Source organism: Hylobates moloch, unplaced genomic scaffold, assembly GCF_009828535.3.
Source record: "Hylobates moloch isolate HMO894 unplaced genomic scaffold, HMol_V3 SCAFFOLD_11, whole genome shotgun sequence".
NCBI classification, from domain to species: domain Eukaryota; kingdom Metazoa; phylum Chordata; class Mammalia; order Primates; family Hylobatidae; genus Hylobates; species Hylobates moloch.
In genome coordinates, this window is record NW_026652286.1 from 29,039,080 (window position 1) to 29,174,539 (window position 135,460).

The following is a 135,460-nucleotide window of genomic DNA, read 5'->3' on the forward strand; positions in this document are numbered from 1 at the left end:
CATTCCATTCTTTCTGGTTCCCACTACCCGAGTTTACCTTTTTACCAACAGCCTCTACCCCCAACCCTGGTTATTGTATTACCACTCACCTTTTCTTCATCACCAAGTATCTTGAAGTATCACACTCACCTGTCCTTCCTCATGCCTGGAGTCTCACTGTCACCCAGGCTGGAGTGCAGTGGTATGATCTCGGCTCACTGCAACCTCCATCTCCCGGGTTCAAACGATTCTGCTGCCTCAACCTCCCAAGCAGCTGGGACTACAGGCGCCCACTGCCATGCCCAGCAAATTTTTGTATTTTTGTAGAGATGGGGTTTTGCCACGTTGGCCAGGCTGGTCTCGAACTCCTGACCTCAGGCAATCCGCCTACCTCGGCCTCCCAAAGTGTTGGGATTGCAGGTGTCAGCCATCTCGCCTGAACTTCACTTACTTTTCTGACCTTTATTTCCTAGCATTCTCCTAAATACACCCACTACTTGTTCTTTCAACCCTTTAATATGCTTTTCACATTCTCTAAATGTAATGTTGTAGCTGGAATTCCAACACTTCTAGAGTTGCCAGATAAATACAAGACACCTAAAGGTGAATTTCAGATAAACAACAAGTGGGCCGGGCGCGGTGGCTCACGCCTGTAATCCCAGCACTTTGGGAGGCCGAGGCGGGCGGATCACGAGGTCAGGAGATCGAGACCATCCTGGCTAACACGGTGAAACCCCGTCTCTACTAAAAATACAAAAATTAGCCGGGCATGGTGGTGGGCGCCTGTAGTCCCAACTACTCAGGAGGCTGAGGCAGGAGAATGGCGTGAACCCAGGAGGCAGAGCTTGCAATGAGCCGAGATCGCGCCACTGCACTCCAGCCTGGGTGACAGCGAGACTCCGTCTCAAAAAAAAAAAAAAATGATTTTTGGTGTATGTCTTTCCAATTTAACTGGATGGGCTGGGCACGGTGGCTCATGCCTATAATCCCAGCAATTTGGGAATCCCAGATGGGCAGATTACTTGAGCTCAGAAGTTCAAGACCAGCCTGGGCAACATGGTGAAACCTCATCTCTACAAAAAATACAAAATTTAACCAGGCGTGGTCGCATACACCTGTGGTCCCAGCTACTTGGGAGGCTGAGGTGGGAGGATGGCTTGAACCCAGGTTGAGGTTGCAGTGAGCCATGATCGCACCACCACACTCCAGCTTGAGTGACAGAGCAAGATCCTAACTGTATGTCCACATTTTTATTTGCTAAATCTGGCAACGCTATTCCCCACACTTTGTATCCCTAATACAGTTAGCACTTTGTTTTACATAATTGTTACTTGTGTTCACACAAGAATTAAAAGTTCTCATCAGGCAGGCAGGATATGGGTCTTTCTTTGTATCATCCATAAGGTTGGGTACACAGTAGTAGTTTCCCAGGAAGTATTTGCTGAACTCAATGACAGAATGTTTTACAAGGATACAGGAAAATTGCTCCTCTCATTCCTTACCTCATTCCCACCTCCAGCAGTTGTTCTTGATTTTGACTAACTAGGTATTAGTTACCTAATCCAAGCCCTTTTACATTATAACTCCATGTACATAGACTTGTACCAGCTCAAATGGGCTAACTGAAATATAGAGTCTGGTTTGGGTAATCTAAGGGTTCTAGTCTTGGCTCTCCGATTGACTAACGGTACAGTATTAGTCTAATTTCATCTCTTCAAGCTTCAGCTTTTCATCTATAAAACAGTAACAAGAATGCCTTATACGACACTCATGATTAAGTCAGATAATCCATGTCAAGCACTAAGCATATAGTAAGGGCTCAATGTATGCTAAGTATTAGAATATTGAATCTTGGGAGCTTTTCACTTATCGATTCATTAATTTGGTCAAAAAATCTTTGTTGCAGCTTTTATGTGCGTTAGCAGGGAACTGTGCTGGGAACTGTGCTGGTGATGGAAACAGCGATGGGTAAAATAGGCTTATGCCCATTTTCATAGCTCTGTCTACCACAGATATAGCCAATAGTTTAAAAAAAAAAAAGAACAAATATGTAATTACAAACTGTGAAATGTTCCATGAAGGGAAATACTGGGGGGCTGTAAGAATTTATAAAAGGGGCCCTGAAATAACTCAGGAAGAGCTTCCTTGAGAAATGATGGTTGGCATTAATTGAAAACACCATATGCCAGTGTATTCGTTTGCTAGGGCTGCCAATAACAAAGTACCACAGACTAGGTGGCCTAAACAACAGACATTTATTGTCTAACAATTCTGGTGGCTAGAATTCCACGATCAAGGTGTGGTTACCTTGAGGTCTCTCTACTTGGTTTGTAGATGGCTGTCTTCTCCCTGTGTTTTCACAAAACGATGTAGGAAAGAAAGGCTCATCTATAATCAGAGGAACAAAGGCAGCTGCCTGTTATGTGGCTCAGGTTCCATAATGACATTCCTTTAAGGCGCAAAATAATTTAAAGTTCCAACAGCTTTGATTTTGAATTACGTTCACAGCATTAAACCATCAAAGAGTAAGACCCAGCAGCTTTGTCTAGCATGTTCTAACAGCTTGACATATTTACATACTGTATCATTCTTACCCGTCTTAAGTGTACGATTTTTAGTACATGTATAGTGCAACCATCCCCACAATCCAGTTTGGAGGCATTTCCATCCCACCGAAAAGATCCCGAGTACCTGTTTGCTATCAATCCCCTGGCCGGTTCCCACTTGCAGACTCAGGTTTGCCTAATTATTTTCAGTGTTTTTGCTAAGTCGAAATGATCTTACAGATCCAAGATAACTCTCAAAAGGAAGTCAGGACTAGGATCCCAATGAATATGAATATGAAGCATATGTTCATCGGTACACCAAAGTATGTCAAGCCTGGGTCTGTATGTGAGAAATTCCTTACTCCATTGCCTGAGCAAAAACACAGGTTGGCTGCTCCACATAAAACCTATTTTCTAAACGGGGCAAAAGCAGTAAGCGCGTGCCCCCATCCCCGGCAGGCGTGCATCTGAGTAGAAGGTAAGCGCACGGCATGTGGTCGAATTTGATGAGTAATGGGCATCCAAGACAGGACCACCGCGCTGCTGTGTGCGCCTGCGCAGCTTCGCGAGCGCCTAGACACAGGTAGCCCAAATCCCGGCTCGAGATCCGTCTGTTCACAATTTTGGATCTGAGCGCCTACCCGTGACACCCAGAGAACCCAGGCCTGGCGAGTAAACCCTCCACCTCCTCACTTTCTCTACCCAGCGCTCACAAGGAGCAACAGATGACAAGGCCGCGCGCCCGGGCCACCAGGGAAGCCGCTCTCTCGCTTAGCCACACCCCCTTGGTCGCTAAAATGCCTAGTCCTTGCCTCTCGGGCCGACGCCAGCAGCCACGTATCACGTTTGTACGTGTCTCGGCCTCAAAGCGGAAGTTACGCAGAGACTCGCGAGCGCTGTAGCGGCCCTGAAAGGATATAGGCCGTGGAGGGAAGGGGGCGGGCAGACCGCATAGGAAGGCGCCGGAAGTGGTCCCTCAGAGGCGGGGTGGGAGTGGGGCTGCCGAGGCAGTGCACTTGGCTGTAGCTGGGCGCCTCGGTTAGGTGCGCTGTCAGTCCTTTCCGACTGCCTGGCCCAGTCTCTCCCGCCTCGGCCCAACATGGACTTCAGAGAAATTCTCATGATAGCTTCCAAGGGACAAGGTGTCAACAATGTGCCGGTAAGTAGCAGCTGGGGCATCAATGTAGGGGACCCTAGTCTTCCAAGTTCGGAATGTGTGTGGCCCATGGAACTTCTAGGCAGCCGCCTGTCGGCTCCGGGAGAGGAAAGACCCGGACGCCTTATTTCCTTTTCTTGGGTTTATACTCTTGGGAACTCGGGAGAAAAGAGCTTGGGACGAGACGCGGGAGCCTTCCTGTGAATGGGTTTCTCCGGCTTATTTACCCCTGCAACAGGGACTTTGCGGTTTGGGTGTTGTAGTTAGAATTGCGTGAAAGCTGTGAGTGAGCTGTGCCTGGCACGCAGTGGATTCTAGCGCTGGTAGTTTTTGGCTTCGACATAAACTTCAGCCCAGAGATTGGAAAGGAAATATGTATGTAAGGGAGTTACGGGGTTTGGGGTCCTTGGCTTGATAGCTTTTTGGCTGGCTTCTCATCGATCTTCAGGTCAAACGTTTAGTGATTTCTTGAAAGAATTCTCTGACTCGGCCCCACCCACTCAGCCACCAAGGTGATTAAATTATCACCTCCCAGGGGATGGGTATCATCTTTTGGGAAGAGAAGTTTAGCAGATTCCACGAAATTCTTGGCCAACAGTATAGGTGAGCTAGTTTCAGCTTCTGTTTACTTGTAGCCTTCCAGATTTCAGTCTTTGTTTAAAATCTAGGTCCCATTTGCTCAGTAGATGTTTGTCAGTTCGCTTATAGTCGCAAGAGCGGTGTAAGACTTAAATGGTAAAGTGGTGGAGAGCGCCTGGTTTCTGGGGGTTGTGGCTGTTTTGCATAAGCTAATCATTTCCAGATCTTCAGATGGTACCCACAGCACAGCTGTAAACCGATAAGTTGCATGGTGATGCCTGCGGTTTGAGCAGTGAGGTGTAGAACTAAAACGGCTCTCAAAGTCAATTCAGCTAGAATTTATTGAGCTCCGACGAAGTGCTCTGCATTTCCTAGATATTCGTATATTGCAATATTCGTTTTTTTCTCTTCTGCCGCTTTTTTTGTCTTCTGAGGCTAGTTCATTCTTTTATCCCTTTGAAAATATTGATCTGAAAAAGGTCTATATTTATGTTTATAAATATATGTATATACACACACACACAGCCATCCCTTATCCCAAGAACTCTGAATAACCATTCCTCTAAGCCGTGAGTCATAAGCTTTGCATGTTGAAGGTATAGACTCAAACCTTTGAGACCCAGATCAACAGATTTACTTTCTAGAAGCATCTGTAAATTTTCCAGATGAATCAATATTGGGTCTAGTAACCATTCATCTTTGCAGAATTTGGTCTATATTTCATTCTAGATCTTATTGAATTTCAGTAAAGGTCAACGATAGTACTAGCTTTGATGCCCAGTACTGTTCTATGGAAGAATCAGAACTAAGTCATTTCTTATTCTGAAAGCCAGTAGCTGCTGGGAGAAAAGCAGACAGATAATCCTAAAGCAGAAAATTTCAAAATATGTGTATATGTCATAATATATGCATTATCTATGATTGGAATAACAGAAGAATCAAAAAGGGGAAAAAAGTAATTTAAAATTTAATAGATGGCCAGGCACAATGGCTCAGGCCTGTAATCCCAGCACTTTGGGAGGCCTAGGCGGGAGAATCACCTGAAGTGAGGAGTTTGAGACCAGCCTGAAAAATATGATGAAACCCCGTCTCTACTAAACATAAAAAAGTTAGTCGGGCATGGTGGTGTGCGCCTATAATCTCAGCTACTCGGGAGGCTGAGACAGGAGAATTGCTTGAACCCAGGAGGCGGAGATTGCAGTGAGCTGAGATCGTGCCTTTGCACTCCAGCCTGGGCAACAAGAGCAAAACTTCATTTCAAAAAATGAATTAATAGATAATATAGCCATATGTTTTATGAATCATGCATTCTCTGACCTCTCCCCACCAAAGCTAGTAAGCCTAGAAGTTTGATTTAGTTACCAGCATTATAATTCTTATCTTTTTACATGGAATTAAAGTCACAAAAGAAACTATTGACGAATAGAATAAGACTGTAGTTACATTTCTTCTTCTTTTTTTTTTTTTTTAGATAGAGTCTCACTCTGTTGTCCGGGCTGGAGGCTGGAGTGCAGTGGCATGGTCTCAGCTCACTGCAACCTCCACCTGCTGAGTTCAAGCAATTCTCCTACCTCAGCCTCCTGAGTAACTGGGACTACAGGTGCCTGCCACCACATCAAGCTAACTTTTGTATTTTTGGTAGAGACAGGGTTTCACCATGTTGGCCAGGCTGATCTTGAACTCCTTCCTCAAGTCATTCGCCCACCTCGGCTTCCCAAAGTGCTGAAATTACAAGTGTGAGCCACCACACCCGGCCAAATTTCATGCTTTACTTGATTTCTTTTAACTTGATTCATCTAACTGTTCTATTTACTTTTTCTTTATCAGCTTAAAGTAATTTGGACACTTTCAAACATAAGGAATGTTAACGCATTTCTAATATACCCAAACCCCGTATTTAGCATATTAACATTTTCCCATATTTATTCCATCTATTTTAAAAGAAGTAAAGCTTTTTTCTTTTTTTGCCATCTATTTTAAAAGAAATAAAGTTTTTTTTTTTTTTTTGATATCTATTTTAAAAGAAATAAACCTTTTTCTTTTCTTTTCTTTTTTTGAGACGGAGTCTCTGTTGCCCAGGCTGGAGTGCAGTGGTGAAATCTCGGCTCACTGCAACCTCCGCCTCCCAAGTTCAAGCCATTCTCCTGCCTCAGCCTCCTGAGTAGCTGGGAATACAGGGGTGCGCCACCACGCCCAGTTGATTTTTTTGTGTTTTTAGTAGAGATAGGACTGGTATCAAACTCCTGGCCTCAAGTGATCAGCCCACCTCAGCCTCCCAGACTGCTGTGAGTACAGGTGTGAACCACTGAGCCAGGCCTGTCTTGAAATGTTTCTTGACTTGGATGGTAGCTTAAAAGGATACTTGCTTTGTAATAATGTTACCCCGTACACTATGTCTATGATATTTCACAATTATAAAAGCAAAGAAATAGAGAGTTGGGACTGTTGTATCAATTGACAACTTTATTTCTGGCCGGGTGCTGTGGCTCACACGTGTAATCCCAGCACTTTGGGAGGCCAAGGTGGGCAGATCACCTGAGGTCAGGAGTTCGAGACCAGCCTGGCCAACATGGTGAAACCCCATCTCTACTAAAAATACAAAAATTAGCCAGGCATGGTGGGGCACACCTGTAATCTCAGCTACTCAGGAGGCTGAGGCAGGAGAATGGCTTGAACCTGAGAGGCGGAGGTTGCAGTAAGACAGAGGTTGCAGTGAGTGGAGATCGTGCCACTGCACTCCAGCTGGGGTGACAGAGCGAGACTCTGTCTCAAATGAAAAGAAAAAGAAAATTAAAAAAAAAAAGACAGCTACACCCCTCCCTGCCCTATACACACCCTGCTGATATAAATTTACTTAATTGATCTGAGAACCACAGAGGCTTTGCAATAACTAACTAAGCTGCATCTCTCTCTGTTGATTGGTTCATTTTTCCCTGTTCGCCAGCTTCTTCTCCCACCTTCATTTGGAACCTATCAGAGCTAATGGCTCAGAATTTAAGTCTTCAGAGTTCTTAGGTCAGACCTTTACTATGGTAAGGAAATCCAGTGACTAGCAATGATTGGACTAAAATCCAAACACCTGTACAGCCACTTCAGCCCTTCAGACTTTGCAGAGCTTTTTGTTGTTGTTTTGAGACGAGTCTCATTCTGTCACCAGGCTGGAGTGCAGTGGCACTATCTCTGCTCACTGCAACCTCCACCTTCTGGGTTCAAGCGATTCTCCTGCCTCAGCCTCCCAAGTAGCTGGGATTACAGGAGTATGCCACCACACCCAGCTAATTTTTGTATTTTTAGTAGAGACGGTCTTTCACCATGTTGGTCAGGATGGTCTCAATCTCCTGAGCTCGTGATCTACCTGCCTCGGCCTCCCAAAGTGCTGGGATTACAGGCATGAGCCACCACACCCAGCCAGAGCTTTATTTTTATTTTTATTTTTTGAGGCAGAGTCTTCCTCTGTCACCAGGCTGGAGTGCAGTGGCATGATCTTGGCTCACTGTAACCTCCGCCTCCTGGGTCCAAGCCATTCTCTTGGCTCAGCCTCCTGAGTAGCTGGGATTACAGGCATCCACCACCATGCCCAGCTAATTTTTGTATTTTTAGTAGAGACATGGTTTCACCATGTTGGCCAGGATGGTCTCGATCTCCTGACCTTGTGATCCATCCGCCTTGGCCTCCCAAATTGCTGGGATTACAGGCGTGAGCCACCGTGCCCAGCAGAGCTATATTTTTTAAAGGTACCTATTGTATCTGTCTTGAGAAGCTATGAGTATTTCCCTAATCATCATTTTTTTGTTTCTTTTTAACAGAAATAGTTTTTTATGTTAAAGGTAGGATTGCATCAGGCCCAGAAATATTAGGCACACTATCATTTCCCAGTGGAAAACTGAATACATAATAACTGCTGATCAAGATGATGAAACAAGTTGTCGTCATGGCTCTGTTTATATATAAAGGAGAAAAGATATTTTTGGTAAACTTGCACTTGATTTTTCTCCCTGAGTTCCAGTAGGAAAAACAAAGTAGTTAACTTGTTTTGGTAGAATGCTAGAGCTTAGAATGTGGATTCTTACAGGTTTCACATAGCTATAATTTTTTTTTTTTTTGAGACAAAGTCTCACTCTGTCGCCCAAGCTGGAATGCAGTGATGCGATCTGGGCTCACTGCAGCCTCCGCCACCTGAGGTCAAGCGATTCTCCTGCCTCAGCCTCCTGAGTAGCAGAGACTGCAGCCACACGCCACCATGCCCAGCTAACTTTTGTATTTTTAGTTAAGAGATGGGGTTTCACCATGTTGGCCAGGCTGGTCTTGAACTCCTGGCCTCAAGTGATCTGCCTGACTTGGCCTCACAAAATGCTGGAATTACAGGCGCGAGCCACCACACCAGGCCATCACATAGCTATAATTGATGGCCTATAAAACGTAAGCCAACTTACATGGTCTTTTTCCCAGTGAGACTGTGAAAAACAATCAGAAAAGCTACTGAAGCTCTGGTATGACCTCCACCGCCTGCCCCCGCCTCCGCCGCCACAAACCAAAAGGTAAAGGGCAAACCTTCATGTGGTACCAGGTATACCAGAATTTGGGGGTCTGCCTATAGCCCCTTAAGGATAAGAACCATAGGTAGTGAAAGTAAGAGCCCAGGACATTAACTAGGACAGCAAATTCAAATGTCTTCGGGGGCCAGGTAGATAATGTAAATTCTTGAAGTAGTCTGGATAAAAAATGATAGGTGCCAAGCTCCATGTATTTTAAAAAAGCCCACGATTTGCATAGTAGTTACATTTTCTTTTAAAGAACAGTGTGGGCCAACAAGTTTTTGTAGATGACTTTTTTCTGCAGGTAATGTTTGATCTATAATGGATTGTAACTGGATTGCTCCCCACCCTTGGATCTGTTAACCTTAATAACGAGGTCCTGGCAATATGATATTGAGCTTATTTGAGTGCAGTTTGAGGATGGCTACTTGGGAAGACGAAGACTCCACAAAACAGACAGATAATCCTACAGCAGAAAATTTCAAAATGTGTGTATTTCAGGATGTATGCCTTCTCTTATGTGCCAGATAGTTCTGCCTTACTAAATAGAATATAATGTAACCCAGCCTGTGGCTTTTTTTTCCTTATAAACGTGATTCTCCACTGGGCTACCCCTATTGGATAGGGGAGCCATCTTTTAAAACATTCCAGTACCACATCTTTTGATACCAAGGTCTAATTGCAACCCCCTTTTGAAAGGTCTTGCTAGCTCAATGTTAAAAAGATCTATGATCATATGCCTAAGAGAAAAGAAAACATACATCCACATAAAAACTTGTACACAAATGTTCACAGCAGCATTATTCATAATAGCCAAATGGAGTGCTCCAAAATGGAGAGATTTGAGAATCTTTTATATAGGCAAGGTCTGGGGAAGCTTAACAGGATTTCAGTATTTTCTGTACAAGGTTAATGCATAGTTGCAGCAATTTGGTAGTAGGCAGTGTTTCTTTTTTGGGAAGGGTGTATTTAACATTCCACATTAAGGATGTAATAGTAAAGGGATCTCTTATCTCAGTCAGGGGTTTTTTTTTATTTTTTTTTATTTTTTTTTAGAGACAGAGTCTTGTTCCGTCACCCAGGCTGGAGTCCAGTGGTGCCACTTTAGCTCACAGAAACCTCTGCCTCCTGGGTTCAAGCAGTTCTCCTGCCTCAGACTCCCGAGTAGCTGGGACTACAGGCATGCACCACCATGCCCAGCTAATTTTTGTTTTGTTTTGTTTTGTTTTTTTTGACATGGAGTCTTGCTCTGTTTCCCAGGCTGGGGTGCAGTGGCACGATCTTGATTCACTGCAAGCCCTGCCTCCCGGGCTCACACCATTCTCTTGCCTCAGCCTCCCGAGTAGCTGGGACTACAGGCGCCCACCACCACACCTGGCTAATTTTTTTTTTGTATTTTTAGTAGAGACAGGGTTTCACCGTGTTAGCCAGGATGGTTCGATCTCTTGACCTCATGATCCACCCACCTCGGCCTCCCAAAGTGCTGAGATTACAGGCGTGAGCCACCGTGCCTGGCTAATTTTTGTATTTTTTAGTAGAGATGGGGTTTCACCATGTTGGCCAGTCTGGTCTCGAACTCCTGACCTCAAGTGATCCACCTGCCTTGGCCTCCCAAAGTGCTGGGATTACAGAAGTGAGCCACCATGCCTGGTGAAGGGTTTTTTGTTGTTGTTGTTTTTGGAGATGGAGTCTTGCTCTGTCACTGAGGCTGGAGTGCAATGGCATGATCTTGGCTCACCGCAACCTCTGCTACCCGGGTTCAACCCATTCTCTTGCCTCAGCCTCCCAGGTTGCTGGGATTACAGGCATGTGCCACCATGCCTGGCTAATTTTTTTTTTTTTTTTTTTTGTATTTTTAGTAGAGATGGGGTTTCATCGTGCTGGCCAGGCTGGTCTTGAATTCCTGACCTCAGGTGATCCACCCGTCTCGGCCTCCCAAAGTGCTGGGATTATAGACATGAGCCACCGCGCCTGGCCAAGGGTCTTTTATCTCAGCCATGTGGTCTGAGCCTGGTACAAGAAAATAAGGAAGTTAATTTAAAACAAACGGTCATTAATTAATAGGTCATGTTCCAAGACTCTGTCTCCAAAGTCAACCTCCTCAGAGCTGAACAACCTTTAGAAGCCCCAAATAGACTCTCCATTTTCTTTCACAGATCTGAAGATGACTTGTCTCATGTCTGGGGCAGTGTTGGATTCTAGCCTAGAGCAGTACCTCTCAACTAGTGTTTTAGGGAGAGGGTCTTTTAGAAACTACTGTTCACCTTATTCCCATAGAGGTTCTGTTATTTCCCTTCCCCATCACTACCAAGATAATCTCTTTCTGAATAACAGTTAACCTTTATAGTGCTTAGTCTGTGCCAGGCACTGTTCTAAGCACCTTATATATTAATTAATTTAATCACCATAATAACCATATAATGAACAGTATTTTACTAATGAGGAAACTGAGGCCCGTAACTTGCCCATGGTCACAGAGCTAACACTAGATATGGTAGAGCAGAGAATCTAATCCAGACAAATTAGCTCCAGAGTTCTTGCTCTTAATCATGAGCTTGTGTTGAATGAGGGGTGTGTACTGAGGATGGTACAGTGAGGAAGGTTGTTACCTACACAGCTTGAACCCATCCAGTTCCCTATCCCCAACTCCAGCCGTAGGCAGTAACTCTGTTTTTTTGTTTTTTGTTTTTTGTTTTTAATGACATTCTTAGTATACAGTAGAGTCTGATGGGAGACAAATGTGAAGGCTAAACCAAAATCGTTTGGAAACTGATAGGCAGAAGGATATTTACAGCTTGTTTAGGAGAGTGCCAGCATGGTTAACAGAAGTAGAGTCTGAAGGTGAGGGAGGATAAGATAGAAGTTCAGTTGTAGACCTTTCTGAAGTACTGGCATTATCCAAGAGGCAGGTGGAAATTAGGGAAAGGAGGTTAGAACTAGAGATCCAAGTGTTGTAGTTAAATTAGAAACTAGAGATGAAAGTGGTGGAGCCAGGCGTTGTGGCTCACGCCTGTAATCCCAGCACTTTGGGAAGCTGAGGTGGGCGGATCATGAGGTCAGGCGTTCGAGACCAACCTGGCCAACGTGGTGAAACCTGTCTCTACTAAAAATACAAAAGATTACCTGGGTGTGGTGGCAGGTGCCTATAATCCCAGCTACTTGGGAGGCTGAGGCAGGAGAATTGCTTGAACCCGGGAGGTAGAGGTTGCAGTGAGCCAAGACCACGCCACTACACTCCAGCCTGGGCAACAGAGAGAGGCTCCATCTCAAAAAAAAAAAAAATGTTGGAGTTAAATTAGAAGTGACCAGGATGGGCAACAAAGTGAGACCCCCCCACCCCCGCCATCTCTACAAAAAATACAAAAATTATTAATAGCCAGCTGTGGTGGTGTGTGCCTGTAGTCCCAGTTACTCGGGAAGCTAAGGTGGGAGAATCACTGGAGCCCAGGAGTTTGAGGCCACAGTGAGCCAAGGTCATGCCACTGTACTCCAGCCGCCTGGGTGACAAATCAAGCAAGACCCTATGTATTTCTTAAAAAAAAAAAAAAAAAAAAAAAAAGAGATGCGTTGTAGTGAGAACACTTTTGGGGCTGAGTTAGGCGATCTGGATTCTAATTCAGACTCTGCTATAAACCGTGTGATTGCCAGTAAATGCACAGGTGTCCTGGGCCATTTCTAACATAGAGGTTGGACTAGAGACTCCATGAGACACCTATGTGATATTATTACATTTTATAATCAGGTATGTTTTTATAAACACAATAACAGTAAAATTTACATTTAACTCCATAGCAATTGTGAATAGCATCTTTTGGGGCAGGTTATTAATTTTTATCCTCTTAGCCATCCAGCTAAGCAGTTCTAATGGAACCATTGGTTTTCCAGGCCTACTTTCTTTCTCTGACTCTCATATTCTGAGAAAATTTTAAAAAACTGTGGTGATTATTAAAGTTAAGGATGTAGCATTCTTTGAATATTCCTAACTCCCAATTCTAAACAGTTATAAATCTCTTATGTAAAGCCATCAAGAAATTTATATTTTCTACAATTGAAACAATGTGTTATCTCCTGCGTAAAGAACAACTTTCATGAAGGAATTGACTTTTTTTTTTTTTCTCGAGACGGAGTCTCGCTCTGTCGCCCAGGCTGGAGTGCAATGGTGCAATCTCGGCTCACCGCAACCTCCGCCTCCCGGGTTCAAGCACTTCTGCCTCAGCCTCCCGAGTAGCTGAGATTACAGGCAATGCGCCATCCTGCCCGGCTAGCTTTGTATTTTTAGTAGAGATGGGGTTTCTCCATGTTGGTCAGGCTGGTGTTGAACTCCCAACCTCAGGTGATCCACCCACCTGGGCCTCCCAAAGTGCTGGGATTACAGACATGAGCCATCGTGCCTGGCCAGGGATTGACTATTGATTCCAATATAACATACAGTAGTTGGTGTACACATGTTTCTAGACTGATGTCTCCTTATTTTCTTAATCTAGCCTAGATGATACAGTTTAAATGCAAGGAACAGATACATTTTAAAGTGGCTTAATATTTTCTAAAGCTCTTGGCTTCAGAATTACAAATCTTGGCAAAATCTCTGATGTTGTATTTAAATGACAAGCTTCACTGTGGTGGATCATTCATCGGGGTGTAGCAGAATGACTGAGTTGGCTTGCAGTGTAATAAAATGGATATGTTTAGGATAAAAGAAACTCTTGTCCAGCTGCTTTCCACGAAGCTCAAACAATGAAGCAGCCTGGTGCCTTGACTCAGATTCAGAATTGATGGGTGCATCTTGATGTGCTGCTGCTAGAGCTAAATATGACCATATGATGCGAGGGGAAGTGCCGAATAGTTCTTCTGGGTTATTAAATAGAATATAATGTAATCCAGCCTGAAGCTTTTTTTTTCTCTCTCTTTTTAAAAATGATTCTCCACTGGGCTACCTCTGTAGGGAACTGTCTTTTAAAATATTTTATTACAACACATCTTTTGATACCAGGGTCTATCGCAACCCCCTTTTGAAAGGTCTTGCCTGCTCAAAGAGAAAAAGATCTGTGGTCATATACCTAAGAGAAAGGAAAATGTGCATCCACATAAAAACTTGTACACAAATGTTCACAGCAGCATTATTCATAATAGCCAAAAAGTAGAGACAATCCGAATATTCAGCTGATGAATATAAAAATAATGCATGGTATATCTATACAATGGAATATTATTCAGCCACAAAAAGGAAGGAAATATTGATACATGCTACAACGTGAACCTTGAAAACATGCTAAAGTGAAAGAAGCCAGATACAAAAGGCCACTGTATGTCAGTGTTCTCCATGGAACCAGTAGGATTTATTTTAGGAATTGATTATGGAGGCCTGACAAGTCTGAAATTTCTAGGGCAGGCCAGCAGGCTAGAAAATCAGGCAGGAGTTCATGCTGTAGTCTTGAGATAGAATTCTTTTTCTTAAAAGCCTCGGGTTTTGCTCTTATGCCTTCATTGGCATGATTGCATGAGACCCATCACATTATGGAGGGTGGTATTCTTTACCTAAAGTCAACTGATTGTAGATATTATATCTACAAAATACTTTCACAGTAACGCTTAATGTTTGATTAAATAACTGGGTATTATAGCCTAGTCCAGTTAACATATAAAATTAACCATCATAGCCACATATTATATGATTTCATTTATATGAAATGTCCAGAATTGGTAAATGTATAGAGACAGAATGTAGATTAGTGTTTGCCAGGGGCTGAGGGGAGATGAGAACATGGAGGCATTGCTAAAGCTAAGAGATTTTTTGGGAGGATGATTAAAATGTTCTGGAATCAGTTGGTGGTGTTGGTTATACAACTCTGTGGATGCAGTTGACCCTTCAACAACATAGGCTTGAACTGTGTGGACCCACTTATACGTGGATTTTTTTCCAATAAGTTTTTTTAAAATTTGTAACAACTTAAAAAAACCTGCAGATGAACATAGCCTAGAAATAGTGAAAAGAAATAAGAAAAAAGTATATCATGATGCATAAAATGTATGTTAATTGACTATGTTATCAGTAAAGCTTCTGGTCAACTTTGAGTTGTTAGTAAAGTTTTTGGGGAGTCAAAACTTATACATGGAATGTTGTTGTTGTTGTTGTTGTTGTTGTTGTTTTGAGACAGAGTTTTGCTCTTGTTGCCCAGGCTGAAGTACAGTGGCGCGATCTCAGCTCACTGCAACCTCCACCTCCTGGGTTCAAGCGATTCTCCTGCCTCAGCCTCCTGAGTAGCTGGGATTACAGGTGCACCCCATCATGCCCAGCTAATTTATTGTATTTTTAGTAGAGATGGGATTTCATCATGTTCGTCAGGCTAGTCTCGAACTCCTGACCTCAGGTGATCCGCCCGCCTCGGCCTCCCAAAGTGCAGGGATTACGGGGGTGAGCCACTGCGCCCAGCTGGAATTTCTTCTTACTGCACAGGGCGGTGGCATCCCATGCTACCATGTTTAAGGGTCACTATATATCAAAAACCATTTAATTGTATACATTAAATGGGTGAATTTTGTGGTATATGAATTATATCTCAAAGATTTTCTTTTTGAGACAGAGTCTTGCTCTGTCACCCAGGCTGGGGTACAGTGGCACAATCATGGCTCACTGCAGCCTCCACCTCCTGGGCTGAAGCCATCCTCCCACATCAGCTGTGTAGCTGGGACTACAGGTGTGCGTCACAATGTCTGGCTAATTTTTGTATATTTTGTAGAGATGGGGGTCTCAGTATGCTGCCCAGGCTAGTTTTGAACTCCTGGGCTCAATCAATCCTCCCACCTCAGCCTCCCAAAGTGTTGGGATTACAGATATGAGCCACCGTGCTTGGCCATTCAAAGATATTTCCAAAAATATAAAGATGATCTCTAGTGATCCGGTCTTTTTTTTAGGTTGTGAACCTAAACTTTGTCTAAGAGTGTTTTAATATCTTATTGGTATTTGTGCTGTTGAGGTTTTTTTTGTTTTGTTTTTTGGCTTTTGGGTTTTTTTTTTTTTTGAGATAGGGTCTTACTCTGTTGCTCAGGCTGGAGTGCAGTAGCACAACCACAGCTCACTGCAGCCTGGACCTCCCTGGCTGAGACAATCCTCCTGCCTCAGCCTCCCGAGTAGCTGGGACCACAGGTGTGTACCACTGTGCCCAGCTAATTTTTAAATTGTTTGGAGAGACAGGGTCTCCCTATATTGCCCAGGCTGGTCTCGAACTCCTGTGCTCAAGCGATTTTCTCGAATTAGCCTCCCAAAGTGCTAGAATTACAGGTGTGAGCCACTATGCCTGGCCTGAGTACATTTTTAAGCTACAGAGGATATAAGAAATTAATTGATTATGGCTCAGTTCATATAAACAAGATAAAGCCTCATTAAAGCAGTGCTGACTTTGCCTTACTGCTAGCTTTTTAAGTTGTTTAGAAGATCAACAAAGTAGACATTGTATAGATTTATTGAGTTTCTTCTGCATCATAAGGACAGGACAACAAGTACTGCAAAATTGTTGGGTTAAATGTGAGACCAGCTTAAGTATCCTTAATGATTAGAGGTGTTTAAAAAGGCAGAATTTGAAATTGACATATAAATTGATGAGAATAGGTGTATACTTTGAAAAAAAAGCTAAAAGTAGCCTTTGTTATTCTTTTCAAAGCAAATCTGAGTTCCTGAACACCACCTTCCTTGTTTTTCTGCCTTTCCTGTATTTTTGTTCCCTAAGTCAGTGTTTCTTTTCTTTTCTTTTCTTTTTGAGACAGAGTTTCACTCTTCTCACCCAGGCTGGAGTACAGTCACCCAGGCTGAAGTGCAGTGGTGCGATCTCGGCTCACTGCAACCCTTCGCCTCCTGGGTTCAAGCAATTACTGCCTCAGCCTCCAGAGTACCTGGGATTACAGGTGCCCGCCACCATGCCTGGCTAATTTTTGTATTTTGATGGGGTTTCACCAAGTTGACCAGGCTGGTCTCAAACTCCTGACCTCAGGTGATCAACCCACCTCAGCCTCCCAAAGTGCTGGGATTACAGGCGTGAGCCACCACGCCCGGCCTAAGTCAGTGTTTCTCAAAGAGCAGCACATATAAGGCCTGGATGTAAATGGTATACAAGTATACCATTTAAAATATTTCTACATTTTTACAAATAAAATGTTTTTTATTTTAATAGTATGTATTTTTTTTTTTTTTTTTTTTTGAGACAGAGTCTCGCTCTGTTGCCCAGGCTGGAGTGTGGTGGCGTGATCTCGGCTCACTGCAAGCTCCGCCTCCTGGGTTCACGCCATACTCCTGTCTCAGCCTACCGAGTAGCTGGGACTACAGGCACCCGCCACCACGCCCAGCTAATTTTTTTGTATTTTTAGTAGACATGGGGTTTCACTGTGTTGGCCAGGATGATCTTGATCTCCTGACCTTGTGATCCGCCTGCCTCGGCCTCCCAAAGTGCTGGGATTACAGGCGTGAGCCACTGTGCCTGGCTTAATAGTATGTATTTTTATATGAATTGGAAAAATATAACTAGTTGTTCAAGTCAGTCATTTTATGGATATTATTGCTGAGGTAAAGCTATAAATAACAGCTCATGATGTTAGGTCTGTGTTTTTGTTTTTTTGAGGCCGAGTCTCACTCTGTTGCCCAGGGTGGAGTGCAGTAGAGTGATCTTGGCTCACTACAACCTCTGCCTCCTGGGTTCAAGTGATTCTCGTGCTTCAGCCTCCCAAGTAGCTGGGACTACAGGCGTGAGCCACCATGCCTGGCTAATTTTTGTACTTTTAGTGGAGACGGGGTTTCACCAGAGTTCAAGGCCAGGCTGGTCTCGAACTCCTGACCTCAAGTGATCTGCCCGCCTTGTCCTCCCAAAGTGCTGGGATTACAGGCGTGAACCACCGCACCCGGCCAACTCTGTATATTTTTTTTAAATTAGTAAGTAATAGTAGGGGTAGTATACCACAAAGGCAAAAATCGTAAAGGTAGTATGCAAATAACTGAAGCTTACTAAACACTGCATTAAACTATGCCCCCTTGACACTGATATTTTCCCTTTTGGATACCAGTATTCAGTCAAGAGCAGCTTTTTGGTTTGTCATATCTCACTTTCTATCTCTTGCAGTCCCAGGTTAAGATGAAAGATATCTATCCCAAAATCATGTTAGGTAGCGCTCAGTGCTGGGTTATTTGGACAGCAAACCAGTCCTGTTAAATAAGTAATGCTAATATATGTATTTGCATTTTTCTTGGGGAAAATCTTGTATGGGGCTTTGATTTGTATGGGGCTTTATAAACTCTATGATCTATATAATGGACAGGGACGGGAAATTTTTGTTTGTTTGTTTTTTGTTTATTGAGACGGAGTCTTGCTCTGTCGCCAGGCTGGAGCACAGTGGCGCGATTTTGGCTCACGGCAGCCTCCGACTCCCTGGTTCAAGCGATTCTCCTGCCTCATCCTCCCAAGTAGCAGGATTTACAGGCAGGCACCACCACGCCCAGCTAATTTTTGTATTTTTAGTAGAGATGGAGTTTTACCATGTTGGCCAGGATGGTCTCGATCTCCTGACCTTGTGATCCGCCCACCTCAGCCTCCCAAAGTTCTGGGATTACAGGTGTAAGCCACTGTACTCAGCCTTTTTTTTTTTTTTTTTTTTTTTTTTTAAGAGATGAGTTCTCACCATGTTGCCCAGGCTGGCCTCCTAACTCCTGGGCTCAAGCGGTCCTCCCGCCTCAGCCTCCCAAAGTGCTAGGATTATGGGCTTGAGTCACTGCGCCTGGCCAGGAAAATCTTAAGTGTTGGTGAAAAAAAATCCAGCTTCCTCTGCTTCCAAATCCCTTAATGGGATGGACTGGAGTGAGTGTGTGCCTCTGCTTATGAGTTTTTGTATGTCTTAATTTGAATCATATTCATGGTGCCTTTTCCACAATGAAAATGTAAGCTCCTTGTAATTAAGACCTGTGTTTGTGGCTCTTTTCTTATAAACAAGGGCAATTTTATATATATATATGGTTAGGTTAGCAGTATTACTTCTCTTTCTCCTCTCCCTTTCCTTCTCCCTTTTCTCCTTTAAATATTGAGCCCCTATCCACTATGGAAAGAGTCTAAAATTAAATTTACAAAGATACGGACTTTAAAGGATCTCATTGTGGCCTAGCCAAGGTGACTGGTAAAGAAATCTGGTTGCTGTCTTGGGACTTCTCTCTATTAGGGATATGTCACTTCTCAGCATTGCTATCATGCAAGATTTTCAGGTTGGATTAGAGCCTGCTTCCTTGGCCAGCTGCTTTGTTGGCAGACTAATTTAGTTGGAATTTCCAGCCTGTTTCAAGATACATTGTATTTGGCAGCCTTATAGTAAGCACATATCTTTTGATTTTCCTCCAAGAATTTCGTACATATTTGGGAATACTTTTTTGGTTCCTAAGTTGTTCCTAAGTTGTCTCAATTTATTCTTGGACATGTTTCTTCTTCTGTTAGCCACAGCAACAGGTACATTAGATGAGAATGCATCTGCCTAACAAAACAAAAAAAGGAAGATACTTTAAAAATCTCATTTCCTGGATTTAATGTGGAATGGTCCTAGAGGTGAATCATCCCTTGTCTGAATTTATTTTAGCTCTATGTTCATCATATTTCTCTCATAATAGGTACTTATAAAGTGGAAATATTTTTCCTTTTGTAGTTCAAATTAACATTAGTTGAGTTTAGTAATTTCTTAATGCAGTTATATAAAAACTGAGGTCCAGAGACTTCATCTGTGCCAGGATAATGTAAGCATTTTGTGGGTGTTATAGGAACCTGTCTAAAAAAGAGTTTGTGAGGCAAATTAACATTTAGTGAACATAAGAGCTACAGTTAGAGGTTGCTGGGAATTGGGCCTTTATTGCATAGATTTTTTGAAATGCTTTTTTGCTATGGTTTGCCCCTAGCCTTTGTGTGTGGTCAAAGTAAAACCTCAGTGTTTCTGTGTTCTAAGCAAAATAACACATGTAGCTATGAGTCCCTACTAGAAAATCATCTGGAGTAGTCAGGAGAGAAAATAGTTGTGCGGAGTAGCTTTTTCTGTTTGTTTGAAAAGTTGGACTTTGAAATGCTTCTTTCTAAGGCAGGCTATTTTTTAACTCAGAATTGTATACATTTACTTACTTACCTATTGATTGATTGATTGAGACGGAGTTTTGCTCTGTCGTCCAGCCTGGAGTGCAGTGGCGCAATCTTGGCTCACTGCAACCTCTGCCTCCTGGGTTCAAGCCATTCTCCTGCCTCAGCCTCCTAAACAGCTGGGATTACAGGCATGTGCCACCACACCTGGCTAATTTTTGTATTTTTAGTAGAGACGGAGTTTCACTATGTTGGCCAGGCTGGTTGCCAACTCCTGACCACAGGTAATCCGCCCGCCTCAGCCTCCCAAAAGTGTTGGGATTATAGGCGTGAGCCATCGCACCTGGCCTAAATCAGATTTTTTTTTTTTTTTTTTTTTTGAGACGGAGTCTCACTCTGTCACCTGGGCTACAGTGCAGTGGCATGATCTCGGCTCACTGCAACCTCTGCCTCCTGGGTTCAAGCAATTCTTCTGCCTCAGCCTCCTGAGTAGCTGGGATTACAGGCACCTGCCACTACGCCCAGCTAATTTTTTGTGTGTTTAGTAGAGATGGGGTTTCACCGTGTTGGCCAGGCTGGTCTTGAACTCCAGACCTCATGAGTCACCCGCCTCTGCTCCCAAAGTGCTGAGATTACAGGCATGAGCCCCTGAGCCCAGCCTAAATCAGAATTTTAAAACACAAATAATCGATTCTTCTAAGTGGTGATTTCATGTAGTTACCCAGTCCAGGTATTTTTTTGGAAAATAGCCTGAAAACAGTGTTTCTGTCAATTGTTCATTTGTGCATTATTTTGGAATGTTACATGGAAACTTTGTACCCCAAAATCACCATACATAATAAATATTTAGTCTGAAATTTTATATTTAAGCTTTACTATGTGTTATATGATCTCTCAATTATTCAGAATAGGTTTCACAGTTAATATTTATACCTCTTATTACCTGGCACAGTGCCTTATACCTAATAATATATTTTAAAAGTTGAATTGCTTGTAAACTTTTATTGTTTTTGTTTTTAGAAAAGGTATAGTTTGGCAGTGGGGCCTCCAAAAAAAGACCCAAAAGTTAAAGGTGTCCAATCAGCAGCTGTACAAGCTTTTCTTAAAAGGAAAGAAGAGGAGCTGAGACGAAAAGGTATGTATCTATAGCCTTATTCTCAATTTTAAAGTCTTCCGTCTTCACATCTAGGTTGTACTAAACCAGTGGCTGTTTATAAAAACATAACGGGCCAACAGATTTGGGAGGGTGTGTGTGTGTGTGCGCATGCGCGTGCGCGCGCATGCGTGTGTGTGCGTGTGTCCAGGTTAACTGACTGTATTCATGGCTTTACATATGTTATCTTGATCATTTGTATAAACGTTTTCTTTTTTTCTCCCCTTGAAGTAACAGCTTTTTGGGGGTTAGTAGCCATGCCTTCTAATTGGCCATAGTAAGTCCCCAATAAAAACTACATTCTTTCTTTAATCTTGGTTCTGAAAGTGTTTCTACCCATTTTGTATTTTAATTTTTATTAACAGAATGCTATCTAAAAGGCTAAAATAGAGATAAGTTTTAAAGTCTTTATCTCGAATAATTCTACTTCATGCAAATACATAGAAACTGATTCAATATGTTTAAGTATTCATTGAATCATAATTAATAACAACTGCTAAGTGGATACTAATGTTCTCTTAACTTGGTAATGTATTTGGTTTGAAGTATTTTCTATATTTAAAGCTGAAAACCAAGTCTCCCACTTGCCTAGTCATATAGAAAAACCCATATGCCTCCCACTCATTATGTAAAGATGACTCAATTGATACTTGTTCAAATGACTTCCTCATTTGATTCCTAGATGTCTTCAAACTGTAACCTGAACATTGTGTTTTCACTTGAGCATACTGCAATCTTGAGATCTCGAAATAATAACATATTCTTGTTTTGTCCCTTTTAGCCTTAGAGGAGAAAAGGAGAAAAGAGGAACTAGTGAAAAAGCGAATTGAGCTCAAACATGACAAGAAAGCAAGAGCTATGGCCAAGAGGACAAAGGATAATTTCCATGGTTACAATGGGATTCCTATTGAGGAAAAGTCAAAGAAGAGGCAGCCAACAGAAAGCCATACCAGCCAAGGAACCGACCGAGAGTATGAAATGGAAGAAGAGAATGAATTCCTCGAGTACAATCACGCAGAGTCAGAGCAGGAGTATGAGGAAGAGCAAGAACCTCCCAAAGTTGAAAGCAAACCAAAGGCCCCCCTTAAAAGTGCCCCACCACCCATGAACTTCACTGATTTACTCAGGCTGGCTGAGAAAAAGCAGTTTGAACCAGTGGAAATCAAGGTAGTGAAGAAATCAGAAGAGCGACCTATGACCGCAGAAGAACTTAGGGAGCGAGAATTCCTTGAACGAAAACATAGGAGAAAAAAACTTGAGACAGATGGAAAACTACCTCCAACTGTGTCCAAAAAGGCACCCTCTCAGAAAGAAAGTGTGGGCACAAAACTTAGCAAAGGTTCTGGAGACAGGCATTCTTCTTCCAAAGGAATGCCCCTTCCTCATGCTGAGAAGAAATCAAGACCCAGCATGGCCAATGACAAACACCTCGCTTTGTCTTCATCCAAATCCATGCCAGGAGAGAGGATCAAGGCAGGATCTGGCAATAGCTCCCAACCCTCACTTCGTGAGGCCCACGACAGACCTGTTTTCAATGGAGCTGGAAAGCCTCATTCCAGCACCTCTTCACCAAGTGTCCCAAAGACTTCTGCTAGCAGGACTCAGAAATCTGCTATTGAGCACAAAGCCAAAAAATTTCCGTCCCATCCTAGCCATTCCAGGCCTGGGCCCATGGTCACCCCACACAATAAGGCTAAGAGTCCAGGTGTCAGGCAGCCAGGCAGCAGCTCTAGCTCAGCCCCTGGGCAGCCCAACACAGGGGTTGCTCGACCTACAGTTAGTTCTGGCCCTGTGCCTAGGCGCCAGAATGGCAGCTCCAGCTCAGGACCTGAGCAATCAATCAGTGGGTCCAAGAAGCCAGCCAATGACTCAAATCCCTCTAGGCGGACAGTCAGTGGTACATGTGGCCCTGGACAACCTGCAAGCAGCTCAAGTGGCCCTGGGCGACCCATCAGTGGTTCAGGTAGTTCTGCAAGACCCTTGGGCAGCTCTCGTGGCCCTGGCCGGCCTGTGAGCAGTCCACATGAACTTCGACGACCAGTGAGTAGCTCAGGTCCCCCGGGACGGTCTGTCAGTGGCCCTGGGAGATCCATAAGTGGCTCAATTCCAGCTGGACGGACTATCAGTTCAGTCCCAGGAAGACCAGTGAGCAGCTTGGGACCTGGTCAAACAGTTAGTAGCTCAGGTCCCACTATAAAGCCTAAGTGTACTGTTGTCTCCGAAACAATTTCTTCCAAGAATATCATTAGCCGGTCCAGCAATGGACAGATGAATGGAATGAAGCTTCCCCTATCTGGCTACAGATCTGCCCAAGGTAAAATTTCCCCTCACCCTAAAGAGTATATATTTGTCATTAGGAAATTGGAAAGAGTTTTTATATTATCAGGGACCCTGTGAACCCCTCATGTGCTGTCCTTTAATGTACTGTAGTGTTGATAGAATCGTGATGTTTTATCTGCCCTGTGGTTGAGAGTTCCTTGTTTTTTTGTTTTTGAGACAGGGTCCTGCTCGCTCTGTTGCCCAGGCACAATCACAGGCTCAAGCAGTTCTCCCACCTTAGCTTCCCAAGTAGCTGGGACTATAGGCGTGTGCCACCATGCCTGGCTAACTTTTTATTTTTCATAGAGATGGGGTCTCAATATGTTGCCTATACTTGTTTCTAACTCCTGGGCTCAGAGATCCGCCTTCATCAGCTTCCAAAAAGTGCTGGGATTATAGGCATGAGTCACTATGCCCTGCTGAGAGTTCCTTTAATGATCATGGCTTAGAAAGGTCTTTAGAAAGAGACTTATCCAGGATCTCTGTGTTCACCCTTGAAATGTCCCCAAGTGTGATAAACTTAGCTTTGTGATTTGTGAACATTCAGGGTGAATGTACGTGACTTACATATGTATGCTACAATGGATGAATTAATCTACTTTTTCCTGAGGACTAAAGAGACCTGTCTTCAAGAATCAGAGTGTAACTGGAAGCTTATTCAGCAGATATTTCTTGGGCACCCATTATGTGCCAGGAACTGTTTTTAGATTGTACTTGTGTTTCTGCTTGTTATAGTGGTTAGTATCAAGGTCCTAAACACTGATCCTTTAGGAATCTACTGTTCCAAGGTATATGATCATTGGTGGCACCTGCTAGCTGCTAGGTCGTACTCGCTTTATGCTAATAGGCATTTATTAAAGCACTTGTTAGGCTCCATGGAGAATATAAAAAGGAACCAATGATTGAATTACTTGTTTTAAACTTCCTAGTTCAACTAGACCATTGATTCTTATCAAGGGCAATTTTGCCCTCCAGGGGACTTTTGGCAATCGTCACAACTGGGGATGGGGGATGCTACTGGCATCTACTGAATAGAGGACAGGGATGCTGCTGACCAACAATGCATGGGATAGCCCCCTGACAACAAAGAATTATCTGGTCCGAAATGTCATTGAGCTAAGGTTGAGAAACTAAGCTAGGGAGACAAGCCATGCATATTAAAAACAACCATAGAAGAACAAAAGAAGTGTCTGTAATCAAAAACTAGAAAGTAGTTGTTCCCAGATCCTGGGCTGTTGATCAATGCCTGTCTTTTGCAAAGTTTTTATCAGTCTTTTGGCAAAATGACAAAAATAAGGATAATGTAGTGAGTTTTTCCTACAGTCAAACTTACTCAGTTTGAACAATATAATTCTGAGAATCATTCTTACTTCATTCAACTTTAAATTTTTAAATGAAATTGTGATTATAGTAGATGGTAGTTGCTACTTTTGGTGTCTTGGCAAAAGTTAATGATTCTGTGAAGGTTTGTAAATTGTATTTATTTTTAGAAATTTTACTGATCTTGGCCGGGCACAGTGGCTCACGCCTGTAATCCCAGCACTTTGGGAGGCCAAGGCAGGCAGATCACCCGAGGTCGGGAGTTCAAGACCAGCTTGACCAACATGGAGAAACCCCAACTCTACTAAAAATACAAAATTAGCCAGGCATGGTGGCACATGCCTATAATCCCAGCTACTCAGGAGGCTGAGGAAGGAGAATCGCTTGAACCTGGGAGGCAGAGGTTGCGGTGAGCCGAGATCGCAACATTGCACTCCAGCCTAGGCAACGAGTGAAACTGTCTCAAAAATAAATAAATAAAAAAGAAATTTTACTGATCTTATAAATTCAGAAATATTGGCACTACTAAACTAGAAAATGTAACAAGACATTTCTGGTAAGCCCTGGGATAAAATAGGAGTTCTATTCCTTCTGGATACCATGACACAGCAAGGATGATGGCTCTGTGCTAAGGGCCAGCCTGCTTGCTCTGGTTTTAAAAGATACCATCTTAATGATGACTCACAATTTCAGTTTACATAGAACTGCATTGGAACTATTTTAAGTTATAATATTCTTATAAATAATGGTTTCTTAGGTCCTCAAAGGCTTCCCTTCCCTACTGGTTACAAAAGGCAGCGGGAATACGAAGAGGAAGATGACGATGATGATGAATACGACTCTGAAATGGAAGATTTTATCGAAGATGAAGGAGAGCCTCAGGAAGAAATATCCAAGCACATTAGAGAAATCTTTGGTTATGACCGAAAAAAGTAAGACTAAAGAAGATTCAGATAACTATGACATCCTTTTTTTATTTTGAATAATTCATGTCATGGGGTAATAAACTAATATTGGAGGCACTGAATACAATTCTTAATTAGGAACCATTGGGTGATTGTTATTTTAAATAAATGTACCCTTTTAGCACTAAATATTTTATATTTAATTCAAAATTTCTGTAGTTATTTGCATAAGGAACAAAAAATAACCCTTTTAAATTGTTATTCTTGTAAGATATATATTTAGTGAGATGGAAGCCGCTTAGTGTAGTATAAGTAGATTGGCTCTTGAAAGAACAAGCTATATGTTCTTGGTCAGTCTGTTAACCCAACTGCTTCAGTTTCCTGTGGTCTAAAGTCTTTCTCCACCTCATGATGGTCATGAAGCTCAAATTAGATTATTATATAGAAAATAATTTTCATATATACTGTGCTTTCAAATTTTAATATAAATTATCAAGTAAATGTAGGTGAGTGAGTTGAGGAACCACTGTACGATTGGTACCCTCATGGACATTAGCTTCAGAATAGTTGCCCTATGAGGGTAATAAGGGCTTATCTAAAACTTGTCTTTACTTCAGAAACCTACCTCTATCCATCCTCCACTCCCCTCACTTGCTGCCAAGCAAGGAGTAATTCTGTATGTGTGCTTGATTTAGTTTTAAAGGAGATACTGGTTTTTTAAATGAGAGGGCATAGTTCGTTTAGAAAATTGAAGTTTTCTCTTTTTATCATTTTGATTTCCTTTTATCAGATACAAAGATGAAAGTGATTATGCCTTACGTTACATGGAAAGTAGTTGGAAAGAGCAACAGAAGGAAGAAGCAAAGAGGTAAGCATAAAATTTAACATACTTGTGTAAAAATGTCCTAAAAATTCCTTTCTGCTTATTGCTGCAATTACACCATTGGGAACTGGGGCTTTGGGCCAGAGAATTCTGGATTCCAATCCTGTTTACTAGCTGTAGGGTCTTAGACAAATGCCTTAGCAGTTGTGTTTTTTCACTGGTTTTTGTTTTTTTGTTTTTTAATAGAGATGGGGTCTCACTATGTTGACCAGGCTAGTCTCAAACTCCTGGCCTCAAGTGATCCTCTCATCTCAGCCTCCCAAAGTGCTGGGATTACAGGCATGAGCCTCTGCACTGGACCATCACTGTTTTTTTTTTGTTTGTTTTGTTTTTAAGAGATGGGGTCTTGCTTTGTTATCCAGGCTGATCCCAAAGTCCTGGGCTCAAGCAATCCTCCTGCCTTAGCCTCCCAAATTGTTGGGATTATAGGTGTGAGCCACCATGCCCAGCCTATTTTCCTTTGTAAAATGAGAATATACTGTTTTACTCATTTAAATATTATGAGGATTAAGACATGCATACAAGATGCCTAGTGCAGTACCTCACGTGTGGATACAAAGTAAATGTTAGACGCTTTCCCTAATCCTGTTATAGCAAATTCTTGCTTTTCTTTCTGCATCAGACACATCTCAATCTTGGTAACCTGTAACATTGCTGGCCTCAGGGATGTAGGTATATTAGATTTCCTCTGATTTCTGTTCAGCTATCTGATAGTAAGCTAATGATAATTTCTCTATTGGGGTAAAAAGTAATTATTTTGTATATAGTGTTTTTTTTTTTTTTTTTTAAGAGACAGGGTCTTGCTCTGTCGCTGAGGCTGGAGTGCGGGTGGCATGATCGCAGCTCACTGCAACCCCCGCCTCCCGGGTTCAAGCAATTCTTCTGCCTCAGCTTCCCAAGTAGCTGGGACTACAGGTGTGCACTACCACGCCCAGCTAATTTTTGTAATTTTTAGTAGAGACGGGGTTTCACTGTATGTTGGCCAGGCTGGTCTCAAACTCGTGACTTCAGGTGATCCGCCTGGCACGGCCTCCCAAAGTGCTGGGATTACAGGTGTGAGCCACTGTGCCTGGCCATAATGTTATTATAGGTTAAATAATTTACCTCAGTCTCAAGCCAGAATACTAAATCTTTTTCTTCCTCTTGCCCATAAAATTTCAAACTAAAGTGTTGGAAGAGAACAAGAACAGAATGTTAGTTAATGAATAAATGCTTCTTGCTGTTTATTTTTAAAAGCTATTGAGATAAACTTATATTTTATTATTTTAATGGAAATATTAAGGTTTTTGTGGTGTGTGAGTTCTTTTTCCCACTACAATTTGCGTCTGTGGCCCCTGGTAAAAAAAAAAATGTCCCTGCTAATTTGTTTTCAGTGGTAAAGCCGTGAGGCATTTTGAGAGCATCAGCACAATCCATGTGAGCTCCCAGTTGGAAATTTCATTCTTTTTAAGGGAAGTGGTCATCTCATGTATATTGACAAATACCCTTTAAAAATTCTTTGGCAGCCTAAGACTGGGTATGCAAGAGGACTTAGAGGAAATGAGACGTGAAGAAGAAATGCAACGTCGAAGGGCCAAGAAGCTGAAAAGGCGTTAGCTGCTGCTTTTATTTTTGTGAAATTCTAGAGCTGCTCTGCTGCAAGGATTTCCTGCCTTCAGACTGAAGAAGCCCCCTTATCATTTTAGATTTATACTTGGGTACTCAAGGAGAAGGAATGCATACTGTCATTTGCAGGCTGTCATTTGAGCATAAAATATTTTCAGATATTTTCCAGGGTGAAATCTGTAATGCAGATGATATAATGCCCACTTGTGCTCTTATGAAGTTAACTGTTCACAGATGCCAGCCTTGATCCTCATGAGCTATGCACTCTAATGTGGGGCCACTCACCAGTCAGCCAATCTTTTATTGTTCCTTTGCTACTCTGAAAGGAAAAAAAGGTTGTCTCTTGATTTCTATAATTCTTCTGCTGATCTGTGAGTAGGGCACTGCGCTGCTCCCAATCAAACTTAGTCTTTTTATGAGAAACCTGGACCTTCCATGAATGTTGCCAGCAATAAAGTGACTTGTCCTAATCTATGGATTGAGAACTTGAAAATGTAGAGTAGAATTTATAACTATCATATGGATGTCATCCTGTGACTTTGAAGTACAAAGTAGAATAAATTCTGTATTCATGGATTGGATGCTGAGCATTCTTACTCATTAATTTAGGTGGCTAGGAATTAATGAAAAAATTTTCAAGTTAAAATACAGGTTGTAACAGTATAATATTCTTTTCTAAGTTTTCCTTTCAGATTTACTGTTATGTTGGCTTTAGTGTAAGATAGACAAGGTCACTGTGCTGATTGATTTTTATCTAAAAAAAATTCATTTTTATATCGAAGAAAAAATATTTTATTCAAACATTAGATTTGAAAGAGTAATAGTTTATAAAATAAGGAAGTAACATGTGAGGCTCTCCCCTCCTCCCCTCCCCCATCATAAAGATATTTTGAAATCCCAAGGTGCCCCCGTACCTCCTGACATTAATGACTTCATTTTTTAGCTTGAATTTGTTAGCAAATATTAATGGCAGAAAACCAAAAACTAAATTTATGGTATCGAGAGCACCACCTTCTCTTTTTGCCCATATTGCACTTTGATTTCAAACTATGCACTGTGAAGAGATTTTTTTCCCCAGATAGGAAGGGATGTTCCCTGTTATCGTTATTTTACTGAGCTGTGGAAACTCATTTTTACCCTTTTTAAAGTCATAAATATGGACTTAATATCCCTTAACCTTCAAGTCCAAGCAGTTCCAATCAGGCTGACTTAGGATCATGCTGGAAGGAAGCCAAGTCTCAAGAACCATCAGCAACAGAAAATGAGATATGATGCTAGAGAGCATTTGTCCTTGACTGTAAGTATGGAGGTTTAGGGGAAGTGAGACATAAGCTTGTAGGATTAATAAACGTTCTACAATAAACGTTCTGGCTATCTTAAGCCATTGTATGGGGGGGATTAGGAAGTAGGAGGGATTGTCCTACAACAGGCCCTTATGCTTCAACGGCCCAAATATTTTGGTTTATTCCTTTTTATCCATAAAGTCTTTATTCTTCAAGTTTGGGTATTATAGATTACCACTGTTAGCCTCCCTTAATGGGACCATATGAGCCAGGCTTTTAAGACGGACTCATTTTGAATTGAGTTTCAAACTTTGAAAGTGCAAGGATTTAATTTTTAAGTTGAATCCCATGAAAGGTGTCCATCACTAGGAATAACACCCTTTGTAACTACATATAGAACTGTTACAATGGTAGCAGAAAATCCTATTGATTTCCTCTCACCCATCTCAGATACCTTCAGTGAAATTAAGGGTAGTGTGATGTCCCATGTAATAAAACAGGCTTAGAACATCAATTCCTCTGCTGCCATTTATGTGCTTTTATTCCTTCAAAACTTTTTTATTGGATATATATATTTTTCAATATTCAGACTCTGAAATCTGTCATTACAATCAAGTGCTTGTCACAGCTGAAAGATTTCTGGTGGCTTAAAGTTTACTAGCAGTAAATTTATGATATGGTACAGTTCTTTGTACAGAAAGGCACCATTATGTTAGAATAAATTTCCAGAACTTAGTGGGAAGAATCAGGTTTTGACCTTGTGTGTCTGTTACTTCTGAGTGCATTTCTATAATATAAATGTTGATTTGCATCAACATTATAAAAGAGCACTTCTGTGGCTCATTTAAAAGAAAAAAAAAGTTAAGTCTTTTAAATTTTGGCCTTGTTTCCAAATCCTGTCTTCCATGTTGTTCTTCTGCACTTCCTGACCACTCTTATAAAAAGCTCACAAACCTTTGAAGAAACTGGAGTAGGCTGTTATTTCATTAAGGTTTACAAATTAAATGCTTGATTTTTAATGTATTCTCTACTGTTTTGATTTTTGGATTTTCTTAATTCAACATTTGAAGATGTGCCTTTTGGGTAATGTTAATCACGAATGTAGTAATATTTCATGATTGTAATAATGTTACATGATCATGGGTGTGGCATTCTCTAACAAATGATGTGAAAGGAAAGTAGTTTTCATAAAACTCATGGCTCTGATTGCACAGTCCCACTTGCTTTTGATATTGCTATGTCAAAGCAAAGGGCACTTCTTTTAAGGCTACTTTCAGAACTTTGTATTTTCGCTAAAGTATAAATGCAGTTATGTCCAGTTGGAGGCCAGGGTACCACATGTCACAGGCAGCCTTACATGTGTGCCATGAAAAGGTTCAAAGACCATTAACAAAAAAGTAAGTCTGGCCGGGCATGGTGGCTCAAGCCTGTAATCCCAGCACTTTGGGAGGCTGAGGCAGGCGGATCACTTGAGACCAGGAGTTCGAGACCAGCCTGGCCAACATGGTGAGACCCCGTCTCTACTAAAAATAAAAAAATTAGCCGGGTGTGGTGGCACGCACCTGTAATCCCAGCTACTGGGGAGGCTGAGGCAGGAGAATCGCTAGAACCTGGGAGGCGGAGGTTGCAGTGAGCCAAGATAGTGCCACTGTACTCCAGCCTGGGTGACAGAGCGAGACTCCATCTCAAAAAAAAGAATGTGGGAACTCAAATTTTCATTTTTAATGTAATCCCCAAGATTTTCTCCAAGAAATAAATTGTTGTTTTGTATTTTGTAACTTAAAAGCAGCTATTGGTAAATTTCTGAGGTATAGCAGGAGACCAAAACATGTTTGGAAAGAGAATAAATATATGAAGAGAGACTGGTTGTTTTATTTTCAATGTATTGAATATATTAGACTACTATTTATTTTCTGAGTGGATGTGATTAAATATTCAGATGTTTAGTGTATGATTAAGAGTGAGATAGAGATTTCTTTGGAGTTACTAAATCCATCCTGTCTTTTACATAATGGACAAATCAAGTTAAAAAAATTTTTAGATAGCTTAGCTTGTTTTCTGGTGCTGTTGACCTGCAAGAGAATATACTTTTGCATATACAGGTGAAAGTTTTGCAATTTATGTATACAAGAAATTGTAGGCATTAAAAATATTTTATTGATATTTTTGCTGGTTTGCATTTATTGATTAAAACTTTGAGATATTCTTTATCTCATCACCCTGAACATTTTTCCAGCTAGAAACCTCGGTATACTCATCACACTTCAGAGATACAGTTTGCCTGTTGCACACACTCCTCTGCTTATTCTCCCTTACACATTCATGTCTGCTCTAACATGATAGAGCTCCTCTCCCCCTACCAGCTTAGAGAACTGTTCTGCTCTCTGACACCCATGTTAGGAGAACTGTTAGGTGGTCAGAGCAATGGAATCTATTTTAGTGGCTCAAGTTTTGGAAGTTCACTCAAATGGAGGGAGGACACAGCTGGGTATGTGGTTCCTCTCAAAATGAGCAGGGTCCTATCTCTTATGATAAAAACAGCTTGAAATGGCTGAGAAGAGGAGTCCTTAGAAATGTATATGAGGCAGGCTGGGCACAGTGGCTCACACCTGTAATCCCAGCACTTTGGGAGGTAGAAGCAGGTGGATCACTTGAGGCCGGGAGTTCGAGACCAGCCTGGCCAACATGGCAAAACCCCATCTCTACTAAAAATACAAAAATGTGGCGTGCATTGTAATCCCCGCTACTCAGGGCTCAGGCATGAGAATCACTTGAACCTGGGAAGTAGAGGTTGCAGTGAGCCGAGATCGCGCCACCACACTCTATCCTGGGTGACAGAACGAGACTGTCTCAAAAAAAAATGTATTATGAGGCAAATGGGCACAGCTTGCAGCCAGAGGATGTAAGTACTTAACTCACTGGAAAGTGCTGAGTCTAAATCACATGAGAAATAGAAGTGCTAGTATCCTAGAGTCAAATTACTAAAGTTTTGCTTATGGATTTTGAATTTATTTTCTTTCCATTAAAAAAAGGTGATCCATTCATTGCAAAGAGCCACTTAGAAGCAGTTAAGCGAACTTCCCAAATAAAATGTTTTCTATGTAAACAGAAGATGTGCTTTGCTGGAAAAGGTACACTTCTTTTGAATATTGGAACTGTATCAGTCATCCTCAGAATGGGTACAGTTCCATACAATTTGTTTTTAAAGTATTTACTCCTGTTAGGTCTCTCTCAGTCTCCCTTCTTTTCAGTAGTCATGAAAAAGAATTATCAGGCAACTTCCTGGGTTTTCTTTTTTCTTTTCTTTTTTTTTTTTTTTTTTGAGACAAGGTCTTGCTTTGTCACCCAGGCTGGAGTGCAGTGGTGCAATCTCGGCTCACCATAACCCCCACCTCCCGGGTTCGAGCAATTCTCCTGCCTCAGCCTCCCAAGTAGCTGGGATTACCGGTGCCCACCACCACACCTGGCTAATTTTTGTATTTTTAGTAGATACGAGGTTTCACCATGTTGGCCAAGTGGGCCTCGAACTCCTGACCTCAAGTGATCCGCCTGCCTCGGCCTCCCAAAGTGCTGGGATTACAGGCGTGAGCCACCATGCCCAGCCTAACTTCTTGGGTTTTCAGGTGAGGGAGACACTTAAACAGCAAGATCTTGGATATCCCACAGTCTCTTGTTTGGCTCTTTTCCTTGGCACATGAAAGTGTGAAGGGAGAAGGCCTGTATCGACTCTGCAGCCCAGGGCTGTGTGTGTTGGCAAGATACACATGCCCCTCAACTTCATTTTTGCCATTTTGCAAGATGAGGCTAATAGCTTCAGAAGGTTATTTTAAGGATTAGGATAATTATACTTCAGTGTCTAACCCTAATATTAAAAATGAGGTTCTTACCCCACATGGTATAAGCTTAGGGTTCTTTTTTTTTCTTTTGAGACTGAGTCCCACTCTGTCGCCCGGGCTGGAGTGCAGTGGCCGATCTCAGCTCACTGCTACCACTGCCTCCCAAGTAGCTGGGACTACAGACGTGTGCCACCACACCATGCCCTAGCTAATTTTTTGTATTTTTAGTAGAGATGGGGTTTCACCATGTTGGCAAGGCTGGTCTTGAACTCCTGACTCTAGATGATCCACCTGCCTTGGCCTCCCAAAGTGCTGAGGTTACACAGGTGAGCCATCGTGCGAGGCCGAACTCAGTGTCTTAATGCCAGTCTTAGAGACCATGTAGCAGAAGGACTCAATTGCCTCCCATCCACTCAACTACTTCCCTACCTTCTGTCTCCCTGTTACAAGCTAACAGAATGCTAAGTCTTCATTCATCTTTAAAAGTGCGGTAACTTCTTAAAATATGACAATATAATGTGCAATTACTTTATGCGAAACCAACAACAGGAACTGTACAGCTGCTCAGGTGAGCTTCAGAACTGCATTACTTCACCAGGATCATCCTTGTTTACTTCCACTGGGGTCTGTGGGGAAAAAAGAAAGTGTGTGTCATGTGGGCCTGGTGGTTTCTAGTGTGGGGGCTTAGGCATTTGGCCTCCCAGGCAAGGACTGGCAGGGGAGGTTACCTCCAATTCTGTCTCACCTAATGCCTCTGATCCTGGATGCAAGGGGAGCTTAGCACTGGGGAGCTGACAAGAGGCAGAGAAAAGACAGAAATTCCAAGGTCTAGCAGGTGGAGAGAGGAAAGAGACATCTGCCACCAAATCCCTTTTACACACTAGTGTTTACTTGTGGAGGAGAGAAGTTTGGATTTCTGAAGTGGACTGATGCTTAGGAAATGGCATCAAAGACTGGGCATACAAAATATCCATTAGCACAACAGAGACAAGGCTGCCCAACTCAGAAAGCTTTGACTCTGGGCCTTAAAGATCATGTGAAAGAAAATGGGAACCCTCCCAACAGCTACAGTAACTTTAAAAAAATAATAAAAGTATTTGTTTCTAATGTTACTAGAGTTGGATTTTCATGCTTTGTTTTTGGGGGCAGGAATACATTTCAAAGTAGGAATAGAGAACAAAGTTGAAGGTACACTTACCCCTCCTGGGGGATATTTATATCCCTTCCACATGGTTCCTGCAATGAGAAGCATCCATAAGACAACAATCATCATGAGGCTTCTTTCTCAGCTGGTGGTGTGCCCAAGAAGAAACAAGTGCTTCTGGAAGGTGCAGTGTTCTATTCCCTGAGTCCTAGGAATCCAGATGGTGGACGGCCCAGCATGGCAGCTCCTCACTAAGGAGCTTCGTGGCCTAGTCTGAATTGAAGTGGCTCCTCATGGCCATTTAGGGGGGCAGAGCTCAGACACCCATTATGATATCATTATGATATGATACCTTGGCAACCCAGTCAGCATGAGCACCTATGGGATGGTTGGCCAGGATGCTAGATGCGTTGGGTTAAAGAAAATTTATCAAAAGGGCCCTGTGCTCTGGTGTGTCTGTGATTTGGACCTAGCTGGCATCATACTCATTAACTCATCACCTGTCAAAATGTTTAACTACTGGCTTTGTGCAATCAGATACTATGCAAAAGAAAAAAAGCCTGGGTTCATTAAGAGAATTAGCTGGCTAGGTATGCCATGAGCAAATAACTTAATATGCTATTGTTAGGCTGTTCAAAAAAGAAATCTTGCATTTTGTAAAATGGTACAGCAGTTAAACTCTCATCATGTAGGGTGAGCCTATTTACAACTTTCCTGAGAAGGGAAGAGAAGGAAGATGGGCTGTCTGTTTTACTCATTTTGCAGCTGGAGAAACTGAGGCACAGAATAGTTTAAGTGGTCTGGTCAGGACTGCCACAAACTTCTGACTGCTTTGGGCTAATGCATTCACAGAAATCCTGGGGCAGATGGAGATAAAAAACCCCAACCATCATGTCCTGCTCTTAGTATACCTGGGGCTGGGGCTGAACACCCCTAACTTCTGGAGTAGCTTCCGAAAAACCTTCTGCTCCTGTAATCAGTATATTATTAAAACTCTCCGAGTTAACTTTCTCTAACAATAGGAACAGCTCTGAAAAAAAAACAGGTCTGAATGAAATGGGGTGAAATGTAAGAAAGCCAGGAAATGGTCTGCTAAAAGGGATACTGCTATTAGTGTTTCCTGTAGGCAGGCTGGTCTAGTGGAATGAGTATGGGAGGCTATTTAGTCCAGAGACAGAGATCTGTGCTCACATCCCACCTTTACCAACGAGCTACTGTGTGTGGCCTCAGGTAAATAGTTGATGTCACTGTCACCAGTAAATCTTTGTTGACTGGTTCATTATTTGCTTGTTGTTAAGTTAGTATTTTACTAAATGCCAATTTTTAAGCTTTGTATTAAAGGCTTTATATTAATTCTCAAATATAATCTTCACAAAAATAGTAAGATACTCAGATATCTCCTGTTGTACAGAAGAAACTGAAACTGAGGTTCAAAGAAAGTAATTAAACTTTCCCAAGGTCACACAGCTAGAAAGTCACAAAGTTAGGACCTAAACTCAAGTTCAATGTTAACTCCAGTTTCAGGATCTGCCAAGAGGGACATTAAAAATGCTGGTCCTGGCAAGGCATGGTGGCTCATGCCTGCAATCCCAGCACTCTGGGAGGCCAAGGCTGGAGGACCACTTGAGGCCTGGAGTTCAAGACCAGCCTGGGCAACATAGTGAGACCCTGTTTCTACACAAAATAAAAATTAGCCAGGCATGGTGACATGTGCCTGAGGATCAGCTACTCAAGAAGTTGAGGTGGGAAGACTGCTTGCACCTCACTCCAGCCTGGGTGACAGAGCAACACCTGTCTCAGAAAAAAAAAAAAGAATGCTATTAATAGTATATTACAGTGTTGTGAGGAGAAAAATAGACGAGAACCATCTTCAAAACAACACCTATGAGACATGGTTATTAATAGACAACTTTGGCCTGCTGTCCTCAGCAGTACTCACCAAATCATTTCCCCTTCCACAGTTTATTATATTTTCCAGAGGAATAAACGCTCTCCACTGAGACTTAAGGGTGCTACCAAGTACCTTGGAAAGGGAGGAATCCAGCCCACCAGACCTGACCACCCACTTACTGCAGCAGATCTTCATCTAAAGTCCGCCTCCTCAGTTGTGTCTTGCTCTCCTGAACAGGCCACCTCTCCTGCCACTTCAGAGTTGGAGGCTGAGTCAGAAAGAAAATTCAAGGGCAGAGATGGCTCTACTCATTGGCCCAGTGGGTAACCGCCTCTGTGTGGTGACTAGAAGGGCTGCTAAAAGGTCCCACCAATCTCTACCGTCCGCCTTCCTAGCAACAACCACTGATCCACTTGGCCTGAAATCCACAAGTCAAATATGGTCTCCAGCAGACCCCTTGCAAATTCCATAGTGCTTTGAAACAGTACAGCTATATATGCAAGGGAGGGGGAAACAAAAAAAGACTTAAAAGGATGTCCTGGCCGGGCCCAGTGGCTCACACCTGTAATCCCAGCACTTTGGGGGCCGAGGCAGGCAGATCATGAGGTCAGGAGATCTAGACCATCCTGGCTAACACAGTGAAACCCCGTCTCTACTAAAAATACAAAAAATTAGCCAAGCATGGTGGTGGGAGCCTGTAGTCCCAGCTACTAGGGAGGCTGAGGCAGGAGAATGGTGTGAACCCAGGAGGCGGAGCTTGTTTGAGCCGAGATCGCGCCACTGTACTCCAGCCTGGGCGACAGAGCAAGACTCTGTCTCAAAAAAAAAAAAAAAAAAAAAAAAAAAAAGGATGTCCCCAGCCCCGCACAGTGGCTCATGCCTGTAATCCCAGCACTTTGGGAGGCCGAGGTGGGTGGATCACCTGAGGTCGGGACTTTGAGACCAGCCTGACCAACATGGAGAAACCCCGTTTCTACTAAAAACACAAAATTAGCCAGGCGTGGTGGTGCGTGCCTGTAATCCCAGCTGCTCAGGAGGCTGAGGCAGGAGAATCGCTTGAACCTGAGAGGCGGAGGCTGCGGTGAGCCGAGATTGCACCATTGCACTCCAGCCTGGGCAACAAGAGCGAAACTCCATCTCGAAAAAAAAAAAATAATAATAATAATAAAATAAAAAAGGATGTCCCTAGTGGGATGAGAAGTAGCCTGGTAGCCTGGGACACTAACTTTGTTCCCATCACATTCTGACTTCCAGTTAGTGGTGAGACCTCAAGTATCTTTCCCATTTGGTCAGAAAACTCAGACAGGAAGATGAGCCGGCACCAGGACTGACCACCAGGGATTTACAGGCAGAGCCATTACTTACCATCAACTCTGGAAACGTGCCCATGTAACATGCAAGTCCAACAAAAAACATCCAGCCAAGCACAATCATGATCAAACGTAAAACAATTTCTAAAATACAGTTGCACAGTGAAAGACTATTCACCAAGATCTTGGCAAAGGATTGTGCTTACGAAACCTTCGGTTGGTAGAGGTCTTGCATGTCTGTTTGAGTCCTTGGCTCCGAAGGATCCACAACTCCCTAATGGAGAAGCTGAAATCTAGTAGGGCATTGTGACATCATTGGTCATATGGCCTAGACTCAAAACACACCAGAGACACTGCCCCCAGACCAGTAGCTGAGCAGCAAACAGCAACACTATGAAGTAGGTATTATTGTTAACCCCATTTCACTAATGAGAAAACTGAAGCTTAGACTATAGCCTAAGTGATCTGCACTACAGCACATAGCTGATGCTCCAGATCAGGGCCAAGACTTAGGACTCAGCTGCCTCTTGGGCAGCTGGGCTCTTTCCACTAGAGACAGAGATTTGGAAAGGTGTTTTGCTGCTAGGTGCATGACATGTGAATGAAACAAACTGAATTATAGGTAAATGAGACAGATGTCTCTATTTCTGTCCCTGCAAAACCTCCTCTCCCCATCTCAAGGGGTTCTTCAGTATGATGGTATACCCACATCTTCATCACCTTGGGTTAGTTCCTCTCCATTGATTCTCTTTTCTTGGCCATCATGAAGCCACCAGTACCCCTGTCCTTTCCTCAAAAAAACCTCCAGATGATACTGTGGCTCCTTCCCTGTCTTATTTCTTAATTTCCTTTTATGATCAAACTTCCTAAACAAGTGGTCCACACTCAAAGCTTTTTCCAATCTATGCCTCTCTTCCATGCATTACATTCTGACTTCCAGCCCCACCCCACTATTAGATACCCTCTCAGAGGTCACCAAAGATCTTTTTTGCTTTTCTGCTACAACATCACGGACATTTAATGTATTTTTCGTCTCTAGAATTTTTTTTTTTTTTTGAGACGGAGTCTTGCTCCGTCGCCCAGGCAGGAGTGCAGTGGTGCGATCTCAGCTCACTGCAACCTCTGCCTCCTGGGCTCAAGTGATTCTCCTTCCTCAGCCTCCCGAGTAGCTGGGATTACAGGCACCCGCCACCATGCCTGGCTAATTTTTGTATTTTTAGTAGAGATGGGGTTTCACCATATTGGCCAGGCTGGTCTCGAACTCCACTCCTGACCTCAGGTGATCCACCCGCCTCAGCCTCCCAAAGTCCTGGGATTACAGGCATGAGCCACCACGCCTGGCCTGTTGTGATATTTCCTGCTTCTTTAAACGTCTTACAACTTTTGATTAGATGTTGAACATGGTAAATTTTAGTGCCGAGTGCTGGATTTTGTTGTATTCTACAGTGTTAAATTTTATTCTAAGGTGCACTTAAGTTACTTGCGATCAGTTTGATTCTTCTGAGGCTTGTTTTAAGCTTTATGACAGGCCAGGAGCAGCCTTTACTCCAGGGTTAATATCCCCACTGCTGAGTTAATGAGCACTTTCTCTGAGCACCTTCTCTGAGGCTGATTGCATTAGATTTTTTTTTTTTTTTTTTTCTTTTGAGACAGCGCTTTGCTCTTGTTGCCCAAGCTGGAGTGCAATGGTGTGATCTCGGCTCACTGCAACCTCCGCCGCCCAGGTTCAAGTGATTCTCCTGCCTCAGCCTCCTGAGTAGCTGGGATTACAGGCACGTGCCACCACACCTGGCTAATTTTGTATTTTTAGTAGAGACAGAGTTTCTCCATGTTGATTAGTCTGATCTCAAACTCCTGACCTCAGGTGATCTGCCCGCCTCGGTCTCCCAAAGTGCTGGGATTACAGGCATGAGCCACTGTGCCCGGCATAGATCTTTCAAATCTGTGGAATGTTCCACAATTCCCTGCCCTTCAGGAACTCCAAGAAGTATTTGGCCTACTGCTTTTGGGTGGGTCTTTTCCAGGCCTCATCGAGTTTTATCCCATATATGTGCAGACAGAACTCAGCCAAAGACTCATAAGGGCCCCTGTGGAAATCTACAGAGCTTTCTCCATGGAGCTCCCTCTTCTTAGTACTCCATCCTGCAAATTCTGGCCTCTGCTGTACTTTGCTATCTTTCTCTTCAACTCAGTGAAATGCTCAGTTGGGTAACCCCTTTCTGTGCTACAGTCTGAAAACTGCCTCCTGGCTGGAGCAATTGTAGGACTCACCTTCACTGGTTTCCTTTCTCTCAAAGTACACAGTCTTGTGCTGTCTCTTGTACAAGGTCTGAAAACAATTATTTCATGTTTTGTGCAATTTTCTATTTATGAAGAGAAGTTAATTTCTGTAACAGTTGATCCTTCATAGGCAGAAGCAGAAGTGTATGTTCTTTTTGGAGACAGTCTTGCTTTGTTGTCAAGGCTGGAGTGCAGTGGCACACAGATCACTGCAGCCTTGAACTCCTGGGCTCGAGCGATCCTCCCACCTCAGCCTCCCAAGTAGCTGGGACTACAGGTGCGCACCACCATGCCTGGCTAATTTTTTTTTTTTTTTTTTGTAAAGGCAGGGTCTTGCTATGTTGACCAGGCAGGTCTCAAACTCCTGGGCTCAAGTAAGCCTCTTGCCTCGGCCTCCCAAAGGGCTGAGATTACAGGTGTGAGCCACTGTGCCTAGCTTAGGTTATTCTTTTTTAATTCTTGCATAATATTCTAGTTTATTTAATCTTGCTCCCAATGATACAGTAGGTCAAGTCCAGTCAGGAGACAGAAAACCACACAGTAATTTGAAAATTTTAATAAAGAGAATTATCAACTAGGAGCAAGTGACCAACTATAGAAGGGGTGGAAAGTGTTATATATTACAGGAATAGCATATATAGGGAGCAGCCACTACCTCTAGGGCTGAGGCAAAGTACCCAAGGAAGAAATAAATTTGGAATCATCCCTTCCCCTCCAGGGCTGAGATCCAAAACATGTTGGAGGAGTTGTGGACATGACCAACTGGACGGTAGAGGTCTAATGAGCTGCTGCAGGCTAAAGCTGGCAATGGGTGCTGGTGGAACTCACTGGCAAATTGTCTCAGTGACACAGGTGTGGAAGAAGTCTGCAGTGGAGCCACTGATACTTGACAGGGTGAGTGCCACTAGAAGTCCCCATACATGCCACTGGCAGCCACACAGAATCAGGAAAAGACACACACTGGAACTAGGAAGAGAAAGCCCTTCCTCTTGTAGTATCCTCCTAAGGCCCTCTACTGACAAAATGTTAGCCTGTCCACTAACGAGGAAGAAATGCTTACAGGGCCCAGCTTCATTATGGTAGAGCAAGCAATAAATGATGGATTTGGAACTGAAAGGCAATAAATAACTGGCATAATGTGCATTAAGATTTTTTTCCCAATTTTTACCACCATAAACAATGCTGTGATTGTTAAAATTTCTGGCCCTGGGCTTGCAGTAGTGCCACGGAGATGGCAGGAGCGGGAGCTGAAGCAGGAACTTGCAGTGAAGGTCGAGACTGCCCACGCACATCCATGCTACCCTTGGCCAGAAGAATGGATGGTGGATGGTGGGTCCTGGGTCCTGGGTCCTGAAGACAACTCCCTGACCACTGAACCTTTTTGCAGCACTGGGCATGGGTGTGATGGATGGCAAGACAGGGCTGTTCCGAGGTCTGAGCCCCCACCTGATGTGACCCCTCTCCTTTGTAACCGGGGGCAGCATGAAGAAGGTTTTCCCTCCAGATGAAATCAAGCAGGTTTCCAATAAGGATGGATATGAAGACTTCTCTGAAGCAAGCAGTGAAGGAGACCTCCTAGGGGATGATGATGCAGTGTGTGTCCTGTATGTTGGCCCACCTCCTGCATGCCATCTTGATGTGCTGCATGGTCTAATTTGTGGGATGGGAGGTCAAGTACAGTGGTGTGCTGAGCTCCACTGGGAAGATTTTCAAAGAGGAAGGGCCGCTGGGATTCTTTGTTGGCTTGATCCCTCATGTCCCGGGTGAAGTAGTTTTCCTGTGAGGCTATAACCTGCTGGCCCACTTTATCAATGCCTACCTGGTGGATGACAGCTTGAGTGACACCTAGGGGGGGCTGAGAAATGACCAGAATCGGGGTTCCCAGTTAGGCCAGGCCCTGGCCATCCGGAGCTACACAAGTTTGTGATGGAGATCGCAGTGAGCATGCTGACCTACCCTTTCCTGCCAGTTGGCAGCCTCATGGCTATGAACAACTGCAGGCCGCAGGCTGGGCTCTCCCCTTACTCCCTGGTGTTCAAATCCTGGATTTACTGCTGTTAAGTACCTGAGTGTGCAGGGCCAGCTCTTCTGAGGCTCCAGCCTGCCTGCTTTTCCGCAAGTGTCATCAGGATCATGCTTTGGCCTGGAGCAACCTGAATCATCTTTAAAAAAAAAACACGCTGTCTCAACCTGGCCACTGTGGGTGAGGCCTGATTATCTCAGGACATCTGCAAGATGACTCCAACGCAGCAACAACTGGATGTGCTCCAGCCCAGCTGGGCTTCAGTTTCCATATTTGCCATGTGTTTGTCCAGATGTGGGGTCAGGTGGGGGGTGGGGCTGCACCCTGGGGATTAGATCACCTGCCAAACCTGGGAGAGGTGGGGCTAGGTGGGGAACTGGAAGAATCCCCATACCTCCCAGATTTGCTGAGTCTGCCTTGTTCAGAGGGCCAGAGAATGGCTTTTGGAGGCCCAGATTGGATGGGGAAAGGCTAATCAGGTCAGATCCCACCCGTCCAACCCTCCCAGTTGGTCCAGCTCCTATCTTGCAGCTGAAAGCATCATTCTTCTGCACAAGGCCACTAGCATGTTTCAGCCTGTGCTAGGAGGCAAATGCTAGGCCCTGCCTTTATTTTTCTCAACACTACTTTTGATACAAGGGCAGTATCTTCCTCTGAATAGGCAATCATGTGATTAGTCAGAATGCGTCCCCCTCATCTAATGCTTATGTATTTACTGGTGATGCCTTGTGTGCAGGATAAATACCCAGAGGTTAGGCAGATCAGTGTCTCTAGTCCTACCTAGTTTAAAAGTTCTTAAGGCCAGGCATGGTGGCTCACGCCTGTAATCCCAGCACTTTGGGAAGCCGAAGTGGGTAGATCACTTGAGGTCAGGAGTTTGAGACCAGACTGGTCAACATATAGTGAAACCCCATGTCTACTAAAAAAAACAAAAAAGATTAGCTGGGCATGGTGGTGAGCGCCTGTAATCCCAGCTACTCGGGAGGCTGAGGCAGGAGAATCTCTTGAACCCATGAGTTAGAGGTTGTAGTGAGCTGAGATTGAGCCACTGCACTCCAGTCTGGGCAACACAGCGGGACTCCCTCTCAAAAAAAAAAAAAAAAGTTATGGTAAGATTTGACCCTATCTTCTGCAAATAAATGTATTGGTGGTGAAAAAAATTTTTTTTCTTCAACAAATTTCTAATCATGGCCAATTTTTTTCTTGTTAACCAGGGAAGCAAAAAGATGACAAGAAAGTATGCAAGTTCAGGCTGGGTGCAGTGGCTCATGCCTGTAATCTCAGCACTTTGGGAGACCAAGGTGGGTGGATCACCTGAGGTGAGAAGTTCTAGACCAGCCTGGCCAACATGGCAAAATCCCACCTCTACTAAAAATACAAAAATTAGCCAGGCGTGGTAGCGCATGCCTGTAATTCCAGCTACACGGGAGGCTGAGGCAGGAAAATCACTTGAACCCGGGAGGCAGAGGTTGCAGTGAGCTGAGATTGCGCCACTGCACTCCAGCCTGGGTGACAGAGGAAACCTTGTCTCAAAAAAAAAAAAAAAAAAAAAAAAAAAAGAGTATGCAAGTTTAGACACAGTATGAAAATGCAGAGGCTGTATAAAATCCTTAGAGGCCCAGTGCAGTGGCTTAGGCCTGTAATCTCAGGACTCTGGGAGGAAGAGGCAGGTGGATCACCTGAGGCCAGGAGTTCGAGATCAGCCTGGCAAACATGGTGAAATCCCGTCTCTACTAAATATACAAAAACTTAGCTGGGCATGGTGGCGGGTGCCTGTAATCCCAGCTACTCGGGAGGCGAAGGCATGAGAATCACTTGAACCTGTGAGGCAGAGGTTGAAATGAGCAGAGAATGCAGCACTGCACTCCAGCCTGGGCGACAGAGGAGACTCTGTCTCAAAAAATTAAAATAAAATAAAATAAAATCCTTACAAAAAGAATTAGCTTAAGAAAAATTGCAGTTTTAATTCATAAGGTCATAAAAACATAGGTTGTTACAAAGGATATTTCAGGAAGGACGACCTGAGATACAAAATTGCTGTCAATGAACACAACAGTTAAGTTCCATACATTTAAGAAGTATATGATAGGCCAGGGGCTGTGGCTCACTCCTGTAATCCTAGCACTTTGGGAGGCAGAGGTGGGTGGATCACCTGAGGTCAGGAGTTCGAGACCAGCCTGACCAACATGGTGAAATCCTGTTTCTACTAAAAATTCAAAAATTAGCCAGGTGTGGTGGTGCACACCTGTAATCTCAGCTTCTTGGGAGGCTAAAACAGGAGAATCACTTGAACCCAGGAGGCAGATGTTACAGTGAGCCAAGATTGTGCCACTGCACTCTAGCCTGGGCGACAGAGCAAGACTCCATCTCAAAAAAAAAAAAAAAAAAAAAGAAGTATATGATAAGAATACATATATGTGTGATATCTGGAATAACAAGGTTTTGTCCCCTAATATGTCTGATAGGGCCGATAATCATGAAAGCAACAAAGGGTATAAAGAGATCAGAAGTAGAGCACCAAAAAAACCAAGTTCTAATTTTAAACAAGCCATTTTTGTGTTTTTTCTAAAACTTACAAAGATGCAGCATATACATTTGCATTTCTTAGTTTGGGACATTTTTCCCCCTTTTAACATTATTAACATCTTTGTACATATATCCTAAGTACTTTTATTTCTGTAAGACAGATTCCCAACGTGGCATTATGGGGTCAAAGGTCCAAGACTACTCTGCCCAAAGGTTGTAGCAAATTATGCTCCCACCAACGACACTTGGGATCTAGCAGACTTCAGTAATCTATAAACATTCCAGAAATTGGACACAAAACAAACTGTGTACGTGACTATGTATACAGGGACAGGTCTATCTTCAACAGATTTTTTTTTGAGACACGACCTTGCTCTGTCACCCAGGCTGGAATGCAGTGGCACAAACACAGCTCAGTGCAGCCTTAGCCTCCTGGGCGCAGGAGATTCTCCTGCTCTAGTTTCCCAAGTAGCTGGGATTACAGGTGTGCACCACCATGCCCGGCTAATTTTTAAATTTTTTGTAGAGTTGGGTCTACAAAACCAGACTGGTCTCAAACTCCTGGGCTGAAGTGATCCTCCTGTCTTAGCCCCAAAGTATTGGGATTACAGGAGTGAGCCATTGAGCCCGGTCTCAACAGATTTTTTAAAAAAAAGTCTGAAGCCCACATAAGCCTGAGAACTAGTACACTATAACTTCTTCTCCCTAAGGCATTGATCACCTTATACTTTCATTCATTCTGCAAACTTTCCACTGCAGGTTCTTTATATCTGGCTTTCTACATATAAGAAGGAATATATGCATAAATAATTATGCTAGGCACTGGAAATATAGAGATGAATGAGGTTCAACCCCTATTTGCCAGGGCCTTACAGTATTTGAGGACAGAAAGAGGAGTGGAGATGGAGGTAGACAGGTACAAAAGTATAATAAAACACTCCTGGCAGGTACTAAGGCATGAGGCAAGGAAGAACACAATGTACTTGGGGAAGAGTGAATGTTTCAGCCTAACTGGATTACAGGATCTAACAGCACCAGTTTCAGGAGATAAGGGTAGCCTGGTGGTCAGGATGGAAGTCAACGGAGAGGCTTAAAAAAAAAAAGCCAATGTCAGTACTACACAGCCTTTCCCTTGTAACTGCATAGCAATATAAGCACATAATTCAGACTTTGTAGGCTTTTTTTTTTTTTTTTATGGAGTCTCACTCTGTTGCCCAGGCTGGAATACAGTGGCAAGATTTCGGCTCACTGAAACCTCCGCCTCCCAACTTCAAGCAATTCTGTCTCCCTTAGCCTCCCAAATAGCTGAGATTAAAGGCACCTGCCACCACACCCGGATAATTTTTGTATTTTTAGCAGAGATGAGGTTTCCCCATGTTAACCAGGCTGGTCTCGAACTCCTGACCTCAGATGATATGCCCGCCTGGGCATCCCAAAGTGCTGGGATTACAGGCATGAGCCACCACACCTGGCTGATTTCCTTGACTATTATTAATCACAAAGTGTCATCACAATTTCACACACAGTGAGAGGCAGTACAACACGTAGATTAGGAAAATAGTCTTTGACATCATCTTCTGCAGTAATTTAGCCTTAGTCTTTGGTTTCCCTATCTGTAAAATGGAGACAATTATACACATATCATCTATTTCACATTTACATTCTTTTCATATAGGTGTGTTAAAATCAGTATGTATGTTTAATTTTGTAGTCTTCTTCTTCCTCCAAAAGCTATCATTAATATATCTCTTATTCAACAGAATCTCAGAAACAAGGAAAATAGGTAATATAACAATAAACCTCAGTTTTCTTCTCAGTAAAATTGAGGTAATAATTCTATCCAGGTCATAGGGTCTTATGAAGATGAACGGAGATAAAGCACATAAAACTCTTAGCAATATACCTTCCACAAAGGCAATGCTACACACACACACACACACACACACACTCACTCACACTCTCTCTGGCATAAGGTGTGCATAGTGACCAGAAGAGAACTGAAGGTTTGATTGGAAGGCCTCTTCCATAAAAGGCTCTTTCATAAAAGATGGAAGAATCTTGCCCTGGCCTTGCTGCTAACTGGTATCTTTTCCTTATACCATGGATTTCTGGCAGGACCTATTAGAACTCGGAGCCCCTGGCAGTTCTACTGTTTTAAGGTTGGTTAGATCTGGCTGAGATGCACTTAACAGCCCTTCTATCAACTTTTCTCTGTAATCTTCCTCCTACCTTGTCTTCTGGCCTACTCTTGCCCAACACTACTGCCTCTTCACAACACCGCACAGTTATTAATATTTTTTTAAAGTTCAGTCAGATCATGTCACTGTTCTGTTCGAAACCTCCCAGTGGCTTTCTCTTTCTCCCAGATTAAAAGCCTGAGAAAGGAAGCGGCAGGCCCTGACATCTGAGAGCTGGTCTGACACAGCTAGACTTCAGGGTTGTTAGAAGCTGGCCTGATGCTCACAGCTTGGCCCAGTTATTCTTCTGTGGGACATAATCTCACAGAACACCAACATGAGACAAGGTCAGTCAGACTATAAAAAAGGGAGACACAACAAGGCCATTTCAAAATTTTGTCTAAGCAGAGACAAGACAGCAAGGTCACTGTGCAAGCCATGAAATACCAAACGTCCTTCTCTGCTATTATGAGTGACTGCTGCTTCTTTACTAAGTATAGCTTTATCCTCACTCTAGTCTGTCCATCTTATAGACAATACTTATTCAGATACCCAGTCACAGAAATGTCCCTGCTTTCTGACAGCACCCAATCCAGAGTGAAGCCTGGCTTTCTTCAGCCCTCCCACAAATGGCCCAAATTCTATAATAGGTTCTCTCACCCTCACCAAGCTGTCCCAATGGTTCTCCACAGCACCTGCTTCCTCACTGCAAGAACTATTAATAATGAACTCAACTTGTTTAAGCACAGGTGTGTTCCTGATGGTCTCTTGCTGGAGGGCACGGACAGGCCAGAGTCCTTACAATTGTCTACAAAGCCCCACAGTGGTTCTTGCACTTCATCACCCATCAGAATCATCTGGAAGAATTGTTAAAAGAGAATTGCTGATCCCCAACCCCAGAGCCTGTGATTGAATAAAGCAGGGGTGAGGTCTTAGCATCTGCATTTCTGACAACTCCCAGCACCTGAGGCTGCAGATCTGGGGCTCACACTAGAAGACTCACTTCTCTAAACCACTTGCTCCTCCCTCTTATTTCCCTGACTTAGCCTCCTTGTCTCTACCCCCATCTTACTTCATTCTACTCCAGCCACACAGGCCTCCTTGCTGTGTTGAGCCTCCCTGGGCACATACCTTAGGCTTCTGCTTTGTCTGCACTCAGATTCATAACACTTACTCCCTCACCCCTCAGTGAGACCTACCCCCAATCTCCTTACCCTTTTAAGAATTTATTCTCCACAACACGTAATCAACCTTCTGACATGCTGAATAATTTACTTATTACATTTATTGTTTTGCTCTCTCTTTGCTAATAAAGGAATGACACCCTTAAGACATCAGCTATCTGAGTGTATTTTGTTCACGGCTGTATCCTGAGACCTGGAAAAATAGCTGGCAAGTAGTAGATGCTCAACGAAAACTTTCTGAATGAATGTTCCTTCCAGCTTTTCAGCTTCTTCTCCTGAGTCAGGGCAGCACTCCCTTCAGATCTTCCTATAAATACAATCTCCCTCCTATACGCCCAACCTCTTGACAATTACAATATCCAGCTCCTGGGACTTTTCGCTTCAGTGGCTCAAGCCAGGGATACAGGGCAGGTAAGTCAGCCACGGGTCAAGGAGACCAAACAACGCCAGAAAATTACTGTATCCTGCATCTCTTCTTCGCCCACCTTCTCCAGATGACCTTATCCACCCATCTCCCTCCTCTCTTGTTTTCCAACTATTTGTTCACCTGGATTTCTCCTCTCTTTGACCACCAACATTGTTATGGCACCCCTAAAAAAAATAAAAAAGCAATCCCTCGCCCCGTGCTAAGCCACCCTCATGCTGGGGTTGTCCTATCTCCTCTTCTCCGGCAAGGCTCCTCCTGACTGTTTTTCCTTTCTATTCCCTGAAATTTTGCTTCTGAAGTTCCATTACCGCCTCCTTCCTAAATTCAACTGCAATTTTCGGTCTTGCTTTTTTCTGATACACTGTGGAATTTAATATATCAGTCTGGAAACTCTTCAAGAACACCGCGTGTTGCTTCTACCTCCTTTAGTGCTTCTACTCTGGTCCTTCCTAGCCTTCTCTTCGTTAAGTGTCCCCAAGTTTCCTTCCAGGAAGATGGGTCGTGGTTTCCTTGACGCCAGTGCGTTTCTGGCCCTGCCCTCGTCACTTGCCCACTCCGGGGTCACGAAGGAGAGGCCCCAGATTCCGGGCGCAGCGGCGGCTGAGCCCGGGGCGTTGAATGCGGGTGGAATTTCCAGTCTGGGAAGGGGCGGGGCCTTGGGCCGCCGGGAAGTTTGGTCCTCAGCGGCTTCCGTCCTGCAGCAAGTCCGGAAGAAGGTCCAGGGGCTGGGGTCCTGGGACCTGGCTCGGGACCGGCCTGGAGATGGAGTTCGACTGCGAGGGCCTGAGACGGCTGCTTGGCAAGGTGCGGGCAGTCCGCTGGGCCAGGTCTGGGTCCTCAGGGTCTTGGGGCGGGGGGGTGCCTCTGCCTTTGGCCAGGTTGCCTCCGTTTTGCGTTTCCCGGCTTGTAGTGGGGCTTGGAGCCGGGGCGGCTGGTCTGAAACCGGCTATGGGGAGCGGCCCCAGGGAGGCTGAGGGGACCTGGATGCTGATTTCTCCCACAACTCTGAGGTTTCCCAACCTCCACCTGGTGCGAGCCCTCCTCATACCCCCAGCTTCACTGACCTCAAACAGCTCCCAGCACACGCCTAACCACGCCTTTCTGTCTTTCTCTCTGCTGAAATGGTCTGCCTTTTTTTTCTTTTTTCTTGAATTGCAAAGCTCGTCCTTTGTAAGACCCAACTCAGTCACTCCCTGGAAGATTGATCAACCCTTTTGTTTTCAAAGGTATCGATTATCACATTGTGGAGTAATTATGTATTTACAAACCATACTCTTGCTGTGAGCCCCTTTGAATGCAGAGATTGTGCTTTTGTATTCCCTTCCTCTAGCCACTATGTTTGACAACAACATAGGTACTAAATAACTGTGCAGTGAATGAAAGACCTGAGTAGATTTAGGGACGAAGACAGAGCTTGAAGGCCCTGGAGAGATCTTAATGTTGGAAGGTTGGGGAGTAGGCGGCCGACCTAGAAATCTGACCTATATTTCCGAGACCTGACTAGCCTGAGTTTCCGGTGTACAATCTGAGGGAATCCCCGCCAATTTTCTAGTTAAGAAGACTAGTTTTCACCAGTTTCCTAGTTAAGGTGGTTTTGTTTGTTTTTTTGTTTGTTTGTTTGTTTTTTGTTTTTTGACAGTCTGTTTTGTTTGTTTTTTGTTTGTTTGTTTTTTGTTTTTTGACAGAGTCTTGCTCTGTCGCCCAGGCTGGAGTGCAGTGGTGCGATCTCAGCTCACTGCAACCTCCACCTCCCGGGTTCAAGCCGATTCTTGTGTCTCAGCCTCCCAAGTAGCTGGGACTACAGGCGCGCGCCACCATGCCTGGCTAATTTTTGTATTTTAGTAGAGATGGGTTTTCACCATGTTGGCCAGTCTGGTCTCGAGCTCTTGACCTCAAGTGATCCACCCACCTGAGCCTCCCAAAGTGGTGGAATTACAGGTATGAACCACCGCACCCGGCCTTAAATAATTCTTAATGCTTCTTAAGACTTCCTAATGCAGAAACCATAGTTTATGCCATTTTTATTATACTTGATTCTTTCCTTGTTGGGGCAGTTTACATACCCGTGGGAGGTTTTGAAGCCCTAAGATTGAAATTGTTTATGTAAGTGACTTGAATGAATTTATCTACTGCGACAGGTGCAGCTCTTGTAGGAAGAGAAGTATCATGATGCTTAGGATTACTACCCTTTCTGTCTCCTCTTCAGAGCACGTGAAATTAAAAGAACCATTCAAGTTTTAATGTGCAGAGGATGATGGATTGTCCGATGGGAAGAATTGTTCAAGTTAAGATTCAAACATAGAGCATATTTTTGGTGGAACTGGAATGAAGGAAAAGAAGAGAGACAATGGTTTTTTCAAGGGTGAGAGTAGAATAGTAGAGGATTTTTTTTTTCCATCAGTGCATAGCATAGAGTCTGGCACATAGATAGCTTATTATTATTATTATTGTTTGTTTTGAGATGGAGTCTCGCTCTGTCACCCAGGCTGAAGTGCAGTGGCGCTATCTCTGCTCACTGCAATCTCCGCCTCCTGGGTTCAAGCGATTCTCCTGCCTTAGCATCCTGAGTAGCTGGGACTACAGGCGCCCGCCACCACACCCGGCTAATTTTTTTTGTATTTTTAGTAGAGACGAGGTTTCATCATATTGGCCAGGCTGGGGGTAGCTTATTATTAATAAGTATTTGTTGGCTGTATAAATTAAGGAAACCAATCAGAAACAAGTCAGTCCAACAAATATTTGAGGTTTCCTGACCATTCATTGCAGTATGCAAATAATATTGTTTAATATCTAGAAATAATTTTAGTCTGGGCACAGTTACTCATGCCTGTAGTCCCTGCTACTTGAGAGGCTGAGGCAGGAGAATAGCTTGAGCCCTGGAGTTTGAGTATGCAGAGAGCTATGATTGTGCCACTGCTTGCCAGCCTGGGAGACAGAACGAGACCCTGTCTCTAAAAAATAGAAATAAATGTAAGGCCAGGCGCGGTAGCTCACGCATGTAATCCCAGCACTTTGGGAGACCGAGGCGGGTAGATCACCTGAGGCCAGGAGTTCAAGATCAGCCTGTCCAACATGGTGAAACCCCATCTCTACTAAAAATACAAAAAAATAAGCCACGCGTGGTGGCACGCGCCTGTAATCCCAGCTACTCGGAAGGCTGAAGCAGGAGAATCGCTTGAACCTGGGAGGTGGAGGTTGCAGTGACCCAAGATCGTGCCACTGCACTCTGGCCTGGGCAACAGAGGGAGACCACATCTCAAAAAAATAAAAAATAAATGAATTTAAAAATTTTAAAAACTTAGAAATAATTTTGTTGTAGAAAAAAATCGATGGAGAAGTGATCAGTACATTAAAAAATTAAGCAACTATGGAGAAAGTAAAAAATCTTATTAAATAGGTATCCCAATTTCATAGATGTGAAGATTGTCAGTTCTCCCCAAATTGATCTATAGGGTCAATGCATTTCTTGGAAACTTCAAACTGATTCTAAAATTCATTTAGAAGAGCAGAAGGCCAAGGATAACCTTGACATTATTATGGAAAAAAAATAGATATGAGGGCCGGGTACAGTGGCTCACGCCTGTAATCCCAGCACTTTGGGAGGCCAAGGTGGGTGGATCACTTGAGATCAGGAGTTTGAGACCAGCCTGGCCAACATGGTGAAATCTCGTCTCTACTAAAAAATATAAAAACTGGGCATGGTGGTAGGCACCTGTAACCCCAGCTACTTGGGAGGCTGAGGCAGGAGAATCACTTGAACCCAGGAGGCAGAGGTTGCAGTGAGCTGAGAATGTGCCATTGCACCCCAGCCTGAGCCACAGAGCAATACTCTGTCTCAAAAAAAATAATAAAAATAATAAAGAATAGATGATAGATTTGAGGACTTGCTCTACCAAATATCAGTACTATGGCAAGTAAAATTTAGTGTGGCATTGGTGTGGAATAGACTAACCAGTGAAACAGACTAAAGGGCTTAGAACTGTAGTCACACATATTTGGAAATGCATTATAAAACAGAAGACATTGCAGATAACTGGCGAAAGGAGAAGGGAGAGACAAGTGAATATCCACATGGGAAAAATGAAATTGTACCAAACATAAAAATTTCCCGTGGATTAAAGACCTAAATGTAAAAGACAACTTTAAAACCTAAAAAGATAAATGTTATAGGCTCAGAATATGCAAACCGTTTTAAAATAATACACAAATAAGAGACAAATTCAACTATATTAAAATTAAGAACAGAAGACACCATGAAGAAAGTGAAGAGGCAGCCAGGTGTGGTGGCTCACACCTGTAATCTCAGCACTTTGGGAGGCCAAGACAAGCAGATCCATTGAGTCCAGGAGTTTGAGACAAGCCTGAACAATATGGCAAGACCCTATCTCAATTGTTTTAAAAAGAAAATTAAAGAAAGTGAAGAGGCAAGATACAAACTTAGAGAAGCTATCTGTAGCACACATAACTGACAGAGTATTGGTATCTAAAATACATAAAGCATGCCTACAAAATCAATATTAAAACCAATAAATAGGCCGGGCATGGTGGCACACACCTGTAATCCCAGCACTTTGGGAGGCCGAGGCGGGCAGATCACGAGGTCAGGAATTCGAGACCAGCCTGGCCAACATAGTGAAACCCTGTCTCTACTAAAATTACAAAAATTAGCCGGGCATCGTGGCATGCGCCTGTAGTCTCAGCTACTCGGGAGGCTGAGACAGGAGAATCACTTGAACCCAGGAGGTGGAGGTTGTGGTGAGCCAAGATCGTGCCACCGCACTCCAGCCTGGGCAACAGAGTGAGACTCCGTCTCAAAAACAAAACAAAACAAAGAAAAAAGTAAATAAATAATTGGGCAAAAGATATAAATAAAAATTTTTTAAAAACAGGAATAAAATCACTAATCACATTTCAATTGTTAGTAGCCACATGTGGTTTGTGGCTATCATATTGGACAATGTATGTATAGATTATTTCCATTATGGCAGAAAGCTTTGTCAGACAGTTCTGTATCATAAGTGGGTGGGTCAATTCACCAGTACTTACTATTCTGCAAAAAGTATGTGCTTTTTTTTTTTTTTTTTTAAAGAGACAGAGTCTTGCTCCGTCTCCCAGGCTGGAGTGCAGTGGTACCATCATAGCTTACTGCAGCCTCAAACTCTTGGGCTCAAGTGATCCTCCTGCCTCAGCCTCTGGAGGTAGCTAGGACCGCAGGCAACATCACCACATCTGGCCAATTTTTGTTTTTATTTTTGTAGAGACAGTGTCTTGCTGTGTTGCCCAGGCTGTTCTCAAACTACTGGTCTCAAGTGATCCTTTGTCCTTGACTGTCCAAAAGGCTGGGATTACAGATGTGAGCCACCATGCCCAGCCACATAAGTATATTCCTTCATTTATATTAAGTGTTACATTTAGAGAAATTACCTAGTTCCCTAATACCTATTTTCTGCTCCTCCAGCTGAGTTACCTTGGAGAGGCAACTTAACCTAGATTTGCTCACTCAAAAAGTGGTAATACTGTGGTGGCTCACACCTGTAATCTCAACACTTTGGGAGGCTGAGGTGGGTGGATCACCTGAGGTCAGGAGTTCAAGACCAGCCTGACCAACATGGAGAAACCTCGTCTCTACTAAAAATACAAAATTAGCCGGGTGTGGTGGTGCATGCCTGTAATCCCAGCTACTCGGGAGGCTGAGGCAGGAGAATCGTTTGAACCTGGGAGGTGGAGGTTGCGGTGAGCTGAGATTGCGCCATTGCACTCCAGCCTGTGCAACAAGAGTGAAACTCTGTCTCAAAAAAAAAAAAAAGTAATACTGGATTTGATCTATAAGATTCCTTCCTGCTAAAAATTTCTTTTAATAAGTGATACTACAAAGTATTATTATTCCTCAGTGTGTCCTACATTTGAGCAAAGTCATATAAGAATACTCTTGAAATATCAGTCTTCTAGGCCAAGCGTGGTGGCTCACGCCTGTAATCCCAGCACTTTGGGAGGCCAAGGCAGGTGGATCATCTGAGGTCAAGAGTTCGAGACCAGCCTGGCCAACACGATGAAACCCCATCTCCATTAAAGATACAAAAAAGCCAGACGTGGTGGCGGGTGCCTGTAATCCCAGCCATTTGGGAGGCTCAGGCAGGAGAATTGCTTGAACCCGGGAGGCGAAGGTTGCAGTGAGCCAAGATAGCGCCACTGCACTCCAGCCTGGGCAACAAGAATGAAACTCCGTCAAAAAAAAAAAAAAAAAAAAGCTGGGGGCACCATGGCTCACGCCTGTAATCCAAGCACTTTGGGAGGCTGAGGCAGGTGGATAACTTAAGCTCAGGAGTTCAAGACCAGCCTGGCCAACTTGGTGAAACCCCGTTTCTACTAAAGTTACAAAAAATTAGCCAGGTGTGGTGGTGCGCATCTATAATCCCAGCTACTCGGGAGGCTGAGGCAGGAGAATTGCTTGAACCCGGGAAGTGGAGTTTATAGTGAGCTGAGATCACACCATTGCACTCTAGCCTGGGTGACAGGGTGAGACTACCTCTCAAAATAAGAAAAAAGAAATATCAGTCTTCTGAATAAATACACTGTAGTGCAGCAGGCAAATTTAAAATTTCATTAAACTCAATTTTTCAGTCTTACTAATTTTTATAACCATGTAATTGTATTACTTTTAGAATGTCTTGGGCCACTTTCTTCTTTAGTGAAGTACTTGTATCCTTTAAACACATGGCACTGCTTGAGACACATTTCTTTAGAGAATGTTATGCAGAATTTTTAGTGGTGAGGACCAGTATGGAATCTGTCTTAATATTACAGTAAGAAGATAACACTGTTTAATATGTAGTAAAAATAAGGCTGGGTGTGGTGGCTCACACCTGTAATCCCAGCACTTTGGGAGGGTGAAGCAGGTGGATCCCTCGAGCCCAGGAGTTCAAGACCAGCCTCGGCAACGTGGTGAAACCCATCTCTACGAAAAATACCAAAGAATTATCCAGGCATGGTGGCACGCACCTGATTGTGCCACTGCACTCCAGCCTGGGTGACATAGTGAGACCCTGTCTCAAAAAAAAAAGTTATTATTTTCCTTGGGACAGATAAAATAGGTCCTTTTTGGCCAGGACCCGGGGGTGGGTGGTGGGTGTCAAAACAAAACAGCAAATGAAATATTTAACTAATAGTAACATTTGGGTTTTTAAGTCCCGAGAAGAGTGCTTTTGCTGCCTTTGAGAAAATTGTGTAGCAGTTTTGCAATTAAATCAATTCTAGTGTAGCCTTATATAGCTATTAATAATCATGTTCTCCAGTGATTTTAAGGATGTAAAAAATAGTGGAAAATGAAACATAAATTATATTTGTTGATAATATGTATATTCCAGGTGACAACAATGCAGCCTTTTGTACATTTGTGTAGTGTTTGGAGTTGAGGTGACTTCATTCAGTTTTGTTTACACTGAATCATGGGCACTGAATCTAGGACTCACTTTGCCCAACAGACTAAACAAGTCTGTTTTAGTTAATACTGATCATTTCTTAGTTTTGATGCTCAGTGCTGTGGATCATAATTACTTTCTATGTCTACTCTACTCATGTAAATCTGCCTATTTGCTAACTCCTATACAAAAAACATAATTCTATCAAAGGCACACCCTGTACTAAGTACTATGAAGAGCTAGAACAATGTATGAAAGACGATTCCTGCCCTCAAGTTGTTTATAATCAGACTTCTCTTCTAGCAAATTCTTCCCCATCTTAGAATGACCTTCCCTTTTCCCCCTAATTTTCTTTTTTTTTTTTTCGAGACAGAGTCTCGCTCTGTCGCTAGAGTGCAGTGAGGTGATCCCAGCTCATTGCAACCTCTGCCTCCCGGCTTCAAGTGATTCTCCTGCGTCAGCCTCCTGAGTAGCTGGGATTACGGGTACATGCCAGCATGCCTGGCTAATTTTTGTATTTTTAGTCGAGACGGGATTTCACCATGTTGGCCGGTCTGTTCTCGAACTCCTGACCTCAAGTGATTTGCCTGCCTTGGCCTCCCAACGTGCTGGGATTACAGGCGTGAGCCACCATGCCTGGCTTAACCACTAATTTTCTATACCATTCTAGACTCTAGGCTGAAATGTAGATTCAGCTTCTCCAGAGGCCTTTCTGTAACTTAGATGTTCTTTGTGTCAATTTGTAGTTTCCTGCCTGTACTTACTATTGTATACATATTTTATTATCTCACTTTTACATATGTTAATTGTAAGACCTTCATACACAGCTGTTGAAGTTTGTAGGCAGTAGAGCTATATCTTTTTTTTTTTTTTTTTTTTGAGACTGAGTCTCGCTCTTGTTGCCAGGCTGGAGTGCAATGGCACGATCTTGGCTCACTGCAACCTCCGCCTCCCGGATTTAAGCGATTCTCCTGCCTCAGCCTCACAAGTAGCTGGGATTATAGATGCCTGCCACCATGCCTGGCTAATTTTGTATTTTTAGTAGAGATGGGGTTTCACCATGTTGGTCAGGCTAGTCTCGAACTCCTGACCTCAGGTGATCCACCCACCTTAGCCTCCCAAAGTGCTGGGATTACAGGCGTGAGCCACCGCGCCCAGCGAGCTATATCTTTTTTGCAGGTGAACAACTTAAGGCTCTGAGAGAGGAAACAGGATCCACTAGCAATCCTCTTCCATTTTCTCCCAAACTCCCACAATCCCAGGTATCCACTAGTCTACTTTTTGTATCTATGTATTTGCCAGTTCGAGATATTGCATATACATGGAATCATAAAATATGTAGCCTTTGTGTCTCATTTCTTTTATTTTTACTTTTTCTTTTTTTTTTTTTTCTGGGAAGCGCAGTCTCTGGCCAAGACCAGAGGCAGCCACTGCCTGTGTCTAGTTTCTTTCACTTAGCATAGTGTTTTTAAGGTTCATCCATGTTGTAGCATATATTAGCACTTTATTCCTTTTTGCGGTTGAAATTTCATTTTATGGATATGCCACATTTTATTCATTCATTAGTTAATGGACATTTGAATTGTTTTCACTTTTTGGCTATTATTAATAATGCTGCTATGAGCAATTGTATACAAGTTTTTGTGTAGATACCTGTTTTCATTTTTCTTGGGTGTATACCTAGAAGTGGAATTGCTTAGTCATGTGGTAACCCTGACTCTGTGTTTAGTCTTTTGAAGAACTACCAGGCTGTTTCCCAAAGTAGCTGCATCATTTTGCCACTGGCAGTGGTGTTATGTGTGAGAGTTCTGATTTCTTTACATCCTCTCAAACACTTATTTTCTCCTTTTGATGATAGCCTGTCTTTTGATTTTAGTATGAATCTGACAGCTGTTTTGTTCTTTTTCCTGATCGTTTTGGCTATTCTGGGTCCCTTGAATTTCCAAATGAGTTTTAGAGTCTGTAAATCTTTGCAAAAAAAAAAAAAAAAAAAAGCCAGCTGGGATTTTGATAGGGATTGTGTTGAATCTGTTGAGGAAAATTGCCATCTTAACAATACTATCTTCAAGTCCATGAACAAGGGATGCTTTCCATTCACTTTGGTCTATTTTATTTTTTTCAACAATGTTCTATAGTTTTCAGAGTCTAAGTTTTGTACCTTGTTAAATTTATTCCTAAATATTTTATTCTTTTTGATGCCATTGTAAAAGAAATTGTTGTCTCAAATCCATTTTCAGAATGGTAAGCTCTTAATATACTTATTTTCTTTCATTTAAACCTAACCACTAGTGTAAGAGGTAAGTATTATTTATTTTTGTGGATGAGAAAATAAGCTTAAAGAATTTAAATGATTTTGCCCACAAGACAACCAAGTCAGTATCTCTGAGAAGACATCTGGATAAATGAAGAGGCAGTTCACACACCTGACTACAAAACCTCGCATGCTTTTGTTTTCCATTTGAAACCCAGGATGCAGTGCCAGGAAAGCGGGAGGGGAAAGTCGAGGTGTCTCAAGTGAATGAGCCATGCCAAAAAGACGGTTGGATCCTGCATAGTGGTGAGAGGGGTGATTCATTCTGCCTCATCTTTTAAGCTGTCTGGAGGTATTTGGAGGCAGTTTGATTTAGAGATTAAAGACTCTGGTCCTGGATTTGAGCTTGGGCTTCACTATTTAACTTGCTATATGACTCGGCAAGTTACTTTGATTCTCTAGCTTTCATTTTCTTCTCCTGCTCCTATAAAACAGTTGTAAAGCCCTACCTACCTGGTGGGGTTGTTGTTAAAAAGATTAAATCAAATACCATTCTTGTTTGCAGAGCTCAGGGCCTACCACACGGTAAATTGTCAATTAAATATTAACTGCAGGCCGGGCGTGGTGGCTCACGCCTATAACCACAGCACTTTGGGAGGCCGAGGCAGGCAGATCACGAGGTCAGGAGTTCGAGACCAGCCTGACCAACATGGCGAAACCCTGCCTCTACTAAAAATACAAAAAATTAGCCAGGCATGGTGGCATGCGCCTGTAATCCCAGCAACTCAGGAGGCTGAGGCAAGAGCATCACTTAAACTCAGGAGACAGAGGTTGCAGTGAGCTGAGATCCCGCCACTGCATTCCAGCCTGGGCAACAGAGTGAGATTCCATCTCAAAAAAATAAAGTTAACTGCAATTGTTCTTTTGCTTATAGCTTTATTCGTACTCCATGCTTATTTTTCTCTTTTCAGTACAAGTTCAGGGACCTAACTGTGGAAGAACTAAAGAACGTAAATGTATTTTTCCCACATTTCAAATATTCCATGGACACCTATGGTAAGAATCATATCCTCTAGTTTAAATGCTGCATTATTTGAACTACTAATTTTTGGTCCTAAAGAGCTGCAAAATTGTAATTTCTCTTTTTCTCTTTTATCCTCTGATTTTCAGCTATACTTTATGACCTGCAATTTCTGAGAAAGCTTAAATTAATACATTATATCTTGTATTAGTTTTCTATTGCTGCTGTAACAAACTACCACAAACTTAGTGGCTTTAAAAAACACATTTACTGTGTTATAATTCTGTAGGCAAGAAGTCCAACACAAATTTCTATAGCTTAGAAAGTGAACTACAGGTTTGACTTGGCTAAAATCCAGGTGTCAACTGCCTTTGTTTCTGGAGGCTCTGGGAGATAATGTTTCCTTGCCTTTTTCAGTTTCTAGAGGTCACCCACATTCCTGGGCTCTTGGTCTCCTTTCTCCATCTTCAAAGCCAGCAGTATTGCATGTCTCTAACCATTCTTCTATAGTCAAATCACCCTCTGACCACAGCTGGGAAAGATTCTCTGCTTTTAAGGACCAATGTGATTAGATTAGACCCACCCCAGTAATACAGGATAATTTCTTCATCTCAGACTCCTTAATTCTTTTAAGGCTAGCCAAGTGATCAGAGTCACTAATCACATCTAAAAAATCCCTTTGCCAAGTAAGGTGACATATTCACAGGTTCCAAGGGTTGGATATGGACATCTTTAGAGGACCTTTATTCGGCCTATCATATATATATGGTTGATTCTAAATTATTAACAGTTTTAGTTATCCTGTTCACTGAATAATAAGAATTTGGTTTTCTAAGAAATATTTTACTTTATTATCTTTATCTTTCTTTTTTTTTTTTGAGACGGAGTCTTGCTCTGTCACCCAGGCTGGAGTGCAGTGGCACGATCTCGGCTTACTGCAACCTCTGCCTCCTATGTTCAAGCAATTCTCCTGCCTCAGCCTTCCAAGTAGCTGGGATTACAGGCACCCACCACCATGCCCGGCTAATTTTCTTGTATTTTTAGTAGAGATGGGGTTTCACCATGTTGGCCAGTCTGGTCTCAAATTCCTGACCTCAATTGATACATCCACCTCGGCCTCCCAAAGTGCTGGGATTACAGGCGTGAGCCACTGTGCCCGGCCATGGGCTCTTTTATGAAGATACTAATCTCATTCATGAGGGCCCAAAGGCCCTCCTCCAAGGTAGTTTGATTGTTTGAAACCAGAGATAGTGTTTCCTGTACTCAATCCTGACATTAGGGCATTGATTCTCTATCAGTGTGTCCCAGTTATTGATGGGAAAGTTGAAATTTCAGAGATATGAATGTTGAAAAAAGGTTGAGAATAATGGAATTGGAGAAACCAAAGAAGGTAATTACTGATCTAACAGGTTGCTTTAGAAAGCAATGCTGGCACTTTTTCTTCTGATTCTAAAAGTGACTATAACTGATTTTGTTACATGTGATAATGTTTTTTTGTTTGTTTGTTTTTTGGTTTTTGGTTTGTTTTAGCAGGAGACCGGAGGTTGGTTGGTTGGTTTGTTTGTTGAGACGTAGTCACTGTCTTTTGCCCAGGCTGAAGTGTAGTGGCACGATCTCAGCTCACTGCAACCTCCCCCTCCCGGGTTCAAGCAATTCTCGTGCGTCAGTCTCTCCAGTAGCTGGAACTACAGGTGCATGCCACCATGCCCTGCTAATTTTTGTATTTTTAGTAGAGATGAGGTTTCACCATGTTGGCCAGGCTGGTCTCGAACTCCTGACCTCAAGTAATCCATCCACCTTGGCCTCCCAAAGTGCTGGGATTACAGGCATGAGCCACTGTGCCAGACCTGGAATTTTACTGTTACTCAAATCAGTTTCCCCAAGCATTGTGAGAACAGTTTTTAATGACAGCTTGGTGGGTAGGGGGAAGCCAGTGAGCCAGGAGTGCTGATTGGTTAGGTAGAAGATGAAATCATGGCAAGTTGAAGTTGTCCTCTTGCTCTAGGTCACTTCCTGGGTTGGGGCCACAAGATCAGATGAGCCAGTTTATCAATCTGGGTGGTGCCAGCTGATCCATCAAGTGTAGGGCCTGCAAAATATCTCAAGCACTGATCTTAGGAGCAGTTTAGGGAGGACCAGAATCTTGTAAGCCTCCAGGTGCATGATTACTAAACCATTATTTTTATTTTATTTTACTTTATTTACTTATTTATTTTTTTGAGATGGAGTCTCGCTCTATTGCCCAGGCTGGAGTACAGTGGTGTGATCTTGGCTCACTGCAACCTCTGCCTCCTGGCTTCAAGTTATTCTCCTGCCTCAGCCTCCTGAGTAGCTGGGAACCACCATACCCGGCTGATAGAGATAGGGTTTCATCATGTTGCCCAAGCTGGTCTTGAACTTCTGACCTCAAGTAATCCACCTGCCTCAGCCTCTCAAAGTGCTGGGATTACAGGTGTGAGCCACCGCGCCCGGCCATAAACCATAATTTTTAATTTTGTGCCTAATTTGTTAGTCTTGCAAAGGCAGTCTAGTCCTCAGGCAAGAAGGAAGTTTGTTTTGGGAAAGGGCTGTTATTGTCTTTGTTTTAAACTATAAATTATAAATTAAGTTCTTCCCAAAGTGAGTTCAGCCTATGCCCAGGAAGGAACAAGGACAGCTTAAAGGTTAGAAGGAAGACGGAGTTGGTTAGGTTAGATCTTTTTCGCTGTCTCAGTCATAATTTTGCAAAGGCAATTTCAACCCCTCCCTTTGGATTTTTAAAACACCTTAATCTTAAGGTGTTGGCTAATGAAAATGGGAAAAGGCCGTCAATCACTCTGGCTTCTTCCTGCTGACAGGGGGCGTAGTGGAGGTAGGTGTTGACACCGAGGTGAGAGGAGTGGAACTGCTTTGCAACTGACATGTGACAATTACTTAATAATGACCCCACATATTATAGTACTTCTTAAAAGTTTTCAAATTCTCTCATTTGATCCTTATGACAACTTTGTAAGGCAGTCTTATTATCTTTATTTTATAGATGATAAAACTGAAGATCAAAGATGATTAAAGTCACCAAAAGTCATATTCCTCTAAGTGGGGAAGGTGGCCCTAGAACTTGGAGTTTCAGTAGCAAAGTCCTGTATTCTTTCAGCTACCCTTACTGCTTTCTAAGTAAACAACATCTAGTCATTTCCTCTTGTTGACAGATTTACTGATTCCTAGATTATGTTTAGAGATTGTGTGTGTATTTGTGTGTGTATTCATGAGCACACACGTGCACACTTACATACTTTACTACAGTTCTTTCTGTTTCTGATTGCACATTTTGGGACTTTTTTTTTTCTTCTAGTTTTTAAAGATAGTTCTCAGAAAGACCTGCTGAATTTTACTGGCACAATTCCTGTGATGTATCAGGGTAAGTGTGGAAGTTGAAAAAATGTGTGAGTTTTCTAAAAGAGCAGTTCATTTAATAACTTAAATTTGTTTATGCCATAACATTCTTAAAGTATTGTTACAGATATATGACCTATACAGAACCTTACTGAATCTGTTCCAGTCAAGGAAGGCCTATATTAATCTCAACAAGTTCAGTTCAATTCAACAAATACTTACTGTCAACTAGATAAATCAAATAGAATAGCGTAACTTTGATCTCTTAAAAAGAGTTCAGCATTGTATAATGAGAATACATTGCCCAAAAGACACTAGGAAGCTGCATTTGGGGGGACTTCTTTCAAAGTAGGTGCTTCTTTGTGGTAGCTCCTGGATTATCACAAACTCCCTACTACTGCTACTCTGGAAGGCTCCAGGATACAAAGGAAAGCAAGACAGACATAGGCCTGCCCTTGGGGAGAGTTACTTTTTTCTTCATTACATCTATATTTTGTTCCCCTCCTTTCCTCTCTATGTGATATAGCATTATCTCCATTCCATAGGTGAAACCGAATCTTAGCCTGGTCTGATTTACCTAAGATCACACAGCTAGTGTTAGCCTGAAACTCAGACTCCTACAAGAAAATTTTACAACACAGAGGCCATTAAAGCCCAAAGAAAGGAACACATTTTAGAGTGACCTAGCAGTTTAGAATAGCTAAGTGTTTGCCCAAAAATAAAGGAAAACAAATCACTGACTTTTCTTATAGTTAACTCTTCCCATTTTTCCAGACCTACTTCTCCTGTGTTCATCAAGGACTAACCTTTCAGATAAGAATCACAAGAGGTTACTTATATATAGTATGATTTTAAGAACACCAGTGAATCTTTGTTTCCAAATATTTATTTGAAGTGGTGCCTGAAATTTCACCATTAGAAATTCACTGTTCTTGCCAGGTGTGGTGGCTCATGCCTGTAATCCCAGCACTTTGGGAGGCCTAGATGGGCAGATCACTTGAGGTCAGGAGTTCAAGACCAGCCCGGCCAACATAGTGAAATCCCATCTCTACTAAAAATACAAAAATTAGGCCTGATGGCACGCGCCTGTAATCCCAGCTACTCAGAAGGCTGAGGCAGGGGAATCTCTTGAACTTGGGAGACGGAGGTTGCAGTGAGCTGAGATTGTGCCACTGCACTCCAGCCTGGGTGACAGAGTGAGACTCAGTCTCAATAAAAAAAAAGTTCACTGTTCTTTTGAAATGCAAATAATCCCAGGAAGAATAACATCCATAATCACTAATACACAGTTATGTGCTTAAAGGACATTTTTGGTATTTGTTGAATAGTTGAGTTAGTTTGATTATTGACTGAAGGGCTTAGGAATAAGTGGCTTACTGGGGCATTTGAAACAGAAGATATACTGAAAGGGGGGCTGAGAAAGATCTGGAAACCAAATAGGGAGAGAACAGCGTACTTTGATCTCTTAAAAAGAGTTCAGCATTGTGCAATGAGAATACATTGCCCAAAAGACACTAGGAAGCTGCATTTGGGGGGACTTCTTTTAAAGTAGGTGCTTCTTTGTGGTAGCTCCTGGATTATCACAAACCCCCTTAATTCCCCACTCCCCACCCCCAGTCATAACTTGTTGCTAGAGATGCACTCATGTTTTGTTCTGCTTCTGTGTATGTCCCACCATGATACCTCCTTTTGCAATAGCAGGCACTCAGGAAATGTGTAGGAATTCATTTTGTTTTTATGCCTAGGAGAATGGATGGAGACGAATGCAGCTAGCCAGGGGATCCATGCAGAGATTGCAGTGAGGTAGGCAGAACAGGCATAGAGTTGATTTTTCTTTTCTTTCCTTGCTTTTCCCTGCCAAGCTTTCAGACTGTTTCCTGGCTGCGTAGAGGATTTTACTCAGACCTGTTCCCCTTAAGTTGTATTCTGAATTTATCTTGGTTAGATGTTGAAAAGAAAGGTAAGGGAAGGGTATTAGGGAAAGGAGGAAGGGAGAGGAAGAGGGAAGGAAACTGATTAAGGTGATTCATTCTGAGAGATAAAAGCCAATTCTTAACCCACCCCAGTGTTTTCAAGGGTAGTTGCATATTAACAGAGGAGCTTGTGAATTTAAATAAATTACTGCTTAGTAGTATTTCCATTTCTAATACAGCGTAGGGAGGTAACATGAGGGCAGAAAGGTTATCTTAATACCATTGGTAAAATCCCGCCGCTGATTGGCACTATGCCTGTCCTGCAGTCATTGAGTTATGTCATTGATTCTTATGCTGGGGTCTTCCTCAGGTGCTCCCCCCACCTTTTTTTTCTGCATTACACTTTTCCTTTGCTTTGGAATTATATCAACTCAATGTGAATGCATACTAATTATTTCCTGCTGGTCAGAAGGTCAGAATGTATGTTATCTTTCTCATCTGTAAAATGGGCCAATAGTAGAGCCTGCCTCAGAGTTGTACGGCTTAAATGAATTACAGTAAGTAAAGCTCTTGGCATAGTGCCTGGCATATAGTGTGTGCCAGTATATGCTCAGTAAATGTGGCCATTATTATTTGTCTGCCTTTATTTTATTTATTTATTTTTTTTTTGGTGATGGAGTTTTGCTCTTGTTGCCCAGGCTGGAGTGCAATGGTATGATCTCGGCTCACTGCAACCTCCACCTCCTGGGTTCAAGCGATTCTCCTGCCTCAGTCTCCTGAGTAGCTGGGATTACAGGTGTGCACCACCATGCCCGGCTAATTTTGTATTTTTAATAGAGATGGGGTTTCTGCATGTTGGTCAGGCTGGTCTTGAACTCCTGCCCTCTGGTGATCTGCCCGCCTCTGCCTCCCAAAGTGCTGGGATTACAGGCATGAGCTACCGCGCTCGGCCTTGTCTGCCTTTATTACTCTCTTTTAGTTAACTAGTTTTATTAGTGTAATGATTATACATGCTTAGGCTAAAAAACATTTACACATTTGGGAAGGGATGAAGTGAAGCCTGTATCTATCCTCCCATCTACATGGAACTTCTGTTAATATTACTTTATGTTTACCTCTAGAAATTTTTGGTATTATTTCTTATACAGCCAACATTGTGTTAAGTCATAATGATACTTTTTCTTCAAACACTCATTTTTTAGAGATGTATGTAATCTTTTTTTTCTTTTACTTTTTTTTGAGACGGAGTCTCGCACTGTCGCCCAGGCTGGAGTGCAGTGGCGCGATCTTGGCTCACTGCAAACGTCGCCTCCCAGGTTCACGCCATTCTCCTGCCTCAGCCTTCTGAGGAGCTGGGACTACAGGCGCCCGCCACCACACCTGGCTAATTTTTTGTATTTTTAGTAGAGATGGGGTTTCACTGTGTTAGCCAGGATGGTCTCGATCTCCTGATCTCGTGATCTGCCCGCCTCGGCTTCCCAAAGTGCTGCGATTACAGATGTGAGCCACCATGCCTGGCCTCTTTTTTTTCTTCTGAGAGAGAGGGTGTTGCTCTGTTGCCTAGGCTAGAGTACAGTGGTGTGATCATAGCTAACTGTAACCTCAAATTTCTGGGCTCAATCATTCTTCCCGCCTCAGCCTCCTGAGTAGCTAGGACTACAGATATGTGCTACCACACCAGGGTCTTGCGTTGTTGCCCAGGCTGGTCTTGAAGTCCTGGTCTCAAGCTGTCCTCCCATTTTGGCCTACCAATATATCATCTTAATATCACACCTATCTAAACTTTGTTTACATCCAACTTAAGTTACGTTCTTCTGATATAATTCCTTTAAATCTGAGGACTTTTTATCAGGAGTTCAGACTCTTCAGTGCTGAATTACTAAAAGCTAGATGTGCAGGGTAGGAGTCAAGGTATTTGCTGATGGGAAAGAGGGAAGGAAGAAGAGACTAGTGAACTAGTGGTGAAATGTTACCATTTAGACACAGGAATCTGAGTCACCAGGTGCTTTGCCAGTCATGGGCTGTTAAAATGCATGAATACTGCTGGGGAGGGGCATTGGTGGAGGCAGATCCTTGATCAACCAGGGGAATACCTTCAATAGACATTTTTTGTTTTGTTTTGTTTTTTGAGACAGAGTCTTGCGCTGTCACCCTGGCTGTAGTGCAGTGGCGCAATCTCGGCTCACTGCAACCTCTGCCTCTTGGGTTCAAGCCATTCTCGTGCCTCAGCCTCCCAAGTATGTGGGATTACAGGTGCTTGCCACCATGCCCGGTTAACTTTTTGAATTTTTAGTGGAGACGGGGTTTCACCATGTTGGTCAGGCTGATCTCGAACTCCTGACCTCAAGTGGTCAAACCACCTCAAAAGTGCTGGGATTACAGGTGTGAGCCACTACGCCCGGCCTTCAATAGATATTTCTTTCCTTTTCTTTAATGTGTAGTGATTAATGTAGGAAGTGACTCCATCAGGATTTGGGCTGCCACTCTGGCTATATTAGTAAACATTTTTGAAAATTTGATTTTTTTTGAGAGGCAGGGTGAATGATTTAGCCATTGTTTTAATTAAACTTACTCAAGTGTTATACCAGTGATCTAATAGGAAAATATTTCCAATGTGAATGTGGATGAAATTGGGGGAATAGGCCTTGATTAACATTAATCCTTTATATGTAAACCTGACTAGACTACTCATTTCTTTTCTTTTTTTTTTTTTTTTGAGACGGAGTCTCGCTCTGTCACCCAGGCTGGAGTGCAGTGGCGCAATCTCGGCTCACTGCAAGCTCCGCCTCCCGGGTTCACGCCGTTCTCCTGCCTCAGCCTCTCCTAGTAGCTGGGACTACAGGCGCCCGCCACCACGCCCGGCTAATTTGTTGTATTTTTAGTAGAGACGGGGTTTCACCGTGGTCTCGATCTGCTGACCTCGTGATCCACCTGCCTCGGCCTCCCAAAGTGCTGGGATTACAAGCGTGAGCCACCGCACCTGGCCTTCATTTCTTTTCTTTTCTTTTTTCTTTTTTTTTTGAGACAGGGTCTCACCCCGTAACCCAAGCTGGAGTGCAGTGACACAATCATGGTTTACTTCAAACTTGACCTACCAGGCTCAAGTCATCCGCCCATCTCAGCCTCCCCAGTAACTGGGACTATAGGTGTGTGCCACCACACCCAGCTAATTTTAAAATTTTTTTGTAGAGATGGGGTTCCTCCATGTTGCCTAGGCTGGTCTGAAACTGCTGGGCTCCTGCAATCTGCTCACCTCAGCCTCCCAAAGTGCTGGGATTACAGGCTTCAGCCACCACCCCAGCCTACTCATTTCTTAAAATGCCGCCTAGCTATATTATAATGTGTGTGCTTTATTAGTGTTTGAAGCTATGTTTCTTTTGTCTCAAATAGGTAATACATATAACGTACCAATTCGTTTCTGGATTTTGGATTCTCACCCTTTCGCTCCCCCTATTTGCTTCTTGAAGCCAACTGCAAATATGGGAATCTTAGTCGGAAAACATGTGGATGCTCAAGGCAGAATATATTTGCCCTATCTCCAAAACTGGAGCCATGTAAGATCAATTTGGATTTTCTACAGAAAGCTTTTTTTTTTTTAAATACTTGTCATTGATTTTGCTGGTACAAATAAGTATGATACTGCATTTTCTTTCAATATTCTTCATGTGGTCTTTGGAAGTAATTTGAAATTGAGCTCTCTAGGGTTACCCAAGTCCCAGAACCCTGATGACAACTGCCTGTACAAAGCTGCTCCCTCCAGGTTTTGGAGCCAACTGTTTGCTCCCTGTCTTTTTATAGTCATTTCCCACTTAAGAAAGTACAGGAGAAGCTACTAGCAAGTGATTGGGGCATTATTTCCAAGTCCCTTCCTGTTACAGATTTTTATGTTATATTTATTTGTAGTTTTGCCTGTTTTTGACTTTCATATAAGTTGAATCATACTGTATGTAATCTTTTGTGACATGCTTTGTTTTAACCAATATTAAGTTTTAAAAAGTCATCCACATTGATCTATATAACTGTAGTATTTGTTTTATGTCCTCATGTTATATAATTTTGTATTCTGCATTTTTCATTGACCCTTATATTGAGCATTTCTCCATGTTAAACCATTTTCAAAATACATGGTTTTTAATGGTTGCCTGATGATCCAGCATAAAGATATTGCGTATTGTATTTACAAATTGCCCTGTCGTAAGACATTTAATGATGAACATCTTTAAATGTAAATGTTTGTATATATCTAATATATCTTTGATAATTTCCTAATGATAAATCTCTTGGAATAGAATTATTGGACCAAAGGTTTTCAATATTTTCAAGATTTTCTTATATATTACTAAATTGGCCTCCAAAAGGGTACACAAAATGATACATTTCTATAATCAGTAGAAATCAGTGTAGGAGGGTACCTATTTTACAGTACCTTTTCTCTAATAGAAGGTATTATTCTTAAAACAAACCTTTGTTTATCTTCTATACATTGGTTTAGACAGATGTATAGTATTCTCTCATTTTTGTAAATAATTAAAAATTTGTATAACAGGATAATTTATAATATGTTTATATGTACCCAGAAAGCTAGTAGGGCTGGAGGACAGGGGTATGTTGGAGTCCAGTGAGGTTGGAGTAAAGAATGCCTTAGGATTATCACTTCTTATTTTATAGACAGCTTATAAAAAGGTGTATAATTGTAGATGCATTTTACTTTGTTTTATGGTTTTCTATATTTTTATATAGAAAACATTTAAAAAGAAGAAAAAAGAAATAGAAAAACAAAGGACATACTTCAGATTATCTATCAGTAGTAGGAGTTGACATTTTACTTTGTGAACATTTATGTTATTTGCATTACCTGATGATTTAAATAAGATTGCCAGTTAAATGTGATGAATGGGGCATAATAAAAATTTGTCAGTTGGAAGGACAAAAATGGATCTTACTCTTAATTTTCAGTTGTTTGGTTATTTGAGAAATTGAAATCATTTTCATTTACTTATCAATCATACGTTTCTTCCCTTTTGAATTGTGTTTCTCTCCTCCATCCATTGTTACACCCTTCTTTAAACAAAACAAAACTATCCTCGAGTAGTATTTTGACATTTGTACCATGTTGCAGGAATTCATGTATCCTGTTTCTTCTCTCTGGTTTTCATTGGCATCTCTTTTCATAATTTTGTTTGTTTAATATATCCTCGGGGATAGTCTTATAATCTAGTGAAAGTTGTGCTTAATTTTAGTTTAGACAGTTCTGATTTTATTTTACTGTTCTGAGCCTCTTTATCATAAGTTAAAACTAGTCTCTTTTTTTGAGACAGGGTAATGCTGTCTTCACCCATGCTGGAGTGCAGTAGCACAATCATAGCTCACTGCACCCTCAAATTCCTGGGCTCAAGTGAGTTTCCCACCTCAGCCTTCTGAGTAGCTGGGACTACAAGCATGGTCTACCATGCCCTACTAATTTTTAAATTTTTTGTACAGACAGGATCTCCCTATGTTGTCCAGGCTGGTATTGAACTCCTGGGATCAAGGCATCCTCCCACCTCAGCCTCCTAAAGTGATGGGATTACAAGTGTGAGCCACAGTGCCCCCCCTTAAAACTAGTCTTAAAAAGACATTACATTATTTAAATTGCCCTATTTAAAAGTACTGCAGCACCATTAAGTTCCACATGCAGTTGGAATTATAATTATGTAGCATAATTATATAGAACTTTGGAGCTAGAAGGAATCTAGAGGTCATCTAGGCCGGGGATTGCAATTTCTCTAAGAGATTCAGAGGGCCACGTTAGGCCTATGGAATTTGTTTGAACAGCACAGTTCGTTTTGTTTTACCTTATTTTGTTTTGTTCTTAATGTAAATTTGAATGCCTGTCGGCATGCTGTTTCCAATTTGCCACAGTAACCGTCTCTTCAGATTTTCTTGTACTTGCCAGCTTCACACATTTAATGTTATCTGCCTGGTCCCCAAAGGTATTTGAATTCTTGGCCCTAATAGCCTCTTCTTACTTTATAAATAGTGAAACTCAGACTCTGAGAAATTAAGCACTTTTTAAATGAGCATACTACTAAATATTCATAAGAATAATAATAAACATCTGTTTTACACTCACGGCGTATAGTTTGCATTCATTGACTCATTTATTGCTCATAACAACCATTTGGGATTTATTATTCACATTGTGTTACTGATGACACTGAAGCTCAGAAAGGTTAGTGAATTTCATCAAGGTTGCTTAACCAATTACATTAAAACAATATAGTACCAGATTAGATAGTATTTTATCAGTGTTAATTTTCTGATTTGATAACAGTTAAAAGGAGAATGTCTTTTTCTTTTAGGAAATATACATTAAAGTCCTTAGGGGTAAAAGGACATCATGTTTGCAGTTTACTTGTTCAGTTTGTTCAGAAAAGAGAGAGAATAAACAAGCAAATGTGATCAAATGTTAACATTTGAGTAATCTAGGTGAAGAGTGTATGTACTATTTTTGCAACTTTTCCGTAAGTCTGAAATTATTTCAAAATGAAAAGTTAAAAAAAGGAGAGTTCCTAAACCTAGGTATTCGGCTATTAAGCATATTCATGCTATTTTTCTACTTTTGGGAAATGTTGAATTAGCATTTCTTCTTCCTTTATTTTTCAGTTAAAAGTATTCAATAATTTTTCATGAAAAGCATTACAACAGTTAAAAGTATATAATTTGTATGATGGTTTTTGAAAAATGAGAGAGAACATGATTGAATACTTCTTTTTGATTAACTCTAAAAGAATGTATAGGTTAAAAAAGTTTTTTTGTTTGTTTTGTTTGGAGATGAAGTCTCACTCTGTTGCCCAAGCTGGAGTGTAGTAGTGCAACCATAACTCACTGCATCTCAAACTCCTGGGCTCAAGTGATACTCCTGCCTCAACAAAGGTAGTATTCTTCAGCAAAATTTTTGTGTAACTTTTCTGTTTTTTGTGTATTCTACAGCCTAAATCTGTCATTGTTGGATTAATTAAAGAAATGATTGCCAAGTTTCAAGAGGAACTTCCCCTGTATTCTCTATCATCATCTGATGAGGCACGGCAGGTAGACTTGCTAGCCTATATTGCAAAAATCACTGAAGGTTTGTATATTTGTCAGGCAGATTGTCTTGAGAGTTATGAGTTACCAGTTTCTCACTAAACTCCTTTACTTTCTGCCACTTGATTTTTATAAATAAATTTGTGTGCATATGTACATCTGTTTTTGAAATAAGAAATTCCTGTGCCTCAGGCCAGGCGTGGTGGCTCACTCCTGTAATCCCAGGACTTTGGGAGGCCGAGGCAGGCAGATCACCTGAGGTCAGGAGTTGGAGACCAGCTTGGCCAACATGGTGAAACCCTATCTCTACTAAAAATAAAAAAAGTAGCTGGGCATAGTGGCGGGTGCCTGTAATCCTAGCTACTTGGGTGGCTGAGGTGGGAGAATTGCTTGAACCCGGGAGGCAAAGGTTGCAGTGAGCTGAGATTGAACAAGCACTCCAGCCTGGGCAACAGAGCAAGACTCCGTCTCAAAAAAAAAAAAAAAAAAGGAAAAAAAAAAGAAATTCCTTTGCCTTTATCACAGGGTATTACCATGTAATTCCAATAAATATTATTATTTTTTATTTTTTTATTTTTTTGAGATGGAGTCTCGCTGTGTCGCCCAGGCTGGAGTGCAGTGGTACCATCTGGGCTCACTGCAACCTCTGCCTCCTGGGTTCAAGCGATTCCCCTGCTTCAGCCTCCCATGTTGCTGGGACTACAGGCATGCCTGGCCAATTTTTGTATTTTTGATAAGGATGAGGTTTTGCCATGTTGGCCAGGCTGGTTTTGAACTCCTGACCTCAGGTGATCCTCCCGCCTTGGCTTCCCAAAGTTCAGGGATTACAGGCATGAGCCACCGGGCCTGGCCAGGTTTCTTAAAGTGTAAAGAATTAGTCTTAAACAGATAAAACAGTTCTTGTATTGTTCAAAACCACTTGATGTATATTAATGATCCCATGATATGTATATGTAGCTTGTTGGCTTATTCAGTATATTGGACCAGAATATCTATGATTCTCCATGATTCTCATTAAGGATAAAGGCAAATACCTATGTTTGAAACATTTTGGTAAGGTGTTAGACATATTTTTTTATTGTAGACCAGAGCAATGAGTTGGAATATTTTTCAGAATTATGGAAATCCTACTTTTTTAGAGTCTTATACGATATTTTAAAAATGTTCAGAAAGGTACATTCTCTTCAGAAGGATAATTTCTATTTAGTCGAATATTTAATAGGAAACATCTGTCTTCCTTGCATTCATTTGTTCAGTAGTATTTTTTGCCCATTATGGACTAGCACCATATTTCTCTCTTAAGCTATGAAGCCTGCTATATATTTTTTTAAAAGATCCTAAAAAAATTCTTGATATTTTTGAATTCTCAGGATAATCCACTTTTCTTTCTAGGTGTTTCAGATATAAATTCAAAGAGCTGGGCAAATCATGAGAATAAAACAGTCAATAAAATTACTGTGGTTGGAGGTGGAGAGCTGGGTATTGCCTGCACATTAGCAATTTCAGCAAAGGTATGTAAACATAGTGGTTATAAATACATCTATCATAGTGCCACACTTCTAGGCAGGTTATGTTTTACACACCAAAAAATGCCTTCATTTTGTCATGTGGGAAAACCTTATTTTGGCTTAAAATATATTTAGTAAGTTGACAAAAAAAAATAGTTGAAAGCTTTCATCAGTGATGTTGCCTCTTAATTAGTAGTTAGGCTTAGAAAAAGTGATTTGAACAATGGGCTTATCCTCATCCAAGGGAAAGCTCAACTTGACATTCATATGACTTAGTCACAAATTATTTTGTATTTTCTGAATCATGCCACTTTAATTAAACTCTTATTTAATATAATAATTTTAGCTCTTTCTAAAATTAGCTTTTTTTTAAAAAAAAAAGATGGCCTTTTCTTACATAATTACTTTCTTTTAGGATCATAATTTCTGAGTTGATATTTTATACTAGCTTAGGGTTTGTTTTTTTCATCAGTCCTTTTTACTAGTGTCTGCATAAATTGTTTGCAGAAAGGCTTAAATGCCCTTCTAGAGAGGTTCAAAAGACCTGCCTGCCTCCCTCCAGAGCCTAGTATCATGATAACAGCATGTCTGTTGTCATTTGAGAGATGTAGCCCTGAATAGAATAGCTGTCCCTCTATGTATTTATTTGGTGGCTGGCATTAGTTTTTCTTTTCTATATATATTTGATTGTTTTGCCATCTAAATTCTTCCCTTTCCATTTAAGACTCACATATGTCTTGGAGGTGGGTTCTACTTCAGCAAATAATTAAATTATATCCATGGAGCTAGAATATCTTAAAAGCTGGCTGCTCAGAGTTAAATATGCCAACTTTTGGCATGCTATAGTTTTATTTCTTTCACCCTCCATTTGAATACACTAGTACCTCTTTTTTTTTTTTTTTTTTTAGGCGGAGTCTCGCTCTGTCACCCAGGCTGGAGTGTAGTGGTACAATCTTGGCTTACTACAGCCTCTGCCTCCTGGGTTCAAGCGATTCTCCTGCCTCAGCCTCATGAGTAGCTGGGACTACAGGCATGTGCCACGACGCCCAGCTAATTTTTGTATTTTTAGCAGAGACAGGGTTTTGCCATGTTGGCCAGGCTGGTCTCGAACTCCTGACCTCAAGTGATCCACCTGCCCTGGCCTCCCAAAGTGCTGGGATTACAAGTGTGAGCCACTGTACCTGGCACCTCTTAATTAGAATTTGAGTTGTATTCAGTCTTTTGTCACTAAATAAATGCTTCTATAAACATTTCAAGTTGCTTATTTTTTCATCTGAATTTTTATTTGGTCATACATTATTTTATTTTATTTAGACAGGGTCATGTTCTGTTGCACAGGCTGGAATGCAGTGCTGCAATCTCAGCTTACTGCACCCTCCACCTCCCCAGCTCAAGCCATCCTGCCACCTCAGCCTCCCAAGTAGCTGGGCCTACAGGCGCCAGCCACCATCCCCACTAATTCTTGTATTTTTTTGTAGAGACAGAGTTTCACCATGTTGCCCAGGCTGGTCTTGAATTCCTGGGCTCAAGCAATCTTCCTGCCTCAGCCTCCCAAAGTGCTGGGAGTACAAGCATGCCCCACTGCACCCGGCCTGGTTGTACATAATTTGAAAAAATAGTACTAGTGAGTCAGAGGGCATGAATGGTTTTTATAGCACTTATGACGTAGTGCCAGATTGCTCTTCGGAAAGGCAGAACTAATTTATGCTGCTAATAACATGCACATCAACCTGATTTTTGACATCCCTAACAGTACTAAGTTTTATTTATTTGTAATTATTTGTCTTTTTTTTTTTTTTTTTTTTGGTAAGCACAAGAAGGCATCTGAAAGTCTGAAAGTCATGGTTTTTCATTTTTGTTTTTGAGACCAGGTTTCTCTCTGTAGCCCAGGTTGGCATGCACTGGTATGATCATGGCTCACTGCAGTCTCTATCTCCTGGGCTTAAGAGATCTTCCCACCTCAGCCTCCTGAGTATCTGGGACCACAGGGCTGTGCCACTACACCCAAGTAATTTTTAATTTGTTTATAGAGATAGGTCTCCCTGTGTTGCCTAGATTGGTGTTGAACTCCTGGTTCAGACTATCGTCCTGCCTTGGCCTCCCAAAGTGCTGGGATTACAGGCATGAGTCACTGCTCCTGGCCATGTTTTTAAACTGTTAGAAGAATCTCACTGTCTTTATTTGTCTGTGAATTGTCTGGGTAGAAAATTTGCCGTTTTTCAGCTGGGCCCGGTGGCTTACACCTGTACTCCCAGCACTTTGGGAGGCCAAGGCAGGAGAATCAGTTGAGCCCAGGAGTTTGAGACCAGCCTGGGCAACACGACGAGATCCCCATTTCTACAAAAAAATTTTGTTTTGTTTTGTTTTTTTTTTTTTGGAGAGGGAGTCTCGCTCTGTCTCCCAGGCTGGAGTGCAGTAGCATGATCTCAGCTCACTGCAACCTCCATCTCCCGGGTTCAAGTGATTCTCCTACCTTAGCCTCCCGAGTAGCTGGGATTACAGGCGCGTGCCTCTACACCCAGCTAATTTTTGTATTTTTAGTAGAGAGAGAGTTTCTCTATGTTGGCCAGGCTAGTCTCGAGCTCTTGACCTCAGGTAATCTGCCTGCCTCAGCCTCCCGAAGTGCTGGGATTACAGGTGTCAGCCACTGCATCCACCCTACAAAAATTAAAAATTAGCCAGGTGTGGTGGTGCACACTGGTAGTCCCAGCAACTTGGGTGGCTGAGGATTGCTTGAGCCTGGGAGGTTGAGGCTGCAGTGAGCTGCAATTGTGCAGTTGCACCCTAGCCTGGGCGACACAGTGAGACCCTGTCTCAAAAAAAATTTCTGTTTTTCTTTTTAGACATTAATATTTTGATACAAAGTACAATATTCATAAGCCACTATTGTGACTGCAACAGTGATAGCACTCATAATAGTGGCAACAAAAGTAGTGGTGGTAGCAGCAGTAACTAACCTTTACAGAATGTTTATTAGGTACCAGGCACTTGTCTAAACACTTGACTCTTGTTTTTTTTTCTTGAAATGGAGTCTCACTCAGTCACCCAGGCTGGAGTGCAGTGGCGCAAACTTTTTTTTTTTTTTTTTTTTGAGACAAAGTCTCGCCCTGTTCCCCAGGCTGGATTGCAGTGGTGCGATCTCAGCTCACTGCAACCTCCTGCCTCCTGGGTTCAAGTGATTCTCCTTCCTTAGCCTGGGATTACAGGCGCCCGTCACCACACCTGCCTAATTTTTGTATTTTTGGTAGAGACGGGGTTTCACCATGTTGGCCAGGCTGGTCTTGAGCTCCTGACCTCAGGCAATCTGCCCGCCTCAGCTTCCCAAAGTGCTGGGATTACAGGCGTGAGCCACTGTGCCCGGCCAGTGGTGCAATCTTGACTCACTACAACCTCTGCCTCCCAGGTTCAAGCGATTCTCCCACCACAGCCTCCCAAGTAGCTGGGATTACAGGTATGTGCCACCATGCCCGGTTGATTTTTGTACTTTTAGTTGAGATGGGATTTCACTGTGTTTGTAGGCTGGTCTGGAACTCACTCCTGACCTCAGGTGATCCACCAGCCTCAGCCTCCCAAAGTGCTGGGATTATAGGCATGAGCCACCGTGCCTGGCCCACTTGACTCATTTTTACAACAACCCTTTGTTTAGGTACTGTTATTACTGCCATTTTACAAATGAAGAAACAAAGGCATAGGGAGGTTACCCAAGTTGCCCCAAATTACACTGTTAATAAATGGTGAAGCGAGAACTTAAAGACCAGGTAATCTGTTTATCAGAGCCTGTATTCTAGATCCTTACTACACAAAGTGTGGCTTTCAAACTAGCAGCATTGGTACCACCTGAGTTCTTGCTAGCAATGCATAATCCAGGACCCTTCCCAGACCTACTGAAACAAAATCTGCATTTTTTTTTTTTTGAGACGGAGTCCCACTCTGTCCCAGGCTGGAGTGCAATGGCACGATCTCCATTCACTGCAACCTCCACCTCCCGGCTTCAAGAGATTCTCCTGCCTCAGCCTCCCGAGTAGCTGGGACTACAAGCATGTGCCACCAGGCCCGGCTAATTTTTGTATTTTTGGTAGAGACAGGGTTTCACTATGTTGGCTATGGGGCTCTCAAACTCCTGAACTCAGGCAACCAACCTGCCTTGGCTTCCCAAAGTGCTCAGATTACAGGGCTAAGCCACCATGCCCGGCTAAAATCTGCATTTTAATAAAATCCCTGGTGATAATATATGCTTCACTGATTTGATTACATGGTGACATTTTAAAACTTTTTCAATCTCTGCTATAAACCACTACATTGTCTCATTGTTGTTACTGATGAATATTTTGTTGTTCCTAGTCTTATGAATATCCTTAATATTGTATTCTTTTACACATGTACTGATAAATTTGCAGGATGATTTCTATAAATGAATTGATGAATTCAAGGAGTTAATGTTTTAAATTTTTGATAGAAAATTGTCAAATTATCTTTTATTAATTATACCAGTTTATTCCCATACCCATAATATGTAAGAGTACTTATTTTCCTACACCTACTGCTGAACTTCTGGATTTTTTTGTGCCTTATAAATGAAACTGGTAACTCATAGTTTTCTTTGCATTTTCCTTATGGGTATGGTTAGCAATAAAATTAATAACTATGTTTTCGAGGGGATTACTATATGCAAGCCCTGTGTCACATAATTAATCCTTACAACCTCTTAAAGTAAGGCCGAATTCAATGACTGTCCCGGTGTTACATAGCTAATACATAGTGTAGCAGGGTTATTTTCTTTGTGTGTGTGTGTCTGTGTGTGTGTGTGTGTGTGTGTGTGTGTGTGTGTGTGTGTGTGTAGAGACGGGGTTTTGCCATGTTGCCCAGGCTGGTCTGAAACTCCTGGACTCCAGCCTATGCCGATCCTGTCCTTCCAAACTGCTGGGATTACAGGTGTGAACCACCGTGCCCAGCCAGGGTTGTTTTCTTTACCATCACACTTTCTGCCTGATAGTCTGGTAGATCTTTGGGTACTTTTTCCCGTGAATCCTAAAATAGGAGATATCCTCAAGTCTCCTACTACTTTGGAGAAAGACCTTCCATAAAGGTAAACTGATTTTTAGGAGTTTCCATGCTGTTATTTATAGTCAGCCCACTGTGCCACCCTATTTACAGGCATGTGGAGTATTTTCCATGAGATCTCTGGGGAGAGTACTGCATGATAATAGGATTTGATTTTAGATTTTATAGCTATTATACTTTTTTAAAGAAAAATCTGGCATTATTTTTTTAACTTTTCTGCTAGAAATAAGACACCAAAATAGACCCAAAAGCACTTTCAGAATGAAAATGATAACATCAAAGTGAAAACATAAATCAAGAGCAATAGCAGAAGTATTGAGTGCACCAAGTCATCTTTATTAACTCATCCCATTAAAAGAAACCTGCAGGGGCCAGGCACAGTGGCTCATGCCTGTAATCCCAGCACTTTGAGAGGACGAGGCAGGCAGATCACTTGAGGTCAGGAGTTCGAGACCAGCCTAGCCAACATGGTGAAACCCCATCTCTACCAAAAATATAAAAAATTAGCCAGGTGTGGTGGTGCGTGCCTGTAATCCCAGCTACTTGGGAGGCTGAGACAGGAGAATTGCTTGAACCTGGGAGGTGGAGGTTGCAGTGAGCTGAGCTCGTGCTACTGCACCCCAGCCTGGGCGACAGAGCAAGACTCCTTCTCAGAAAAAAAAAAAAAAAAGAAAAGAAAAGAAAAAGAAACCTGCAGAGCTGGGTGCGGTGGCTCACACCTGTAATTCCAGAACTTTGGGAGACCAAGGCGAGCACATCACCTGAAGTCAGGAGTTCGTGATGAGCCTGGCCAACATGGTGATACCCCATCTCTACTAAAATACAAAATTAGGCGGGCATGGTGGTGCATGCCTGTAATCCCAGCTATTTGGGAGGCTGAGGCAGGAAAATCACTTGAACCCAGGAGGCAGAGGTTGCAGTGAGCCGAGATTGTACCATTGCACTCCAGCCAGGGCAACAAGAGTGAAACTCCGTTCTCAAAAGAAACCCGCAATCTGTGACTTGTGAGTTAAGCCCTGTTAAAGCTTTTAGTGGTCAAGCCTAAAGGATTACTTATTGAAGTTCATAATTTCTTTTTTTTTTTTTTTTTTTGAGATAGAGTCTCGCTGTATCGCCCAGGCTGGAGTGCAGTGACACGATCTTGGCTCACTGCAATCTCTGCCTCCTGGGTTCAAGCGATTCTCCTGCCTCATCCTCCTGAGTAGCTAGGATTATAAGCATGTGCCACCATGCTCAGCTGGTTTTTGTATTTTTAGTAGAGACGGGGTTTCTCCATGTTGGCCAGGCTGGTCTTGAACTCCTGACCTCAGGTGATCCGCCTGCCTTGGCCTCCCAAAGTGCTGGGATTACAGGCCACCAAGCCCGGCCAAAATTAATAATTTCTTGCTTGCATGTCACTTTTATTGCTATTGTGTTACTTATTCTTCTTAACACTAAAAGACAGTGTATGAGCCCTGTTTATTGTCCTTTAGTCCTCATTGTTGAATGAATTTAAATTGAGTCACTGGCCATGTTCAGTGTAATGTTCTTTCTCTTACCGTACAGGGCATTGCAGACAGGCTTGTCCTTTTAGACCTCTCAGAAGGGACTAAAGGAGCCACGATGGACCTTGAAATCTTCAACCTTCCCAATGTGGAGGTCAGCAAAGGTCTGTTTATTTTGCTTAAAGATGTTTGCCTTATTAGCTCTTCATTTTTGACTCCTAGAATGTTAATGCTGAAAAGCACCTTAAAGATCACCTTGTCCAAGTCTCTCATTTTACATATTGGGAAACTAAGATCGAAATAAGTTAAATGACTTACCCAAGGAGTCATTCAGGGATTTTAACTGATTATATTAATAGGAATCAAATGAGCAAATAATTCAGATTTATTCAGATTGGTCAGAAGGAGTTATTCTTTGTTTTTGACTTATACCTCAAAATAAATTTATCTCTGATTGCCTCTTTTCTTAGAATATATTGGTTAAGAGCATTGGCTTTAGAGTTCCACAGATAGAAGTTTCCATCCCTGCTCTGCCATGATAGTGCTGACATTTGTCAGAATATATAATCTTTCAAACTTCAGTTTTTTCATCTATAAAGTAGAAATAATACCTACCTCTCGGTTTATAGCAAAGAGCTAAACCAAGAATAAGAAAAAAAAATTTAGCTGGGTGTGGTGGCTCATGTCTGTAGTCCCAAGTACATGGGAGGCTGAGGCAGAAGGATTACTTGAGCCCAGGTATTCAAGGCTGCAATGCACTAGGATTGTGACTGTGAATAGCCACCACACTCCAGCCTGAGCAACATATCGAGACCCTGTCTCTGAAAAAAAAAAAAAAAGAAAAAGAAAAAAATTCAGTTTACATTTATTGCACTAAAAATATATTGTTAAAATAAATTTTAATAATAAAAAGATTTTCTATGTCAATAACATTTGAGTGGGCCAGGTGCGGTGGCTCATGCCTGTAATCCCAGCACTTTGGGAGGCTGAGGCGGGCGGATCACAAGCTTGGGAGATCGAGACCATCCTGGCGAACATGGTGAAACCCCATCTCTACTAAAAATACAAAAAAATTAGCCGGGCACGGTGGTGGGTGCCTGTAGTCCCAGCTACTTGGAGAGGCTGAGGCAGGAGAATGGCGTGAACTCGGGAGGCAGAGCTTGCAGTGAGCCGAGATGTGCCACTGCACTCTAGCCTGGGCGACAGAGCAAGACTCCATCTCAAAAAAAAAACAAAAAATAAAAACAAAAAAAACATTTGAAATGTTAAATTTTCTATCTCTTTTTTTTTTTTTTTTTTTTTTTTTGAGTCAGGGTTTCACTCTGTCACCCAGGCGTGAGTGGCATGATTCAGCTCACTGGAACATCCACTTCCCCAGCTCAAGCTATCCTTTCACTTCTGCCTCCCAAGTAGCTCGGACTATAGACATGCGCCACCACACCTGGCTAATTTTTGTATTTTTAGTAGAGACAGGATTTGCCTTATTGCCCAGGCTGGTCTTGAATTCCTGGACTCAAGTGATCTGCCCGCCTCAGCCTCCCAAAGTACTAGGATTACAGTCATGAGCCACTGCACCCTGCCCTATCTCATTTTTTAATTTAAAAACTTACATGTATTTTATAATGTACGTAACATATTAGTATAGACATATTTATGTAGGTAAATACCATATTTGGGGATGTGGAGTTGAAAGTATTTTACCAAGGATGCATGATCCAAAAAAAAGAAAAAAGGCCACTGAACTAGAATAAATATTTCCTAAAGCCTTTTACCAAGTTATGGGTAAGGTCAGATTATAACATGCTATAGTTGTTTGGCTTTCCTTTGCCTTTCCTTAGGTCCCCTTTATTCCTTGACAGTATTTTCCAAATAATATATAAAGACATACAGTATTACAAGCCTCAATAAACTAAGGAATGGTAGTCAGAAAAGTTGAAATTATACATATCGTAAACGTTAGGTGTAAAAGTTTTAGTAAGCCTTCAGCTACCTGTAGGATACAATGAGTTCATTTTCCTTCTCTGGAAAGAGTACCATAGTTGCTTTAAGGATCTTTTTCGTAGGTCTCATGTAGAAGTTCTTTGGGGAACTGGATATTCTCTTGTGCCTGTGATTTTCAGGTACTGAAGTTCTTAAAGGACCTCTTAACTCTTCTAAATCACTTTAGGAGACTCTTCAGTATATGGACTCTAGAGGTTGTGAGGCCACGCAGGACTGAAGAAATTGTTTCTTTCTGTGTGTCTCATTAACCATCAATAGCTATTGCTTCAGATCATTGAAAGACTAGAATCCCTGGAATAGATGTGTAGTGCATGGTGCTTGCCACCAAGTAGGGAGTCAGTAATTATCTGTTGAATGTTGAATGAGTGTGTATCATCTTGAGGTAACTTTCATTCATGTTCCCCTTATTAATTGTGGTTGTACAAGGTCTTGCTCTGGGGTCCAAGCTGGAGTGCAGTGGTGCCATCATAGCTCATTGTAACCTCAAACTCCTGGGTTCAAGCGATCCTCCCACCTCAGCCTCCTAAGTAGCGTGGACTATAGGCATGTGCCACCATGCCTGGCTAATTTATTTTCATTTTTGCAGAGACAGGGTCTTGCTATGTTGCCCTGGGTGGTCTTAAACTCCTAGCCTCAAGCAGTCCTCCTGCCTCAGCCTCATAAGTATCTGGGACTACAGGTGCATGTCACCATACCCAGCTTGGTTGTATATTTCTGATAGCATTTAATTTAATTACTGTTAGATGAGGTAATTTTATTTATTTGTTTGTTTATTTTTTTTAGACAGTGTCTCACTCTGTTGCCCAGGATGGAGGGCAGTGGCAGAATCATGGCTCACCGAAGCCTTGATCTACCAGGCTCAAGTGATTCTCCTATCTCAGCCTCCCAAGTAGCTGGGACCACAGGCATGCGCCACCATATCTGACTAATTTTTTTTTTTTTTTTTTTTTTTTTTAAACAGAGTCTCGCACTTTCACCCAGGCTGGAGTGCAGTGGCACGATCTTGACTCACTGCAAGCTCCACCTCCCAGGTTCACACCATTCTCCCGCCTCAGCCTCCCGAGTAGCTGGGACTACAGGTGCCCGCCACCATGCCCAGCTAATTTTTTGTATTTTTAGTAGAGATGGGGTTTCACTGTGTTAGCCAGGATGGTCTTGATCTCCTGACCTCGTGATCCACCCTCCTCAGCCTCCCAAAGTGCTGGGATTACAGGTGTGAGCCACCACACCTGGCCCTAATTTTTTCATTTTTTGTAGAGACAGGGTCCCACTATGTTGCCAAGGTTGGTCTTGAACTCCTGGGTTCAAGCCGTCCTCTCTCCTTGGCCTCCCAAAATGCTGGGATTACAGGCATGAGCCACTGTACCCATCCTTAGATGAAGTAATTTTAAATGTAATGTTAACTGACTTCTCGTGAATATATTCTGTGATATGGAGAAGTACATTAATAATTTGGGGAATTAAAGCTCATTTGGAAATTTTAGTAATGCCCCATTGTAACACACATAGATTGCAGCTGACTGATCATTTGATGTCTTTTTTAATAGCTCCTATAACATTTTGGGGAGGGATATACATATATACATATGAGCATGAAAATTTACATACAGATACATACATACATACACAGTTATGCTTGTGTATATACCGACAATCTGGAAAAATACTAAGAAACTGTTAAGATGTTGGGCGCGGTGTCCCTTGCCTGTAATCCCAGCACTTTGAGAGGCCGAGGCGGGTGGAGCACCTGAGGTCAGGAGTTCAGGACCAGCCTGGCCAACATGGTGGAAACCCATCTCTACTAAAACTACAAAAAATTAGCCAGGCATGTTGGCATGTACTTGTAATCCCAGCTACTCAGGAGGCTGAGGCAGGAAGATCACTTGAACCTGGTAGGCAGAGGTTGCAGTGAGCTGAGATTGTGCCATTGTACTCCAGCCTAGGCAACAAGAGTAAAAACTCTGTCTCAAAAAAAAAGAAAAAAAAAGAACGGCCAGGCACAGTGGCTCACGCCTGTAATCCCAGCACTTTGGGAGGCCGAGGCGGGAGGATCACCTGAGGTCGGGAGTTCAAGACCAGCCTGACCAACATGGAGAAACCCCATCTCTACTAAAAATACAAAAATTAGCCAGATGTGGTGGTGCATGCCTATAATCCCGGCTACTCAGGAGGCTGAGGTGGGAGAACTGCTTGAACCTTGGAGGAAGAGGTTGCAGTGAGCCGAGATCGTGCCATTGCACTCCATCCTGGGGGGCAACAAGAGTGAAACTCCATCTCAAAAAAAAAAAAAAAAAAAAAAAAAAAAAGAAACTATTAAGAGTAGTTACTTCAGGAGTCAGACCGAGGGAATTGATTTTGCACTTGTTTTTTGCATATAATAGTATATATATTTAAATCCTTTTATCTTTTTATTGTGCTCAAATACACATAACATAAAATTTACCATTGGTGACTTTAGGTACTCATTCACAATGTTGTGCAACTATCACCACTAATTTCCAGCATTTTCACCACCCCAAAAGAAGCTCTGTACACATTGAGCAGTTACTCTCCATTTTCCCTTCTCCCAGGTTCTGGCAACTACTAATCTGTCTGTTCTGTGGATTTTCCCCTACTAGCTATTTTATATAAATGGAATCATACAGTATGTGACTTGTGTCACTTTGCATAATGTTTTCAAGGTACATCCATATTGTGGCACGTGTCAGTGCATCATTCATTTTTGTGGCTAATGTTTCTTGGTATGGATATAGCACATTTTATTTATCCATTTATCAGTTAATGGACATCGGGTTGCACTTTTTCACTATTGTAACTAGTGCTACTGTGAACATTCATGTACCAGTTTTTTTAATACCTCTTTTTGGTTCTTTTGGATATATATCCAAAAGTGAAATTGCTGGATTATATGGTAATTTGATCTTTAACTTATTAAGGAATTAATTCTACACTTTTGAAGATGTTTATTAACAGTACATATAGCTCTAAGTAACTCTTATTTCTTTGAAAAGGTTCTACATAATATTCCATCATATGAATGACTGTATTTTCTTTTTTCTTTTCTTTTTTTTTTTTTGAGACACAGTCTTGCTCTGATGCACAGGCTGGAGTGCAGTGGCACAATCTTGGCCCACTGCAACCTCCGCTTCCTGGGTTCAGGCTATTCTCCTGCCTCAGCTTCCCAAGTAACTGGGATTACGGGAGCACGCCAGCATGCCCAGCTAATTTTTTTTTTTTTTTTTGAGACGGAACCTCACTTTGTCACCCAGGCTGCAGTGCAATGGCGCTATCTCGGCTCACTGCAACCTCTGTCTCCTGGGTTCAAGTGATTCTCCTGCCTCAGCCTCCCGAGTAGCTGGGACGCTGGGACTATAGGCACATGCCACCATGCCTGGCTAACTTTTTGTATTTTTAGTAGAGACGGGGTTTCACCATGTTAGCCAGGATGGTCTCGATCTGCTGACCTTGTGATCCACCCGCCTTGGCCTCCCAAAGTGCTGGGATTACAGGTGTGAGCTACTGCGCTCAGCCTAATTTTTTTTTTTTCCTTTTTGAGACCAAGTCTTACTCGTTCAGGCTGGAGTGCAGTGGTGCAATCTTGGCTCTCTGCAAACTTCACCTCCTGGGTTCAAGCGATTCTCTTGCCCCAGCCTTCCAAATAGCTGGGGTTACAGGTGTGCGCCACCACACCTGGCTAATTTTGTATTTTTAGTAGAGACAGGGTTTCACCATGTTGGTCAGGCTGGTCTTGAACTCCCGACCTCAGGTGATCCGCCCTCCTCAGCCTCCCAAAGTGCTGTGATTACAGGCGTGAGCCACCCTGCCCAGCCTAACTTTTTTATTTTTATTTTTATTTTTTGAGACAGTCTTGCTCTGTTGCTCAGGCTGGAGTGCAGTGGTGCCACCTCGGCTCACTGCCACCTCCACCTCCTGGGTTCAAGTGATTCTCCTGCCTCGGACTCCTGAGTAGCTGGGATTACAGGTGCACACCACCACACCTGGCTAATTTTTGAATTTTTGGTAGAGACGGGGTTTCACCATGTTGTCCAGGCTGGTGTCAAAACTTCTGGCCTCAAGTGATCCACCTGCCTTGGCCTCCCAAAGTGCTGGGATGACAGGTGTGAGCCACCACACCCGGCCTAATTTTTGTATTTTTAGTAGAGATGGGGTTTCACCATGTTGGCCAGGCTGGTCTTGAACTCCTGACCTCAAGTGATCCACCTGCCTTGGCCTCCCAAAGTGCTGGGATTATAGGCGTGAGCCACCGCACCCAGCCTTCAGGAAGATTTTTAATAGCTATCATCTTAGCACAGTTTTCTAGATTAAGGGTCATTATCATTAGTACGAGAGAACACACATTTCTAAAATTTTGGGTCATATTAAAAAATAATTTGAAAAGAGTATATTCAATAATTTTTAGTACTGTAAGAATGGCTTAATGATATACCAGATAAGTGAAAATATGTGTAGTGTCTTCAGTATATTCAGACTGATAGAGTAGCTAGAATATTTCAGTAGGTCTCCACAGTATTTACGCATCATTATTTGATACAGAGTTACCTGGTCTTTCAGTATTTTAAATAATCAGCAGTGTTTTAAAATGAGTTCATATTTCATTCATCATAACATTGGCCTCATAATCCGAGAACAGTAGTATATTAAAGCATGAAATATTATTTACTGGGTCTTTTGACATACTTGATTTGATCATCCCTTAGTATAACTGTGACCAGCCTTTGGTTTAGGTTGTAGACCTTGGCTTAGCAGGAAGGATATAGTTTTTTCTGAGCTACCTATAGAAATGGGAAAGAGGTGAGAGGCTTATGTCCTGGTAACACAGATGCTGACTGAGTTCTTGGCATAGGAGGAAACTTACCATTATGCTAATGTCTAAGTGGGACAACTCATATTTGAACCAGGCAGTCTCATTCTGAAGCTCTCCTTACTAACCCTTGTACTCCATTGTGTGATATATAGAGTAGGGACAATATCATGTTCACTTTTGTGTTCTTAGGGCCTAACACATTACCTGTGACATAACAGGACCTTAGTAGGGGTTTGTTGAATTCATTATTATCGAATGAACTTTTATCCTGATCCTCTTTTTTTTTTTTTTTTTTTGTGATAGAGTCTCGCTCGGTCGCCCAGGCTGGGGTACAGTGGTACGATCTCAGCTCACTACAACCTCCGCCTCCCAGGTTCAAGCAATTCTCTTGCTTCAGCTTCCTGAGTAGCTGGGATTACAGGCACGTGTCACCACGCCCGGCTAATTTCTTTTATTTTTTAGTAGAGACAGGGTTTCACCATCTTAGCCAGGCTGATCTTGAACTCCTGACCTTGTGATCCGCCCACCTCAACCTCCCAAAGTGCTGGGATTACATGCGTGAGCCACTGCACCCGGCCTATCCTGATCCTTAACCTTGTAATTTATAGCTTTAATAATCATGCTTAAAGTTCTTTCTAATTCTCTTTATAACTGTATAATCTTCTTCCCTTATTAAATCATCAACTTGTAAGGGAAGACTTGAAGAGTCAAAGATTTTGAGTGCCAGGTACAAGGAACTTAGTTGCCTGTGGAGCAATGCTAACTAAACCTGGCTGTGCATCAGAATCATCTGGGGATTTGCATTCTGGAAGCTATTTCCCCTTATATATTTAAGTAAAATCTTCAGAACATGGGCTAATCTGCATTTTTATTAAGCTTCCCAGGTTAGGCTTAGGCACCTAGCCTAGCATTTAAGAACTGCTGCAAGAGATTGATAGAAATGGAAGACTCTATTTGGTCAGAAGCAGCTTAAAGTTTAGATAAAAAGACACATGCAATATGTAAACAGTCATTCATGACAAGAGAGTGAGGAGGCACTATGTGATTAATGCCAAGAGAGTGGTCCAGACAGTGAGGACTCGAAGTTGGGTGGAGACAGAGATTGCTTTCAGCTGATTAGGATTGAGATAGTTGCTGGTTCTTCTGGGATTGGAGAGATTTGGACTGGCAGAAAGCTGGGGGAAATGTTCCAATTGCTATGCGACTAGATCTTGGAGGTGGAAAGATGAGTAAGAAACAAATAATCCCTGTTCCCCCAGAGCTTGTAATATGTTTGATGTAGACAGTTAAGCAGATGTTTGTCAAACATGTGGTGAGTGCAGTGAGAATTTGAGCAAAAGCCAGTATCAGGAAAATTAGGTAAATATTCTAGGGAATGAATATAGACAAATTCAGCCTGCATCACAAGTTTATGTAGGAGAATTTAAAGAAATACTGAGCTGGGTGCTGTGGCATACACCTATAGTACCTCCTACTTGGCAGGCTGAGGCTGGAGGATTGTTTGAGCCCAGGGATTTGAATCCAGCCTGGGCAACATAGCAAGATCCCATGTCTAAAAGAAAACTTTAAAATATAAGAAATACTGGCTTTTAAACTCAAAGGAGGCCGGGCACAGTGGCTCATGCCTGTAATCCCAGCACTTTGGGAGGCTGAGGCAGGTGGATCACCTGAGGTCAGGAGTTCAAGACCAGCCTGGCCAACGTGGTGAAACCCCATCTCTACTAAAAATCCAAAAATTAGCTGGGCATGGTGGTGGGCACCTATAATCCCAGCTACTCGGGAGGCTGAGGCAGGAGAATCACTTGAATCCGGGAGGCAGAGGTTGCAGTGGGCCAAGATGGCACCATTGCACTACAGCCTGGGCGACAAGAACAAAACTCCATCTCAAAAAAAATTAAATAAATAAATAAAAAATAAACTCAGAGCAATTGATTGAAAGGCCTGAGAGCTTGATGGGAAAATCTTTGGAAGTAGGAAACCTTTCTTGTACTTTTGAAATCATATTAGGGGCTGGGCACAGTGGCTCATGCCTGTAATTCCAGCACTTTGGGAGGCCGAGGCAGGCAGATCACCTGAGGTCAGGAGTTCGAGACCAGCCTGACCAACATGGTGAAACTCCGTCTTTACTAAAAATACAAAAATTAGCCAGGCTCAGTGGCGGGCGCCTGTAATCCCAGCTACTAGGGAGGCTGAGGCAGGAGAATCACTTGAAACCAGGAGGCGGAGGTTGCAGTGAGCTGAGATTGCATACCACTGCACTCCAGCCTGGGCAACAGAGTGAGACCCTGTCTCAAAAAAAAAAAAGAAAAGAAATCATATTAGGCAGCCACTACTGTTTACTCCTAAGTCAACCTTGAAGATGAGGAAGCTAAAGGAGCAAAGAAAAGAAATAATCACAATAGCCTGGGGCCAGATTATAGAGTTATAAATTGAACTGTCCACTGATATTTCATAATATGGACAGACCACCTAACCTCTCCACATAACAGTTTCCTCATCCTTATGAGGGTGTAGGACTAAGTTTCTAAATGTAGCATAGTGTTTAATAGCACTTTGAAGTCAGACTGCATGGGCTTAACCTCTGGCTCTACACTTGAACTCTATGGCTTTGAGCAGGTTATTTAACTTCTCTGTGCCTCAGATTTCTCATCTGTAAAATACTCCATTGTGTATTGTTGATTAGATTAAGCAAATAAATATATGGAGAACTGTTAGAACAGTGTTTGACACATATGGAATTGTTAAGTATATCCCTTCCAGTTCTAATGTCCTCTAATTCTTGAGGTTTTGACTCATCACCAGGTATCCACTGTGAACCCTACAACATAGGAATTACTTAAGAGGACTCATGAAGAACCATAATTAAAATCTAGGACTTAAGTGTTTAGATCTACCATCACTACAACTGTATCAGAATAGGAAGTAAAATTAGATAATGCATCTCCCAGTGGACACATTGCACAAGTGTTTCCTTCTGAAACTTGTTTAGAAAGATGGCCTTAGCCAGGTGCGGTGGCTCACGCCTATAATCCCAGCACTTTGGGAGGCCGAGGTGGGTGGATCACCTGAGGTTGGGAGTTCGAGACCAACCTCACCAACATGGAGAAACCCTGTCTCTACTAAAAATACAAAATTAGCTGGGTGTGGTGGCATATGCCTGTAATCCCAGCTACTTGGGAGGCTGAGGCAGGAGAATCACTTGAACCCAGGAGGCAGAGGTTGTGATGAGCCGAGATCGCACCATTGGACTTCAGCCTGGGGCAACAAGAGCGAAACTCCATTTCAAAAAAAAAAGAAAGATGTCCTTAGAGGCTTAATTAAGAATATAAACCATGGAGTCTACTGTCTCCCTGGTTTATTAGCCTGGGAGGCTAATATTCATTTGTAAATGTTGACTGGACTGATGCCATTCTAATTACTTTATTATGGTTCTCTTATTTCTGATGTTGGTAACATCTGGCCACGGTTTGGGCATGTACTTAGTGTAAAACACACTGTGCAATGGAGAGTAATATAGTTGTAACAGCATAACATGTGCTGCAGGGTCAGAGGTGCTCTGGAGTCAGAGTGAACTCCATAGACTAGCTTTTCCTAAGTCGTAACAGTTGATTACCTGTAGTTCCCATGGAAAGAAGTAGTTACACAAGGACAGCTGGGCTTCCTATAAGAAAAGTCAGTTTAAAATGATCCAAGAGGCAGATGTGGTAAAGTCTCAGCTTCTCAGGAGGCGGAAGCAGGAGGAGTACTTGAGCCCAGGAGTTTGAGTCCAGCCTGGGCAATATAGTGAGACCTTGTCTCTTTATTTAAAAAAAAAGCCAAGATATTTAATTTAGAGATTTTTGAACCACTCTTTAGAGTAGAATCCTTAATAAGTAAAACAGATTTTTAAAAAGCACTACTACTCTGCTTGGATAGGCCAAAGTAAGTGGCCTGGAGCTATGCTTACCAGCCTTCTTCCTATTTTTTCCACTCCTCCCTGATGGCCTCTGAGTTTCTTTCAAGGAACTTTAGGGTGCCTAAGCTCACAGTTTAGGAATCAATGGTGTAATTGATGGTAGGTTCATTTTGCCTATAGCATAATATTTATTTTCCTTTAAAAATTGTAACATATAAAAAACTCAGTTCTTGTTTGTAGGTTTTAGATCCCATAATGTATTTTGATTATTACTATTGCTATCTTCCCCCCTGGGGATACACTCTTACTCTTTTTTTATTGAGACAGAGTCTCACTCTGTCACGAGACTCTGGAGTGCAATGGCGAGATCTCAGCTCACTGAACCTCTGCCTCCTGGGTTCAACTGAATCTATGCCTCAGCCTCCTGAGTAGCTGAGACTACAGTCACACATCACCATGCCTGGCTAATTTTTATATTTTTAGTAGAGACAGGGTTTCACCATGTTGGGCAGGCTGGTCTTGAACTCCTGGCCTCAAGTGATCCACCAACCTCAGCCTCCCAAAGTGCTGGGATTACAGGCATGAGCCACCACACCCAGCCAACACTTACTCTTAATCCTCATTTTGGAGGCAAACCTCCGCATTTTGTATGCTTTTGTGGATCTGGGGTTGATTTATGGGGAGGCGTGCCTAAAAGCTCTCTTATTTGTTGAAAAGAACAACCTTTTAATAGTGAACTAGAAATTGATTAAAGCCTGTATCTTCAGCTCAGACTGTTTCTTTTCATTTACTAGATTTGTCTGCCTCTGCTCATTCCAAGGTGGTGATCTTCACAGTCAACTCTTTGGGTAGTTCTCAGTCATACCTTGATGTGGTACAGAGCAATGTGGATATGTTCAGAGCCCTTGTCCCAGCTCTGGGACATTATAGTCAACACAGTGTCCTGCTTGTTGCATCTCAACCAGGTAAAATGCTTTATTTTAAATTAAGTTGATGGTCCAGTACCTCAGTAGAATTGCCATTACTGATAAAAACCATAAAACTTTAGGGCCGGGCACAGTGGCTCACACTGGTAATCCCAACACTGGGAGTCTGAGGTGGACGGATCACCTGAGGTCAGGAGTTCCAGACAATCATGACCAACATGGTGAAACCCCGTCTCTACCAGAAATACAAAAGTTAGCCAGGCATGGTGGCAGGCACCTGTAATCCCGGCTACTTGGAAGGCTGAGGCAGGAGAATTGCTTGAACCCCAGAGGTGGTGGTTGCAGTGAGGCCAAGATGGCGTCACTGAACCCCAGTCTGGCCGACAGAGTGAGACTCTGTCTCAAAAAAAAAAAAACAAAAACAAAATCAAAAACAAAACAAAAAAACCCTTTAAATTATAAAGAGATGGCTAGAATATTCAGCAAAATTGCCTGTATAATAAACAGTGTAATATTCTGGCAACCAGTTACTTGTTATGACTAACATTATCTAGAAGGTTCCAGTGTACAATTTTTTAATGAAATATGATATTATGTTTTAGGTTCTAAGCCATACCTTCCTCAGTGAGATGTTTAAACTCCCAAGAGAAAAATGCAATGACTTATATGCATGATATTTTGTTAATTCTGAAGTATCAAAAATGTTAGCATGCCAGTGTGCATTTTTAACATTTTGTATTTTGCAGGTTGTTTTGGAACTGTCATACTCAAAAATAGAAATATTTTCAAAGAGTTAGTTTGTACTGGACTCAAATTGGTGAACAGATTTTTTTTAAATGTTCCCAGTGTAGGGGTATTGTATGCATTTCACTTGTTTTTTTTGTAGTAATTTGTTGAGGGACATTGATCTCTTTAATTCTCGACATCCTTTTGGAATGTAAGAAAAAAGTAGTTGTGTTTTCATTCATAATGCTACACTGAATCATGGTGGCATATGAATCAGTATTTTAAAGATAGAAATTCAGTTTAAGATGTAAAAGAAAACTCGATCAATAAGAAGAAATTATTTTTTAGTTTTTTGTACCAGTTTTTATCCTCACTTAACTGTTCTAGGAATTATCTATTTTCTACCCCTGACAATTTATATTTAACAATAAAATTTGGCCGGGCACGGTGGCTCACACCTGTAATCACAGCACTTTGGGAGGCCGAGGCAGGTGAATCACCTGAGGTCAGGAGTTTGAGACCAGCCTGGCCAACATGGTGAAACCCTGTCTCTATTAAAAATACAAAAAGTAGCCGAGTGTGGTGGTGCACACCTGTAATCCCAGCTACTAGGGAGACTGAGGTAGGAGAATCCCTTGAACCTGGGAGGCAGAGGTTGCAGTGAGCCCAGATTGTGCCACTGCACTCCAGCCTGGGGGACAGAGCAAGACTCCATCTCAAAAAACAAACCAAACAAACAAAAAACACAGTAAAATGTAATCTTGTTGAAACGCCGTTAGTGTTTCTAATGTACATTAAAAATATGTTATGGGCCAGGCACGGTGGCTCACGCCTGTAATCCTAGCACTTTGGGAGGCCGAGGCAAGTGGATCATGAGGTCAAGAGATCGAGACCCTCCTGGCCAACATGGTGAAACCCCGTCTCTACCAAAAATACAAAAATTAACTGGGCATGGTGGCAGGTGCCTATAGTCCCAGCTACGCGGGAGGCTGAGGCAGGAGAATCGCTGAAACCCGGGAGGCAGAGGTTGCAGTGAGCCGAGATCGTGCCACTGCACTCCAGCCTGGGCGATAGAGCGACACTCCATCTCAAAAAAATATATATATATATACACACACACATACATACATTATATATAATGTGTAGATATATATACACACACATACATATAATGTATGTGTATTTTATATATATACATACATATGATGTATGTGTGTGTATATATATACACACATAATGTATGTATGTGTGTGTGTGTATATATATATATACACACACACATACGTATAATGCCTCAGTGCATTGAGGACCTAATATACTTATTAAAATAATAAATATTTGTGAGCTAGGCTAGAAGTATGTATTTTTTAACTTTTACCTTATATGCAATTTTTTTACCTTGTATGCAATATTTAGTGGAAATCATGACCTATGTAACATGGAAACTGAGTACATTTCCTGCAAATCGAGTGATTGGAATTGGATGTAATCTGGATTCACAGAGATTACAGTATATTATTACAAATGTTTTGAAGGCACAGACTTCAGGCAAAGAAGTATGGGTTATTGGCGAGCAAGGAGAAGACAAAGGTAAGAAGTACATTTTTACGCTGGGTGTGATGGCTCACGCCTGTAATTCCAACACTTTGGAAGGCCAAGGCAGGATTGCTTGAAGCCAGGACTTCAAGACCAGCCTGGGCAACATAGCAAGACCCCATCTCTACAAAAAGATATAAAAAATTAGCCAGGCATGGTAGTGCATGCCTGTAGTCCCAGTTACTCGGGAGACTGAGTGGGAGGATCACTTGAGCCCAGGAGGTCAAGGCTGCAGTGAGCCATGATTGCACCACTGCAATTCAAGCTTGGGTGACAGGGTGAGACCCCATTGCTAAAAAAGGAAGTACATTATTATTAGTTACAACCAAAATTGCCAGTGGTCATGGCATTCACATATATCTGAGGACTCCAGAATTGGCTTAATTGGCTTTGTTCCACATTTGAGTGTGCCTTCTGTATAACAGGCCCTATATTGTGAATAAATTCCTCATATGTGTCATTCTCATTGTAATTACTTTTCTGTAACTTTAAGGTTAGACAAGACCGCTTAGTAGGATTTTATATTTTTTAATTGAATTTCAGAGTTCAGGATTAATTTAAAAGTTTAATTTTCCAGAAAGAAACATTTAAATAAACCTTAAAGCATATATAGAACTCTTTCCTTTACTCTTCCCACCCTTCAACCTTGCTTACCTTTCCCAAGTTCAGACCTTCTCCCTAGATACATGCCTTCTGTCTGCTTCTTTTTAAACAGAGTTTTCACTCATTGTTTATCCCTATGGCCTTTTTCTCCAACCACTTGCTCTTTCCCACAAAAGGCATTCAGTTTCCTGTACTGGAAAGCTGCTTTTCCTATTTCAAAAGAATGCTTTCCCTATTTGACTTGAGAATCTCTTCCCTTACTCCTTTATTGTTTCTCTCTTGCTATAAAGCCAGGTTGGTCAGTGATTTAAGTGCTGTTCACCCTGATTTTGTTCATTTAAGTATATGAGTAAAATAAAGATATAGTATACTATTAGAGTAAGTGCCAAAGTGAGTACTATACACTTACAGTGCTTAGATACTTATGAGTGAGCATTTAACATGGGCTGAAATGACTAGAGAAAATTCTATAAAGGTCATCTGGAGTTTGAACTGGAGTTTGGACGAATGAATAGGATTTTAATAGATAGTGAAGAGTAGGAAAAACACTCCAGGAATGGGAAATCAGAATTAGGCAAAAGCACAAAGTTAAGTATGGCATGTTCATGGGATAAAAAATGTGGACTAGTTGTTGCAGAAGGTTTCAATGAGATAAATCTAATAGAAATTACATTTTGAAGATCTGTGAATACCCGATCGAGGAGTTGGAAAGTGATCTGGGGGAAATTAGTCATTACTTCATCATTTGAAGTACTTACTATTAACTTCACTCAGCATGTAAGTGCTGCAAGGTAGAGCATGATATAGAAAATAAGCTCTCTGGGCTGGGTGTGGTGGCTCATGCCTGTAGTCCCAGCGCTTTGGGAGGCCGAGGCGGATGGATCTCAAGCTCAGGAGATCGAGACCATCCTAGCCAACATGGTGAAACCCCATCTCTACTAAAAATACAAAAATTAGCTAGGCACGGCAGCGCGTGCCTGTAGTCCCAGCTACTCAGGAGGCTGAGGCAAGAGAACTGCTTGAACCCAGGAGGCGGAGGCTGCGGTGAGCCGAGATCACACCACTGCACTCCAGCCTGGGCGACAGTGAGACTTCGTCTCAAAAAAAAAAAAAAAAAAAAGAAAAGAAAATAACCTCTCTGCCTGTGAGGAGGTAATAATTTAATTGAAGAGTTAGAGAAAGACCATGCACATTAAAAAGTTAAATAGATGTCAAACCATATTTCCACAAAGTAAATCACCCTCTCAAAACTATTTCCTTGGAATTTAAAGTGTCATCTATACTTTGATGCCATTAAAATAAAATATTAACATTGATGATATCTAGGTTAGAGGTAACTTTTAAAAATTTGTAGTTTTCTGTGTAGTGAAAATATGTAGTATTTATATAATTTTTAAGAAAAGCATTTTAATAAAATATAACAGTATTTTAAATCTGTAAAAATCTGCACTGGCTACTAGAAGGCTCAGTGCTAGAATGAGTCAGGCTATAGAATAAACCCTTAAAAAACCTGACAGCGTGACTGAGCAAAAATACTTTTGAGGCTCCAAATGCTCCCTGACACTACACACTAATCAACAGGACCCTGGAAAAGGGTAGCAAACAATAATTTGGAGCAAATGTATTCAAGTAATGAATGTCTCCATTCATTCATTACTTGAATACATTTGAAATACATTGCTCATTCGAACTCAAAACCCAACATAGACCAAACCCTCTGGTCCATGTTATTTCTTGCTTGCCTGGTTATTGCACACCTCATGGTTAGTTTGCCTCTTCGGCTCTAGTCTACCCTGTAAATGATGTGAAATTAATAATAATATTAGTCAAAACTTACAGAGTGTTTATTGTGTGCTCCCACATATTAATTCAATCTTCCTAAAACATGTTATTATTTTCAAAAACTTTCAGAGGCTTCCTCTGACCAAACCATTAAATTGCATTGCTTGGCACTCAGGGACCCCCAAAATATAACCCTAATCTTTCTTCCCAATTATAGTTAGGGAGATAGCCATGTTACTAGAGAGCTGGAAGGGACCATCTATTATATTTTGTTTTAGGGAGCCAGTGAATGCAGGCATTGTAAGTGACCTGCCTGGAAGCCTACAGCTTTTAGGGTCAAAGGACTAGCACCCAGGTCTTGTGTCTCCCAGGCCCACCCCACAGCTTTGCCACAGGGACATTTACCCACTTTGTTTACCTCCCTTGTAATCCCTTCGCCTTCTCGGCCATCTTATTGACATCTTTCAAGGTCTAAGTCAAGCATCCCTTACATGATAAAGATTTTTTCCTGATCACATCACTTCACAGTGATTTCTTCACTCCTTTAAGCTAAAGCTATTTCAATCTATAAGGTAATAAACCACATCTTGTCTCATCATGTTACTTCTGTTGTCCTGCTGCTTGTTCTTATCTGATTTTTGTGTGTGACCTTCTGCTTATTTAAAGTGCAAATTATTAAGTTATTTTAGTTGAAAATGTAGTACATTACACTGGAAAATTAAGTACAAAAAGATATGCAGTGAAAAGTCTCCCTTAGATACCAGACACTCAATCTTTCTTCCTAGGCACAATCACAGTTATCAGTCTCTTTTATAATCTTCCAGAAATATTCTGTGTATAGACAAGCACACATGTGAAATAGACATCAAACATCATTCTCCACCTCACCCTTTTACTTACCAATGATTGTGGAATGATTGCACAGTAACATAGAGCTCATTCATTCTTTTAAACTACTGGATATACCATAATTTAGTTAACCAGTCTCTCTAATTTACAAGTTTCGAGGAATAGTTGATATACAATAAATATTGAATGAGTAAGAATGTTTGAAATATGGTTGTATTAATTTCTTAAGTCTCATAAAGAGAAAATACAGGCTGATGTGACGTGATAAATATACCACTTACCCTAACTTAGTATATCTGGGTGAAGGAAAAAAACAATCTAATAGAAGTTAATTGTGAGCTCTTCAAAGAGGAACAATTTAAAACCTACCAAAAAGCAGTTTGTATTTGATTAAATGACCTTTTATCCCAAATGTAGGAATTTATTTTCAGAAACATTTATTGACCACCTGCTTTGCTCAATAAACACTGTGTTGACTGCTGTTAGAACTATATAGATGTGTAAGAACCTGACCCTGTCTTTAGGAAACTTTGAGTCTAATACTGGAAATGACTGGAAGGCTGTACTCTGAGAGGTCCAAGGGAAGTAGGATAAAACCACAGGGAAGAGATGTGGTAATTCTGTCTTGAGGTCTCAAATTGGAACTAGAAATAGAGAAATGTAGGTGCATGCAAATTGAGATCGCATAAATATAGTATTATGTAATATTTGACACACATGCCAATGTTAAAATATAACTGAGCACGTATGAATCCATACTCAATCAAGAACATTACCAATACTGAAGTTAACTATGTAGTTCTCCCGTCTGTCTCCCTGTCTGCCTTCTAGAAGTACCATCTGATCACTTTTTATTCAGTCTTCTACTCTTCTTGAAGAGCTAGTTATATCCATGGATAGGTATATTTACCTTGGTCCTGGTGTCAGAAATGGATTAGAAGCTCCCTCTGCTGGTTTCATGTATAGACACCAACTGTTTAGACTTTTGCATAAGTGATACCATCACAGTAACTGCAATTATAATTATTTTTATTGTGCCTACTATGTGTATTAAATATTTTGCATATCTCATTTAAATTTTATAAACACTCTGTGAAGGAGGTGGTGGTTTTCCAGATTTATACATGAGGAAACTTAAGGCTCAATGAGATAAGTAATTTGCCCAAGGTTACATATCTGTGAAGGGCAGAACTGAGATTTGAACCCTGATCTGACTCTGAAGCTGTGCTCTTCCTTGCTGTCACTTAAGATAATGTATCTAGAGCATTTAGTACAGTATCTGGCACACAGCAAACACTCAGCAAATGGTAGCTATTATTACAGTGATTGGCAAGATGGTGATGAATAGAAAATTGGCAAAAAGACATGTAAAAGTACTCTTTGAAGTAAAGCAACATTAGGATTTGGAAACAGATATAAGAGTAACAGTTGTGTAAATAAAATATCCTCTTCAAGTATTTCAGAGACAAGTGACAGCTACAGCCTAGGGAGGAATCACGTGACATACAAGACCTTTAGATCTATTTCCTGCTTCATCGTCTCCCATTCTCCCAGGCATTCTATGCTAGTCAGATGGTTGACTTGCAGTTTACTGAACAGTTTATGCACTCTCATGCCTCCTTACCTTAGCAACTGCTGCTTCCTTTCCCTGAACTCATTCACTTGGCTAACTCCTGCTTACCCTTTAGGATTGGGCTTGAGTGCCACCTCTCCCAGGAAGCCTTCCTTAATTTGCCAAGTTAAGTAAGTTCATACAAATAATGTAACAAATTTTTAAAGAAAGTAATCCACCTATTACCCTTCTAAGTAAAACATTCATGCCAAAACACAATTTTCAAAACATCCGGCCTAATGTAACAAATTTTTAAAGAAAGTAATCCACCTATCACCCTTCTACCTATGTAAAACATTTTAAAAATCCCTTAATTTGTCCACATGTATTTGTATTTTTCATATAACAGTTCATGCTTTTGTGTTTTTTTTCTTATATAAAAACTTTTGGCTGGGTGCGGTGGCTCATGCCTATAATCCGAGCACTTTGGGAGGCCGAGGTGGGTGGATCACAAGGTCAGGAGATCGAGACCAGCCTGGCCAACATGGTGAAACCCCGTCTCTACTAAAAATACAAATTAGCCGGGCATGGTGGCTGGCGCCTGTAGTCCCAGCTACTCGGGAGGCTGAGGCAGGAGAATTGATTGAACCCGGGAGGTGGTGCAGTGAGCCGAGATTGCACAACTGCACTCCAGCCTGGGCTACAGAGTGAGACTGTCTCAAAAAAAAAAAAAAAAAAAAACCAAACAAACAAAAACAACATTTAAAACTTTTTCTGTTTTTCTTTTTCTTTTTTTTTTTTTTTTTGAGACAGAGTCTCACTCTGTTGCCAGGCTGGAGCGCAGTGGCACGATCTCAGCTCATTGCAACCTCCGCCTCCTGGGTTCAAGCAATTTTCCTGCCTCAGCCTCCCAAGTAGCTGGGATTACCGGCATGCGCCACCACGCCTGGCTAATTTTTGTATTTTTAGTAGAGATGGGGTTTCCCCATGTTGGCCAGGCTGGTCTCAAACTCCTGACCTTATGATCCACCCACCTCAGCCTCCCAAAGTGCTGGGATTACAGGCGTGAGCCACCACGCCTGACTCTTTTTCTGTTTTTCAACTTAACTGTGGCAAGTATGTTTTCCCCTTTGTTACCAAATATAATTATGAATCATGCAAGAGGTTTTGTATTTTCTTCTGTGTACCCAACACCATGGTAAAGAATATGTGCAAGAGGTGCCAGCCATGGTGGCTCACAGCTGTAATCCCAGCACTTTGGGAGGCCAAAGCGGGTAGATCACTTGAGGTCAGGAGTTTGAGACCAGCCTGCCCAACATGGTGAAAACCCGTCTCTACTAAAAATACAAAATTAGCCGGGCGTGGGGGTGCACACCTGTGATCCCAGCTACTTCGAGTCTGAGGCGCACACCTGTAATCCCAGCTACTTGGAAGGCTGAGGCAATAGAATTGCTTGAACCTGGGAGACGGAGGTTGCAGTGAGCCGAGATGTGCCACCGCAATCCATCCTGGGTAACAGTGAGACTCCGTCTCCAAAAAAAAAAAAAAAAAAAAGAATATGTGCAAGAGAACACAAAAGAAGAATACACGGTCCCTGCACTCCGGGAGCTTATAATCAGTTTGAGGAAGGGAGGCATCTGGATACATAATGGGGTCCTTTGTTGCTGACACATGACTAAGTGGTCTAATTTTGAATGTAGTTTAGAATTCTTGTATCTTAAACATATTATTCTATAGCCACAAGTATTTTTATTTTGCCTACTCAAATATGCACAGATTTGTACCAAACAATGTCTTCACACAGATGAGAAACAGCTGAACATTGGAAAGGTTTCAAAATGTTACTGGCAACTTCAATTTAATATTAAAGTACAGTTGGGCTCGGTGGCTTACGCCTGTAATCCCAGAACTTTGGGAGGCCAACGCAGGCAGATCACCTGAGGTAAGGAGTTCAAGACCAGCCTGGCCAACATGGTGAAATCCTGTCTCTACTAAAAATACAAAAATTAGCCAGGTGTGGTGGCAGGCACCTGTAATCCCAGCTAGTTGGGAGGCTGAGGTAGAAGAATTGCTTGAACCCAGGAGGCAGAGGTTGTAGTGAGCTGAGAGTGTGCCACTGCATTCCACCCTAGGTGACAAAGTAAGACTGTGTATCAAATAATAATAACAATAATAATAATATTAAAGTGTGATAGAAATTTCTAGTCTGGCCAGGCGCAGTGGCTCACGCCTGTAATCCTAGCACTTTGGGAGGCCAAGGTGGGTGAATCACCTGAGGTCAGGAGTTCGAGACCTGCCTAGCTAACATGGCGAAATCCCATCTCTACTAAAAATACAAAAATTAGCCAGGTGTGGTGGCAGGTGCCTGTAGTCCCAGCTACTCAGGAGGCTGAGGCAGGAGAATTGCTTGAACCCGGAGGTGGAGGTTGCAGTGAGCCAAGATCACACTACTGCACACCAGGCTAGGTAACAGAGCGAGAGTCCGTCTCAAAAAGAAAATATATATATAGAAATTTTCAGTCTGTGTATACGGCTTTGAAGTTTTGAATTGTTTTTATAAATGATGTAGTGAAAGGAAATGGGTAACCCAGAAGATTCTTTTAGAAAACAGGACCCTGGGGCTGGGTGCGGTGGCTCAAGCCTGTAATCCTGCACTTTGGGAGTCCGAGGCAGGTGGATTACAAGGTCAGGAGTTCGAGACCAGCCTGGCCAACATGGTGAAACCCTGTCTCTACTAAACACACACACACAAATATTAGCAGGGCATGGTGGCATGCGCCTGTAGTCCCAGCTACTCAGGAGGCTGAGGCATGAGAATTGCTTGAACCCGGGAGGCAGAGGTTGCAGTGAGCCAAGATCATGCCACTGCACTACAGCCTGGGCGACAGAGCAAGACTCCATCTGAAAAAAAAAAAAGGAACAGGATTTTCTGCCTCTGTAACAGCTGTGGAAATTCTAGCCCAAAATAGGTGACCAGATTATTCCTTACCTGGTGAAATTAGTCTCAGTGCATTTCTCAGCAGAACAAATGTCAAGTGCTTGTAGGTTTCTACTTAGATAGTAAAATGGCCCTTGCAGAACTGTTACTGATGAGAGAAAACAGGTAAGAAGACTGCAAGTAGACTTTGGGGATCATGTTTTTTGTAGTTCAGTTTTCCTCACCTCGGGCTAGTGGTATAGCACATTCATTGTTATCCAGTGGAAAAATCTAACTTGCTAGAAATGAGAAAACTTCTATATAAATATTAGCACAGGTACCCTTGACTCCAAAAGATCGGTTATCACATCTTAATCCAAAGAGAGTCATTGGCAAAACATAATTAATTCTTCATCTAAATTTTAGTGCTCACATGGAGTGGCCAAGAAGAAGTAGTGAGTCATACCTCTCAAGTGCAGCTGTCCAACAGGTAACACTGACTGGAAATTTGCATTTATCCAACGAAAAATCATGTACTTCATAGCTAACAGCTATTTATACAGTATGTACTTACCAGGCTTCTGGAAACAAAACTAGTATGGACAAACCCAGAAGTATAAAGGAACAGTGTTTTATATTCTTTGATTTCTTATCTGAAGGTAGATCTAAGAGTGCTTTGCAAGCTTTTTCAGATAACGCAGTTGACATTTAAATGGTAAAACATGTTATTTGTAGACAATGATTTACTGCTTCTATACCTAAACATCTGAGCCCCACTCTGTCACCAGGCTGGAGTGCAGTGGCACGATAACGGCTTACTGCAGCCTCCGCCTCCCGGGTTCAAGCGATTCCCCTGCCTCAGTGTCCCAAGTAGCTGGAATTACAGGCATGCGCCACCATGCCCAGCTAATTTTTTGTATTTTAGTAGAGATGGGGTTTCACCATGTTGGTCAGGATGGTCTTGATCTCCTGACCACATGATCCACCCGCCTTGGCCTCCCAAAGTGCTGGGATTACAGGTGTGAGCCACTGTGCCAGGCCAACAATTTTCTTTTTTTCTTTTTTTTTTTTTTTTTGTTTTTGAGACAGAGTCTCGCTCTGTCGCCCAGGCTGGAGTGCAGTGGCGCAATCTCGGCTCACTGCAAGCTCCGCCTCCCGGGTTCACGCCATTCTCCTGCCTCAGCCTCTCCGAGTAGCTGGGACTACAGGTGCCTGCCACCACGCCCGGCTAATTTTTTTGTATTTTTAGTAGAGATGGGGTTTTACCGTGGTCTCGATCTCCTGACCTCGTGATCCGCCCGCCTCGGCCTCCCAAAGTGCTGGGATTACAAGCGTGAGCCACCGCGCCCAGCCCAGGCCAACAATTTTCTTAATGTAGAAGATAATTTGTCCACACCACTTAAAAATGAGTATCAATCACACACAAATAGAACTGTAAATCAGTCAATGTGAATGGATAAGCCATATTATATGTTCAGGCAAAAAAAAAAGTGTAACACACAGATCCTTGTATCTTTTGCTTTTATCCAGAGGCCTTCCAGCAGTCTGTACCCCATAGGCAGGACTCTACACAGAATTTATACTCATGGCATTTGTTGTTTCACTGTCATATAACATTTTCCTGAAGTCTAAGAGGTGGTCGTTTTTAGCTTTCAAAGCCATCAGCTTATAACTTTTAGAATATAACAACTGGAAAAGGTGTTCTCTTTCTTGAGAAGATTAGTGTATGGTATAATTCATTCTAATCTGATTATACAATCCTGCATTTATACTTTTTAAAAGGAAGAAATTTAAGTGTTTATATATTTTTATCATTTATAAAAGAATGTATGCTTATTATAAAACTTCAAATACTGCAGATACCTATAAAGTATTAAAATAAAAAGCTAAGGTAATTCCATTTTTCAGAGACAACCATTTTTAACAATTTAGTGTCCACATGTCCAAAAAATTTTTTTTCTACTCAGGAGGCTAAAATGGAGGATCAGTTGAGCCCAGGAGTTTGAGACCAGCTTGGACAACATAGAGACCCTATCTCTAAAAAGAAAAAATTGTTTTTCAGTGCTTGTACAAATGTATAATAATATAGATTTATGCTATCCATACTATCTTGCAACTTGATTCTTTTCCTTAATGATGAAATCTCAGACATTTTTGCACATTGTACATGTAAATCTACCTTATACTTCTCAAAAGCTACATGGTACTACGCTTGGTAGTGATTTATTTAACCAGTCCTCTTTTGATGAGTTGTTTCCAAATATTGCAGACATACTTATTATGTACATCTTTGCACACTTAAGCATACTGCTATAAGATAAATGCCTAGAAGAGGAATTTCTAGATCAGACGTTACCAAATCTTCTTAAAAGGTTAGATCACTTTACATTCTCAATAGCAGTTATGGGAATGCCTGTTTATAGTTTCTCCAAATTAGTTATCAGTCTTTTTAATTTTTGCCAATTATCGATAGGCAAATTGGTATTTATTGTTTTAATTCATATTTGGTTAAATATCAATGGCAGTGAACATTTTTTATGTTATTAGGCCATTTGTATTTTCTTTGAACTGCCTATCTGACATCTTAAGAAAAGTTTAAATAAACATTAGATTCGATTATCTATAGGCTTCCCTAACAATTGCTGTATAACTCTTGTTTCTATCATAGAAACGTCTAATTAATACCTTAACCAGAATGTAAAACTAAATGTGCATATTTAATGGATCTTCTGAGGTCATGTATTTTCGTAACCTAGAGCCATGGAACTGCTAAGAGTAAAAGGTCAAAGATCCTGGTCTGTTGGACTATCAGTAGCTGACATGGTTGACAGTATTGTAAACAATAAGAAGAAAGTGCATTCTGTATCAACTTTAGCAAAGGTAATTGCTATTCTTATTCTCTTATTATATTTTAAACTTAGATATTATTAATACAAAACTAATAAAATCATTATTCATACTCTAACCCCAGGTGTCTTCAGTATCACCAGCTTTTAGAGTAACAGGTAGGAGAAGGCAGTTTAGTTTAAGCCCTATCCTGCTTAGCTATGAGAAGTCTGCCAGCTTGGGCAACATAGTGAGACCCCATCTTTACAAAAACAAAAACAAAACTTTGCCAGGCATGTGACAACCACTCAGTAGGCTGAGGTGGGAGAATCTCTTGAGCCTGGGAGGTTAAGGCTGCAGTGAACCATGATCATGTCACTGGACTCCAGCATGGACAACACAGCGAATCTCTGTCTCCAAAGATAAAATCTTGACTGGGGGCAGTGGCTCACGCCTGTAATCCCAGCACTCGGGGGCCAAGGCGGGCGGATCACTTGAGGTTAGGAGTTTGAGACCAGCCTGGCTAACATGGTGAAACCCCTCTCTACTAAAAATACAAAAATTAGCCGGGCATAATGGCGTATGCCTTAATCCCAGCTACTCGGGAGGTGGAGGTTGCAGTGAGCACCTCTGCAACTCCAGCCTGGGTGACACGGCGAGACTCAGTCTCGAAAACAAACAAACAAAAAAAGTGTGGACTTCTATCAGGTTGCCTTCTCACCCTCATGTGATTTTTGGTAACCCCCAAATAGTGTTTATATATCCATAAATTTCTTCTGTCATTTATCATCTCAGCCAGCCAAGTCACCCCAGATCTGTGTGCCAGAAAGACAAATATCACATATTCTTATTCATGTAACCCCCAAATAGTGTTTATATATCCATAAATTTCTTCTGACTGTCATTTATCATCTCAGCCAGCCAAGTCACCCCAGATTTATGTGCCAGAAAGACAAATATCACATATTCTCATTCACATGGGAGCTTTTTTTTTTTTTTTTAAAGTTTATCTCATGGAGGTAGAGAGTAGAATGTTGGTTACCACAGGCTGCGGTTGGGGGATAGAATGAAAAGCAGCTGGTTAATGGGTACAAAAATAGGAATAAATTCTAGTGTTCAACAGCACAGTAGGGTGAGTGTGATTATTAATAATTTATTGTACATTTCAAAACAGCTAGAAGAGGCCGGGTGTGGTGGCTCATGCCTGTAATCCCAGCACTTTGGGAGGCTGAGGGGGGAGGATCACTTGAGCTTAGGAGTTCAAGACCAGCTTGGGCAATATAGAGAGAGCTCATCTCAAAAAAAAAAAAAAGAAAGAAAAACAAAATAGCCAGAAGAGACCATTTGGAATGTTTTCAACACAAATAAATGATAAATGAGGTGATGGATAGCCCAATTACCCTGATTTGATCATTACACGTTATATGCATATATTGAAATATCACATATACCCCACAAATACACACTATTATGGTACCAGTTGTTTTATTTTTTAAAGAAGCTATTGTCATGACTGTGCCCAGAGACCATCCCATGCCCCTCCCCAGGAAATACGTTCTTAACTTTTTTCTTAGCCCCCAACCTGCTACCCATATTGCAGGGGGGCTAGCTTACTTCTCTGCAAAGTGGGACCAAGTTGCTTCCATCTCTCAAAAATTTTCTGAAATGATAACAAGTTTATAAAATCAATGAATGATTGTGAGTTCTGGACTTCTAAAAATAAAATAAAAATAAGTAAATGAACAAAAAAATTTTTTAAGTCCAACTTGTATCACTTTGTCCTAGTTAAGAAAGCAAGAAAGTATGCATTTTTGTATTAACTTCTTTGCAGTGATTTAGTTCTATTAAATCCCTATTTTTCTCATTTCAGGGATATTATGATATAAATAGTGAAGTGTTTTTAAGTTTGCCTTGCATCCTTGGAACAAATGGAGTATCTAAAGTTATGAAAACCACACTGAAAGAAGATACAGTTACTGAGAAACTCCAAAGCAGTGCATCCTCAATCCACGGTCTCCAACAACAGTTAAAACTTTGATTCTCCAGTGCAATTTGAGAGGCTGGACTTCTACCTAAAGGGAAAAGTCATTTAATTTTACCAATATATATAGGTTTGAGGATTTCTGTATCCTGCTACTTACCCTTACAAACTGCTTGGTTAAAGTAGAGGGTTTCTTGATGAGCTTTGTGATGTAAATCCTTAAGGAGTTATACAAGGAAGGGAAAAATTAATTTTATTTGGGGTTCTTGAGATATCTGTGCTGTTCTTTAAATCTACAGCAGGGGTAAACATTCATCTGCAGTGTGCATCAATTTAAATCATATATCCTAAACTAAAAGCACAATTCATACTTTGGGAATATTTTACAAGTAATATATCTTTAAAAGAAAATTACTCTTTGACTTTTATAATCAATATAAGTTCAAGGCCCAGTATGGATTTACAAAGTCTGTGTCAGTTGTACATTCACAGGATCCACAGCTTAAGTTACTAATGTTTCTTGTGTAAAATCCTGTTGGTAGTAATAGTAAAGCATTGTATTTCTCTTCTTCAAATTAATTAGCTACCAAAAAATGGAAAAGAATTTTACATGCACTTTAAAATAGTAAAATGGAAAGTGAATTTTTAAAATATATGCATTAAAAGTTTACTTTAATTTCCAGTGGGACTTCCTTTATGAAATTTTCCATAACTTCTTCCTGGAGTATTGTAAGATCTCCAACATCTCATAAACTAATTGTGATATTAGTGGAACCATAGACAAATGTATATTTTTAGTGGAAACAGATTATGAATGAAAGCCAAGCAGCTTACTTTAAAGCCAAAATATGAGATTTTCATTAAAAACATTGGTCATAATAGGGAGGTTTTTTATTTGTTCTGAGCAGATCCTTTAACCTCTCCTGATGATACAGTTCAGAGTATACACACTTTGGTGATGGATCAAGAGCAAAATTTTCTTATGTGAAAGATAGCTTATTATTACTATTGTGACATACAACTAATAGTAACAGTTAACATCAACACTTCATATATACCAGGCAGCATGATAAGCACTTTATTATTTTACTGAATCCTCACAACAGACCACTGAGGTAGGGACTATTGCCATCATCATTTTATAAAAGGAAATTGAGGTTTAGTCCTCAAGAAGTCTTGGCTATTAAGGGGCACTTATCCATACAACCTCTACTTTTTCTAGGCACTAAAAGGGGGAAAAGGCTTAACAGCCACAATAGTTATCAAAAGACCCTAAAGTTGGGGTCCTATACACCATGAAAGGATTACTTTCATTCTCATGTAAGGGCATGCTTTTATAAAAAACAAACGTGGGCTAGGTGCAGTGACTCACGCCTGTAATCCCAGCACTTTGGGAGGCCGAGGCGGGCAGATCACAAGGTCAGGAGATCAAGATCATTCTGGCTAACACGGTGAAACCCCGTCTCTACTAAAAATACAAAAAATTAGCCAGGCGTGGTGGCAGGCGCCTGTAGTCCCAGTTACTCAGAAGGCTGAGGCAAGAGAATGGCGTGAACCCGGGAGGTGGAGCTTGCAGTGAGCACAGATCGCACCACTGCACTCCAGCCTGGGCAACAGAGCAAGACTCTGTCTCAAAAAAAAAAAAAAAAGTTTAAAAATTAGCCAGGTGTGGTGATGTGCACCTGTAGTTCCAGCTACTCAGGAGGCTGAGGCAGGAGGATCACTTGAGTCCAGAAGTTCAAGATTACAGTGAGCTATGATCATGCTACTGCACTCCAGCCTAGGCAACAGAGTGAGACCCTGTCTCTAAAAAAATAAAAATAAAAATAAAGCAAGCATATAATAGGTTAATCCAGATGGAGTTAGGAGGGTTTATAAGGGCAGACACATCCTAGGTAAAGAGGAAATAGGCAAACTAATGCTGTTTTAGTGTAATAAGGAATGCTTATAATGATGAACTTTAGTCATAAAGAAAAGGTGAAATTATATTCAGTAACCCATGTTAGGAAAGCAGAAAAGTATTTAATATGCTTGGAAAGATTCCAGCCAGAGTTAACTGAATAAAAACCTTGGACATTTGAAGAGAAAAGCATTTAGTTCTATGTAATTTCAATATGCACGTGAATTAGTTCATGTTACTCTAACAATGTATTCTTATGTATTCAATGTCCTTTTTTATGAAATAGGAAAGTAAAACTGAAAGAACTATTTCTTGTGTTTTTAAAACTAGCCTTTTCTAATATTTGATATCTAATTAAAGTTAGATAATATGTAATATGCTTTTGAACAATAATCTAACCAGAAAATATTGTATAATAAATTACCAAGAAATCATTACATTAATTATAAAAGGAACATGTCAATACAACAAATGTTTATTTAACACCTACTGTTACTCCAAATACTGTGTTAGAATTTGACTATTCGAAGATGAATAATAGTCTTTGTGGCCTCTGGAAGGCCACAATGTAGAAGTAATTCTCTGGATCAGATATTTCCTTGAGTGTTAAGTGTATTAGTAATCATGTTGTAAATCCCAGTGTAAGTCAAGAAGCAATATCACCACCACCACCTCCCTATGATTTTGTGATAATTTGACATTCTCAATGCTTGTTAACTTTCATGTTTTCATTTTTACGAAATCATGCAGAGCTTGTCATAATTTTTAGTGGGGTTTGGATTAAAATGCTTTTTTGATGTAGCAGAAGATACATTTTTCCCATTTTACATTGTTTTCCTTAAATATTAAGAATAATGAGTAAAATAAACTGATTTTAAAATCACCAGGAGATGCTTCATTTATTAAGTGAAACATTCAGATTAAGGAGTTTTTTTCATATAATTCACACAGCACCCAGGATATTTAGTTATTTTGTGTAAAATGAAGAGACTAGATTTTATCAATTGTTTTCAAACTTTTAAAAATTATTTTTAGCAAGAAAACTTTTTAAATCTTTTTGTTTTTGAGCCAGGTTCTCACTATATTGCCCAGGCTGGACTCAAACTCTTGGGCTCAAGTAATCCTCCTGCCTCAGCCAATGGAGTAGCTGGGACTGCAGGTGCACCATCAGCTTATTTGTGTTTTCATCTGTGATAATCGGAGGATTTAAAATTCTCCACTAATATATGTGAGGATAGAAATCAAAATGCCTAATAAGTGGAAAAAACTCATCTTTAGTGTTGAAATGGCAAGCAACTTTCAAAAGCATTTCAACTACTATTACCTTCACATCAAAAAATTAACTGATTGTGCATATTTCTAAAACCACAAAGACATTTTCCCCACACACAATCAATCCTCCATGGTTCCAATGAAATAGATAAGAAGTTAACACTTTATATTAAGGTATAGTGTTGACCCTGAAAGATTGCAAAAGACTGATAGTAAACATGCAGCAAGAAAGCTTTTTAAACAATATATTGCTGGGCACAGTGACTCACACCTGTAATCCCAGCACTTTGGGAGGCTAAGATGGGAGGATCACCTGAGCCCAGGAGTTCTGAGGCCAGCCTGGGCAACAAAGTGAGACCTCATCTTTACAAAAAAATTAAAAATTAGCTGGGCATGGTGGCACACGCATGTGGTCCCAATATACACGGGAGGCTGAGGCAGGAGGATCACTTGAGCCAGGGAGGTTGAGGCTGCAGTGGGCCATGTTCACACCACTGCACCATGACCTGGGCAACAGAACAAGGCTGTGTCTCAAAAAATATATAAATGGGCTGGGCGCAGTGGCTCACGCCTGTAATCCCAACATTTTGGCAGGCTGAGGCGGGTGGATCACCTGCGGTCAAGAGTTTGAGACCAGCCTGGCCAACATAGTGAAATCCTGTCTCTACTAAAAATACAAAAAATTAGCTGGGTGTGGTGGTGGGCACCTGTAATCCCAGCTACTCGGGAGGCTGAGGCAGGAGAATCGCTTGAACCCGGGAGGCAGAGGTTGCAGTGAGCCAAGATCACAATATCGCACTCCAGCCTGGGCAGCAAGAGCAAAACTCCGTCTCAAAAAAATATATATATATGTAAAATTTAATATTTATAAATTTTGTATTTATAAAATATATAAATAATATATATTACCTGGCATTCCTCCAACTCACAAAGGTACAGTTGCTCTAATTAAAGGGACTCCTGGTTAAGCCGTGGCTTTAAGAACAGTTTGAAAACTTTCTTGCTTTCAAAAGACATAAAACAGCAAGTAAAATGGAAGGACAGACTGACCTCTAGTTTGGTTTGACTGGAGCTGTATGCTTAACTAAGGAGTTGAAAAACAGAAGCGGAGGTTGCAGTGAGCCGAGATGGTGCTACTGCATTCCAGTCTGGGCGATGGAGTGAGAGTGTCTCAAAAAAAAGGAAAAAGAAAAACAATACCTATTAATAGCCTTTAGTTGTGCGTGTTAGCAACAGTTTATAATGATGCTTCTACATGGTTTCAGTTAGGCCCTCCTTGTGAATGTGACCTTCACTTAGACGCCAACTTTGAAGGGAATCAATACTACGGCCTTGTTCTCATTAGGGCTGTACTAAAATAATTGAAACTATCACACATCAAACTCAAAATTTTACAATACCTTGAATGACACTGTGCTTACAAAACTGACGGTGATGTGTAATGATGAAGTCACCGTGAAGAATTTTTATGGGAAGTAAAAATTCAATTAAGATGGAAGTACCTACCCTTGCGTTGTGCAAGGCAATGAAGATCTGAAGGAAGCCTGCCTTCAAGGGCTTGGATTTTGACAGCGGACAGGTACACAAATACAGCACCAGGTAAAATACGGCCTGTATTACCATTTATGTCTGGGTACAGAGGAGAAATTCTGACTTAGGGAATGGTTTCCTGGAGAAGAAATTACTATTTGGCTTCTTGTGAAACAAAGGCTCTACACTTTACCCTTGCCAACGTATAGTATGAAGGTCTTTAAAGCTTAAAAAAAAAATCATTAATTAGAGGAACACTGGGCATCATCTATAGAATGCAAGTGTATCACTTTAGAGTCGGGAGAAACTTATGCCTGAGCTAGAAATGCACTAGCCTACCATTATCACAAGGGCAAGTCAGTGACAGAACAGTTCTCTGACCGCCAGTGCAGTGCCCTCCCACTTGATGAATCAGTCATTAAGGCTCACTGGCAAGCCCTTCGTACTTCTTCCCTCTCCGGCACTAGCTTCCTTAAGTCGACTCTGTGAAATATCTGCTAATCTTAACCTGAACCAGAGTTTCGATCCTCGGAACAGTCTTGCCCACATCTTTGGGACCCGATTCGTCCTGCTGAATCCGGCACACGAGGGGCGGGTTGGTTGGAACCCACGCTGCCAGGCTTCTCTCAATCCCACACGGTGTCCATCCAAGCCCGCAGGACGGCGGTCCGGAAGTGACGTAGTGGAAGCGGACGTGGTGTCTTGGTGCCGACTTCCTGTTGTTTGAGGCCGGGTCGGGGGTGTGCGATTGTGTGGGACGGTCTGGGGCAGCCCAGCAGCGGCTGACCCTCTGCCTGCGGGGAAGGGAGTCGCGAGGCGGCCGTCATGGCGGTGTCGGAGAGCCAGCTCAAGAAAATGGTGTCCAAGGTGAGGCTGCGACGCGCTCGCCTCCCAGCGCGCGCCCACCTCTCCCTTCCGCGCCCTGCCGAGTCCGTCCCAGCCCAGCCAAGCAAGCTTCCCAGACGGGCCGGAAGCCCCGGTGCAGTCCTTAGCCACCTTCTCAGACCCCCGCCCCGAGGCGCCTGTCCCCTGGTGCGGGAATCCCCGTACGGGAGCTGGGAGGGTGGGGGGCGGCGACAGTCAACAAAGGCGTGGAGCGGAGGCTACCTGACACCTGCCGCCCACCCGCCCTCCTCTCTTCCACAGAGTTTGGAGCTGTCTGTGGGGCAGTGTAGTTTTTCGTTTGTTTTTATAAATGCAAACAAGGGATCATACTTTGTTGTAGATCTGAGGCAGTCCTCTACTCCTGTCCCAATCTAGGGATCCTCTAGTCTTAGCCTTTCTTTTGCCGACCCGCAGAGATTGTGGCCTTTTCAGTTTTGTATTCTCCAGAAAAGAAGCGAAAATACCGGTCCCTTACTGCCCCAGGTGAAATACATACCATTACCATTTCAGGGATTTGCTAAGAGTAACTACTGTTAAGTGTATGCTTCTTACAACGCGTATTTATTTGCTTTGAGCTTAATTTATGATCTTCACGGCTCAAGACTAGTAGTTTTTTTTTTTTTTTTCAGTTTTTAAAAAAGCAGTTAAGCATTTTGTATTTTAAAGCCATGATTTATTTATATAATTACTTCAAACGTGGCACGAGTGGAATGGCTTTTGTTATGTTTTGTTGTAATTTTCCAAAACTATGTAAAATGATTGAGAGTTGAGTCTTGACCAGTTCAACGTGTTAGCTTCGGATAGTTTTGTCAAAGCAAGAATGGTAGCAATCAGCGGTTTAAGCGGTTTCAATTTTTAATGACACACACTATTATGTGTAAAACTTTTTTAAAAACAGACTTTTTCCAGTTAAATCGCCCCCATAGTCCTTGATTGAAGACCAAATAACCTCTAAGGAGAAAATGACAGTTTTCAAAATAAAGCATATCTTGGTTGTGTAATCATATATTTTAGGCTTCTTGGTTTTGTTTTGATAAACTAGTTGTCCTTAGTTATAGAGGACATATGGGAAGCCATAGAAGATTGTGACCCAGGTAAAGATCCATATTGTAACTTTTATATATCAGTTTTTGAAAAAATGGTATATTGTTTTATGTAGTATGTAACTGAAGAGTATCTGTTCCATGAGCTTTTTTTTTTTTTTTTTTTGAGAGTCTTGCTCTGTCTCCCAGGCTGGAGTGCAGTGGTGCGATGCTGGCTCACTGCAATCTCCGCCTCCCAGGTAAAAGCGATTCTCCTGCCTTAGCCTCCCAAGTAGCTGGGATTACAGGCGCCCACCACTTCACACAGCTGATTGTTGTATTTTTAGTAGAGACGTGGTTTCACCATGTTGGCCAGGCTGGTCTTGAACTCCAGACCTCAGTGATCCACCCACTTTGACTTCCCAAAGTGCTGGGAATACAGGCGTGAGCCACCACGCGTGGCCTCCATGTCATTTTTGATCTTTAAATTGATAGTGTAGTCATTAAGATTTAGTCCTTGGGCTGGGCGCAGTGGCTTATGCCTGTAATCCTAGCACTTTGGGAGGCCAAGGCGGGCGGATCACCTGAGGTCAGGAGTTCAAGACCAGCCTGATCAACATGGTGATACCCCGTCTCTTCTAAAATACAAAAATTAGCCGGGCATGATGGCGGGTGCCTGTAATCCCAGCTACTTGGGAGGCTGAGATGGGAGAATCACTTGAACCTGGGAGACGGTGGTTGCAGTGAGTCGAGATCCGGCCACTGCACTCCAGCCTGGGTGGCTGAGCAAGACTCTGTCTCAAAAAAAAAAAAAAAAAAAGATTTATTCGTTAATGTATGTATATTCATATAAAGAGCAAGAATATTCAAATATTAGCTTATTTTTTATATCCTAATTAAGTTTCCTAAGCTTCCCTAGAGAAACCTGCCATCAAAGACAAAGACAAGGCATGTTCAGAAGATATTTTATACCTCTACCTGCCTCCCCCTCTACCCAACCTGTGATTACTTTAGAAACAAAAACAGAGGTAGGGAAGAGGTGGGAGAGGGCATCCTACCCGCCTTTTGGTCCTTGGCTCAATATCTGGAAAATTGAGACTCCTGTATGTGATTATGACGATTCTGAGCATCAGCATCAGTACTGTCCAACCTATGAATTTTAGACAGGTAAGAATAGTAAGTAAAGTAATAGAAGCAATTGTGGGTCTCCTTCCTCCTAAAGAAGGGCTTCAAATGTTTTCCTTTCAGCTGGTGTGGTCTGATGTAAGAATTGTTAGCCAGGACCCTGGACACATAGCTAGGGTGAAGGTCATTATTGTTTTCTCTTTATCTGATTGTAGGCTCTCCACACCCATCCTGGTACTCTGGCCACCTGCCTTATGTTTTATATGTGTATTATAAAAGATCTTTTTTTCCCTTGAGCATTATCTTGGCTCCCAACTTCAACATAACTTTCAACACCTTTCTCTGTTATTTTTGCAATTAACAGATATATTTATACCAGATTAGTCCTTCTTGCTTTACAGAAACAACTTTCCACTTTAGATGTTTCATACATATAGCCACTTATATTTTTACATAGTTTATCTACAGCATTTCTAGAGGCACAGTCACTGCTAAATGAGTAGAAGAAAACTATGGGCCTGGTGTGGTGGCTCATGCCTGTAATCCCAATACTTTGGGAGATAGAGATGGGAGGATCACTTGAGGCCAGGAGTTCAAGATCAGCCTGGGCCACATAGCTAGACTCTGTCTCTACAAAAAATTTAAAAATCACCCAGACTTGGCATGCACCTGTAGTCCTAGCTACTTGAGAAGCAGAAGCAGGAGGATCACTTAAGCCCAGGAGTTCAAGGTTACAGTGAGCTATGACAGAGAGAGAATCTGTCTCAAAAAGTAAAAAATAAAAAAAATTTTAAACAGTAACAAAATTGGCCAGGTGCAGTGGCTCATGCCTGTAATCTCAGCACTTTGGGAGGCTAAGGTGGGCGGATCACTTGAGGTCAGGAGTTCGAGACCAGACTGGCCAACATGGTGAAACCCTGTCTCTACTAAAAATACAAATTAGCCAGACATGGTGGCGCATGCCCTTAATCCCAGCTACTCAGGAAGCTGAGGAAGGAGAATTGCCTGAACCTGGGAGGCAGAGGTTGCAGTGAGCTGAGATCATGCCAGTGCACTCCAGCCTGGGTGACAGAGCGAGAATCCATCTCAAAAACAAATAAATAAAAATAATAAAGATTGATATGTCCTGCCCTGTTTTAGGTTCTAGGGATGCAACAGTGAACAATCAAACAAACTATGCTTCTGGAATTTAAATTCTTATAAAAGGCAATAAACAACTCAATAAATACATCAAGAAGTATGTTGGAAAGTGATAAGTGCTTTAGAGAAAATAAAGCAGGAAAGAGAAATGGGGAGTGCTAGGGTGTGGAAATGGGATGAGTCACCGTTTTATATCTGATAGTAAAGAGAAGTCTTTCTGAAAAAATCTATTTGAGCTCACCTGAGAGAGGTAAAGAAACTGTGTGCTTGACATGGGGCTCACACCTGAAATCCAAACATTTTGGGAGGCCAAAGCTAGAGGATCACATTGAGGCCAGGAGTTCCAGACCAGCCTGGGCGACATAGCATGACCTTGTCTCTTCTCTACTAAAAATATAAAAAAAATTAGCCAGGCGTGGTGCATACCTCTAATCCCAGCTAGTTGGGAGGCTGAGATGGGAGGATCACTTGAGCCCAGGAGTTTGAGGTTGCAGTGAGCTGTGATCACACCATTGTACTCCAGTTTGGGTGACAGAGCAAGATCCTGTCAAGAAAAAAAAACCTGGAACAATCTGGGAGAAGAACATTTCAGAAAGAAGGAAAAACAAATGCAAAGGCTCATAGACAGAAGTTTGTCATGCATGATAGAGGAACAACAAAGGAGGGTATGGTGGCTAGACTGGAGTGAGCAACGGAGGAAAGTGGTGGTATGGGTCTAGACAGCATCAATGGTATAGGAGGTTTGGAGGGCCTTGCAGGCCATTGTAAGGACCTTGGCATTTACTTGGAGTATGATGAAAAGCCGTTGCTGTGTTTCAGCTGTTAGCAATATTACTCTAGATGCTATGTTGAGACTAGACTGTAGGGGGTTAATGATGGAGGCAGAGACACCATAAAGAGGCTGTTGCAGTAATCTAGGTAAGAGGTGCTGGTGGCTTAGACCAGGACTGTAGCTGTGGAGATTCCGGATGTATTTTGAAGGCAAAGCTAACAGGATATTTTGACAGATTTGCTGTGGATGTGAAGAAAAGAGAGGGCATCAAGGATAACGTCAAGGTTTTTGGCCTGAGCACCTGGAAGGATATATATGTATACACATATGGAAGACACTGGAGAAGTAAATTTGAGGGGAAGATAAGGAGTTCAGTTTTGGTCATGTTCAATTTGACATTCATTAGATATCCAAGGGAAATGTCAAATTGGTAATTGTATATACGTTTTCTGGAGTTCAGAGAAGAGGTTAAGATTGGAAAATTTTGATTTGAGGGTTTCAACATATAAATTAATTTTCAACCATGAGGGAGATCAAAGGAATGAGTTTAGATAGAGAAGAAGACCAAGGACTTAGCCTGTGCTCAATAAAATTGGTTAGGATAAGAGAACGAACTAGTAAAGAGACTGAGAAGGCACAGGCACAGAGTGCAGGAGAACAGTTGATGTCCTGGAAATCAAATGAAGAACATGTTTTAAGAGAAAGGGAGCTGGGCATGATGGCTCATGCCTATAATCCCAACACTTTGGGAGGCTGAGGTGGACAGATTGCTTGAGTGTAGAAGTTCAAGACTAGCCTGGGCAACATGGTAAAATCCAGCTGTATCAAAAATGTACAAAAATTAGCCAAACATTGTGGCACATAGCTGTAGTCCCAGCTACTTCGGAGGCTGAGGTGGGAGGATTGCTTGAGCCCGGGAGGTGGAGGTTGCAGTGAACTGAGATCACACCACTGCACTCCAGCCTGGGTGACAGAGCCAGACGCTGTCTCAAAAAAAAAAAAAAAAAAAAGGAAAGGGCCAGGTGCAGTGGTTCATACCTGTAATACCAACACTTTGGAAGGCTGAGTTGAGAGGATCACCTGAACCCAGGAGTTTGAGACCAGCTTGGGCAACATAGTGAGATCCCATCTCTGTGAAAAATTTAAAAATTATCCAGGTGTGATGGTGCATGCCTATAGTCCCACCTACTTGGGAGGCTATGGTGGGAGTATCACTTGAGCCCAGGAGGTTGAGGCTGAAGTGAGCCATGATCATACCACTGCACTGGCCTGAGCGACAGAGTGAGACCCTATCTCCAAAAAAAAAAAAAAAAAAAAGAATCAATTTGGTCAAATATTGCTGAATCAACTTGGTCAAATACTGCTGACAGATGAAGTAAGACAAAGGTAGAATTGGTCATTACATATCGTGTGGCAGTTATTGGTGACCTTAATGAACAATTTCAGTGAAATGCTGAGTGTAAAAGCCTAATTGGAATGGATTTGAAGAGACCAGGTCTCTAGACATTGAGCATCAGTGGTTGCTAATATCACAGAGATACTCAGATATATTGTGCTCCATGATGAAAAACATTATCCTCTATGAAGTGATCTTACCAGAGAAGAGGAAAAAAATATAAAAGGAATTTTTTTTTTTTTTCCCAGGCGGAGTCTAGCTCTGTCACCCAGGCTGGAGTGCAATGGCACGATCTCGGCTCACTGCAACCTCTGCCTCCCAGGTTCAAGCGATTCTCCTGCCTCAGCCTCCTGAGTAGCTGGGATTATAGGCGTGCACTATCATGCCCAGATAATTTTTGTATTTTTAGTAGAGATGGGGTTTCACTGTGTTGGCCAGGCTGGTCTCAAACTCCTGACCTCGTGATCCGCCTGCCTCGGCCTCCCAAAATGCTAGGATTACAAGTGTGAGCCACCACGCCTGGCCGGAAATTTTGTAATCATGAAGATAACCTCTAGATCCAACTAACTCACAGAAACATATATCTATGAAACTATACTAAAGGGATACAATTAACACATTCCAAACCGTGAGAGCCTCTGTAGGACAAGTGAACAAATTTATTTAAGAAATAAATTCTAAGGAGCAAAAATAGAGATGTGCCCATCAGTTAAGTATTTTTCAGCTGAACAGTAGGTGAATAAAATGTTCAGTAAGAAGTGGGCCATACATGCCTGTAAATCCCAACACTTTGGGAGCCTGAGGCAGGAGGATTGCTTGAAGCCAGGAGTTGGAGACCAGCCCGGGCAACATAACAAGACCTTGTCTTTACAAAAATAAAAATAAATTAGCTGGGCATAATGGCACATGCCTGTAGTTCTGTGTACTTGGGAGGCTGAGGCAGGAGAATCATTTGAGCCCAGGAGTTCGAGGTTGCAGTGAGCTGTGATTGTGTCACTCTACTTCATCCTGGGCGACAGAGCGAGACCCTGTCTCCAAAATAAATAAAAGGAGTGAAATACAGATAAATGCTACAATGTGGATAATCTTGAAAACATGCTAAGTGAAATAATTTAGTTATGAAAGATCACATTGTATGAATAAGCAAATCTGTAGACACAAAGTAAATTTGTGGTTGTCTAGGATGAAGGCTGGGGGCAAGTAGAATGGGGGGTGATTGCTAAAGGGTATGGATTTCTTTTTAGGGATGGTGAAAATGTTCTGAAGTTGATTATGGTGGTGATTACACAACTCTGAATGTACTAAAAACCATTGAACTATACTCTTTAAATGTGTGAATTATATGGTATGTGAATTATATCTTTAAAAAGCTATAAATGGTGAGTTAAATAATATAAATTAAAAGGGACTTGAGACATTTTAACCAATGCAATGTGTGGACTTTATTTGGATCCTGATTGAAACTGAAAACATAAAAAACATGACTTGAGACTATAGATATTTACTGATGTTAAGAAAATAGTGATTATTTTAGTGTGATAATAGTCTTGTGGGTTTTTAAGGTTCTTTCAGGCGTTCATTAATGTTAAAAATTAGTGGAAGAGATTTTAAGAAAATTTATCCAGCTGTAAAATATATGCATTGGTTTTAAACTAAATTCTTATGTGATTTTGCTTTGCAGTACAAATACAGAGACCTAACTGTACGTGAAACTGTCAATGTTATTACTCTATACAAAGATCTCAAACCTGTTTTGGATTCATATGGTGAGTTTATGCAATAAAAAGAGCAATTTCTATACTTTGAGTTTACTCTCTTTGTTAATGATTGTAATTTTTTCCATTTTCTTTTGAGGTTTGTGGATTTTTCAATTGTAGGATTGCACTACCACCTAATAAAACTGTTGGAGGGTAGCAAATTAGAAGATCTAATAAAAACATTTCATATTTCTTTAGTTTTAGTTTTTTATGTTAAAAAAAAGTACTGTACCTGGATGTGGTGGCTCATTTCTGTAATCCCAGCACTTTGGGAGGCTGAGGTGGGTGGACCACTGAGCCCAGGAGGTTGAGACCAGCCTGGGCAATATGGTGAAACCTCGTCTCAACAAAAAAATACTTAAAGTTGGCCTGGTGCTCTTGTAGTCCCAGCTACCCAGGAGGCTGAGGTGGAAGGATTGCTTGAGTCCAGGAGGCAGAGGTTGCAGTGAGCCGAGATTAGGCCACTGCACTCCAGCCTGGGCAACAGAGCAAGACCCTGTCTCAAAAAAAATTTAAAAACCTCTAACATAGAACTATGCAAATTTAAACCTAGGAGGGGATGTTAAAGATAGTTTAGTCCATTTCCCAAAGTGTTGTCTATAGACCCTTAGTTATTCTGGGAACAGGGGTAGAGGCAGAATTCTATAGTTAAGCTTGAGCAACTTATGGATTAAACAAAATTGAGTTTCATTGCATGAAGATTTATCAGAGCCTTTAATATGCTAATGTGTTGTGTATCACCGAGATGAGCAAGAATATATTGTATAATACATCCTAAAGTTATTTAACTGCTGAACCTCCCTGCCCCCATAGTGTCTCTTTATATTTTCAGGAACACATTTTGCAAAACTATACTCTGGACTGTCCCTTTCATTTTATAGATGAGGAAAATGTTATTTAATGTGGTCTTTAATTCTGTAGAGTAGGTAAGCATGACAGTTTGTCTCTACTTTCTGTTGAGACAAAATAAAGTTGTAAGGCAAGACAACGCTTGGAGTTTTCCTTTTTTTAAAATAGTCTTTTCTGTCCCTACCAAATCCTAACATAATTTCTTCAACCCTGTCTCCTTGAAAATACTTAATATGCCAGGGCCGACGGAAAACCCATGCTGCTTCTTGTCCATTGTGAGACCCTTAGCTCTGAAGGCAAGGAACTGAATTTTGTAGCTGAGACTTTCTAAATTTCACTTGCTTCCAAGGCTTTGAAAACATTAGGAAACTGGTGAAGAGAGGTGGGAAGCAACAGAGGGGCAATCAGTTCTGCATTTCCTGAACAATAAAGACATGAACCCGAAGTCCTCTTCCAAACCTAGGGCACGATTCCTTCTCATCTCAGCCTACCTTATTTCTGTCCGCATACTATATGTACAATGGTATTTTGAACTACAAAAGGCCTCACATTACCAAAATTAAAGTTGGTTTTTAAATGGCTTCGGTGGGGAGAAAAATGGTTGGAGCTAGAATTTTATAGTTTTTACAGCATATAAAAGAATAAATACATTTATCAAAACTGAAAAAGACTCCATTATAAAATCTTGTATAGTTTCAGATGGCTGGACTAAGTGTAAATCATTGTTAACAAATACTTTTAGAGTAAACAAAGCCCCAAATTTATATAAGGTGGTTTTCTTTTTTAAAATGCACAAAATCAGAATACATTGCAGTGTAGCTTACATTCGTCAACAGTAAGTAAAAGAACAAAGGTCAACAATGTACGGTCATGCATTTTGTAGTGATAGAGATACGGTCTGAGAAATGCATTATTAGGCGAGTTCATCATTGAGTGTACTTAGACAAACCTAGATGGTATATCCTACTACACACCTAGGTTATATGGCATAGCCTGCTGCTCCTAGGCTACAACCTATACCAGATGTTACTGTACTACATACCATAGGCAGTTGTAACACAATGGCATTTATGTATCTAACCATAGAAAAGTTACAGTAAAAATACAGTATTATAATCTTATGGGACCAATGTTCTTATATGCAGTCCATTGTTGACCCAAACATTACACAGTAGATGGCTATAGTTCTATGTTTTTGTACTGCACATTACAACCTTTCCCCTATGTGTATAGTGTTAATTCCAAATTATTGTTAGAAATAATAGCTGTCCAATACAAACTATGTGCCACATTAATTATAGACATAAATTATAGATAGAAAAATGTGTATGGTATGAGAAATACAGATTAAAAGAAATTGTTTATATTTGGCTATGAACTTTTCTTTTTTTCATTTTAATACTGACTAAGGAGGCTGAGGCCAGGAGATCGTTTCAGTCCAGGAGTTCAAGTCCAACCTGGACAACTTAGACTCCATTTCTCAAAAAAAAAAAAAAAAAAAAAGAAAAAAAAAATGCTGGGCGTGGTAGTGCACGCCTGTAGCCCCAGCTACACAGAAGGCTGAGGTGGGAGGATTGCTTGAGCCTAGAGTTTGAGGATAGCCTGCACAACATAGCAAGACCCTGTCTCCAAAAAACAATAATAAATAACGATGAGTGATTAGGGATAAATGTCTGCAGATCTCTAAAATAGAAAGACAGTAGGTTAACATTTAGTATGGTATTGTTTGATAGTGTTTTTTGTGTTTGTTTTTTTGCAGTGGAGTTTTGCTCTTGTTGCCCAGACTGCAGTGCAATGGCACAGTCTGGGCTCACTGCAACCTCTGTCTCCCGGGTTCAAGCAATTCTCCTGCCTCAGCCTTCCGAGTAGCTGGGATTACAGGCATGTGCCACCACGCCCAGCTAATTTTGTATTTTTAGTAGAGATGGGGTTTCTCCATGTTGGTCAGGCTGGTCTCAAACTCCCGACCTCAGGTGATTCGCCCGCCTCGGCCTCCCAAAGTGCTGGGATTACAGGCGCGAACCACCACGCCTGGCCGTTAGTGATTTTTAAACAGTTTTAAAAGTGACTCACACCTGTAATCCCAGCACTTTGGGAGGCTGAGGCAGGTGGATAACGAGGTTAGGAGTTCGAGACCAGCCTGGCCAACATGGTGAAGCCCCATGTCTACTAAAGATACAAAAAATTAGTCAGGTGTGGTTGCACGTGCCTGTAATCCCAACTACTCGGGATGCTGAGTCAGGAGAATCGCTTGAACCCAGGAGGCAGAGGTTGCAGTGAGCCGAAATCGCACCTTTGCACTCCATTCTGGGCGACAGGGTGAGACTCTCTCTGGAAAAAAAAAAAAAAAAAAAAAGAGCTGATCAATGACATTGAGTGAATCAACAAAGAATTGTTAGTTATTGGACAGGATGGATGATACATTGACAGGTCAGCTCCTTTCAAGGATAAAAATGAATTTTAACCAGTCTTTCTGAAAGAATAACTTATGGGAGTATCTTAAAAAATGCTCATGATTAAATCATTGTTCTTTCATTTCAGTTTTTAACGATGGCAGTTCCAGGGAACTAATGAACCTCACTGGAACAATCCCTGTGCCTTATAGAGGTAAATGTCTTAGGTTATTAGGTTTCCAGCGTAGATGCATTTTGAATACATAATAAATATGTTGCCAAAGAGTTATAAGTAAATTAAACCTACTTTTTCAGGGCTTTGATGCCGGTACAGATTTTAACTTCTATTCAAATTGAAGTTCATTTGGCAGTAACACCTAACATTTTCAGCTTTCTTAAAACTTCCTTACCAAGATATATGAACAAATAAGTGCCTAAGTTCACCAGAGGAGTTTATTGTTTCACATAATCAAATAATTTTAGAACTAGAAAGGGATCTTACTTGCCTCCTAGTTCAGCCTCCCACACCATTCAAACTTTCCTGACAATGGGAAGCTAAGATATAGGCTTCAAAGTCAGGACAGAGTTATGTTTGAGTTCTTGCCCTATAATCTTAGCAGTTTTGTTACATGTTATAGATGGATATCTTTGACATTTGGACAATAGTACCTAACTTGGGGGAAGTGAGCATTTATTAGATAATGAATGTAAAGGACGTGGCACAGAGCCTGGACTATAATAAGCAGACAGTTAAAAGTAGCTGTTATTTATGGTTGTGCTGCTGGTGATAATGCTAATGATAGATAATTGATCTCTGTTAGCCTGTCTTTCACCCTCTGCTGAAATATTTAGTGGTGAGGAAGCATTTAGCTTCATGAAAGACCATTTTGTTTTTGGACAGCTCTGTTAATTATTCCTTGTAACTAGCTAAGACCTATGTCCTTTACCCATTGATTTCACATAGTACCTGCTATTCATAAGGCAATAAGGATAGGAGCTGTGGCTAAAAAGATGAATAAAAGATGTACCTCTTCTGGAAGAACTCCACTAATAGGGGAAACAAAGGGAACAGATAGATATTTACACTATTCTGTAACTGCTATAGAATTATAAATTGAAAAAGTGCTATGAGATTACAGAGGAGAACAAGGCCACATGGGAAGATCACAGAGGAAGTGACATTTGAGCCACTATTAATAAGTCAACCATTCATAACAAGCAGAGGGAAAAAACAGTTAATTGAGCATCAGCATTGTATAAAGCAAGTATAAGTTTAGGGAAGACTGAGTAAAATTTAAGATTACTGACTTTGCTATTGCCCTCAGGAAATAAATTCTGCTGGGGAAAATAGGAATGGGGGGGTGCGGATATATGTATAAATTGTATCTAAACTAAACCTCTGTTCCTTTAACCATTCTTCAATTTTAAAATAATAAAAATAGAGTAACTGAAGTTTCTATTTCTTTTTCAGGTAATACATATAATATTCCAATATGCCTATGGCTACTGGACACATACCCATATAATCCCCCTATCTGTTTTGTTAAGCCTACTAGTTCAATGACTATTAAAACAGGAAAGCATGTTGATGCAAATGGGAAGATATATCTTCCTTATCTACATGAATGGAAACACGTAAGTATTAATAGTGTTCTGTGAATTAGTTATGTTTTATATATTTTGCTCACTAGCATCTGCTTTCTTTTAGCACTCAAGGAGGATTCGAAGTAGGATAGATAAGTTCAGATAATGGACTAATCACTGAGTTGAGGGTAAATTAGAAAAGGCTCACTAAAAGAAATGGGTTTCTGTAGAGCTTTGTAATTTTCAGAATACTTATATTCAATATTTTATTGGCTTTAGTTGAACCTTTTAAAATAGGCAGGATTCACATAGTAGGAAGTGCATTTTAAAAAATCATATCCTGGTGGGGTAGTTATGGAATTCAAATCTCATTACTCAAAGCATTTCTGTCAAGAATAATAGTAGGGAACTTCCGTTTATGTGTCTGATAGTGTAACTGTGACAGATTAATGTTCTTATAAAAAATAACTAGAAAAGCAAGAGAAAATACAAACAACACCTGTTGGAAGGCTTTGGAAAGCTGTTTAGGCAATCAAGACGTGGATGGCCAAGAATCTGTAGAGAAGGAAATAGCAAAGAGATGAGGCAGTTCTGCCAATAACTTTTCCCCCAGGATACCTACTGATTCCTTTTTTTTTTTTTTTTTTGGAGACAGAGTTTTACTCTGTCGCCCAGGCTGGAGGGCAGTGGCACAATCTCAGCTCACTGTAACCTCCACCTCCCAGGTTCAAGCAGTTCAGCTTGGTAGACAGCCTACCGAATAGCTGGGATTACAGGCGCCTGCCACCACGCCTAGCTAAGTTTTGTATTTTAGTAGAGATGGGGTTTCACCATGTTGGTAAGGCTGTTCTTGAACTCCTGACCTCAAGTGATCCACCCATCTCGGCCTCCTAAAGTGCTGGGATTACAGGCGTAAGCCACCATGCCCGGCCTACTTACTGATTCTTGATGAAGGAGGAAGGGCTGAGAATCTGGGCAAAGGGCCTTAGCTAAGAGGCAGAGAAACCTGCAGAGTCTCTAGCAGTCTCAGAGGGCTGAAAAGACAAAAGTTGCTTTTGTGTCTACCAAAGTAACTAGGACTTTTAGATCCAAGATTTGGTAGAAAAGGAAGCCATAAAGAAGTGAGTAGCTCTGGGGATGGTGGCTCATGACTGTGATCCCAGGACTTTGGAAAGCTGAGGCAGGAGGATTGCTTGAGCTCAGGAGTTTGAGACCAGCCTGGGCAACATAGTGAGAACCCCATCTCTATAAAGAAATATTTTTAAAAAAACCTTGGCATGGTGGTGTGTGCCTGTGACCCCAGCTACTCAGGAGGCTGACGTGAAAGGATCACTTGAGCCTGGGAATTCGAGGCTGCAGTGAGCCATGATTGCATCACTGTCCTCCAGCCTGGACAACAGAGCAAGATCTGTCTCAAAAAAAAAAAAAAGAAAAGATGAGATACTCTGAATTTCCCACCTTAAGAGATATGTTGAATTCCTGAGCTTCAAAGATAGGATGCTAAAAAAAAAACTAAGCAGAACGCCTCTGAAAATCAGCCAAGTTTTCAGCAGTCTTAAGTTGAGGAGGCAATTGGAGTTCAGTACCTTATCAAGAAGGGGAACAAGTAAACATCCTAGGCTGTTAGTTGGCACCACTGGAGGAACACATCTTAGGAGGAGGAACTTAGAGGTAGAATGGGCCTATAAAAATCTGTCCTTGAGGCTGGGTGGGGTGGCTCACACCTGTAGTCTCAGCACTTTGGGAGGCTGAGGCGGGAGGATCACTTGAGGCCAGAAGTTTGAGACAAGCCTGGCCACCGTGGTGAAATCCCATCTGTACTAAAAATATGAAAATTAGCCAGGCATGATGGCACATGCCTGTAATCCCAGCTACTCCGGAGGCTGAGGCAGGAGAATTGCTTGAACCTGGGAGGCGGAGGTTGCAGTGAGCCGAGATCGCACCACTGCACTCCAGCCTGAGTGGCAGAGTGAGTGAGACTCCGTCTCAAAAAAAAAAAAAAATCTGTCCTTGAGCCAGCTCAGTCCCTGATCCTGACTGCCTGCCTGCCACAGGATAGGGTGAACTCTTGCTGGAAGAAGATAATATATAGACCCTCTATAATTTTTCACAGTGTCTAGGATACAATTTATATTTATCAAGTACACCAAGAAAGAGAACCAAGAGGAAAAAAAGGCAATAGAAACAGGACATCCCTCCACTCCACCCCCACAAACACACAGGTAACTTAGTTATCAGACACAGACTTAAAAATGTGATCAGTGTGTTCAAGAAAATAGAGGACAAGATGGTAAATTTTATTAAAAAGAAACTAAGTGGAAATCTTAGAACTGAAAAATAGAATAATAGAGATTAAGAACTCAGTAGATGGGTTTAGTAGCAGATTGGACTCAGTAGAATAGAGACTGCCTCAGCCTCCTGAGTAGTTGGGATTACAGGCGCCCACCACCACACCTGGCTAATTTTTGTATTTTTAGTAGAGATGGGGTTTTGCCACGTTGGCCAGTCTGGTCTCGAGCTCTTGACTTCAGGTGATCCGTCTGCCTCAGCCTCCCAAAGTGCTGGGATTACAGGTGTGAGCCATTGTGCCTAGCCTCAGTTTAAATTCTTAACCTGTTGCTTTATATTAGGCCTGGAAGTAGATATTAACATAGATATTAATTTTTTTCTTCAAAGAATTTAGTGTAAAAGGAATGGTATGATAATTAAAACTTACCTTGACAAAACTGTAAGATGTATGAATGAAGAATTGATTCATACTACAACATTAATGAATTCTGAAAACATTATGCCAAGTGAAAGGCCAAGCACAAAAGGCCATGTATTGTATGATTTCATTTATATGAAGCATTCAGGAAAGCAAATCCATAGAGACGGAAAGTAGATTAGTCGTTGCTAAAGGGCTGTGGGAAAAGGGAAATGGGAAGTGACTACTAGTGAGTACAGGGTTTCTTTTTGGGATGATGAAAATATTCTGGAATTAGATGGTGGTAATGGTTGCATAGCTTTGTGAAATAATAAAAGCCACTGAAATGTGTACTTTAAAAGGAGAAAGTTTATGGGATGTGAATTATATTTCACCTACATGCATAAGGCTTACATGAGGCTGTGATTTAGTTAAGGAATTTTGTTGGGCCGAAAAATTGAGAAAGCGTGTGGTCTCAGTGGCCATCCCCACACACACCAGCCACAGTATCTGTGAATGCTGCACAGATACTGTGCTTATAACACCCCGAGTCTCAGTGTATAAATTTACAGGCAAACACAAGAAAAATATTGGAACAGTAGAGATCAGCAAGTTTTCACAGAAAGCTTTGAGAAATGTTATTCATTGTCATCTTCTATGAGTTAGGTCAAAATTGAACAAATGAGGTGAGTTTGGTTCTTTGGAAAAGGTGAAAACTGCCACTGAACTCTTCTGTCAGGAGTATTAAAAGAAGTGCCAATCCTAATCCTGTAATCCCGACTACTTGGGAAACTGAGGCAGGAAGATTGTTGAGTTCAAGTCTAAGCTGGGCAACATGGCAAGACCTTGTCTGGGGGGAGGGGGGGTGTAAAAAATAGTTTCTATGAAGATGGTTAGCCTATCAAGGTGATTGAGTAATTCTTCAGAACTCAGTGAACTTATGAATGAAGTACGTGAGACGAGATACACACAAAATAGATTAAGGAGTAAAAGAAGAATAATCAAATATGCCATTTTGAACAACTTTGTCTAGCACAGCTTAATTAGTGGTTGGTAGATATTTCTTTTGTTATTTTTTGTTGTTGTTGTTATTGTTGGGTTTTGTTTTTGTTTTTTTGAAACGGGGTCTCACTCTAACCCAGGCTGGAGTGCAGTGGCGCAATCATACTGCAGCCTCAACCTTCCTGGCTCAGGTGATCCTCCCACTGCAGCCTCCTGAGTAGTTGTGACCACAGGCTCATGCCACCATGTACAGTTTTTTATTTTTTTGTAGAGACCAGGCTGGTCTCAAACTCCTGAGCTCAAGCTGGATTACAAAATGGAGGGGAAAGTGCTGGAATAGACCTAGAATTTTTAAAATTATGCATGCTGCAAAATAGCCTTATTTGATCCTCCTGCCTCGGCCTCCCAAAGTGCTGGGATTACAGGTGTAAGCCACCACCCCTGGCCAGTGCTCAATAGATATTTGAGAGAAAATCTTAGTAACTCTTATGAAAAAATAGGAATCTCTTTGTCGTTGTTGGAAGGAAAGATCCTTTAACAATTCACCCCTTTTGTACTACAATCTAGCAATTTCTAAGCTAGAATCTACGTATAATTTTGTTTTGTTTTGTTTTGAGACAGAGTCTTGCTCCATCGCCTAGGATGGAGTGCAGTGGTGCAATCTCAGCTCACTGCAACCTCTGCCTCTGGGGTTTAAGCAATTCTCTTGCCTCAGCCTTCTGAGTAACTGGGACCATAGACGCACATCACCACACCTGGCTAATTTTTGTGTTTTTAGTAGAGATGGGATTTTGCCATGTTGGCCCAGCTGGTCTCAAACTCCTGGCTTCAAGCAGTCCACCCACCTTGGCCTCCCAAAGTGCTGGGATTACAGGTGTGAACCACCTCACTTGGCTAGAATCTACTTGTAATTTCAGAGTTCATAATATCTTTAATAAAAATTAATTTTAAGAACACATATTTCCAAGATATCATTGATGTCTTTTAATGGCCTTAAATAATATTGTGACTGTTGCTCATATTCATCCCTCAATTTGTACCAGTGTACTTATAATAAATTGTACAGTGGCAATAAAATTTTTGTTCTGTGGAGTCAAATGAAGAACAAAACTATATGAATTTTGCAATATGCTGCTTTAACTAGTGCTATTTTTATATGCTTGAAGCAAGAACCTTGCTGCACATCATGTTTAAAACCACCTAACTCTATTAAAATAAATTAATTAAATGAAATTTTCATGATTGGGGTCCTACAAAGAAAATTATCAAGCTGGCCGGGCGCGGTGGCTCACGCTTGTAATCCCAGCACTTTGGGAGGCCGAGGTGGGCGGATCACGAGGTCAGGAGATCGAGACCACGGTGAAACCCCGTCTCTACTAAAAATACAAAAAAAAAATTAGCCGGGCGTGGTGGCGGGCGCCTGTAGTCCCAGCTACTCGGAGAGGCTGAGGCAGGAGAATGGCGTGAACCCGGGAGGCGGAGCTTGCAGTGAGCCGAGATTGCGCCACTGCACTCCAGCCTGGGCGACAGAGCGAGACTCCGTCTCAAAAAAAAAAAAAAAAAAAAAAAAAAGAAAATTATCAAGCTGAGTTGAAAACCGATGAGAAATGGCTAACCTTTTTCTTTTTACTGAAAAGCAACTCTGTAGCTGACTTGAATTTTTTTTCATTTTTTAGCCACAGTCAGACTTGTTGGGGCTTATTCAGGTCATGATTGTGGTATTTGGAGATGAACCTCCAGTCTTCTCTCGTCCTATTTCGGCATCCTATCCGCCATACCAGGCAACAGGGCCACCAAATAGTAAGTAGAATTGAGATTTTACTTTAAAACTCATATAAACAAAAGAGAACAGAAACTTTTGTAAAAAAAGAAAGAAAAATTAATGACTTCTTTGCTTTTTAGTTTATCAAGCTAGTGGATTTTTTGGAAGTATTCTGAGGCCCCACATCTGCATGTACAGATTCCCACCAAAGACTGGCATTTGGGCTTCCATTTGTAGGTAGAAATCTAAGAATGGCTGTGCTGGATTCCAAAATGGAGGAGAAAGTGTAGAATAGAGCTAGAATTTTTAAAATTATGCATGCTGCAGAATAGCCTTATTTGATCAGCTTGGAAGCACATATAACTTGAAAGGTAGTCTGACCTCTCTCTTTGCAACTACAAAATCAGTGTTGTAGATAAGGATTAAGGTCAACTGAAGCATTCACGTTCAGCTATTCTGGGTATACACAATTGGACATCTAGCTCTTAGCTTTCTTCTCTTTCGTACAGCCAATTCATGATTTTACCTTGTGTGGAGTGGTGGGAGCATGGAGACAGTGTTGCTTCTCCTCTAATTGGAATATATTATCTCTGTTATCTATTTTCTTGAATAATTCTTACTGATACTTAAAAATCACTCTGAATAATTGTGAGTTGGTTGTACTTATTTTGAATTTACTAAATCTGCATTGATTTCATTGTGTTTTGAGCTGTGACTTTTTTTTTTTTGGTGAATTTTCTTTAAGATTATAATTAACCAAACTTGTTTATCTTACAAGACAAATTATATGTGCTTTCATTTTTCTTCTGCTGAAAATTGTACTTTTTCCTTTTTAATCCATTCTTTCCTGAGGAACATCTTGGTTTATAAGCTGAATGGGAATTTAACAGAAAGAATTTTTGAACCCATTTCTCTTTCCTTCCCTACCTTCCCAGAATAAGCTTGATTTTAGGGTTACTATTTATTTTAGTAAAGATACTGGGAATAGGAACAGCTCCGGTCTCCAGCTCCCAGCCCCAGCGACACAGAAGACTGGTGATTTCTGCATTTCTGCTTGAGGTACCGGTTTCATCTCACTAGGGAGTGCCTAACAGTGGGTGCAGGACAGACGGTGAAGCGCACTGTGCGCGAGCCGAAGCAGGGCGAGGCATTGCCTCACTCGGGAAGTGCAAGGGGTCAGGGAGTTCCCTTTCCTAGTCAAAGAAAGGGGAAACAGACGGCACCTGGAATATCGGGTCAGTCCCATCCTAATACTGCGCTTCTCCAACGGGCCTGGAAAACGGCACACTAGGAGATTGTGTCCCGCACCTGGCTCGGAGGGTCCTATGCCCACAGAGTCTCGCTGATTGCTAGCACAGCAGTCTGAGATCAAGCTGCAAGGCGGCAGCGAGGCTGGGGGAGGGGCGCCCGCCATTGCCCAGGCTTGCTTAGGTAAACAAAGCAGCCAGGAAGCTCGAACTGGGTGGAGCCCACCATAGCTCAAGGAGGCCTGCCTGCCTCTGTAGGCTCCACCTCTGGGGGCAGGGCACAGACAAACAAAAACTCAGCAAAGAACCTCCACAGACTTAAATGCCCCTGTCTGACTGACAGCTTTGAAGAGAGTAGTGGTTCTCCCAGCACGCAGCTGGAGATCTGAGAACGGACAGACTGCCTCCTAAAGTGGGTCCCTCACCCCTAAGCAGCCTAACTGGGAGGCACCCCCCCAGTAGGGTCAGACTGACACCTCATTCAACCGGGTACTCCTCTGAGACAAAACTTTCAGAGGAACTATCAGACAGCTGAATTTGTGGTCTCACGAAAATCCGCTGTTCTGCAGCCACCGCTGCTGACACCCAGCCAAACAGGGTCTGGAGCGGACCTCTAGTAAACTCCAACAGACCTGAAGCTGAGGGTCCTGTCTGGTAGAAGGAAAACTAACAAACAGAAAGGACTTCAACACCCAAAACCCATCTGTACATCACCATCACCAAAGACAAAAAGTAGATAAAACCACAAAGATGGGGAAAAAACAGAGCAGAAAAACTGGAAACTCTAAAAAACAGAGCACCTCTCCTCCTCCAAAGGAACGCAGTTCTTCACCAGCAACGGAACAAAGCTGGATGGAGGATGACTTTGATGAGTTGAGAGAAGAAGGCTTCAGACGATCAAACTACTCTGAGCTACGAGAGGAAATTCAAAACAATAGCAAAGAAGTTAAAAACTTTGAAAAAAAATTAGAAGGATGGATAACTAGAATAACCAATGGAGAGAAGGGCTTAAAGGAGCTGATGGAGCTGAAAGCCAAGTTTCGAGAACTACGCGAAGATTGCAGAAGCCTCAGTAGCAGATGCGATCAACTGGAAGAAAGGGTATCACTGATGGAAGATGAAATGAATGAAATGAAGAGACAAGGGAAGTTTAGAGAAAAAAGAATAAAAAGAAATGAACAAAGCCTCCAAGAAATTTGGGACTATGTGAAAAGACCAAACCTACGTCTGATTGGTGTACCTGAAAATGATGGGGAGAATAGAACCAAGTTGGAAAACACTCTGCAAGATATTATCCAGGAGAACTTCCCCAATCTAGCAAGGCAGGCCAGCATTCAGATTCAGGAAATACAGAGAACGCCACAAAGATACTCCTCGAGAAGGGCAACTCCAAGACACATAATTATCAGATTCACCAAAGTTGAAATGAAGGAAAAAATGTTAAGGGCAGCCAGAGAGAAAGGTCGGGTTACCCACAAAGGGAAGCCCATCAGACTAACAGCTGATCTCTCAGCAGAAACTCTACAAGCCAGAAGAGAGTGGGGGCCGATATTCAACATTCTTAAAGAAAAGAATTTTCAACCCAGAATTTGCTATCCCGCCAAACTAAGCTTCATAAGTGAAGGAGAAATAAAATACTTTACAGACAAGCAAACGCTGAGTGATTTTGTCACCACCAGGCCTGCCCTAAAAGAGCTCCTGAAGGAAGCACTAAACATGGAAAGGAACAACCGGTTCCAGCCACTGCAAAAACATGCCAAATTGTAAAGACCATCGAGGCTAGGAAGAAACTATAGCAACTAACGAGCAAAATAACCAACTAACATCATAATGACAGGATCAGATTCACACATAACAATATTAACGTTAAATGTAAATGGGCTAAATGCTCCAGTCAAAAGACACAGACTGGCAAACTGGATAAGGAGTCAGGACCCATCAGTGTGCTGTATTCAGGAAACTCATCTCACGTGCAGAGACACACATAGACTCAAAATAAAGGGATGGAGGAAGATCTATCAAGCAACTGGAAAACAAAAAAAGGCAGGGGTTGCAATCCTAGTCTCTGATAAAATAGACTTTAAACCAACAAAGATCAAAAGAGACAAAGAAGGCCATTACATAATGGTAAAGGGATCAATTCAACAAGAAGAGCTAACTATCCTAAATATATATGCACCCAACACAGGAGCACCCAGATTCATAAAGCAAGTCCTCAGTGACCTACAAAGGGACTTAAACTCCCACACAATAATAATGGGAGATTTTAACACCCCACTGTCAGCATTAGACAGATCAACGAGACAGAAAGTTAACAAGGATATCCAGGAATTGAACTCAGCTCTACATAAAGTGGACCTAATAGACATCTACAGAACTCTCCACCCCAAGTCAACAGAATATACATTTTTTTCAGCACCACACCACACCTATTCCAAAATTGACCACATAGTTGGAAGTAAAGCTCTCCTCAGCAAATGTAAAAGAACAGAAATTATAACAAACTGTCTCTCAGACCACAGTGCAATCAAACTAGAACTCAGGATTAAGAAACTCACTCAAAACCGCTCAACTACATGGAAACTGAACAACCTGCTCCTGAATGACTATTGGGTACATAATGAAATGAAGGCAGAAATAAAGATGTTCTTTGAAACCAACGAGAACAAAGACACAACATACCAGAATCTCTGGGACACATTCAAAGCAGTGTGTAGAGGGAAATTTATAGCACTAAATGCCCACAAGAGAAAGCAGGAAAGATCCAAAATTGACACCCTAACATCACAATTAAAAGAACTAGAAAAGCAAGAGCAAACACATTCAAAAGCTAGCAGAAGGCTAGAAATAACTAAAATCAGAGCAGAACTGAAGGAAATAGAGACACAAAAAACCCTTCAAAAAATTAATGAATCCAGGAGCTGGTTTTTTGAAAAGATCAACAAAATTGATGGACCGCTAGCAAGACTAATAAAGAAGAAAAGAGAGAAGAATCAAATAGATGCAATAAAAAACGAAAAAGGGGATATCACCACCGATCCCACAGAAATACAATCTACCATCAGAGAATACTACAAACACCTCTATGCAAATAAGCTAGAAAATCTAGAAGAAATGGATAAATTCCTCGACAAATACACCCTCCCAAGACTAAACCAGGAAGAAGTTGAATCTCTGAATAGACCAATAACAGCTTCTGAAATTGTGGCAATAATCAATAGCTTACCAACCAAAAAGAGTCCAGGACCTGATGGATTCACAGCTGAATTCTACCAGAGGTACAAGGAGGAACTGGTACCATTCCTTCTGAAAGTATTCCAATCAATAGAAAAAGAGGGAATCCTCCCTAACACATTTTATGAAGCCAGCATCATCCTGATACCAAAACCTGGCAGAGACATAACCAAAAAAGAGAATTTCAGACCAATATCCTTGATGAACATTGATGCAAAAATCCTCAATAAAATACTGGCAAACCGAATCCAGCAGCACATCAAAAAGCTTATCCACGATGATCAAGTGGGCTTCATCCCTGGGATGCAAGGCTGGTTCAACATACGCAAATCAATAAATGTAATCCAGCATATAAACAGAACCAAAGACAAAAACCACATGATTATCTCAATAGATGCAGAAAAGGCCTTTGACAAAATTCAACATCTCTTCATGCTAAAAACTCTCAATAAATTAGGTATTGATGGGACGTATCTCAAAATAATAAGAGCTATCTATGACAAACCCACAGCCAATATCATACTGAATGGGCAAAAACTGGAAGCATTCCCTCTGAAAACTGGCACAAGACAGGGATGCCCTCTCTCACCGCTCCTTTTCAACATAGTGCTGGAAGTTCTGGCCAGAGCAATCAGGCAGGAGAAGGAAATAAAGGGTATTCAATTAGGAAAAGAGGAAGTCAAATTGTCCCTGTTTGCAGATGACATGATTGTATATCTAGAAAACCCCATTGTCTCAGCCCGAAATCTCCTTAAGCTGATTAGCAACTTCAGCAAAGTCTCAGGATACAAAATTAACGTACAAAAATCACAAGCATTCTTGTACACCAATAACAGACAAACAGAGAGCCAAATCATGAGTGAACTCCCATTCACAATTGCTTCAAAGAGAATAAAATACCTAGGAATCCAACTTACAAGGGATGTGAAGGACCTCTTCAAGGAGAACTACAAACCACTGCTCAATGAAATCAAAGAGGATACAAACAAATGGAAGAACATTCCATGCTCATGGGTTGGAAGAATCAATATCGTGAAAATGGCCATACTGCCCAAGGTCATTTATAGATTCAATGCCATCCCCATCAAGCTACCAATGACTTTCTTCACAGAATTGGAAAAAACTACTTTAAAGTTCATATGGAACCAAAAAAGAGCCCGCATCGCCAAGTCAATCCTAAGCCAAAAGAACAAAGCTGGAGGCATCACGCTACCTGACTTTAAACTATACTACAAGGCTACAGTAACCAAAACAGCATGGTACTGGTACCACAACAGAGACATAGATCAATGGAACAGAACAGAGCCCTCAGAAATGATGCCGCATAGCTACAACTATCTGATCTTTGACAAACCTGACAAAAACAAGAAATGGGGAAAGGATTCCCTATTTAATAAATGGTGCTGGGAAAACTGGCTAGCCATATGTAGAAAGCTGAAACTGGATCCCTTCCTTACACCTTATACAAAAATTAATTCAAGATGGATTAAAGACTTATATGTTAGACCTAAAACCATTAAAATCCTACAAGAAAACCTAGGCAATACCATTCAGGACATAGGCGTGGGCAAGGACTTCATGTCTAAAACACCAAAAGCAATGGCAACAAAAGCCAAAATCGACAAATGGGATCTCATTAAACTAAAGAGCTTCTGCACAGCAAAAGAAACTACCATCAGAGTGAACAGGCAACCTACAGAATGGGAGAAAATTTTTGCAACCTACTCATCTGACAAAGGGCTAATATCCAGAATCTACAATGAACTCAAACAAATTTACAAGAAAAAAACAAACAACCCCATCAAAAAGTGGGCAGAGGACATGAACAGACACTTCTCAAAAGAAGACATTTATGCAGTCGAAAAACACATGAAGAAATGCTCATCATCACTGGCCATCAGAGAAATGCAAATCAAAACCACAGTGAGATACCATCTTACACCAGTTAGAATGGCCATCATTAAAAAATCAGGAAACAACAGGTGCTGGAGAGGATGTGGAGAAATAGGAACACTTTTACACTGTTGGTGGGACTGTAAACTAGTTCAACCATTGTGGAAGTCAGTGTGGCGATTCCTCAGGGATCTCGAACTAGAAATACCATTTGACCCAGCCATCCCATTACTGGGTATATACCCAAAGGACTATAAATCATGCTGCTATAAAGACACATGCACACGTATGTTT

General features: G+C 41.7%; 4 protein-coding genes and 1 pseudogene across 9 annotated transcripts in view; 4 read left to right on the forward strand and 1 right to left on the reverse strand.

Annotated features, from left to right (window-relative positions):
• The first annotated feature begins 3,495 nt into the window (after window positions 1–3,495).
• SPTY2D1 (SPT2 chromatin protein domain containing 1) lies at window positions 3,496–31,045 on the forward strand. The gene is made up of 6 exons (XM_032166442.2): window positions 3,496–3,684; window positions 20,900–21,014; window positions 21,814–23,346; window positions 25,429–25,603; window positions 26,367–26,444; window positions 27,965–31,045. The coding sequence occupies exons 1-6, from the start codon at window positions 3,625–3,627 to the stop codon at window positions 28,053–28,055; spliced, it is 2,052 nt and encodes a 683-aa protein (XP_032022333.1). The 5' UTR covers window positions 3,496–3,624; the 3' UTR covers window positions 28,056–31,045.
• A 2,652-nt stretch (window positions 31,046–33,697) lies between these two features.
• MISFA (mitochondrial sheath formation associated) lies at window positions 33,698–37,792 on the reverse strand. The gene is made up of 4 exons (XM_032166443.2): window positions 37,584–37,792; window positions 36,398–36,486; window positions 34,382–34,419; window positions 33,698–33,809 (listed from the first exon to the last, which is right to left on the reverse strand). Exons 1-3 carry the CDS (start codon window positions 37,650–37,652, stop codon window positions 34,398–34,400), a joined length of 180 nt encoding a protein of 59 aa, XP_032022334.1. The 5' UTR covers window positions 37,653–37,792; the 3' UTR covers window positions 33,698–33,809; window positions 34,382–34,397.
• A 98-nt stretch (window positions 37,793–37,890) lies between these two features.
• On the forward strand, window positions 37,891–106,368 carry UEVLD (UEV and lactate/malate dehyrogenase domains). 5 transcript variants are annotated; one of them, XM_058446565.1, is made up of 13 exons: window positions 37,891–37,926; window positions 40,527–40,702; window positions 58,786–58,870; window positions 62,167–62,232; window positions 67,511–67,674; window positions 71,093–71,228; window positions 72,578–72,696; window positions 79,300–79,402; window positions 90,754–90,924; window positions 93,028–93,201; window positions 101,337–101,400; window positions 103,667–103,790; window positions 105,607–106,368. In XM_058446565.1, exons 2-13 carry the CDS (start codon window positions 40,589–40,591, stop codon window positions 105,772–105,774), a joined length of 1,488 nt encoding a protein of 495 aa, XP_058302548.1. In that variant the 5' UTR covers window positions 37,891–37,926; window positions 40,527–40,588; the 3' UTR covers window positions 105,775–106,368. The 5 variants fall into 5 exon arrangements, with proteins under 5 accessions (XP_058302548.1, XP_058302547.1, XP_032022335.1 ...); XM_058446564.1 differs by lacking the exon at window positions 37,891–37,926 and having other exon boundaries at window positions 40,429–40,702; XM_032166444.2 differs by lacking the exons at window positions 37,891–37,926; window positions 40,527–40,702 and adding an exon at window positions 48,828–48,949.
• Window positions 41,025–42,047, forward strand: LOC116477241 (mitochondrial carrier homolog 1-like; annotated as a pseudogene).
• A 4,752-nt stretch (window positions 106,369–111,120) lies between the features above and the next one.
• Window positions 111,121–135,460, forward strand: part of TSG101 (tumor susceptibility 101) — a 63,729-nt gene continuing 39,389 nt past the window's right edge. For both annotated transcript variants that reach the window (XM_058446446.1, XM_032166449.2), the window contains exons 1-5: window positions 111,121–111,286; window positions 118,441–118,525; window positions 121,907–121,972; window positions 123,230–123,393; window positions 128,707–128,830. In XM_058446446.1, coding sequence (XP_058302429.1) covers window positions 111,245–111,286; window positions 118,441–118,525; window positions 121,907–121,972; window positions 123,230–123,393; window positions 128,707–128,830 — 481 coding nt within the window. In that variant the 5' untranslated portion in view covers window positions 111,121–111,244. The remainder of the gene's footprint in view (window positions 111,287–118,440; window positions 118,526–121,906; window positions 121,973–123,229; window positions 123,394–128,706; window positions 128,831–135,460) is intronic.

What these genes read in the sequence shown, in the direction of transcription:
- MISFA (XM_032166443.2), bottom strand. Translation starts at nt 37,652, where the DNA reads ATGATTGTGCTTGGCTGGATGTTTTTTGTTGGACTTGCATGTTACATG. An exon ending in GCACGTTTCCAGAGTTGATG is followed by an intron (nt 36,487 to 37,583) that starts GTAAGTAATGGC and finishes TTTCTGACTCAG; the next exon opens with CCTCCAACTCTGAAGTGGCA. An exon ending in TTAGATGAAGATCTGCTGCA is followed by an intron (nt 34,420 to 36,397) that starts GTAAGTGGGTGG and finishes TTCTCATTGCAG; the next exon opens with GAACCATGTGGAAGGGATAT.
- SPTY2D1 (XM_032166442.2), top strand. Translation starts at nt 3,625, where the DNA reads ATGGACTTCAGAGAAATTCTCATGATAGCTTCCAAGGGACAAGGTGTC. An exon ending in AGAGGAGCTGAGACGAAAAG is followed by an intron (nt 21,015 to 21,813) that starts GTATGTATCTAT and finishes TGTCCCTTTTAG; the next exon opens with CCTTAGAGGAGAAAAGGAGA. An exon ending in CAGAAGGAAGAAGCAAAGAG is followed by an intron (nt 26,445 to 27,964) that starts GTAAGCATAAAA and finishes ATTCTTTGGCAG; the next exon opens with CCTAAGACTGGGTATGCAAG.
- UEVLD (XM_058446565.1), top strand. Translation starts at nt 40,589, where the DNA reads ATGAGCTGCTGCAGGCTAAAGCTGGCAATGGGTGCTGGTGGAACTCAC. An exon ending in CATTAGCAATTTCAGCAAAG is followed by an intron (nt 72,697 to 79,299) that starts GTATGTAAACAT and finishes CTTACCGTACAG; the next exon opens with GGCATTGCAGACAGGCTTGT. An exon ending in CAAGTGCAGCTGTCCAACAG is followed by an intron (nt 101,401 to 103,666) that starts GTAACACTGACT and finishes TTCGTAACCTAG; the next exon opens with AGCCATGGAACTGCTAAGAG.